This window comes from Crotalus tigris, unplaced genomic scaffold, assembly GCF_016545835.1.
Source record: "Crotalus tigris isolate CLP2741 ecotype Arizona unplaced genomic scaffold, ASM1654583v1 scf7180000017601.7605149639:7615979, whole genome shotgun sequence".
In the NCBI taxonomy this organism is placed as follows: Eukaryota; Metazoa; Chordata; class Lepidosauria; order Squamata; family Viperidae; genus Crotalus; species Crotalus tigris.
Genome location: NW_024096505.1, coordinates 3,204,273 through 3,345,706, shown reverse-complemented (window position 1 = coordinate 3,345,706; position 141,434 = coordinate 3,204,273). Strand labels below are relative to the sequence as shown.

Genomic DNA, 141,434 nt, shown 5'->3' with positions numbered 1-141,434 from the left:
CCACAGGTTGAGAACCGCTGATCTAACCTCTCCCTAAACTCTCCTATTGCATTAACATAGATTAAAGTGATAATCCAAGTTAGGGAAACATAAATAAATAAAAGTTTTATTTTATTTATTTCTTAGATGTATATCTCACTTTTTCTTCAAGACTTCCATATTTCCTCCAATCCAGGTTATTAATTTGATTGATTTGATAGTCACTAAATACCAAAGTTGCCTAAGGTATTGTGAATGAAGGTGGACTTGAAACGAGAACTTCCTTGTCCTATACAGTTAATGCCAGAGAATCCACAAGCCATTGGGTCATTTTTTCAGAGATATCACCTTACCATTTTCTTCAATGCCTTGAACAATAACAGAGCTTCTAATGTACTGTCTACAGTAGAAAAGTTGTTAAAAATTCATGGAGATATTGAAATGTTGAACTATATAGCATGGTCAAAGATCAGCATTTGACCAAAGGAAATATTTTGTGACATTTTGTATTATGTTCTAATATGTCTTATGATAATTTTATGTCATAAAATGGTTGATAAATTTTGCCTAACTTCAATTCCACAGAAGCCATGGGTTCCAGATTTTGCAGTGTAAATAAGCCCATTTCAGGTATCTTGGTTTAAAAATGATTGCCATACGACACACTATTTTGCCCATTTAACACTTACACAGAGACAAACCAGAGAGTTTTAATAGTATATAGATATCACTCTGACTATCTGTATCAACAGAGTCCCCAAGACCCTGCTCAAAAGAAGGACAAAGTTATTAAGGGAGGAAAGAAGCAGCCATTCCTAGCATAATAAGAATAGCCAGGAAAGAGAGAGGATGAAGTAGACATTATTTCTTCAGCAAACCAGAATCAAACCATGGATCAGTATAAAATATTATCACAATCCACACATTATCCCATGTCTTAAAACATTTTCTTAACTATCCCAAGAATTTCCTATTAATACAATAAGAAATTTTCAAGTTGCATCCCTGAGCTTCCTTTCTGGCAACAACGTTATGTTTATAACATAGTAATAGATTTTCTGTAAAAAAAAAAAAAAAAGTAGAAGATGCATGTTACAAGAAGATGGCAAATCAGCAGAACCAAAACTTACAAACAATCAGAAGTTAAGAACGATAAAAGGCTTTTTCAGCTGTTCCATACCTCGTGGAAGGTCATTCGACTTCCTTCAGGTTCACGCTTCCCAAGAGTCCTGGGTTTTAGGCTGATCTTTCCTCGTATTGCTTGGCTGACTTTAACAAGTATGAAAAGTCAAAAATAAATAAATAAACATGACACATTCATGACTGACATCAGTGAAAGGCAAGTGATATTTTACTGACATGTTTGAAGTGATTTAATTCTTATGCTTTCATATCACTTTTATTGCATTTTATTAGATACTAATGCAAATAGCTATACTAGCTATACTATGTTGTACTATAGGTAGTTCTAGTGTGATGGGCAGGTATGCTATATAAATTTGACACACATATATATAAATAAATTTGCCTGTGACTTCTACTTTGCTGCAAACTAAACCAGGATTTGAAATATTTTTTGATGAGTCAAACGAGTTATCATATTTTTATTTCACAATAAAATCTGAAAGAAAATCTGTGCTACCTTTTGGAAAAGAAGAGGAATCACCTTTCTCTGGCTGACGTTTCTGCATCTGCATAAATATGTTATGCTTAGTTCTTGTTCTCTTTCTTAAACAAATGCATTATTAAATTTATGTTGATAATATAGTTTATTGTATTAATGTCAGATCTTCAGAGATGATACATTTCACTTGCATAACTCCCCCCAGTATCTCATTTATCCGTATTTTAATTCTTTGCTAATGCATAATTTGGCCAAATTCTTCCTTTTCTAAAGATTCTGAAAGATACATAACCTTTTTTCCTGGAACTGTGAAGTTTTTTACCAGTTTTTTTTTTAATTTTTACAATTCATAAACCATTAATTCAATTTGACCTTAAAGGTCCTTCCCAAATATATTGATACAAAATAGTTCTGACTTTAACAAAGTATATAATGTGTTTTCCAAAAAAATAAGATCTATTCCGAAAAAGAGCCCTAGCCTGATTTTCATGCATGCCCCTAATATAAGCCCTACCCCAAAATTAAGCCCTAGTCAAGACACTCCATCCAGATTTCATTGGTGCCGCTGCCATGAGATGAGAAGAGGCAGGTGGAGCTGCCCACATGCCCTGCACCAGTGCATCTCAGGGTCCCTGCAGTCAGGCCACTCCTTTCTTGGCAACCTGCCTATTCTGCCCACCTGCCTTTCGGTTTCAATCCCCTTCTGAGCCAGACTGCCATGCTATGGAATATGTGTGGGGGAGGCTCGGTCATCTTTCTCGGTCCCCCTCTGCCGGTTCAGAGCCAGGGAGGAATGATGGTGAAAGGCTCTGCTATTGCTGTTCGAGTGCCGCATGCACCTCTGGAGGAATTTTCTTGGGTCTTGGCCACCCCTCTTCCCTCTGCAGATCACCTGCCCAGCAGCATCTGCCACCTCCTCCTCCACTGCCAACTGTCCCATAGCTTGCGCTGAGACCAGGCGATGCAAGCCTCCCCTGCCATGTCTCCAAGGCTCCAAAAGTGAGCTAGCTCCTGCCTACCTCCATGATAATGTCTGAGAGTGACATCATGCCTGGGTTCCAGGTTCCTGGCAGAGAAGTTGAGCAGGGCCTTGAGGGAGTAGCTGCTGCACTAGAACTACACCAGCTGCCCACCGTGCTTATCCAGGGGGATGCTAGCATTGAGCCACACGATGCTCAGGTTGGTGTTAGCAGGCACTTGGCAACACTGCTTGGGAATGGTGGCCAAGAAGACAACAGACACCCCCATGTAGCCATTGGGAATGATGTTGGCACTGAGCAGAAAGAAGATGAGACAGTGGAAGGGGCCCAGGATGGAAGAATCAGGGGCCACTTCAGGAGGCTGTGTATGGGTGTGGTTTGTATACAAAGGCCTCAAGTGCTATGCTCAGCCTACCACTGAAAAAACCTGGGCCGCACTCTTCAAGTTGCCATGCGGAAGAAAGGGAATCACTGCCTGTCTTTTTTTTTTAATAAATCTGATGAATCAGCTTTTCTCCATTTACCCCTCTGCATCTGTAGTGATTAGGCCTGGATTTCTAAGAGGCAAGGCAGGTGGTGGGGTGTGGAAGACTTGGCTGAGGGGACCCTGAATTAAGTGGGTGTGGGGCACAGGGGGAATCTCTCCCCTTCCCTACACCTATACTGGTGGCAGCAGCACTGACATGCAGTGGGTGAGCAGACACCCAAGATTTTGCTTGACAGGGATGTTTGTGATGCCACAGCAAGGCGAGGCAGTTGTGAGGGAAAAAAATAAGGCATCCTCTGCAAATAAGACATAATGCCTCTTTCTGAGACAAAAAATATATAAGACTGGGTCTTATTTTTGTGGAAACAGTATTAAATATGTATTATAATGCTAACATAAAGAGGTGTGGAGGAGGAGGAGGAGAAGGAGGAGGAAGAGAAGAAGACAAGAGTAAAAACTTGTTCATTTCAATTCTAATAAAGCCATAATATGCTTTATTTTTTGGCTTGGTATGATGCTAAGTCTGATACGTTTAACCAATATATAATTTTCAACGTGCTGATTCGGCCAATGTCATCAACCGACTAATTAAAGGAAGAGTCATTCTTACAAAAAATCTCATTTTTCTATAAAACTAAGCCTAATGTACAAAAATGAAAGGAAGTGTGAAGAGCAAGAAGTTTTGCCCAACATCCACTCAAAACACCCCGGTAGTCTTTTTCAACATCCAACTTGGATTGTGTAGTGAAACTAAGATTTATCAGTAATTAGCTTAGCTAATATCAATTTTAATACAAGTAGTCTATTTATAATCTTCTTGTTTTCCTACATTCTTATTTTTCAATAATGTCTTTTTATACCTTGAGATTTTGATTTCGTTAATGGATATGAAAATTTATTACCAAAATCTTCCTCATTGCATATTTGTGCAGCTACTCCTTTTCTTCAAGGATTGATACAAGGTTTGTAAAAAGCTAGCATTATACCAAAAGATCCTATTGCATCTATTTTCCTAGAGATGGACTGAAGAAAGAAGTCATTGGTAAAAAGTCATACAGCTGGACAAGCTAGTCTGTGTCAGGAAATTAAAGCTAGACTGGTCACCGCCTATCACTATTATCACTATTATTCTAAAGCTTGGGAAAAAGTATTCTAACAATGACGTTTGAAATTATGATCTCTTCCAGCAAATAAGAAACTCTCAAAGAACTGAAGTGGGAAACCTAATGCAGCACATCTACGTCTCTAATTGCTGGATAAATATTTAAAAATCTGAATACAAATAGATTTCCTTGTAAAATAGAGCTTTGAGGAAGCTGTTCTTGTTTCTTAATGCATTTCTTTATAGGGGTCTCACAGAGCCCAGCTAGGTTGTTCTAAGCAATGTACGTTGCATATTACCTGGATTCTCTTATCACTGGCTTCCAATTTTGGGGGAAGTGATGTTAATTTAGGACAAGGTTCTCCTCTCTCTCCATGTTTCTTGTCTTCAGAAAGTTTCTGGAAAGTCAATAAGGCGTCCGTTGTTTTTAAGAGTTCCGCCTGAACCTCTCTCAGCTTCTTAGAAGCCCTGCGCTCTTCTTCCTCAGATGTCCTGAGAAGACGCTTCAAGATTGTATTTTCCGTAGCAAAGGTCTCCAATTTATTCCTCAGAAAAGCCACTTCATTTTTCAATTCTTTAATTTTATGGTCTCTTGATGACAATAGACGGCAAGCCATGTTATTTTTTTCCTGAGTATTGATAGTGTGGTCAGTCGTGAATGTGATCTTCTGCTGAGGTTTCTTTTCAGGAAATGTTTTACCTCCAACGTTAAAAAAAATATCAAGATGGCAAATAAGATTTGGCAAAGTAAGGATCACATATTTTTACATACGGCTCAGAGCCAAACACTCAAAGGTGAATTCATCACATAGATTCAATTCCATTTATATAATTTCTTGAGTCAATCTCTAATGCAATTATTTGTGGATTGACCCATTGTGAAAAATCATACCTGAACTCTCATAGAACTCCTCAACCAGTCATGCCTAAAGTAGGATTGCTAAGCCAACACTCTAAACACTATTCAAAACTCCCTATACAGACTGATTGATAGATACACACACACACACACAAACACACACACACACAGCATATCTAAATACTGATAAAATATTGAAAGTAATGGACTGAAAAAGAATGGAAGAGTGATCATCCAAATTTGTAATCGAAGTTCGGAAAAGTTGTACAACTGTTCTCCAGTACAGGAGATGGAGAATCCACCAATGGGTTTTCTCTGTCTGCCTGCTCTTGAGACCAAGTTAGCCAAACTTGACATGCCCCCTGTTGCTAGGAGACCCAATCTTGACTTGGTCTCAAGCTCTTGAAGACGTATCAGGTTTGGGTCTCTATTTAACTAGCTAGCAGATAGTTTTTCCATTGTTGGATTCTCCTCTTACTTTTCAAATTCAGCAGGTTGGTGGATTCTTTGATCCTCTCCTCACACTCCATCTCTCTTCCAGAAGTGATGGGATCAGCGCTGCCTCAGATCAGATGATCTGAGGCTTGGTTGGGGGGGGGTGACTGCAGCCATTTTTTTTGTGTTTGTTTTCCTTCCCCAGGGCTCTGGGTGAATTCCTTTCCTTCTATCCTCATTCATGGGATCCCTTGTGCTGTTGCTCCGACCAGCTCCTCAGTGTAAATGACCCCAGGAGGCTTCAGGCAGCTTCCCCAATGGCTGGCAAGTTGCGGCCGCCATTTTGGGTGCCGCCGAAGCGTCTGGCAACCAAAGATGAGCCGTTTGCTCATTAAAGCAGGTTCCCCTCACAGACCTTCCAAAATTAAGTTTCCAGCTAGTGGGGTCGGCGGAAGGGCTCCTGGCTTCACACGGAGCATTCGGAGTGGCTGTCATTTTGACCAAGCCCTTTTTGCTGATCATTCAGCCCACAATGGTGGTCTGCTTGTAGGGGCACTTTTCACTCTCTTCTGTGGATTGGTTTTTAGGACTGCCAGCAATTAGACTAATCAGTTTTAATGCAGTCCTTAACTGGAGTAGAAGGATGCTCGGCCATTCTCAGCCAGCAATTTTGAGCTCATGAGTAAACTCTCCTTTTGTAGGTTCCCCTGCCAGGCCTTCAATTCAGGCCCTCTGCATCCTTCTTTGGACTTTCTGGTGCACCTTGACTGGCCAACTAAGGCCTCATCTCATGAGCACCACCTCCCTGTCCTCAAGTTACAGCCGGCACAAATCCTCCAAACCTCCAAACAGGAGACAGCAGGTAAGCTCAAGAACAAGGCTAAGGCCACCCTGAAAAAGCCTTCCAAGTTGGCGGAGAAGCAAGCCAGCTGCAGGTAGCAGGCTTTGGAGAAGGAGTTCCCCAGAGCGCAGAGGTAAGGCAGGCCGGAGACAAATCATTTGGCGGCCCCAGATTTTGACTTCCCTTTAGGTCTGTCACCCTCGTTTCAGGGCGTGTGGTCCTTGGTGGATGCCTCGACCACAGCGACAGATCAGAACACAGCTGCCAACCCACCCACAGTTCGAGGACCGGCATCCTCACGCTCAGTCCCTGAGGCCACCTTCACCCCAATGGCAGCTGGACTCAGGGACCCAGAACTTGGAGACATTTTCTCCAATGGCCGCCTTGAGGCCCTGCTCTCTAAAGTTGTAGACCGGGCACTCGCGGCATGGGCTTATCGACTGCCTGGACAGGAGGCTTCTACCTCTGTGTGTCTGACCCAACTCTTCAATCGGCCAACTTTGCCTCCAGGTTCTTCGCCTCCAACGTTATAGCTTAGAGGATGCTATGGCTTATGCACTGGCAGGCTGACGCCAAGGCCAAATGGCATCTTGCAACCGCCCCCTACCAAGGCAACCACTTCTTTGGGGAGTCTTTGAACTCATACCTTGTGAAAAACAAGGACAAGCAGAAGGTCATGGCTCATCTCACCAAACGGTCTGACAAGCGTGCCACTCCTTATCCCTGTAGGCAGTCATTTGGCCGACTTTGGGCTCACAACCACCCAACCCTCCCGTTCTTTCATGCCTAGACAGGACTGCCCATATGACCATCCGTATGACAGGGCAGGCTTTCGGCCCAGAAAGCAGAATCAAAACAAATGGCCATTTCAAGGGACAGGACATCCCTTCAGGAGGTCCAAGTGACTCTCATGTGACCCTCCCCATAGGGGGCAGGCTGACCCACTTCTTCCATTGGTGGGGGGTTACAACCACGGACAGCTGGGTATTACAGACCGTTCAATATGGCCTGTCCCTCGAGTTCCTGTCCAGTCCCCCGGGTCATTTCATCACCTGCCCCACATCTCGGGATCCAATCAAACAGGGGCTTATGCAGGAGGCCATTCACCATCTTTTGGAAATACAGGCCATAGAACCAGTACCGTCAGATTGCAGGGGAAGGGGATTCTACTCCATTCTCTTCATGGTGCCCAAGACCTCGAGGGGATGGAGGGCAATTCTAGACCTCAAGGGTCTGAATTATTACATCGCTTACAAAAAATTCAAGATGCAATCACTCCAGTCCATCCTGGGAGGCATCAGACAGAGAGACTTCCTGGAATCAATAGACCTCACGGAAGCGTATCTTCACATCTCCATCCTCCCGGATCACCAGTGGTTCCTCAGGTTCTGTTACAGGGGCCATCACTTCCAATACAGGGCCCTCCCATTCGGCCTATCCTCGGCACCCAGGATGTTCACCAAGATCCTGGCTGTGCTTGCCGCCCATCTATGGAAGGCACTCGTACATGTCCATTGGTACCTGGACGACATCTTGATCCTCCTTCTGGGCGACCCAGTCAGACCTGGACCTAACGATTCAGGTCCTCCAACAGCACGGGTTCTTGGTGAACCTCTGGAAAAGCCAGACGGTTCCCTCATCCAGACTTCTGCACCTGGGAGCCATCATAAACACCAACAATTGTATGGTCTATCTCTCCCAGGAGCGGTTGGACAGCATCAGAGACCTAGCTTGTTGAGTGTACAAGGACCGCACTGTTCCACTGGTCTTGCTCTCTCAGCTACTAGAGAAAATGGTCTCCTGCATAGCCATAGTTCCCTAGGCCAGATTCCACTTGAGAGAGCTCCAATGGTTCCTTCTAACATTCCAGCAGTTGAACGACAGTGCATCTAGCCAGGAGGTGAGGCTCCTGATCCAAACCCTGAGGTCTCTTCACTGGTGGTTCTCACAGGCGGTTATCAAGGGGTCACCTTTCAAGGAGCCCGTCCACCTCACCATCATGACAGACGCCAGCCTGTTCGGTTGGGGAGCCCATCTACAGTCTCAGTTTGCGCAGGGCCATTGGTCCCGCACAGACATGAGACACAACATCAACTGGCTGGAACTCAGGGCCATTCAGTTAGATCTTTGCCACTTCCACCACCAGATCAGAGGCTTTCACATATTGGTCCTTACGGACAACATGGCGTTCAAGGCCCACGTGAACCAGCAGGAGGGCACCAGGTCCAGGTCCCTCATGTCTGAGGCCCGGTTGCTGGGATCCTGGGCAGAGTCCAACTTGGCATCCATAAGGGCTGATCACATCTCGGGGGAGAAGAACCGGCAGGCAGATTTTCTGAGTTGCTCTATAATAGATCCCTCGGAATGGCGACTACATCCAGATCTTTTCTCTGAGATATCCCAAAGGTTCGGTTAACTGGATCTCAACCTGTTCGCATCCTCGAGCAATGCCCCACTCCCCAGGTATTTCTTCTGCTATTACTTCCCAGGGATGGAGGGGACGGACGCCCAGTGGACTCCGTGGCTGGAGGGCCTACTTTATGCCTTCCCCCATGCTCATCCTGGCGACCATCCGCAAACTGCTCCAAGAGCAAGTGGAGGTGATCCTCGTGGCCCCGTACTGGCCACGGAGGCCCTGGTTTGCCAACCTAATGAATATCTCCCGTTCTCCCCCGTGGAAGATTCCCCCGCATTGCGTGTCCTTACACCAGAGGGTCCTCCAACACCCAGACCCTCGATGGTTACAGTTAGTCACCTGGCGCTTGAGAACAAGATCATGACTCAAGAGTTGTTCTCGCCATGGGCAATCACTATGTTTCAGGCCTCTCGTAGGCTGGCGACCAATCGTATTTATGATTCCACCTGGAAAATTTTTTGCCATTGATGCGGAAGGTGGCAACTGGATGTTTACCAATTGACTATCCTTCAGATCGTAGACTACCTTCACGAAGGTCTGGACAGAGGCCTGGCCTCTGCGACCATCTGTAGGCAGGTGGCGGCTCTATCAACATTGCTCACTTGCGCAAATTCAGTCCCCCTAGCTCGCCAGCCTAGGATACGCGCCTTCATCAAGGGTGCATGCAATACTAGACCTCCCGTGGTACACAGATATCCCTCTTGGGAGATGCCTCACGTGCTTCATGCACTTACAAAACCACCCTTTGAGCCCATTACTACTATACCATTACGGGCCTTATCTTACAAGGTCGCATTCCTGATCGCCATCACGTCAGCCAGATGTATTTCCGAGCTGGCTGCTCTCTTGATCAGGAATGATCTTTGTGTCTTCCACCAGGACCAGATGGTCCTTCGGTTGGATCCCACCTTCATGCCCAAGGTCAACTCACTTCCATAGACCACAGAAAGTCATTTTGCCTAATTTTTCCCTGATTCTGCTCATGACTTGGAGCGGCAGTAGCACACACTGGACATTCGCAGGGCTCTGAGGCATTACATTAAATGCACTGCACCATTTTGCCGGTCAGAGGCCCTCTTTATTTCTTTCCTCCTGGCTTCCCTGGGGCAGAAGGTGTCCCCTTCCACCATGGGCAGATGGATCAGGGCCTGTATCGCGGAGGCATACCAGTCTTCTTCCCTGCCAGCTCCAAGTCATATCACAGCCAACTCCACTCACAGCACTGCGACCTCTGTGGCATGGGCCAGTCAGGCGTCCATTCATTTGCAGGGCTGCCACATCATCCTCGCCTTCTCCATTTGTACGCCATTATAGGATTGACTGCTTCGCTTCAGCGGATGCCTCCTTTGGTCGGAGGGACCTCCAGCAGGTGGTCTCTGGGAATGTAGAGCTGGCCTTATCTGTTTCCTACCCACTGGGACAATGAGGCTTTGGTATGTCCCATTGGTGGATTCTCCATCTCCTGTACTGGAGAAGGGGTTTTGTCTTACCTATCACCTTTTCTCAGTATGGAGATTGAGAATCCACACCCACCCCTTAGGTCAGTTAGGCTGGAGTTAGGGGTCTGAGAGCCAACACCTAGTTCTACCATCAGCCACTTTCGCCCTCGTCAAGACTGGATCTCCTAGAAACAGGGGGCATGTCAAGTTTGTCTAACTTGGTCTCAAGAGCAGGCAGACAGAGAAAACCCATTGGTGGATGCTACAGCTCTGTACTGAGAAAAGGTGTTCAGGTAAGACAACACCCCTTCTCTTCTGGACAAATGCTATTGTTGCTGCCCTTAACAGCCTTTCTTGAAGCATGATCACAAAAGTCATTGGAAAAGTTAAGCTAAGCACTTCCAGACTGGCTGGAACTTTTGCTACAGTTACTCTCTTTACTGTGTTTGTTGGTCTTACTAAGCCTACTTGGAGAATCATTTGAGCTTCCACTTTTTCTACATTCTCCACATGTCTTATTACCTTGGACGGTATGATGAAGGGATGAGTCATCAGAAGGCATCGTTCCACCAATGGCAGGAAAGACTGTCAATTATGCTTTAAATTTCCCAAAGGAAATTGCACTATAATGAAAGAAACAATGTATGATGTCAACATTTACTTAAGGCTTCATCTAATACATTTAAATGTTGCTTGCTCTGATTCTATGCCTAAAAAGATCAACACAGTTTTGGTCCCTTGTATTATATTATTCACTTCTTAAAGAACTGATGTGTTCATTAATTAATATGTTATTTTCTTAACATTCTCATTCACAGAATGCAATATGCAATGCCACCAGTGCCCTGAGTCATTTAAGGGAGCTAAAAAGACTAAAATAAAGACTACAATAAAGAAATAAAATACATTTCACAAACTACCTTGATTGACATTTGAATAACAGAATAACGGAGTTGGAAAGGACGTTAAAGGTCTTCCCGTCCAACCCCCTGCTCAAGAGTTGAAATATTATTTCCTTCCCCCAGCTACTTTTGGAAAACATCATAGAGAGAAAATATTTTCCTGATAAATCAAGGTCAAAAATTAGTTTCTGAGCACAACATATATTTAAATATATGTTTAAAACAAAATTAAAAAATAAAGAAGTGAAAAACGAAGTTTCACTTCTTTTAAAAGGGATAAAAAGAAATGAAAGGAGAAAAAGAAAAAAACTATTTGAGGAAGAGGTTGTACAGTTAGCGCTCAGTTATCACGGATGAGAAATAAAACTATAAAAAGGAACATTAAATTATTTTAACAATATGGGAAAAGATCTGAGACTCTAGACTAAGTGCCAAATTCTCTGTACATTATTGAAAAATGCAGATAACAAACATACACAGACAAAATATAAAGAAGATAAAAAGCTTTAAAAATAGTTTCTAAATATTTATAAACACTATCATTTTGGGGTATTTCTGACTTCAGTTCTTTAATCATCTAATTAAATATGGGTGACATAGGAAAATGTGTTGTTAGAATTGCACGGTTTCAGCGAGCCAAACAATGGACATAAGAGAAGTTGACAGCACAATTCAACTTGGAGGGGAAATGTAGCTGCTCCATTTTCCATGTCCCTAGCAGGAGCTCTTCTACCAGTCCTTTATCTTCCACGTGTTTTTGCTTCCCTTTAACTGTTGCTATCTTTGCTTACCCACAACCCGAAACAAGCACTCCTCGATTGCCCAGAGAACAGAAATCAAAGTGCCCACTAAGCATCCAGGGTTTACACTTCCCTCCTACGATGCCAGGCAGAGACTTCTACCCGTGGTCAGTTTATTCACGTTACCCAGTTCTTGGGCTTCGTTGGCAGAGAAGTTGATGTTTAGATCTTTGCTACCATGGCAACTAGAGAACTTCTTCTCTGAGCATCATGGGACTTGTAAGGCAAAGTTGAATGGAAGGAAAAGGTAAGATGGCAGACGTTAAGGAGGCGTTTTCATAACTCTGTCATCTCCAGTTTCCTTCCCGCTCCTCACTGCAGTCATTCAATAAATTATGTTTTTCTACTGGATGTAATACTCCTCAATCCTGGCCTATGAAACAGCTCCTTTTTCTTGATTTAATCAAAAAGAAAACAAAATTAAACCCACTTTTTAAGAGCATTTTATAAATATTATAATTCTCCTTGGTAAATATCTATCCTATCAAGCAAGCCCCAAAAAGTATGTAAAGATATGCATGCCTACTTTAGTGTAGGCTCCACCGAGTACAATGAAATTTGGTCTGGGTAAATTGATGGAGGGTATAAATTTATATATGATAGAAAGAACTGTAAAATGCATGTTAGGGGAACAAGTTTATTGGGACAATCTAAGATCACAAAATTGAGTTTTTCGCGCCGTCAGGCTTCTCTCTCCTACCCGCTCTTCGGGCTGCCTCCGCGACTCCTGGGGCTGTGTCGGCCTTCCCCTCCCGTCCCTTCCCGCTGCCTCGCCTCGCCTCGCCCCACCCAGAGAGAGAGCGCACAGGGAAAGAAGCCGGGCCGGGCGGGCTGTCCTCCCGCCGCTCCTACGGACGCCGAACGCGGTGTGGCCGGGGAGCGTCGGGGGACGTTCATTTGGCAAGGTGATAAAAATTGGAAGAAGAAAGGAGTTTTGATCGATTTTTAGCAACCTCATCATTATCTGCTCGTAATCTGGTCCTTCAGACTCTTCAACGATGCACTCTTCATTCCAGTAACCGAGTCCATCCATTTTGCTGCGGGTCACCCTGTTCTTTCCCCTTCCACATTTCCTTGCGCTAGAACCTTCTCCAGAGGGCTTGGTCTTTGCATAATGTGTCCGAAGTGGGATAATTTGAGTCTGGTCATTGGTGCCTTGAGTGAAAACTCTGAGCTGATTTATTTGATGATTGACTGATTTGTTCTCTTGCCTGACCATGGTTTTCTCAGGAGTTTTCTCCAATCCCAAAAGTAACTTTCTCTTAGGAAGATACCAGTTAGTGTTTAAGCTTTTAAACCTGCATTTAATTACAGACTTCAAACAAAAAGTCAGAGGAAACTGATATAGTGTAATTTTAAATTGCAGTAAGATTTTTCCAAACAGGGCATTTTTCCCTTTTCCATCCAGTTTTTAAGAAAAACACAACTAAGAAAACTAAAGGATTTTTATGTGAATGTTGTTGGGTGACCATTACCTGTAATATGCTGCTAGGAAAAAATGAAGACATAGTTGCTCCTTTAGCTAGTGGTCACCTTGAACCATAAGTTGAGTGGCAAATGAATAAGAATAAGAATGATGATGTCCAGAAAGAGGATATGACAATTCTTGTAGACAGCAGAAAAGCAGAGAAAGAATTGGAGAAAATAACAAAATTCAAAGACCAGTAAACAGAATTAGAATTATTGTAGCAAAAGAGAGCAAAATTAATAGGTGGCTTGGATGCCATCCCAAAACAACTAGGACACCACTTAAATACCATCGGCACTGACAAAACCACCCTCAGTCAGTTGCCAAAGGCAGCTTTCCTTGGCACAGGTTCCATCCTGTGACAATACCTTTAACACTATCAAACATACCCAGGCCCTTCGGAAGGTCTTGGTAGGTTATAAAAAGCCACATCCAGTATAACATCTGGCTGACTGTGTGCTGAAGCATAGTAATAACGCATCTGCCAGGTCCTTGAGAAGGCCTGGATAGGTGGATGAAAATTCAAATCCAGTCTGGACATCTGGCTGACTGTGCAACGAGCCACAATTCTGCCAATGACATTTGAAATTATTATCTCTTCCAGCAAATAAGAAACTCCCAAAGAACTGAAGTGGGAAACCAAATGCAGCACATTTATGTCTCTAATTGCTGGATAACAATTTAAGAATCTGAATACAAATAGATTTCATTGGAAACTAGAGCTTTGAGGAAGCTGTTCTTGTTTCTAAATTTTGTATGTGCAAAATTGATGTTCCTGCTTGAGCAGGTTTTCTGTTAATTTCAATATCAAAGGAATCTTGGAGACTTGAGGATGGTGCCTGTAGGGAACGGTCCCTACTGCATGCTGAAGCAAGTCAGCTTAAAGCATTTCTTTATAGGGCTCTCCCAGAGCCCAGCTATGTTGTTCTAAGCAATGTAAGTTGCACGTTACCTGGATTCTCTTATCACTGCTTCCAATTTTTGAGTATATGATGTTAATTGTCTTCAGAAAATTTCTGCAACGCCCGCAAGGCGTCCCTTGTTTTTAAGAGTTCTGCCTGAACCTCTCTCAGCTTGTTGGAAGCCCTGCGCTCTTCTTCCTGAAATGTCCTGAGAAGCGATCTCAGAGTCAGCACTTTATTAGACTGCGTGGCCAAAAGATCAGACAGGTTAATATCTGCATTTTTATTTTTACTAATTGCTCTTAAATGTTGAGATTGAATATGCTTCAAGATTTTATTTTCCACAGTAAATGTCTCCAATTTATTCCACAGAACAGCCACTTCATTTTTCAGTTCTTTAATGTCATGGTGTCTTGCTGACAATAGACGACAAGCCATGTGATGGTCAGTGATAAATGTGGTCTTCTGCTGAGGTTTCTTTTTTAGGCAATGTTTTACCTCCTACATTAAAGAAATATCAAGATGGCATATAAGATTGAGCAAAGTAAGAATCTCATAACTTTACCTAAGCTTCAGAGCCAAATCCACAAACAGATATTTACCGCATGGATTTGCTTATTTTTATTGAGTCAATCTCTGATGCAACTATTTATTGATCGACTTATTGTGAAAAATTATAGCTGAACTCTCATAATATTAGCTTTCATAACTGCTATACTCACATACTATGCTAAAAGAGTATTTAGACAACTTTACGTTGCATGGACTTCTATTCCTAGAACTCCTTAGTCATTCATGCCTAAAGCAGGATTGCAAAACTGTACAAAACTGCCTAGACAGATGGATTGATACACACACACACACACACACACACACACACACTCATACCATATCTAAATGCTGACAAAACACTGAAAGTAATGGACTCAAAATAATGTAAGAGTGACCACTCAAATTTGCCCACTCCTTTTCTTTTTCTGGACCCCATTCCCTGTCCCTTAGTGTAATTATTGAAGCCATGTGACACTGACATCTGTATGACCATGACAATGGTGAACTATTCCCGTCACTAAAAACTGGTGAATTGAACCCATCAACACAACCCCCATTACCTAGAGGGTAGAATTACTGACCAAAAGTGTTCATAGCAAAACATTAACATATTAATCAACCATATGCAGTTTAACTATGTAAATTATTTAACTAGATTTGTGTGACTTTCAAAAATATAGTATACTTTCTACAGTCTAGAAGTGTCAGGCTAGCTCGCAAAAGTAGTGTTATAGCACAACTGCTTCCTTTTCAGGAAAGGTGTGTTCTGTGTGACCGGTGGCCTTCTTACCTTTTGCATGGAGATGGTTTCCCTTTTTCTTCTGTGGTAAGTTCTGTTCTGTAGTTTCTGGCTGCTGGAGCAACGGGTTGGTGAAGCTGCCACCCTCTTCGCTTGTGGGGGTTTCAGAGGAATCTGAGGGAAAATCGTGGTAATAGAAGTTTAGAGAAGTTCCACAGTTGTTCTCTTCTGAACAAATGCTGTTGCTGCTGCCATGACAGCTGTTCTTGAAGCATTATCACTAAAGTCATTGGAACAGTGAAGTTGAGCACTTCCAGACTGGCTGGAACTTTTGCTACAGTTACTGCCTTTAGTGATTTTGGTCCTCTTACTAAGCCTACCAGGAGAATCGCTTGAGCTTCCACTTTTTCTACATTATCTACATGTCTTCTCCTCTTTGACGGTATGATGAAGGGATGTATCATCAGAAGCCATCGTTCCACCAATGGCAGGGAAGACTGTGAATTATATTTTATATTTCCCAAACAAAATGGCACTGAAGTCAGACAAGAAAACAATGTATGATGTCAAGATTTTTTTAAGGCTTCATCTAACACGTTTAAAAGTTATTTGCTTTGATTCTGTACCAAAAAAGATCAGCACAATTTTGGTCCCTTGCATTATATTATTCACTTCTTAAAGAATTGATGTGTTTATTATGCCTCCAGAGCTCTGAGTTCTTTCACGGAGCAAAAAATACTAAAATAATAGTATTACGTTTCACAGAATGCCTGGACTGACATTCAAATAACAGAAAAAAGGGAGCTTAGAGGTCTTCTATCCCAATCCCTTGCTCAAGCTTTTACCCAGCTACTTTTGGAAAATATAATAGAGAGAAAAGGTGTTCCTGATATATCAAGGTCGAAAAAGTAGCAAGTTATTCCTTGCTCATACAGAAACTCCCCAACATTCAAGATTATCCTTTTTTCTACACATTTTAAAAACATGTACATGCAGATAACACACACAAACAGACGAAGTAGAAAGGAGAAATGAAATGCATAAAAATTAGTTTCTAAATGTTCCTTTGTTGTACAATATTTATAAACATTAACATTTCGGGCTATTTCTGATTTCAGTTCTTTAGTCATTTAATTAAATACGAGTGACATAGGAAATGTATTATGAGAATCGCACGGTTTCAGCGAGTAACACAATAATGTCCACGGATAATGCTTCAGTGGTACAAATGCCTACTTTGCTGACTGGAAGCTGGACATAACAGAAGTTGACAGCACAATTCAACTTGGAGGGGGAAAGTAGCTGCTCCATTTTCCGTGTCCCTAGGAGGAGCTCTTCTACCAGGCCTTTATCTTCCATGTGTTTTTGCCTCCCCTTAACTGTTGCTATCTTTGCTTACCCACAACCCGAAACAAGCACTCCTCGTGCGCAACCACAAAAACACTCTAGTGGTAGATTATCTAAGCCCATACTTGGGGTGCCTCAGCTTCTGGCTGACTCAAGTTTCAGGTGAGGACAGGTAGACACATGCTTAAAGAAGATTGACTGGAATGTCCTCCTATCAGGAGAATCATAACTTTTATTTTTATTTCACCCAATTATTTCCAATTCTCAGAGATCTCCTGGAGAATCCCTGTAGATTTCTTGGCAAGGACTTTCAGAAATGTTTTGCCATTGCCTCCTTTGGACTGAGAGAAATGACTGACCCAGCTACCTTCTTGCCCAAAGCAGAACTAGAATCTACTGGTTTCTTTATGGATACCTTAACTGGTACACCAAACTGACTCTCAATTAGTTAATTGGGTGCCATCAAATGGGTTTGACTTGTGCTGACAAAATAACAGTATGGGCAAAGATTGCTCTCCTGGCCTTAATGACTAATGTTTCTCCAAGAATTTCTGTAAAGTCTGTGATTTAATCCTCTATATTCTTTTTCTTCTACCACTTCAACTGTGTCATGGAATGAAAGAGCAGTCATCCTTTCTTTGGTCTCAGAGAGATTGATTACTTGTACCATCGACTCTGAAAAGTATGAATCTTCTGTAGAATTTGAAGTATCTATTTTTTACTTAGAAAGTATATATTTTTTATTTAGAAACCAAGGAGAATATGGAACTGGATTGAAAATCATATTGTCCTTTTCTTTTTTTAAGGCAATGTAGAACATATCTTTTAGGGTTTTACATGCTGGAGAATTTTCTTCGGAACTGAAGAGTAAGGACGATAGATCCTTGAATGCCCTGATTTAAGAAAAAACTGCCAAGACCAGTTTTTGTCTTACCAATCCTCCTCTTGGGCACCCCATTATCCCCTCACAACGCGTCAATCTATAGTGAAAAATAGGTGAAGTCTCTTGCAACAGATACTCTCACAAACCATTCGTCTCCTGGTTCATCTGTTCTAGAAAACAGAGATGTCACCTTACCGGATTCCTCAATGCCTTCAACAGTAGCAGAGCTTTTATTGTACTGTCTACACTAGAAAAGTTGTTAAAAATTCAGGCTGATATTCAGAGATGTCTCAGCCTTGAAAATAGGCATGTTGAACTGTACAGCATGGTCAAAGATCGGCAGTTGACCAAAGGAAATGTTCTGTGACATGTTGCATTATGTTCTAAAATATCTTAAGATAATTTTATATTATAAAATACTTTATAAAATTTGCACAATTTCAATTCCACAGAAGACATGGATTCTGGATTTTGGACCATAAGTAAACCTATTTCAGGTATCTTGGTACAAAAATGATTGTTCTATAATGCACTGTTTTCCCAATTAAAACTTTCACAGAGACAAACTGGAGAGCTTTAATAGTATATAGATATCAGTCTGACTACCTTCATAAACAGAGTCCCCAAGACCTTGTTTAAAAGAAAACACATAGATATAAAGGAAGAAAAACAGCAACGAATCCTAGCACAATACGGAGAAGCATGTATGGATCTAAGACAAGCCAGAAAAGAGAAAGAGTACTGCAGGAATCTTTTATTTATTTATTTAGTACATTTATAAAGCTGTCCATCTCATGCATGTGACTGGGCAAAACACAATATTCAGACAAAACCATTATAATGAATTAAAACTGTTATGTATTGATATCAGGAGTTAATGTGTTTTTGTTTAAATGTACCTCCAACTGTTTTGGAGGGAAAAGTTAATTTCAGGTTTGAGTGGGAAAACACCGTTTGAATTGATTGGTCGCCGCCTAGAGGCAGCAAATATAAATAGCCGTCATTCTGTTTTCTGTTGCAATAAATCTTGTTGTATTAACCGGATCTGGTTAATGCCTCCAAAAACCCACTACGCAGTAAAAACAATTTAAAAACCTTAAATATAATCAAAGCCTTTGGAGAGTTAATTCAAAATCCTACATATAACAGAGCCATTTGCAGTTCCCTATTTCTGTAGGATCACCAAGCCTGCTGACAAAACCATATTTTAAGGGATTTTCAACAGTTAATAGACTCAGAACTGCCATCTTCCCACCTCCTGAAAAAGATGACAGCTACACCAAAACCTTCCCTGAACTTCCTCACTGAGCATGCAAGTGGATGAGAAATAGTTTTGTTTGGAGAATTGCTTTGACTTTTTTTATGGCTGGCTTTGTCTTGGCATGTTGGCTGAAGTAGCCATTATATCTTCAGCAAACCATACACAGAAACAAACTGGGTGATTTGGGGCTAATCACCCTCTGTCTACTCTAGGAAGAAGGCATGTGGTAGTGGAAAGGCTGTTCCTGGGGGGGATGAGTGAAAAACACCCAGAGTCTCTACTTCCAGCAAGGTCACATCATCTCAGCTGCTCAGAGAAAGCAAGCCAGAAACTACAGGTATTTGTTACACAAGTGTGCTCTCACGCTCAGGTTATCGTCACTTACTCACACCCTCATATCCCTGGAAAATTGGCACACTCAAACCAGTTTCAACTGAACTCTGAGGCACAAATGGCTCTTTAAAATACACAGAGACCCAGTGAATAAAAAATAACAGCAGACTTTGACTGATTATGAAGTAGATCTATTTAGTTTTACACACATGCACACAAAAACACACTCATCCGTACTTACCCCACATCCACAACTAGGTTGCTTGGCATTAGCCAGAGGGACAGAAGCTGCCAAGTCCTGATCCAAAAATGACCCCAAAGTCTGGGCAGGCCTCAGGATCTCTTTTGATCCCTCAGTGTTGATGGGAGAGGCTTCCCATGCAGGCCCAACTCCTTGGTTGCCAAATGTGGTGAGGGGCTTGCTATGTGCTCAGGCCAAACTTTTGTTCTTTCCTTCATGCCTTGGTTCTTTTTCCTGGCTTTTCTCTACCCTGCTTACATGCGTTCACCACTGTTAGTTCTGGTGGCTTCGGCCTAGGTTGACATATTGCTCACTTAACAAACAGTTGTTTTGCATTCAGAGATCAGATGCTCCTCCCAAATTACTTACAGCCCAATTCCAGAGTTCTGATGCTGTTTCCCCCCCACACTGTCACATAACTCTCTTTAAGGCCAATTACAGTGTATTTTCCAAGAAACCAGACTTTGGGGCAGGTTTCTGCCAACAAAATGGCCGTAAGAATGCATTGGCTTGCTTAACAAATACAGTGTTTAATGATCGCATCATTTGCTTTATAACTGGGCCTTCACTTCAGAAACACTGCAAAAATGTGGTAAAATCAGGTTGATAACATGGGTCCCTTGATTTATGACCATCGTAACCTATGATGGAAATTCTGAGCTCCATTGAATCATAATTTGAGGACTGTGTATATTGGATAGCAGCAGCCTCATAGGACAATGTTAGATAATCCCTTCAATGGCAATGGCATGGGGATTCTTTTATACCACCTGGGACAAGGCAATGGTAAACCACTTCTGTATTTCATTCAAAATGCAGAGCTAGACAAAAGGGTGAAAAATGGTTATATGCACTCTTTTTATTAATTCAACCTATATGTAGCATACAGGGCAGGCGGGATTGAGAAAAAAATAATTGTGGCTTTAAATTTGGAAGAAGAAACAGCAATAATGTGATCTTGAACTATATGTACCTGTAGTGGGGTGGGCAGCTATAGTATATAAATTTAAGAAATAAATATATAAATTTGCCTGATATTAACACTTTTTGCTTCAAAATACACAATTTAACTCATTTGTATAATGGCAGCATGGCATGAAGTAATAGTTTTATTTCCACAGCCAGACTTTGGGGTATACCAAATTAAAAGGCTCTAGAAGTCATCAAAATATAAGGCGGTTTATCCTGTAACAAAGGACTTTTGAATTTAGTGGGATTTGTTAGTAATTATCCATAAAACTCTTCTCCCCTTATCTCTCATATCTAGAGAACATGATGAGAATCAGCACTGATAACTATTAAATAATGAGCTCACAAAATTAGTATTGCCATTTTAAAAAAGCAAATAGAGCAGTGATTTGAAATATTTTTTGACGAATAACATAATTATCATATTTCTTATTTAACAATAAAGTATGAAACAAACTTTCTGCTACATTTTGGAGAAGAACATGAATCACCTTTCTCTGGCTGACCTTTACTCATCCGATGTGCATAAATATTTGTTATGCTCAGTTCTCATTCTTTTTCCTAAAAATGCATTATTAAATTTATGTTGATAATATAGTTTATTGTATTGATGTCAGTTCTGCAGAGATCATACATTTCACTGTGTAACTCCCCCCAGTATCTCATTTTATTTATCTGTATTTTAAATTATTTGCTTATGTATAATTTGGCCAAATAATTCCTTTTCTTAAGATTCTGAAGGATAAATATCCTTTTTTTCCTGGAATTCTGAAGTTTTTGACCATGTTTTTTATTTTCACAATTCATAAACCTTTCATTAAATTTGATCTTAAAGATCCTTCCAAAATATTTTGATACAAAATTGTTATGATATTAACAAAGTCTATAGTATTAAATATATCAATACAGGCCTTGTTTAACATCTTTAAAAAGCATATTATTTTCATGTTGGGACACACTTTTCAAGTAGTATCTTTTCCTACAAATGGTAATGTTCAAATGTCCTAACATAAATTAATACATTTCTGCAATCTATACTTTAGATAGCTACAGGCTGAAAGAAAGTCCCAGAGAACAAAATAGGCTTACTTCAAATGAGCATTTAGTTAATAGCACCTCGGATGCCTTCTGCAGTAAGAGAGTTTTAATGTAAACTTTTTAAATACTTTAAGTTTTAGCTTCGGCAACTTGACTTCCATTTATAAATTTGCGGTGATTGACTGAGCTTCAATTGTCTTTTTCTTTGCAAGTGCTAATTGATGACTAAAGGAAATAGTATCAACGAAAGCTGCTTTTCTAGATCATAAACATCTTATAAATAAACCATCAAAAAGATTATTGAACATTTACAATCGTACAAATATTGCATTAGAAATCTGAAGAAGGCAACTGAAAGTTTAGCAAAATGTTTACAAAAAGATAAAAATTCTCCATCTCGGTTATAATGCTCACATTTTTGAAATGGGAATCGGCCCACCGTGTGAAAAAAAGTATATAGAAAATAATCTGCACTACATTTTTGTAATATATAGAGAGATTTTGATTTTATTGATTGATAAGAAAACTTTTCCCTAAAAACTGCCTGATTACATAGTTGTGCCGCTTCTCTTTGTCTTTCAGGACTGATACAAGGTTTGTAAAAAGCTGGCATTATACAAAAGATCCTGCTGTATCTGTTTTCCTAGAGCTGGGCTGAAGGAAGAAGGCATTGGTAAAAAGTCCTACAGCTACCAGCTGCACAAGCTAGATTGCATCAGGAAATTGAACTTAGAGGTTTGAAATTATTATCTATTCCAGTAAATAACAAACTCCCAAAGAACTGAAGTGGGAAACAAAATGCAGCACATCTATGTCTCTAATTACTGGATAATTACTGAACATAAATGGATTTCCTTGTAAAATTGAACTTTAAAGAAGTGGTTATTGTTTCTTAATTTTCTACATGCAAAATTGATGTTCCTGCTTGAGGATGTTTTCTGTTAATTGCAATATCAAACGAATCTTGCTGACTCGAGGATGGTGTCTATAGAAAATGATCCCTGCTGAAGCAAGTCAGCTTTCAAATCATATTTTCCTTTTTTCATTTTGTAAGGCAATGTAGAATTTTCCTTGAATGCCCTAACTGAATTAAGAAAAAACTGTCAAGACCATTACCGATCTTTCAAGAAACAGATTCCCTTCTTGCTCCTCCTGCTCTTGGATGCCTCTTTCTCCCACCACACCCACTCCACCAACCTGCAATGACTGATGCTTTGCTAGTACTTGGCCTTTTAAGGGTTGCCAACCCGTCAATCTAAAGTGACAAGCAGGTGAAGTCCCTCGCAACAAATATTCTCACAAACCAATCATCTCTTGGTTCTTCAGTTCTGGAAATACCCGAGAGCCAATTAACTGAGGTGGGGGAAAGGAGGAGGGACCAGCTGAACTTGGAGAAGTGAAGATGCCCTGGGGATTCTCTCTGCTTGCCAAGCTGCTACAGGGCCACTAAACCCCTGCTTTTTTGTGCGCAGAAGTCTTTGGAAGCTACTTGAGTGATTGCTCTTTAAGAAAGGAAAGTGATGCTGCTCCGTGTTCAGAGACTTTTACTAAAGATGTGTCCCCAAATCACTCTCTCTCTAGCCCCTCCACACCCACTTTGAAATTCTCCAAGCAGTCCTATCTTAATATCCCGGCTACACAATTACTCCCAGTGGCACGTCTTAGCAAACATGTTGCATTCACACATAACTGATTTCATTGCCAAGGAAACCACTACCTTATTCACCTGCTTCCTTTTCCTCTTAGTTTTCTTCCAAGAGGACAGTTGTTACATAGAAGTTGACAACCCTTTGACTCAATAGGCAACTTCCAGGCAGCTTAGAGTAAGTTCAGCAGCCATAGAAATTTTCATAAATAAATCATAGGGAATGCAAAATCAATGCCATAGTGATTGTGATTCAGTGTGTAAATCAGCGAGGTTAAATTTTGCTGCCTATCTGTATGGCTCTGTACCACCCAGCTTATCTATTTCTTTATTTTCTAGGTGAAGGCATAAAACTCTGGGCTGAAGATGCTCCCAATTTTTATTTTCTAAACTTTCATTTCTTACACTCTATCCTTTCTCTGTTTAATATCTCCAGCTAAGAGTTGTATTTCCTCATCGAGTTCTTTTAAAAGTGTGTAAGGTCTAGCAATAGCACTTAAACCTATATATTGCTTCATCGTTTTTTACAGCCCCCTCTAGATGGTTTACAGAGTTAGCATGTTTTCCCCAACAATCTGGGTCCTCCTTTTACCGACTTCGGAAGGATGGAAGGCTGAGTCAACCTTGAGCCCCATTAGGATTGAACTCCTGGCTGTGGGCAGAGTTAGCCTGTGATACTGGATTCTAACCGCTGTCACCATGCAGTTCAAGCTTTGTTCCCATTGCCTGAATTACTTCATTTGTTTTTGCTGTACATTTATCAAAAAAAAAGCACTTGAAGATTCAGCTTCTCCTGATAATCTTATTTCATTTCTTTCAGTTCTCTTACGTGAAGCCATTGCCCCAAAACATTACTAAAAATTAAAAGTTTATAACATTAAATCTAATTGGTCTAGTAAATATAATTAGATTACAGTCTTTGGCTCCCTCGTGTGGTGAAACAGCACCACTGACTATAAGCTGCAAAGACTCCTTTATTCATTTCAAGTAGGAAAGAAAGATGCTTCAAGAAATTCTTATTTGATAAGATTTGATTGATAAGCATGTCATAAAACATCTTTTTCAAAATTCCTTTAATATATGTTTTATAAAAATGTGCAAAAAATTAACAAAAGTTTTTTATGATGCTTATTGCAATAGTAACTATAGAAACTTCTAATATCTCCTAGTCCTCATATTATGTAATAACTACTATCTATAATATATTCTAATACTAATATCCACTATGTAATATATCCAAGTTCTAATACTAATATCTACTAGCTAATATCACTTAATTCTAATATTATCTACTATCTAATATATCTTCATTCTAACACTAGTATGTAATACCTAATATTGATTAGTTCTAACACTATCTAATATCTACTACATAATATATTTTAATACTAATATCCACTATCTATCCTAGTTCTAATACTAATATCTACTAGCTAATATCACTTAGTTCTAATACTATCTAATATCTACTATCTAATGTATCCTAGTTCTAATACTATCTGCTATATACACTCTAATATGTCGTAGTTCTAATATTCTCTGATTATTATCTAATATCTATCCGCTTGACTGGAATCACAGCCATCATTTGTTATTTAATATGCGGTTTGGACCAAATAGTTTTTCCAACAGAAGCTTTTTCTTTTCTGGTGGTATCTTCGGCCTGTTTTCTTCAACAGGAGGTGAAGGGTTGTTTTTTGGTCTCTCATTTTGAAATTTGGTAAATGAGGGCTCATAATCTCCTAAAAAGTGGGTTAATTCACCATGTGAACTATGGTTTTTACCCATGAATGTCCTGTTTGAAATATGTGCTGCTGATATTTCAGGGAGATGAACTCCTGTTTGAGGCTCAATTTTTTTACCAATGATGTATAATTCTTCCACATCTGCGTTGGCTTTCAATTCCTGAAAGGTCACAGAAAAAAGCATATAACTATAAATGCATGTTACCTTTTATCTGTGTAAGTGATAAAATGTCATTACATCTCCCTTCCACATCAATTGCAGACTTATCTATAGTCCTCATCCTTCGTTTCATTTTACTCTGTCTAATAAAGTATCTATCTAAACCAGTGGTTCTCAACCTTTTTAATGCCGCGACCTCCAACCGATCGTAAGTCGAGGACTACTCAACCGGTGGTAAATTGAGAATTAAACAGGTCGTAAGTCGAGGACTACCCAACCAGTTGTAAGTCGAGGACTTTCCCTGCCCAGGAGCACCGCACATGCGTGGTGCCACCCCCTGTGCCGGCCGAGGCGTAGCTGGCAAGCGGCAGAGACAGAGTAGGCCGACCACCGGCTGGGCCACCAGCTGGCCCAGTCCAAGGGAGGTAAGGCACCTGCCGGGCCCCTCGTGTGCCAGCAACCCTCCCTGCGCCCACCGTCCTCCCACATCCCACCCCTGGCCCTGTTTTACTTACATTTTTAGTAGTTGCTCAGCAGGGAGGGATGGAAACTTCCAGACAGCTCGCCTTCGCTGCAGACATCTTAGAGCACCATTTGCAGAATGGGACTTTTGACTGGCTGAGCAGGGCAGAGACAGCCTGGACAATTCCTATTGGCTTTTGAAAGCCAATAGAATTAGACTCTATTCAAGAGAGTCTATTCTATTGGCTTTCAAAAGCCAATAGAATGAAAGGGAGTAGCACAGCTAAGGAAAAGGGGAAAAAAGTGGCGGACTGCGTTTTTTGGTGACCCCCGTGAAATGGTCGTTCGACCCCAAATGGGGTCGCGACCCACAGGTTGAGAACCGCTGATCTAAACTCTCCCAATATTGCATTAACATAGATTAAAATGATAATCCAAGTTAGGGAAACATAAATAAATAAAAGTTTTATTTTATTTATTTCTTAGATGTATATCTCACTTTTTCTTCAAGACTTCCATATTTCCTCCAATCCAGGTTATTAATTTGATTGAACTGATAGTCACTAAATACCAAAGTTGCCTAAGGTATTGTGAATGAAGGTGGACTTGAAACGAGAACTTCCTTGTCCTATACAGTTAATGCCAGAGAATCCACAAGCCATTGGGTCATTTTTTCAGAGATATCACCTTACCATTTTCTTCAATGCCTTGAACAATAACAGAGCTTCTAATGTACTGTCTACAGTAGAAAAGTTGTTAAAAATTCATGGAGATATTGAAATGTTGAACTATATAGCATGGTCAAAGATCAGCATTTGACCAAAGGAAATATTTTGTGACATTTTGTATTATGTCCTAATATGTCTTATGATAATTTTATGTCATAAAATGGTTGATAAATTTTGCCTAACTTTAATTCCACAGAAGCCATGGGTTCCAGATTTTGCAGTGTAAATAAGCCCATTTCAGGTATCTTGGTTTAAAAATGATTGCCCTACGACATACTGCTTTGCCCATTCAACACTTACACAGAGACAAACCAGAGAGTTTTAATAGTATATAGATATCACTCTGACTATCTGTATCAACAGAGTCCCCAAGACCCTCCTCAAAAGAAGGACAAAGTTATTAAGGGAGGAAAGAAGCAATCATTCCTAGCACAATAAGAATAGCCAGGAAAGAGAGAGGATGAAGTAGACATTATTTCTTCAGCAAACCAGAATCAAACCATGGATCAGTATAAAATATTATCACAATCCACACATTATCCCCTGTTTTAAAACATTTTCTTAACTATCCCAAGAATTTCCTATTAATACAATAAGAAATTTTCAAGTTGCATCCCTGAGCTTCCTTTCTGGCAAACAAAGTTATGTTTATAACATAGTAATAGATTTTCTGCAAAAAACAAAAACGAGTAGAAGATGCATGTTACAAGAAGATGGCAAATCAGCAGAACCAAAACTTACAAACAATCAGAAGTTAAGAACGATAAAAGGCTTGTTCAGCTGTTCCATACCTCGTGGAAGGTCATTCGACTTCCTTCAGGCTCACGCATCCCAAGAGTCCTGGGTTTTAGGCTGATCTTTCCTCGTATTGCTTGGCTGACTTTAACAACTATGAAAAGTCAAAAATAAATAAATAAACATGACACATTCATGACTGACATCAGTGAAAGGCAAGTGATATTTTACTGACATGTTTGAAGTGATTTAATTCTTATGCTTTCATATCACTTTTATTGCATTTTATTAGATACTAATGCAAATAGCTATACTGAGATGTTGTACTATAGGTAGTTCTAGTGTGATGGGCAGGTACGCTATATAAATTTGACACACACACACACACACACACACACACACACACACACACACACACACACATATATATATATATATATATATATATTTCTGAGGTTTTCGCGGGTATTTGTATGTAGGTCTTTGGTTGTTCGGGTTTTCTCCCGCGTAAAATTGGAAGTATCTTGGCGACGTTTCGACGAAGTCCCATTCATCATCTTCAGGCTGGTGTTTTCAGCTTCGTGCTTTGAGCAGCAATGTGTGGTCTTAGCTGTTTCTTTTAGCTGCCAGTGGGGGTATGAACTGATTGGGTGGGAGCTTGGCTGTGTTCTGATTGGGTGGAGGTGTGTTCTGAATGGTTAGGGGCTTGGCTGTGCTCTGATTGGCTGGGGGAGTGTTCTGTTTGGTTGTGCTCAGGTTAGTCTGAGTTGCAGAGGGGTTTAAGATTTTGGGCTGCCTTGCTATTTTTTGGCTTCGCGTTCGTGTTGGTCGTGCCTCCTCTTCATGGAGGGTGTCAGTTTGCTTCATGTATTGATTGGAGGGTTTTTAAAGTGGCTAATGATGCAGCTGTGGTCTGGCTTCTGGTTTGTGGTCGTGCCTCGTCATTGGTGTGGCTTTGGGTTTGTTTTTTGCATGGATGTGTGTGGTGGTGACCTCCTGTGTGGTTTTTGTGAGTGTGGGTCTGGTATCATTTTTTGTGTTAGGGAGTCGTTTGTCAATAAGGGCGGGTTTCCAAATGGCTGGTAGGCGGGAGGTATTATCTCGCTTGTTCATGCTGTGTGGGCGTTTTTCTATCTCGATGGCTTCTCTGATTATTCTGTTATTAGAGAAAACCCGAACAACCAAAGACCTACATATATAAATATATATATATATACTTATATATATATATATTATATGTATATATATATACAAACTTATACTTTGCTGCAAACTAAACCAGGATTTGAAATATTTTTGATGAGTTGAAAGAATTATCATATTTTTATTTCACAATAAAATCTGAAACAAACTCTGTGCTACCTTTTGGAGAAGAAGAGGAATCACCTTTCTCTGGCTGACGTTTCCGCATCTCTTCTGCATAAATATCTGTTATGCTTAGTTCTCGTTCTCTTTCCTAAACAAATGCATTATTAAATTTATGTTGATAATATAGTTTATTGTATTAATGTTAGATCTTCAAAGATGGTACATTTCAATGCATAACTCCCCCCAGTATCTCATTTTATTTATCCGTATTTTAATTCTTTGCTAATGCATAATTTGGCCAAATTCTTCCTTTTCTAAAGATTCTGAAGGATACATATCCTTTTTTCCTGGAACCGTGAAGTTTTTTACCAATTTGTTTTACATTTTTACAATTCATAAACTATTAATTCAATTTGACCTTAAAGCTCCTTCCAAAATATATTGATACAATATAGTTATGACTTTAACAAAGTATATACTGTGTTTTCCAAAAAATAAGATCTATTCTGAAAAAGAGCCCTAGCCTGATTTTCATGCATGCCCCTAATATAAGCCCTACCCCAAAATTAAGCCCTAGTCAAGACACTCCATCCAGATTTCATTGGTACTACTACCACGAGGTGAGGAGAGGCAGGTGGAGCTGCCCACATGCCCTGCAGCCGTGCATCTCAGGGTCCCTGCAATCAGGCCACTCCTTTCTTGGCAACCTGCCTATTCTGCCCACCTGCCTCTCGGTTTCAATCCCCTTCTGAGCCAGACTGCCATGCTATAGAGTATGTGTGGGGGAGGCTTGGTCACCTTTCTCGGTCCCCCTCTGCCGTTTCAGAGCCAGGGAGGAATGATGGTGAAAGGCTCTGCTATTGCTGTGCGAGAGCCGCATCCACCTCTGGAGGAATTTTCTTGGGTCTTGGCCACCCCTCTTCCCTCTGCAGATCACCTGCCCAGCAGCATCTGCCACCTCCTCCTCCACTGCCAACTGTCCCATGGCTTGCACTGTGACCAGGCGATGCAAGCCTCCCCTGCCACGTCTCCAAGGCTCCAAAAGTGAGCTAGCTCCAGCCTACCTCCATGATAATGACTGAGAGTGACATCATGCCTGGGCTCCAGGTTCCTGGCAGAGAAGTTGAGCAGGGCCTCAAGGCAGTAGCTGCTGCACTGGAACTACACCAGCTGCCCACCGTGCTTATCCAGGGGGATGCTAGCATTGAGCCACACCATGCTCAGGTTGGTGTTAGCAGGCACTTGGCAACACTGCTTGGGAATGGTGGCCAAGAAGACAACAGACATCCCCATGTAGCCATTGGGAATGATGTTGGCATTGAGCAGAAAGAAGATGAGGCGGTGGAAGGGGCCCAGGATGGAAGAATCAGGGGCCACTTCAGGAGGCTGCGTATGGGTGTGGTTTGTATACAAAGGCCTCAAGTGCCATGCTCAGCCTGCCACTGAAAAAACCTGGGCCACAGCTCTTCAAGTTGCCATGCGGAAGAAAGGGAATCACTGCCTGTCTTTTTTTTTTTTTTAATAAATCTGATGAATCAGCTTTTCTCCATTTACCCTCTGCATCTGTACTGATTAGTCCTGGATTTCTAAGAGGCAAGGCAGGTGGTGGGGTGTGGGTGTGGGACACAAGGGGAGTCTCTCCCCTTCCCTCCACCTCTACTGGTGGCAGCAGCACTGACATGCAGTGGGTGAGCAGACACCCAGGATTTTGCTTGACAGGGATGTTTGTGATGCCACAGCAAGGCGAGGCAGTTGTGAGGGGAAAAAAAATAAGGCATCCTCTGCAAATAAGACATAATGCCTCTTTCTGAGACAAAAAATATATAAGATTGGGTCTTATTTTTGTGGAAACAGTATTAAATATGTATTATAATGCTAACATAAAGAGGTGTGGAGGAGGAGGAGGAAGAGGAGGAGGAGGAGGAGGAGGAGAAGACAAGAGTAAAAACGTGTTCACTTCAATTCTAATAAAGCCATAATATGCTTTATTTTTTGGCTTAGTATGATGCTAAGTCTGATACGTTTAACCAATATATAATTTTCAACGTGCTGATTAGTCCAATGTCATCAACCGACTAATTAAAGGAAGAGTCATTCTTACAAAAAATCTCATTTTTCTATAAAACTAAGCCTAATGTACAAAAATGAAAGAAAGTGTGAAGAGCAAGAAGTTTTGCCCAACATCCACTCAAAACACCCCAGTAGTGTTTTTCAACATCCATCTAGGATTGTGTGGTGAAACTAAGATTTATCAGTAATTAGCTTAGCTAATATCAATTTTAATACAACTAGTGTATTTATAATCTTCTTGTTTTCCTATATTCTTATTTTTCAATAATGTCTTTTTATACCTTGAGATTTTGATTTCATTAATGGATATGAAAATTTATTACCCAAATCTTCCTCATTACATATTTGTGCAGCTACTCCTTTTCTTTCAGGATTGATACAAGGTTTGTAAAAAGCTGGCATTATACCAAAAGATCCTATTGCATCTATTTTCCTAGAGATGGACTGAAGAAAGAAGTCATTGGTAAAAAGTCATACAGCTGGACAAGCTAGTCTGTGTCAGGAAATTAAAGCTAGACTGGTCACCGCCTATCACTATTATCACTATTATTGGTAAAGCTTGGGAAAAAGTATTCTAACAATGACGTTTGAAATTATGATCTCTTCCAGCAAATAAGAAACTCTGAAAGAACTGAAGTGGGAAACCTAATGCAGAGCATCTATGTATCTAATAGCTGGATAAATATTTCAAAATCTGAATACGAATAGATTTCCTTGTAAAATAGAGCTTTGAGGAAGCTGTTCTTGTTTCTTAATGCATTTCTTTATAGGGGTCTCACAGAGCCCAGCTAGGTTGTTCTAAGCAATGTACGTTGCATATTACCTGGATTCTCTTATCACTGGCTTCCAATTTTGGGGGAAGTGATGTTAATTTAGGACAAGGTTCTCCTCTCTCTCCATGTTTCTTGTCTTCAGAAAGTTTCTGGAAAGTCAATAAGGTGTCCGTTGTTTTTAAGAGTTCCGCCTGAACCTCTCTCAGCTTCTTAGAATCCCTGCGCTCTTCTTCCTCAGATGTCCTGAGAAGACGCTTCAAGATTGTATTTTCCATAGCAAAGGTCTCCAATTTATTCCTCAGAAAAGCCACTTCATTTTTCAATTCTTTAATTTTATGGTCTCTTGATGACAATAGACGGCAAGCCTTGTTATTTTTTTCCTGAGTATTGATAGTGTGGTCAGTCGTGAATGTGATCTTCTGCTGAGGTTTCTTTTCAGGAAATGTTTTACCTCCAACGTTAAAAAAAATATCAAGATGGCAAATAAGATTTGGCAAAGTAAGGATCACATATTTTTACATACGGCTCAGAGCCAAACACTCAAAGGTGAATTCATCACATAGATTCAATTCCATTTATATAATTTCTTGAGTCAATGTCTAATGGAATTATTTGTGGATTGACCTATTGTGAAAAATCATACCTGAACTCTCATAGAACTCAACCAGTCATGCCTAAAGTAGGATTGCTAAGCCAACACTCTACCCACTATTCAAAACTCCCTATACAGACTGATTGATAGATACACACACACACACACACACACACACACAGCATATCTAAATACTGATAAAATATTGAAAGTAATGGACTGAAAAAGAATGGAAGAGTGATCATCCAAATTTGTAATCGAAGTTCGGAAAAGTTGCACAACTGTTCTCCAGTACAGGAGATGGAGAATCCACCAATGGGTTTTCTCTGTCTGCCAAAGTTGACATGCCCTCTATTGCTAGGAGACCCAATCTTGACTTGGTCTCAAGCTCTTGAAGACGTGTCAGGTTTGGCTCTCTGATTTCAACAGTCTCTATTTAACTAGCTAGCAGATATTTTTTCCATTGTTGGATTCTCTTCTTACCTTTCAAATTCAGCAGGTTGGTGGATTCTTTGTTCCTCTCCTCACACCCCATCTCTTTTCCAGAAGCGCAGGGATCAGCGCTGCCTCAGATCAGATGATCTGAGGCTTGGTTGGGGGGGAGAGTGACTGCAGCCATTTTTTTTGTTTTTGTTTTCCTTCGCCAGGGCTCTGGGTGACTTCCTTTCCTTCTATCCTCATTCATGGGACCCCTTGTGCTGCTGCTCTGACCAGCTCCTCAGTGTAAATGACCCCACGAGGCTTCAGGCAGCTTCCCCAATGGGCGGCATGTTGCGGCCGCCATTTTGGGTGCCGCCGAAGCGTCTGGCGACCAAAGATTTGCTCGTTTAACGTTTGCTCATTAAAGCAGGTTCCCCTCACAGACCTTCCAAAATTAAGTTTCCAGCTAGTGGGGTCGGCGGAAGGGCTCCTGGCTTCACACGGAGCTTCGGATCACTCCAGGGAATCCCCTGGAGCATTCGGAGTGGCTGTCATTTTGACCAAGCCCTTTTTGCTGATCGTTCAGCCGTCAATGGTGGTCTGCTTGTAGGGGCACTTTTCACTCTCTTCTGTGGATTGGTTTTTAGGACTGCCAGCAATTAGACTAATCAGTTTTAATGCAGCCCTTAACTGGAGTAGAAGGATGCTCGGCCATTCTCAGCCAGCAATTTTGAGCTCATGAGTGAACTCTCCTTTAGTAGCTCCTCTGCCAGGCCTTCAATTCAGGCCCTCTGCATTCTTCATTGGACTTTCTGGTGCACCTTGACTGGCCAACTAAGGCTTTGGAGAAGGCTTAGAGAAGGAGGCTTTGGAGAAGGAGTTCTTTGGAGAAGGAGGCTTTGGAGAAGGAGTTCTCCAGAGCGCATAGGCAGGCCAGGCCGGAGACAAATCATTTGGCGGCCCCGGATTTTGACTTCCCTTTAGGTCTGTCAGCCTCGGCTCAGGGCGTGTGGTCCTTGGCGGATGCCTTGACCACACCGACAGATCAGAACACATCTGCCAACCCAACCACAGTTCGAGGACTGGCATCCTCACGCTCGGTCCCTGAGGCCACCTTCACCCCAATGACAGCTGGACTCAGGGACCCAGAACTTGGAGACATTTTCTCTGATGGCCGCCTTGAGGCCCTGCTCTCTAAAGTTGTAGACCGGGCACTCGTGGCATGGGCTTATCGACTGCCTGGACAGGAGGCTAACGATTCAGGTTCTCCAAAAGCATGGGTTCTCGGTGAACTTCTGGAAAACCAGACGGTTCCCTCATCCAGACTTCTGCACCTGGGAGCCATCATAAACACCACCAATTGTATGGTCTATCTCGCCCAGGAGCGGTTGGACAGCATCAGAGACCTAGCTTGTCGAGTGTACAAGGACCACACTGTTCCACTGGTCTTGCTCTCTCAGCTACTAGAGAAAATGGTCTCCTGCATAGCCATAGTTCCCTAGGCCAGATTCCACTTGAGGGAGCTCCAATGGTTCCTTCTAACATTCCAGCAGTTGAACGCCAGTGCATCCAGCCAGCAGGTGAGGCTCCTGATCCAAACCCTGAGGTCTCTTCACTGGTGGTTCTCACAGGCGGTTATCAAGGGGTCACCTTCCAAGGAGCCCGCCCACCTCACCATCATGACAGATGCCAGCCTGTTCGGTTGGGGAGCCCATCTACAGTCTCAGTTTGCGCAGGGCCATTGGTCCCGTGCAGACATGAGACACAACATCAACTGGCTGGAACTCAGGGCCATTCACTTAGATCTTTGCCACTTCCACCACCAGATCAGAGGCTGTCACGTATTGGTCCTTACGGACAACATGGCGTCCAAAGCCCACTTGAACCGGCAGGCGGGCACCAGGTCCAGCTCCCTCAGGTCTGAGTCCCGGTTGCTGGGATCCTGGGCAGAGTCCAACTTGGCATCCATAAGGGCTGAGCACATCTCGGGGGAGAAGAACCGGCAGGCAGACTTTCTGAGTCACTCTATGATAGATCCCTCGGAATGGGGACTACATCCAGATCTTTTCTCTGAGATATCCCAAAGGTTCAGTCAACTAGCCCTCGACCTGTTCACATCGTCGAGCAATGCCCCACTCCCCAGGTATTTCTTCTGCTATTACTTCCCAGGGGTGGAGGGGACGGACGCCCTATGGACTCCGTGGCTGGAGGGCCTACTTTATGCCTTCCCCCCCCGCTCATCCCAGAGACCATCCGAAAACTGTTCCAAGAGCAAGCGGAGGTGATCCTCGTGGCCCCGTACTGGCCACGGAGGCCCTGGTTTGCCAACCTAATGAATATTTCCCATTCTCCCCCGTGGAAGATTCCCCCACATTGCATGTCCTTACACCAGGGGGTCCTCCAACATGCAGACCCTAAGTGGTTACAGTTAGTCGCCTGGCACTTGAGCACAAGATCATGATTCAAGAGTTGTTCTCGCCATGGGCAATCACTATGATTCAGGCCTCTTGTAGGCCGGCGACCAATCGTATTTATGATTCCACCTGGAAAATTTTTTGCCATCGGTGTGGAAGGTGGCAAGTGGATATTTACCAATTGATTATCCCTCAGATCGTAGACTACCTTCTCGATGGTCTGGCCTCTGCGACCATCTGTAGGCAGGTGGCGGCTCTATCAACATTGCTCACTTGCGCAAATTCAGTCCCCCTAGCTCACCATCCAAGGATACGTGCCTTCATCAAGGGCGCATGCAACACTAGTCCTCCCGTGGTACACAGGTATCCCTCTTGGGAGATACCTCACGTGCTTCGTGCACTTACAAAACCGCCCTTTGAGCCCATTACTACTATACCATTACCGGCCTTATCTCACAAGGTCGCATTCCTGATCGCCATCACGTCAGCCAGATATATTTCCGAGCTGGCTGCTCTCTTGATCAGGAACGATCTTTGTATCTTCCACCAGGACCGGGTGGTCCTTCAGTTGGATCCCACCTTCGTGCCCAAGGTCAACTCACTTCCATAGGGCACAGGAAGTCATTTTGCCTAATTTCCCCCCGATTCTTCTCATGACTTGGAGCGGCAGTGGCACACACTGGACGTCCGCAGGGCTCTGAGGCATTACATTAAATGCACGGCACCTTTTTGCCAGTCTGAGGCCCTCTTTATTTCCTTCCTCCCGGCTTCCCTGGGGACAGAAGGTGTCCCCTTCCACCATGGGCAGGTGGATCAGGGCCTGTATTGCAGAGGCGTACCAGTCCTCTTCCCTGCCAGCTCCAAGTCATATCACAGCCCACTCCACTCATGGCACTGCGACCTCTGTAGCATGGGCCAGTCAGGCATCCATTCATTTGCAGGGCTGCGACATGATCCTCGCCTTCTCCATTTGTATGCCATTATAGGATTGACCGCTTCACTTCAGCGGATGCCTCCTTTGGTCGGAGGGCCCTCCATCAGGTGGTCTCAGGAATGTAGAGCTGGCCTTATTTGTTTCCTACCCACTGGGACAATGAGGCTTTGCTATGTCCCATTGGTGGATTCTCCATCTCCTGTACTGGAGAAGGGGTGTTGTCTTACCTGAACGCCTTTTCTCAGTACAGAGATGGAGAATCCACACCCACCCCTTAGGTCAGTTAGGCTGGAGTTAGGGGTCTGAGAGCCAACACCTAGTTCTACCATCAGCCACTTTCACCCTTGTCAAGACTGGATCTCCTAGAAACAGGGGGCATGTCAAGTTTGTCTAACTTGGTCTCAAGAGCAGGCAGACAGAGAAAACCCATTGGTGGATGCTACAGCTCTGTACTGAGAAAAGGCTTTCAGGTAAGACAACACCCCTTCTCTTCTGGACAAATGCTGTTGTTGCTGCTGCCCTTAACAGCCTTTCTTGAAGTATGATCACGAAAGTCATTGGAACAGTTAAGTTAAGCACTTCCAGACTGGCTGGAACTTTTGCTACACTTACTCTCTTTACTGTGTTTGTTGCTCTTACTAAGCCTACTTGGAGAATCATTTGAGCTTCCACTTTTTCTACATTCTCCACATGTCTTATTACCTTGGACGGTGTGATGAAGGGATGAGTCATCAGAAGGCATCGTTCCACCAATGGCAGGCAAGACTGTCAATTATGCTTTAAATTTCCCAAAGGAAATTGCACTATAATCAAAGAAACAATGTATGATGTCAGCATTTACTTAAGGCTTCATCTAATACATTTAAAAGTTGCTTGCTCTGATTCTGTGCCAAAAAAGATCAATACAGTTTTGGTCCCTTGTATTTTATTATTCACTTCTTAAAGAAGTGATGTGTTCATTAATTAATATGTTATTTTCTTAGCATTCTCATTCACAGAATGCAATATGCAATGCCACCAGTGCCCTGAGTCATTTAAGGGAGCTAAAAAGACTAAAATAAAGACTACAATAAAGAAATAAAATACATTTCACAAAATACCTTGACTGACATTTGAATAACAGAATAACGGAGTTGGAAAGGACATTAAAGGTCTTCCTGTCCAATCCCCTGCTCAAGGAGAGTTGAAACATTATTTCTTTCCCCCAGCTACTTTTGGAAAACATCATAGAGAGAAAATATTTTCCTGATAAACCAAGGTCAAAAATTAGTTTCTGAGCACAACATATATTTAAATATATGTTTAAAACAAAATTAAAAAGTAAAGAAGTAAAAAAAGAAGTTTCACTTCTTTTAAAAGGGATAAAAAAGAAATGAAAGGAGAAAAAGAAAAAACCATTTGAGGAAGACGTTGTGCAGTTAGCGCTGTTATCATGGATGAGAAATAAAACTATAAAAAGGAACATTAAATTATTTTAACAATATGGGAAAAGATCTGAGTCTCTAGACTAAGTGCCAAATTCTCTGTACATTATTGAAAAATGCAGAAACAGACATATACAGACAAAATATAAAGAAGATAAAAAGCTTTAAAAATAGTTTCTAAATATTTATAAACACTATCATTTTGGGGTATTTCTGACTTCAGTTCTTTTTTTTTATTAAAAGTTTTACAAATTTAATACAATATAACCCAAACCCCTCCCACCCCTTCCCCCCTCCCCCACTTCCCAGAGCTGACTACAGGGTAAAAAATAAACAATCATAATCTAACTAACATTAGCCGCCTGTACTATTAATCAAACCATAACATACTTTAACTCCTTTTCAAAACAAATATTAACAAATTAAAAATTAAAATAATAATGTAATTAAACCATAACACTAAAAATAATATAAATTCAATCATATTAAACTATTAATAATAACCTAAAATCTACTCATAAGCAAGATAATACTTTTCAGTCTCATATTTCTTTTCTGACTTCAGTTCTTTAATCATTTAATTAAATATGGGTGACATAGGAAAATATGTTGTTAGAATTGCACGGTTTCAGCGAGCCAAACAATGGACATAAGAGAAGTTGACAGCACAATTCAATGTGGAGGGGAAACGTAGCTGCTCCATTTTCCATGTCCCTAGCAGGAGCTCTTCTACCAGGCCTTTATCTTCCACGTCTTTTCGCTTCCCTTTAACTGTTGCTGTCTTTGCTTACCCACAAGCCGAAACAAACACTCCTCGATTGCCCAGAGAATGGAAATCGAAGGCTCTGCTAAGCATCCAGGGTTTACACTTCCTTCCTACGATGCCAGGCAGAGACTTCTACCCGTGGTCCGTTTATTCACGTTACCCAGTTCTTGGGCTTCGTTGGCAAAGAAGTTGATGTTTAGATCTTTGCTACCATGGCAACTAGAGAACTTGTTCTCTGAGCATCATGGGACTGTAAGGCAAAGTTGAATGGAAGGAAAAGGTAAGATGGCAGACGTTAAGGAGGCGTTTTCATAACTTTGTCATCTTCAGTTTCCTTCCTGCTCCTCACTGCAGTCATTCAATAAATTATGTTTTTCTACTGGGCGTATTACTCCTCAATCCTGGCCTATGAAAGAGGACCAGTTCCATTTTCTTGATTTAATCAAAAAGCAAACAGAATTAAAGCCAAAATTTTTAAAGCATTTTATAAATATTTTAATTTTCCATGGTAAATATCTATCCTATCAAGCAAGCCCAAAAAAGTATGTAAAGATATGCATGCGTACTTTAGTGTAGGCTCCACCGAGTACAGTGAAATTTGGTCTGAGTAAATTGATGGAGGGTATAAATTTATATATGATAGAAAGCATTGTAAAATGCACGTTAGGGGAACAACTTTAATTGGACAATCTAAGATCACAAAATTGAGTTTTTCGCATTTTTCAGAAGTGTTCATTTGGCAAGGTGATAAATTGGAAGAAGAAAGGAGTTTTGATCGCTTTTTAGCAACCTCATCATTATCTGCTCGTAATCTGGTCCTTTAGGCCCTCCAACGATGCACTCTTGATTCCAGTAACCGAGTCCATCCACTTTGCTGTGGGTCACCCTGTTCTTTCCCCTTCCACATTTCCTTGCACTAGAACCTTCTCCAGAGGGCTTGGTCTTTGCATAATGTGTCCCAAGTGGGATAATTTGAGTTTGGTCATTGGTGCCTTGAGTGAAAACTCTGAGCTGGTTTATTCGATGATTGACTGATTTGTTCTCTTGGCTGACCACGGTTTTCTCAGGAGTTTTCTCCAATCCCAAAAGTAACTTTCTCTTTGGAAGATACCAGTTAGTGTTTAAGTTTTTAAATCTGCATTTAATTACAGACTTCAAACAAAAAGTCAGAGGAGACTGATATATGTAATTTTAAATTGCAGTAAGATTTTTCCAAACAGAGCATTTTAAGTAAGCCATAGGAAAATTTCCCCTTTCCATCCAGTTTTTAAGAAAAACACAACTAAGAAAACTAAAGGGTTTTTATGTGAATGCTGTTGGGTGACCATTACCTGTAATATGCTGCTAGGAAAAAATGAAGACAAAGTTGCTCCTTTAGCTAGCTGTCACCTTGAACCATAAGTTGGGTGGCAAATGAATAAGAATAAGAATGATGATGTCCGGAAAGAGGATATGACAATTCTTGTAGACAGCAGAAAAGCAGAGAAAGAATTGGAGAAAATAACAAAGTTCAAAGACCAGTAAACAGAATTAGAATTATTGTAGCAAAACAGAGCAAAATTAATATGTGGCTTGGATGCCATCCCAAAACAACTAGGACACCACTTAAATACCATCGGCACTGACAAAATCACCCTCAGTCAGTTGCCAAAGGCAGCTTTGCTTGGCACAGGTTCCATCCTGTGACAATACCTTTAACACTATGTAACACATATACTTGCCTACCCCAGGCCCTTCGGAAGGACTTGGTAGGTGATAAAATACCACATCTAGTCTAACGTCTGGCTGACTGTGTGCTGAAGCATAGTAATAACGCCTCTGCCATGTCCTTGAGAAGGACTGGATAGGTGAATGAAACTTCCAAATCCAGTCTGGACATCTGGTTGACTGTGCAACGCGCCACAATAATATAGTTGTAACTGGAAGAATGTTTTAATTTCATCAAAATTAAAATGTAACCAATGATTACTAGAAAGCAATTTTATTGGCTGTTGAGGTCAAGAAAAACAAGATGATTTCTTTTCTTTTTTCTATTTTCTTAGCCCTTCACCCCCCCTTGCATCTATGACTCCAAATTATCCAGATTTCATCTCAGTTTGATAAGAACTATGGGAGCAGTCTGCCGTACATGGTGCTGAATGAATGGGAATTGATGACCTGTCCTCATAGTTGCAGCTGTGAGAGCACCTTTCTGATCACATAATCACAATCTAGGTGCTTGGTGATTGGATTGGACTTCGATGTTTCAGCATGCTATGGTCATGTGATTGCCGTTTGTGACCTTCAGTGCTGACCTCTGACAAGCAAAGACATTGGGGAAGCTGGCAGAAGGTTGCAAATGGGAACCATGTAATATCATGCTTAATGACAGTGCAGGTTTCACTTAATGACAGCAATTTAAGCGGCTATTACTAGGCAGCATAATCATGTAATGTCGCACTGTAAAATCATGTTGCTTAGCAATTGAAATTCTGGCTCTAATTGCTGTTATTAACCAAGGACTACCAATATCTTTAAGACATGGATTTAGCATTTGGATTCCAAGTCCCAGCTACCATCAACCATCTTGTTCAAGACTTTTATCAACTGACATACTGACACTTTTTAGAATTCATTTGTAATTCTTTCTGAACATCATTTTTAAAAAAGGAGAATTACACCACAATTTAGTTTCCCACACTGGCAAAACAAGAATGAACATGAAGAGCAGTAGTTAGGGACCAGAAAAGGGGTCAGGCAGGACCATATTGACAAAGCCAATAGTAGTCACAGAACTGGTAACTCTAAATACATCATTGCCGGGGCTTCCTCCATGTCCATCAATGCAACCCACTTTGTTTGCACCTCCGCAACTTATGTTAACCAGTGAGTTAATTTTGAAAGCGGACCGAGCTGATCAGGGGAACGGATTTATAAGTTTAATTTGAACTTTAACTCCTGGAAGAAGAGTTTTTCTTTTGTTTTTGTTATAAGGGGAAAGTAAAATGGCGATGAGAGGTTTTTCCTTCTCATGCAACTCTTTTTTTTTTTTTTTTGATTGTTACAAAGTGGTAATTTTGGACTTTTAATGGCTGCATGAGAATGGTAAATATACTATTATTTCCCTTTTTGTATATATAATTACAAGAGGGTTTTTGTTCCCTCTTCTTTTTTTTCTGGTCTTTTGGATTTTTTCTTTGGAGAAAAGTTTTTCTTAAAATGGCTTCGAAGTGTTAAGCAATTTCTGCTGTGCCTAAGGTGGCTTCCTCTCCGGCAATACTTACAGTTCAACAACCTAAAGCTAGATCACCACCACCCTCACCGCCGGTACCATCACTCACGGTAAAAGATATTCAAGATGTTATGGGTAATGTTGTATGTCAAATTAGACAAGAAATGAAGGAACTTTTGAATGAGAGAAATAGAGTTATGAGGGAGGACATAGTAATGGCTTTGCAAGGACTTGCCTCTGTTGTTGAAAAGTTGGACAACCGCATTGAGGATGTTGTTGATAAAGTGGATATAATAGAAGAATGTGTTGAAAATGTGGAAAAAACGGTGGAGACTTCACAGGATGAAATTCTCATGTCTCAGTACAGAGAAATGGAGTTCGCTTTGAGAATCAGAGGCTTGAGGGAAAACATGCAAGAAAATTTGAGGGAGGTGGTGGCAAATGATATTGCTGTGATACTTGAGAGGGAACCAGAGGAGATATTGAGGGAAATAGAGAAAATATTTAGAGTTAATTTGTGGATTGCAAAGCAGAGAAATTTACCAAGAGATGTAGTGGTTTATTTTGGAAAAAGATCTTTACGTAATGAAGTAATACAAGCATTTTACAACCAGAGATTTCAGATCGCTGCTCAGGATGTGATAATTTTAAAAGAGATTCTATCAAAAATTTTAAGAAGAAGGAAAGATTTTGCTTTTCTATCAGAGGAACTTAAAAAACAGCAGATGCCATTCAGATGGGATATCCCAATTGGAATTGTGGTGAGCCATGCGGGGACACGTTATAGACTTAATACAGTTGCAAAGGCAAAAGAGTTTTATATGTCTGTCCTGGGAGCTCGGTCACCACCACCTTTACGCTTTAAAGTTCTTGATGTGAAAGAGGGAGAGCAATTGGCTGGAGATGCTGCATCAATGAAAGCTGGAAAATTACAGGTTGTGCAGCAGCCTGGTGAGGTGAAAGACCAGAGAATGACCCGAGCAGCTCATAGACAAAGAGAAAAAGAGCAACATGAGATGGGTATAAAAGAGTCTACTCAGGAATTTGTTTCTGAGCCTGTGGGAGGAGCAAGACCCAAGAGATCTTCGATTCGATCCTCAATGTTAGATCTTCAAGCAGTCTTCTCCAGGCTTGCAGCTGGAGGAGATGGCAAAGCTCCTGACCTGGAATGTTAATGGCTTAAATTCTCCTCAGAAACGAAAGAAAATATTTCATTATTTGAAGCAATATAATAATGATATTGTTTGTTTGCAGGAAACTCATATTATTTAAAAGGATCAAAAATATTTGATAAATACCCGATTGGGCTCTCATTTTGTATCTTCTGCTCCAGAGAAAAAAGGAGGTGTTGTTATTTATGTTAAGAAAAATTTGTCAGCTAAATTAATAGACTCAGACTTACAAGGAAGATATGTCATGATTGAAGTGGTGTTATATGGAAAGAAATTGCTTATAGTGGGCTTGTACGCTCCTAATCAACAACAAAAACAGTTTTATAAGCTTTTACATCAAAAATTGATCTCATTGGATTATAAATCCGTGATTTTCATGGGAGATTGGAATGGTGTTTTGGATACATATAAAGATAAGAAAGGATCTTCTACTTTTTTCAAGCAAGCTAAATTACCAAAGGCTTTTTTTGAACTGAAAGAAGATTTGGAATTGAGAGACATCTGGCGGGAGCGTAATATGGAGGAGAGGGGCTTTACTTTTTTTTCTGATAGGCACCAATCGTTTTCAAGAATTGACTTTTTTTTATTACTATGGATTTATATTTCAGTGTTAAAAATGTAAAAAATTTTCCAAGGACACTTACTGATCATAGTCCTATATGGTTGGAATTAATTCCTGAAAAGGAGGAAAGAAGATCGTGGAGGTTGAATGAAAATTTATTTAGATATGAAGTGAATGTATTGAAACTTAGAGAACATTTAAAGGAATTTTTTACTTTAAATATGGGTAAGGGAACTTCAATGTCAATGGTGTGGGATGCAAGTAAGGCTTATATGTGGGGGGTTTTGATTCAAATGAATAATATGGCAGAAGGGTATTAACAAATTCATTTGGGCTGGGAAAAAACCAAGAGTTAAGCTTAAAATTATTCAAGATGTTCGAGAGAGAGGTGGACTCAAGGTGCCGAATTTAAAATTGTATTATGATGCCGTGGTTTTGACTTTGATTAGTGATTGGGTTAACTTAACAAACTTAGATATACTTTTTGGGGAAGGATGGGATTTATTATTTGGATGGCATGCGTATTTAATTTATAATAAAAAGGTGGATAGGGTTTTTAAATCCCATGTTTTAAGAATTGCTTTACTGCATGTCTGGAAGAAATATTATAGGTTAAATTCTAGAATACCACTGTGGGGAATTCCTGGGCACGCTATAGAAGGGATAAGGAAAGGAGTGATAATGGATAGGATTTCTTATAAGCAATTGACTAAGTGGGAAGGGAATAAGTGGCAATTAAAATCGATGGAGGACTTAATGCAAGAAAATATTATTTATTCATGGTTTCAGTATAGGCAATTATGAGAAAGATGGAGTATAGATCAAAAAGTGGGTTTTATTGCGGAAGATGTGAATTTGGTGAAACAAATTAGAGATCAAAATCGAGCCCATATAAAAAGAGTTTATAATGTTTTGGTGGAATTGGATTCAGAAACAGAATTAGTTAAGGATTGTCTGGTTAAGTGGGCTCAAAATTTTGAAGAGCCGATTTCATTAGATACATGGGAGATAATTTGGGTGAGGAATGTTAAGTTTACCCAAGCTCAAAATTTACGAGAAAATTTTTATAAAATATTTTATATATGGCACCTTGATCCACAAAACATGTCTCGTATGTATCCCAATTTACAGCCCAAATGTTGGAGATGTGGTTTTATGGATGCAACGTATTATCATATTTGGTGGTCATGTAGAAACATAAAGGCTTTTTGGATTAAGATTTGGTGGAATATTCAAAAAAATTTTAATAGAAGGATAAAATTTACACCACAATTATTTTTGTTAGGTATTATTGAAGATTGTGATAGTAAAGAGATTATTTTAATGCTGAATTTTATTACGGCAGCAAGGTTATTGATTTGGCAATATTGGAAAAAAGATTCCTTGCCTACCTTAGAGGAATGGTTTTTTAAAGTTTCTTATTTATCAGAAATGGCTAAAATTTTGGCTTATCAGAAAGACCATTCACAAGAGAGATATAATTCTGTATGGAAAAGATGGGTAAATTTTGTTCAGAATAAATATGGGATTAGAAAGTATTATTTAGCTTTTGAATAACTTATAGTGTAAAGTTGTTATGGATTTTAATGTAATGGAGTTAAAGGAGTTTTTTTAATTTTTTAGGATTTATGTATAGTTGATTGACGTTTATTTAATTTTTATGTTTTTTCTTTTTCTGTTTTTAGCTCTGCATTCAGCTCTGGGAAAGGGGGGAGGGGTAAGGGGGGATGGAGGGAGGGAGGTGGGGAGGGATTTCATTGTAAAAAGTTTATAAAAATTTCAATTAAAAAAAAATCAGTATGGGCAAATGTTGTATGGGCAAATGTTGCTGTCCTGACTTTAATGACTAATGTTATTTCTCCAAGAATTCCTGTAAAGTCTGCGATTTAATCCTCTATATTCCTTTTCTTCTACTACTTCAAATATGTCAAGCAACGAAAGAGCAGCCATCCTTTCTTTGCTCTCAGAGAGATTGATTACTTGTACCATCGACTCTGAAAAGTATGAATCTTCTGTAGAATTTGAAGTATCTATTTTTTTTTTACTAGACATTTAGAAACCAAGGAGAATATGGAATTGGATTGAAGACTTTGAAAACCATATTGTCCTTTTATTTTTTAAGGCAGTGTAGAACATATCTTTCAGGATTTTACATCTTGGAGAATTTTCTTCTCACCTGAAGAGTAAGGAAGATCCTTGAATGCCCTGATTTAAGAAAAAACTGTCAAGACCAGTTTTTGTCTTACCAATCCTTAAGGAAATAGATTCTCCTTGTCCTCCTCTTGTGCCTCCTCTTTCTGCCCTCACACCCACTCCAGCAACCTGCAATGATTGGTGTTTTGCAAGTCCCTGGCCTTTGAAAGACTGCTAACACGTCAATCTAAAGTGATGAAGAGTTGAAGTCTCTCACAAATCAATCATCTCTTGGTTCTTCAGTTCTGGAAATAGCCGAGAGCCAATTGAACTGAGGTGGGGGAAAGGAGGAGAGACCAGCTGAGCTTAGGAGAAGTGGAGATGCCCTGGGGATTCTCTCTGCTTGCCAATCTGCTGCACTGTCACTGACCCTCTGTGGTTTTGTGCCCACTAGACGCCGCAGCCCCGCTTGTTCCGGCAAGTCTGTCTCTCGTGTCAAAATAGTGATTAATGGGTTTGTGGCAATGTTTGTGGTAAGCATATGCAGTGCTTCTCCATATAACTCTTCGGAAGCTACTTGATTGCTCTTTAAGAAAGGAGTGATGCTGCTCCATGTTCGAAGCCCTTGACTAAAGATGTGCCCCCCAATCACTCTCTCTCTCCCTCTCTCCACCCCCTCTCCGGCCACTTTGAAATTCCCCAAGCTTTCCTATCTTAATATCCCAGCTGTAGAATCAGTCCCAGTGACATGACTCAGCAAAATGGTTGCAGTCATACATAACTTATTTCACTGCTTGCACTTAGACCTATATACCACTTCATAGTTCTTTACAGCCCTCTCTAAGTGGTTTACGGAGTCAGCATGTTGCCTTCAACAATCTGGTCCTCCTTTTAGCGACTTCAGAAGGCTGAGTCAACCTTGAGCCCTGTTAGGATTGAACTCCAGGCTGTGGACAGTTAGCCTGTGTTACTGGATTCTACCCGCTGTGTCACCATGGCTCAGTGGTGAGAATGCAGTTCAAGCTTTGTTCCCATTGCCTGAATTACTTCATGTGTTTTTGCTGGATGTTCATCCCAAAAAACACTTGAAGATTTGGCTTCTCCTGATAATCTTCTTTCAGTTCTTTCATTTCTCTTACGTTTAGCCATTGCCCCAAAACATAACTTAAATTTAAAAATCAAGTTTATAACATTAATTCCAAATGGTATAGTAAATATAATTAGATTACAGACGCTGGCTCCCTCGTGTGGTGAAATGCCACTATTGATTATAAACAGCAAAGAAATATTCTCCTTTATTCATTTCAAATAGGAAAGAAAGAGGCTTCAAGGAAATCTTGTTTAGAAGTACAATTTGATGAGCATAAGTCATAAAACATCTTTTTCAAAATTCCTTTTTGTATGTTTTATTAAAAATGTGCAAAACGTTCACAAAATAGTTCTTTTGTGATGCTTATTACAACAGTAACTACAGAAACTTCTAATATCTCCTAGTTTTTATATTATCTAATATCTATTATCTAATATATTCTAATTCTAACTCTAATATCTAATACCTAATATTGCTTAGTTCTAATTCTAACTAATATCTACTATCTAATATGTCCTAATTCTAGTACTAATATCCACTATGTAATATATCCTAGTTCTAATACTAATATCCACTATTATAATATATCCTAGTTCTAATACTAATATCTACTATCTAATATCGCTTAGTTCTAATACTATCTAATATCTGTTATCTTATATATCCTAGTTCTAATACTATCCTCTATCTACTATGTAATATGTCCTAGTTCTAATACTCTCTGATCTCTATTATCTAATATCTATCCGCTTGATAGGAATAACATAACACAAGCCATCATTTGCTAACTATGCTATTTGAACCAAAAAGTTTTTCCAACAGAAGCCTTTTCTTTTCTGGCGGTATCTTCGGTGTGGTTTCTTCACCGGGAGTTAAAGTCTTGTCCTTTGGTCTTTTGTTTGGAAATTTAGCAAATGAGGGCTCATAATTGGTGACAGGATCTTCCAAAAAGTGGGTTAATTCACCCTGTTGCCGGTTTCTTGGTCTTCCACTGCATGGCATCCTTGGTTTGACTAAGGGACCAGTTGAGGGATATCCCGGATGCAAATTTTCAGTGGCTTCTGTAAATACATAGTGTTTTTTCAAGGTAGATGGTCTATGCCATGGTATTGCTGTTATTACTTCATCAGAAACAACTTCTTTTGCTTCCTTATCTTCTTTGTTTTCCTGTTTTTCCATTGCAACTTCAAAATTGTTTACTTTGGGCATAACATGACTTATAGAAAAAAATGATGGTCCAGCCTTTAATTCATTAAACTCTTCTTTGAATAAGTCCAACCCTTGCCTTTCTCTCCTGCTCTTCTGCCTTTCTCTGTTTTCATCCTGGATGTTTTTTTCTACCCTTGAGCCATTCTCTTCACTTTGTAATCCTGTAAAAAATGTTATTTCAACAGTAACTATTTAGGAATATGCATTATCACTTAGACAAACAACAGTAACAAAAGCACATTATTCTATCAAGCGTCACAAATTATTTAAATTGGCGCTTTCAGTTTAAATAATTTCTCCAAGAAACATGCCAAATTCTGGATTTCTTCTGAAGAATAGACATAATTCACAGTAACATAGAGCAGTTTAAAACAAAGCATTATGCCATTAAGTTTGAATCCTTAAGCAAAAGGTATGTTCTGTGATTTTTTACAGTTCAATATTTATAGTCAACTATGGTTTTTACCCATGAATGTCCTGTTTAAAATGTTTCAGGGGAATGAACTCCTCTTTCAGGTTCAATTTTTTTTACCAATGATATATGTTTCCACATCTACGTTGGCTTTCAATTCCTGAAAGGTCACAGAAAAAAGCATAGATCTATAAATGTATGTTACCTGTTAGCTGTGTAAGTGATAAAATGTCATTAAATCTCCATTAGTAGCCTCCCTTCGACATCAATTGCAGACTGATCTATAGTCCTCATCCTTCGTTTCATTTTACTCTGTCTAATAAAGTATCTATCCAAACTCTCCCAATATTGCATTAACATAGATTAAAATGATAATCCAAGTTAGGGAAACATAAATAAATAAAAGTTTTATTTTATTTATTTCTTAGATATATATCTCACTTTTTCTTCAAGACTTCCATATTTCCTCCAATCCAGGTTATTAATTTGATTTGATTTGATTGATAGTCACTAAATACCAAAGTTGCCTAAGGTATTGTGAGTGAAGATGGACTTAAAACGAGAACTTCCTTGTCCTATACAGTTAATGCCAGAGAATCCACAAGCCATTGGGTCATTTTTTCAGAGATATCACCTTACCATTTTCTTCAATGCCTTGAACAATAACAGAGCTTCTAATGTACTGTCTTCACTAGAAAAGTTGTTAAAAATTCATGGAGATATTGAAATGTTGAACTATATAGCATGGTCAAAGATCAGCATTTGACCAAAAGAAATATTTTGTGATATTTTGTACTATGTCCTAATATGTCTTATGATAATTTTATATTATAAAATGGTATATAAATTTTGCCTAACTTCAATTCCACAGAAGTCATGGGTTCCAGATTTTGCAGTGTAAATAAGCCCATTTCAGGTATCTTGGTTTAAAAATGATTGCCCTACGACATACTGTTTTGCCTATTTAAAGTTTACACAAACTAGAGAGTTTTAATAGTATACAGATATCACTCTATCTGTATCAACAGAGTCCCCAAGACCCAGCTCAAAAGAAGGACAAAGTTATTAAGGGAGAAAAGAAGCAACCATTCCTAGCACAATAAGAATAGTCAGGAAAGAGAGAGGAAGAGTACTGCTGTTATATTTTATTTATTTGTTTAACATATTTATAAAGCTATCCGTCTCATGCATGTGACTGGGCAACACACAAAATTCAGTCAAAGCTATTATAAGCCATTAAAAACATTTAAAAACTACAAATATAATCAAAGGCTTTGGAGAGTTCATTTAAAATCCTACCTATAATATAGTCATTTCCAGTTCCCTATTTCTGTAGGATCACCAAGTCCACTGACAAAACCATATTTAAGGGATTTCCAACAGTTAATAGACTCAGAACGTGAAGCCTCCCTGTTCTGATCCAGAGTTAAGTTGCTTTGTAATTCCAGATCATATAGATAACTCAATAAGAATGATTATAAAACAGACATTTTATTCAGAAATACTTGCAGTTATGGTTGTTGCTTCTGGATATTATACATCTGTTCATCCTTATAGGTAAGAAATTAATACTCCCTCCACACCAATTTCTAACGTGGAATGAGACCATCTGAGTCCTCTGGTGCAGGGCTTTTCAACCAGTGGTACAGGTACCACCTGTGGTACATTGGCACCTGGCAGGTGGTACGCGACCATCCTAGAAAAGTCCAAGGCTACCTGTACTTCATCACTTTTTTCCTTTGGGGGGGTACAATGGATGAAAAGGTTGAAAAGCCCTGCTCTGGTGGTCCCATGCTTATCTCAGATAAAGGCATTCCAAACTGGCACATGGCCAGGATATCCTGTAAAGAGCTCAATAACTCCTCCCACAGACCTGTTAACAGCTAAAACTACATTACCCATAAGCCATCTCTTACGGAGACAGCACTTCACCCAATAAATGCCAAACATTCTAACATACAGATCTACATGCTATGCTCAGGGTTACATGATACAGAATCAAAAAGATGGCAGCTAAGCTACCTCAAAAAGATGGCAGCTAGGCCAAAACCTTCCCTGAACTTCCTCACTGGGCATGCAAGTGAATCAGAAATAGCTTTATTTGGAGAATTGCTTTGAATTTTTTTATGGTTGTCCTTTTGGCATTTTGAGCGAACTAGACATTATTTCTTCAGCAAACCAGGATCAAAACATGGATCAGTATAAAATAGTATCACAATCCACACATTATCCCAAGAATTTCCTATTAATACAATAAGAAATTTTCAAGTTGCATCCCTGAGCTTCCTTTCTGAAAACAAAATTACGTTTGTAACATAGTAATAAATTGTCTGCAAAAAAAGAGTAGAAGATTCATGTTACAAGAGGGAAATTATCAGCGGAACCAAAACTTACAAATCATCAGAAGTTAAGAATGATAAAAGGATTTTTCAGCTGTTTCATACCTCGTGGAAGCTCAGCGGACTTCCTTCAGGCTCACGCTTCCGAAGAGTTCTGGGTTTCAGGCTGATATTTCCCTGGATTGCTTTGCTGACTTTAACAACTATGAAACATCAAAAATAAATAAACATGACACATTCAAGTGATATTTTACTAACATGTTTGAAGTGATTTAATTTTCACGCTTTCATATTGCTTTTATTGCATTTTACTAGATACTAATACAAATAGCTATAATGGGATGTTAAACTATAGGTAGTTCTAGTGTGATGGGCAGATATGCTATATAAATTTGACATATATATAAATAAATTTGCCTGTGACTTACACTTTTTGCTGCAAAATACACCATTTAACTCATTTGTAAAATGACAGCATGGCATGAGAGAACATTAATCCTGCGACACCACTGTGTCACCATGGCTCAATGGTTAGAGTACAGTTCAAGCTTTGTTCCCATTGCCTGAATTACTTCATTTGTTTTTATATATTCATCCAAAAAAGCACTTGAAAGCTCAGCTTCTCCTGATAATCTTCTTTCATTTCTTTTATGTGTAACCATTGCCCTAAAACATAGCTAAAATTTTAAAATTAAGTTTATAACATTAAATCCAATTGGTCTAGTAAATATAATTAGATTACAGTTTTGGGCTCCCTCGTGTGGTGAAACAGCATCACTGACTATAAGCTGCAAAAAATATTCTCCTTTATTCATTTCAAGTAGGAAAGAAAGATGCTTCAAGAAATTCTTATTTGATAAGATTTGATTGATAAGCATGTCATAAAACATCTTTTTCAAAATTCCTTTAATATATGTTTTATAAAAATGTGCAAAAAATTAACAAAAGTTTTTTGTGATGCTTATTGCAATAGTAACTATAGAAACTTCTAATATCTCCTAGTCTTCATATTATCTAATAACTACTATCTATAATATATTCTAATACTAATATCCACTATGTAATATATCCTAGTTCTAATACTAATATCTACTAGCTAATATCACTTAATTCTATTATCTACTATCTATCTTCATTCTAACACTAGTAATACCTAATATTGATTAGTTTTAACACTATATAATATCTACTATATAATATATTCTAATGCTAATATCCACTATCTAATATATCCTAGTTCTAATACTAATATCTACTAGCTAATATCACTTAGTTCTAATACTATCTAATACCTACTATCTAATATATCCTAGTTCTAATACTATCCTCTATCTACACTCTAATATGTCCTAGTTCTAATATTCTCTGATTATTATCTAATATCTATCCGCTTGACTGGAATCCCAGCCATCATTTGTTATTTAAAATGCGGTTTCGACCAAATAGTTTTTCCAACAGAAGCCTTTTCTTTTCTGGTGGAATCTTCGGCCTGTTTTCTTCAACAGGAGGTGAAGGGTTGTTTTTTGGTCTCTCATTTTGAAATTTGGTAAATGAGGGCTCATAATCTCCTAAAAAGATCCTTGGGTTGCTTAAGGGATCAGTTGAGGGATATCCCTGATGCAAATTTTCTTCTTTTGCTTCCTTATCTTCTTTGTTTTCCTGTTTTTCCATTGCAAGATCTTCCAAATTGTTTACTTGGGACATAACATGATTTATAGAAAAAAATGATGGTCCAGCCTTTAATTCATTAAACTCTTCTTTGAATAAGTCCAACCCTTGCCTTTCTCTCCTGCTCTTCTGCCTTTCTCTGTTTTCATCCTGGATGTTTTTTTCTACCCTTGAGCCATTCTCTTCACTTTGTAATCCTGCAAAAAACGTTATTTCAACAATAACTATTTAGGAATATGCATTATCACTTAGACAAACAACAGTAACAAAAGCACATTATTCTATCAAGCGTCACAAATTATTTAAATTGGCGCTTTCAGTTTAAATAATTTCTCCAAGAAACATGCCAAATTCTGGATTTCTTCTGAAAAATAGACATTGTTCACAGCAACACAGAGCAGTTTTAAACAAAGCATGAGGCCACTATGTTTGAATCCTTAAGGAAAAGGTATGTTCTATTATCTTTACAGTTCAATATTTATAGTGAACTATGGTTTTTACCCATGAATGTCCTGTTTGAAATGTCCGCTGGTGATATTTCAGGGAGATGAACTCCTGTTTGAAGCTCAGTTTTTTTACCAATGATGTATAATGCTTCCACACCTGCGTTGGCTTTCAATTCCTGAAAGGTCACAGAAAAAAGCATATAGCTATAAATGCATGTTACCTTTTACCTGTGTAAGTGATAAAGTGTCATTACATCTCCATTAGTAGCCTCTCTTCCATATCAACTGCAGACTTATCTATAGTCCTCATCCTTCGTTTCATTTTACTCTGTCTAATAAAGTACTGTATCTATCTAAACTCTCCCAATATTGCATTAACATAGATTAAAATGATAATCCAAGTTAGGGAAATATAAATAAATTAAAGTTTTATTTTATTTATTTCTTAGATGTATATCTCACTTTTTCTTCAAAACTTCCATATTTTCTCCAATCCAGGTTATTAATTTGATTTGATTTGATAGTCACTAAATACCAAAGTTGCCTAAGGCATTGTGAGTGAAGATGGACTTGAAATGAGAACTTCCTTGTCCTATACAGTTAATGCCAGAGAATCCATAAGCCATTGGGTCATTTTTTCAGAGATATCACCTTACCACTTTCTTCAATGCCTTGAACATAACAGAGCTCCTAATGTACTGTCTTCACTAGAAAAGTTGTTAAAAATTCATGGAGGTATTGAAATGTTGAACTATATAGCATGGTCAAAGATCAGCATTTGACCAAAGGAAATATTTTGTGACATTTTGTATTATGTCCTAATATGTCTTATGATAATTTTATGTCATAAAATGGTATATAAATTTTGCCTAACTTCAATTCCACAGAAGCCATGGGTTCCAGATTTTGCAGTGTAAATAAGCCCATTTTAGGTATCTTGGTTTAAAAATGATTGCTGTATGACACAGTTTTGACCATTTAAAGCTTACACAGAGACAAACCAGAGAGCTTTAATAGTATATAGATATCACTCTGACTACCTTTATAAACAGAGTCCCCAAGACCCTGCTCAAAAGAAGGACAAAGTTATTAAGGGAGGAAAGAAGCAACCATTCCTAGCACAATAAGAATAGCCAGGAAAGAGAGAGGAAGAGTACTGCTGTTATATTTTATTTATTTCTTTAATATATTTATAAAGCTGTCCTTCTCGTGCATGTGACTGGGCAACACACAAAATTCAGTCAAAGCTATTATAAGCCATTAAAAACGACAAATATAATCAAAGGCTTTGGAGAGTTCATTTAAAATCCTACCTATAATATAGTCATTTCCAGTTCCTATTTCTGTAGGATCACCATGTCTGTTGCCAAATCCATATTTTAAGGAATTTCCAACAGTTAATATGTTCTGGTTTAGAATCAGAGACATCGAAGCGAGGCAGGAGTAACAAAACACAACTTCTTTGTTGAGCTCACTAACAGAGCAGAACAGCAAACAAAATGGCGCTGGCTCTTTTATACTTCCCTTGCAGGGACAGCATCAGCCAATCAATGCAGGGCTAGTCTCCCACCTTGCACATGCTCACAAGGCTGGAGACAGCCTGTCTAGACCCAGGCAATCACATGGTCTGCCCGGGCCTTCTGCAGCCTCCTGCCCAGGACATAACATAATAGACTCAGAACTTGCAGCGTGCCACTTCCTCAAAAAGATGGCAGCTAGGCCAAAACCTTCCCTGAACTTCCTCACTGGGCATGCAAGTGAATCAGAAATGGCTTTGTTTGGAGAATTGCTTTGACTTTTTTTATGGTTGTCCTTTTGGCATTTTGGGCGAACTAGACATTATTTCTTCAGCAAACCAGAATCAAACCATGGATCAGTATAAAATATTATCACAATCCACACATTATCCCATGTCTTAAAACATTTTCTTAACTATCCCAAGAATTTCCTATTAATGCAATAAGAAATTTTCAAATTGCATCCCTGAGCTTCCTTTTTGGCAACAAAGTTATGTTTATAACATAGTAATAGATTTTCTGCAAAAAAAAAAAAAAAAAAAAAGAGTAGAAGATGCATGTTACAAGAAGATGGCAAATCAGCAGAACCAAAACTTACAAACAATCAGAAGTTAAGAACCATAAAAGGCTTGTTCAGCTATTCCATACCTCGTGGAAGGTCATTCGACTTCCTTCAGGTTCACGCTTCCCAAGAGTCCTGGGTTTTAGGCTGATCTTTCCTCGTATTGCTTGGCTGATTTTAACAACTATGAAAAGTCAAAAATAAATAAATAAACACGACACATTCATGACTGACATCAGTGAAAGGCAAGTGATATTTTACTGGCATGTTTGAAGTGATTTAATTCTTATGCTTTCATATGACTTGTATTGTATTTTATTAGATACTAATGCAAATAGCTATACTGGGATGTTGTACTATAGGTAGTTCTAGTGTGATGGGCAGGTACGCTATATAAATTTGACATATATATAATTTGCCTGTGACTAATACTTTGCTGCAAACTAAACCAGGATTTGAAATATTTTTTGATGAGTCAAAAGAATTATCATATTTTTATTTCACAATAAAATCTGAAACAAACTCTGTGCTACCTTTTGGAGAAGAAGAGGAATCACCTTTCTCTGGCTGACGTTTCCGCATCTCTTCTGCATAAATATCTGTTATGCTTAGTTCTCGTTCTCTTTCCTAAACAAATGCATTATTAAATTGATGTTGATAATATAGTTTATTGTATTAATGTCAGATCTTCAGAGATGATACATTTCACTGCATAACTCCCCCCAGTATCTCATTTTATTTATCTGTATTTTAATTCTTTGCTAATGCATAATTTGGCCAAATTCTTCCTGAAGGATACATATGCTTTTTTCCTGGAACTGTGAAGTTTTTTTATCAGGTTTTTTATAAATTTTTACAATTCATAAACCATTAATTCAATTTGACCTTAAAGGTCCTTCCAAATATATTGATACAAAATAGTTATGACTTTAACAAAGTATATACTGTGTTTTCCAAAAAATAAGATCTATTCTGAAAAAGAGCCCTAGCCTGATTTTCATGCATGCCCCTAATATAAGCCCTACCCCAAAAATTAAGCCCTAGTCAAGACACTCCATCCAGATTTCATTGGTGCTGCCGCCACGAGGTGAGGAGAGGCAGGTGGAGCTGCCCACATGCCCTGCAGCCGTGCATCTCAGGGTCCCTGCAGTCAGGCCACTCCTTTCTTGGCAACCTGCCTATTCTGCCCACCTGCCTTTCGGTTTCAATCCCCTTCTGAGCCAGACTGCCATGCTATGGAGCATGTGTGGGGGAGGCTCGGTCACCTTTCCTGCCGTTTCAGAGCCAGGGAGGAATGCTGTGCGAGAGCCACATGCACCTCTGGAGGAATTTTCTTCGGTCTTGGCCACCCCTCTTCCCTCTGCAGATCACCTGTCCAGCAGCATCTGCCATCTCCACCTCCACTGCCAACTGTCCCATGGCTTGCGCTGTGACCAGGCGATGCAAGCCTCCCCTGCCACGTCTCCAAGGCTCCAAAAGTGAGCTAGCTCCTGCCTACCTCTGTGATAATGACTGAGAGTGACATCGTGCCTAGGCTCCAGGTTCCTGGTACAGAAGTTGAGCAGGGCCTTGAGGCAGTAGCTGCTGCACTGGAACTACACCTGCTGCCCACCGTGTTTATCCAGGGGGATGCTAGCATTGAGCCACACCATGCTCAGGTTGGTGTTAGCAGGCACTTGGCAACACTGCTTGGGAATGGTGGCCAAGAAGACAACAGACACCCCCATGTAGTCATTGGGAATGATGCTGGCACTGATCAGAAAGAAGATGAGGCGGTGGAAGGGGCCCAGGACAGAAGAATCAGGGGCCACTTCACGCCTTTGGGTGTGGTTTGTATATAAAGGCCTGAAGTGCCATGCTTAGCTTGCTGCTGAAGAAACCTGTGCCGCAGCTCTTCAAGTTTCCATACGGAAGAAAGGGAATCACTGCCTGTCTTTTTTTAAAAAAATAAATCTGATGAATCAGCTTTTCTCCGTTTACCCCTCGGCATCTGTACTGATTAGGCCTGGATTTCTAAGAGGCAAGGCAGGTGGTGGGGTGTGGAAGACTTGGCTGAGGGGACCCTGAATTAAGTGGGTGTGGGGCACAGGGGGCATCTCTCCCCTCCCCCCACCTATACTGGTGGCAGCAGCACTGACATGCAGTGGATGAGCAGACACCCAGGATTTTGCTTGACAGGGATGTTTGTGATGCCACGGCAAGGCGAGGCAGTTTTCAGGGAAAAAAATAAGGCATCCCCTGCAAATAAAACGTAATGCCTCTTTCTGAGACAAAAAATATATAAGACTGGGTCTTATTTTTGTGCAAACAGTATTAAATATGTATTATAATGTGGAGGAGGAGGAGGAAGAGAAGAAGACAAGAGTAAAAACTTGTTCATTTCAATTCTAATAAAGCCATAATATGCTTTATTTTTTGGCTTGGTATGATGCTAAGTCCGATATGTTTAGCCAATATATAATTTTCAACGTGCTGATTAGGCCAATGTCATCAACCGACTAATTAAAGAAGAGTCATTTTTACAAAAAATCTCAATTTTCTATAAAACTAAGCCTAATGTACAGAAATGAAAGGAAGTGTGAAGAGCAAGAAGTTTTGTCCAACATCCACTCAAAACACCCCAGTAGTGTTTTTCAACATCCATCTAGGATCATGTGGTGAAACTAAGATTTATCAGTAATTAGCTTAGCTAGCCTGCCCATATCAATTTTAATACACAATTCCAACTAGTCTATTTATAATCTTCTTGTTTTCCTACATTCTTATTTTTCAATAATGTCTTTTTATACCTTGAAATTTTGATTTCATTAATGGATATGAAAATTTATTACCAAAATCTTCCTCACTGCATATTTGTGCAGCTACTCCTTTTCTTTCAGGATTGATACAAGGTTTGTAAAAAGCTGGCATTATACCAAAAGATCCTATTGCATCTATTTTCCTAGAGATGGACTGAAGAAAGAAGTCATTGGTAAAAAGTCATACAGCTGGACAAGCTAGTCTGTGTCAGGAAATTAAACCTAGACTGGTCACCGCCTATCACTATTATCACTATTATTGGTAAAGCTTGGGAAAAAGTATTCTAACAATGACGTTTGAAATTATGATCTCTTCCAGCAAATAAGAAACTCTCAAAGAACTGAAGTGGGAAACCTAATGCAGCACATTTATGTCTCTAATTGCTGGATAAATATTTAAAAATCTGAATACGAATAGATTTCCTTGTAAAATAGAGCTTTGAGGAAGCTGTTCTTGTTTCTTAATGCATTTCTTTATAGGGGTCTCACAGGGCCCAGCTAGGTTGTTCTAAGCAATGTACGTTGCATATTACCTGGATTCTCTTATCACTGGCTTCCAATTTTGGGGGAAGTGATGTTAATTTAGGACAAGGTTCTCCTCTCTCTCCATGTTTCTTGTCTTCAGAAAGTTTCTGGAAAGTCAATAAGGCGTCCGTTGTTTTTAAGAGTTCCGCCTGAACCTCTCTCAGCTTCTTAGAATCCCTGCGCTCTTCTTCCTCAGATGTCCTGAGAAGACGCTTCAAGATTGTATTTTCCATAGCAAAGGTCTCCAATTTATTCCTCAGAAAAGCCACTTCATTTTTCAATTCTTTAATTTTATGGTCTCTTGATGACAATAGACGGCAAGCCATGTTATTTTTCTCATGATCATTGATAATGTGGTCAGTCATGAATGTGATCTTCTGCTGAGGTTTCTTTTCAGGAAATGTTTTACCTCCAACGTTAAAAAAAATATCAAGATGGCAAATAAGATTTGGCAAAGTAAGGATCACATATTTTTACATACGGCTCAGAGCCAAACACTCAAAGGTGAATTCATCACATAGATTCAATTCCATTTATATAATTTCTTGAGTCAATGTCTAATGCAATTATTTGTGGATTGACCTATTGTGAAAAATCATACCTGAACTCTCATAGAACTCCTCAACCAGTCATGCCTAAAGTAGGATTGCTAAGCCAATACTCTAACCACTATTTAAAACTCCTTATATAGACTGATTGATAGATACACACACACACATACACACACACACACACACAGCATATCTAAATACTGATAAAATATTGAAAGTAATGGACTGAAAAACAATGGAAGAGTGATCATCCAAATTTGTAATCGAAGTTCGGAAAAGTTGCACAACTGTTCTCCAGTACAGGAGATGGAGAATCCACCAATGGGTTTTCTCTGTCTGCCTGCTCTTGAGACCAAGTTAGCCAAACGTGACACGCCCCCTATTGCTAGGAGACACAGTCCGGACTTGGTCTCAAGCTCTTGAAGACGTGTCAGGTTTGGCTCTCTGATTTCAATAGTCTCTATTTAACTAGCTAGCAGAGGCTTGGTTGGGGGGGGGTGATTGCAGCCTTTTTTTTGTTTTTGTTTTCCATTGTTGGATTCTCCTCTTACCTTTCAAATTCGGCAGGTTGGTGGATTCTTTGATCCTCTCCTCACACCCCATCTCTCTTCCAGAAGTGATGGGATCAGCGCTGCCTCAGATCGGACGATCTGAGGCTTGGTTGGGGGGGGTGACTACAGCTGTTTTTTTTTCCTTCCCCAGGGCTCTGGGTGACTTCCTTTCCTTCTACCCTCATTCATGGGACCCCTTGTGCTGCTTCTGGGACCACCTCCTCAGTGTAAATGACCCCATGAGGCTTCAGGCAGCTTCCCCAATGGCCGGCAAGTCGCGGCTGCCATTTTGGGTGCCGCCGAACTCTCCAAGAACTGAAAATGAGCCATTTACCTCACATGGCTTCAGACAGCTTCCCTAACGGCCGGCAAGTTGCAGCCGCCATTTTGGGTGCCGCTGAAGCCTCTGGCGACCAAAGACGAGCCATTTGCTCATTAAAGCAGGTTCCCCTCACAGACCTTCCAAAATTAAGTTTCCAGCTAGTGGGGTTGGTGGAAGGGCTCTTGGCTCCACACGGAGCTTCGGATCACTCCAGGGAACCCCCTGGAGCATTCGGACCGACCGCCATTTTGACTGCGCCTTTTTTGCAGATCGTTCAGCCCTCAATGGTGGTCTGCTTGCAGGGGCACTTTTCACTCTCTCCTGTGCCTCCTCCATTTCCATCAATGCAACCCACTTTGTCTGCATAGGATGACTGAAGATGTGATCAAGCAACCACAAAAATACTCTAGTAGCAGATTACCTAAGCCCATACTTGGCTGACTCAAGGTTCAGGTGAGGACAGGTAGACACATGCTTAAAGAAGATTTGCTGAAATGTCTGTCCATCAGAAGAGCCATAATATCTATTTTTATTTCATCCAAACATGTCTAATTCTCAGAGATCTCCTGGAGAATCCCTGTAGTTTTCTTGGCAAGGATTTTCAGAAATGTTTTACCATTGGATCCTTCTTTGGACTGAGAGAAATGACTGGCTCAAGGTCATCCAGCTAGCTTCTTGCCCAAAGCAGAACTAGAATCTACAGTCTGTGGTTTCCTTATGTATGCCTTAACTGGTACACCAAACTGACTCAATTAGTTAATTAAGTGCCATCAAATGGGGTTTGACTTGTGCTCACAAAATTACAATATGGGCAAAGGTTGATCTCCTGACCTTAATAATAATAATAATAATAATAATAAACCCCCAGTGAGGCACTACCTTGACATGGTTGTGGGGCTTGTGTACTCTGAGGAAGATGAGAGCTATGCCAGAGGTTCAACCATACTGGACAGGTCTCATCAGAGGAGTCAGACAAAGAGTGTCTCTCCCATAAAAAATATGGTGAGACATAAATTGCAGAATGCCATACCGGCTCGGACATCGCCCGGGTTAACAAGGTCCGCGCTAGATATCGGAGTTCCTGGATATCTGGTGAAAAATGGGTTACAGGACTCAGGACTGTTGGCTGAGCAACCAGGGCCAGCAGCTGCAGAACTACTGGAAGAAAAGGTGTTTACCCGTCGCAGATACACAGTGATTGAAAACAAAGAAATAATGATCTGTTACTACAGATCAAGTCCAACAAGAAGAGGATATCTAAAACGAATGCATCAGTTGTGGAAAGAACAACATCCAGAATCAGAAATAACAGAACAGAGACTAGCAGATCAACGCTGATTTATAACACGAAATAAAGTATTTACAGAAACAGAATTGGACGAACTGCAAAGGTTTACCCAGGGCAAAGAAATCAAAGGCTTACCAGAAGTAATTCAGAATGTAGAGGCAAACCAGGGGGAGTTGGCAGTGAAGGAATCCAGCAGAGATATACAACTGTTCTCATTTGGAAACCAGGCACCTCTTCCTCAGGAAGAACAAAACCCTCTAACTAAAGAAATAAAAGAATTGAAACAAAGAATAACTGAGCATCTAGAACAGCACAAAAACAACAGAATAAGGCTGCCTGCATTGAAGCTTGTTCCAAAGAAACAGCTAGCACAAGCATTAAAAGATGCAAATACTGCAATAGCAAGTATAAGCACCAATTCACTGCAAGAAACAAACCAACTAATGTACAGCACAGCTGCAGTTATAACAGAATACCTGGGATGTAAAATCAACAAAGAAGAAAAACAAACAAACAGTGCACCAGAAAAATGGAAGGTTAGACTAGAAAATAAGATCAGCAAGTTAAGATCACATGCAAGCAAGCTAGAACAGATGAAAGAAAAGAAGCTGAAGAACAAGAAGACCAAAGAATACCTAATCAAGAAATACCACTTAGAAACAAGGAAGATCAAGGAAGCACTGGAAATAATAAAGCAACAAATAACAGCTATAGCCAGGAAAATCAGTAGATATGAAGCTCGAATTGCAAACTATAGGCAGAACCAATCAATCAATCAGAAACGTTTCTACCAATCCATCAATGGAGAAACTGCAAAGAATCAGTCAGTACCTGACAAGGAAGAAACAGTGCAGTTCTGGAAGCAGATATGGGATAACCCAAAGAAATACAACAAGGTGCGGCTTGGTTAAAAGAGGGGGATGCAAATAAAACAGAAGTTGAAATGAAAGAACTAGTAATAACAACAAAAATGGTAGAAAAAAGAGCAAAGAAAATCAAAAATTGGTCAGCACCAGGTGAAGATGAACTGCATGGGTTTTGGTTGAAACATCTAACTGTTATACACCCACTCATTGCCAAGCAGTTCAACAATATACTACAAGGAGGAGAAATTGAAAAGTGGCTAACAACTGGGAAAACCTACCTAATAATGAAAAATCCAGCAAAAGGGGCAACACCAGGTAACTACAGGCCAATTACCTGCTTACCAACAACTTTCAAATTACTAACTGGTGTAGTAGCTGATGCAGTGCAACAGCATCTAGTTGAAAACAATCTCTTTCCACCTGAGCAGAAAGGAAACCGCCCCAATAGCAGAGGAACAAAAGATCAACTCCTAATAGACAAATGATCTTGGAAAACTGCAAGAGAAGGAAGACCAACCTGAATGTGGCATGGATTGACTACAAAAAGGCATTTGACTCTCTGCCACATGATGGATAATCAAGTGCCTAGAAATAACAGGAGTCAGTAGAAACATCAGAAAATTTGTGCAAAGATCGATGGCACAATGGAAGACACAGTTGCAGATCAATGGTGAGAGGCTGGGAGAGGTTAATATCAAGAGAGGAATATTTCAAGGAGATTCATTATCACCATTACTATTTGTTATTGCACTGTTTCCTCTGTCAACAATACTGAATAACTCAGGACATGGCTATCAAACATCAAAAACATCTGCCAGACTATCCCACCTCCTTACATGGATGATCTGAAGCTGTATGGAAAAACATCATCTGAAATAGAATCGCTGCTCAACACTGTCCGTATATATAGCCAAGATATTGTAATGGAGTTTGGCTTGGACAAATGTGCCACACTTACTATCAAACAAGGAAAAATAATGAAAACTGAAGGAATCAAGATGCCCCACGAAAATAACATTAAGAGTCTGGATGAGGAAGAGTACTACAAATACTTGGGTATCCTTCAAGCTGACAACATCAAGCACACTGAAGTCAAGAAAAAGATTAGAGGTGAATACATCAAGAGAGTGAAGAAGATCTTAAAGTCCAAACTCAATGGAGGAAATACCATAAAGGCAATCAACACCTGGGCAATTCCAGTCATTAGGTACACAGCTGGAATAGTGGACTGGACTCAAGCAGAACTAAAAGCAATGGATAGGAAGACCAGAAAAATAATGACAATGAATCATGCCCTTCATCCACGCAGTGACATTGACAGACTTTATCTACCAAGGCAAATAGGTGGGCGTGGAATGCTACAAGTACATCAGATGGTTGAAGAAGAAAAAATGGCTTTGGAAGAATATCTGAAGAACAATGATGAAGATGCACTGAAATTAGTATATCAGGAAGGCTTACTGACTACTGGAGAGACCAAACTGGCCTACAAGAAAGACCAAATGAAGAACAGAATAGAGGCATGGGAAGACAAAGCACTACATGGCCAATACATTAAAAAAATAGCTGGGAAAGCAGATAATAATAAGACCTGGCAATGGCTAAGAGCAGGAAAATTGAAGAAAGAGACCGAGGGACTAATTCTGGCTGCACAAGACCAAGCCTTAAGGACAAATGCATATAAAGTCAAAATTGAGAAGACAGCAACAGACAGTAAGTGCCGCCTATGCAAAGAAGCTGAAGAAACAGTGGACCACTTGGTAAGCTGTTGCAAGAAGATTGCACAGACTGATTACAAGCAGCGGCATGACAAAGTAGCAACAATGGTGCATTGGAAGATCTGCAAAAAATATCATTTGCCTGTAAGCAAAAACTGGTGGGATCATAAAATAGAGAAAGTCATAGAAAATGATAAAATTAAACTGCTCTGGGACTTCAGAATTCAAACAGACAAGCACCTGCAACATAACACCCCAGACTTAACAATTGTCGATAAGAAAGACAAAAAAGTCTGGATAGTGGACGTGGCAGTGCCTGGAGATAGCAGAATAGAAGAGAAAGAACTGGAGAAGATAACAAAATACAAAGACCTACAAATAGAAATAGAAAGACTGTGGCAAAAGCAAGCAAGGGTAGTACCAATAGTCATAGGCTCCTTGGGTGCAATCCCAAAACAACTGGAGCACCACTTGAACACAATTGGCATTGACAAATTCGCTATTAGTCAATTGCAAAAGGCGGCCTTATTAGGAACTGCTTCCATCCTGCGACGATATCTGTAATACCATCAAACATCCACATCTGCCTATCCCAGGTCCTGGGTAAGGATTTGATAGGTAGACAAAATGCCAAATCCAGTCTGAACATCTGGCTGACTGTGCGATGATCGATAATAATAATAATTTGGAAGATACCCTGGAGGTCAACCCCTTGCTCAGGCAGACAACCCTATACCCGTGGTGGCGAACCTATGGCATGCGTGCCACAGGTGGCACGCAGAGCCCTCCCTGTGGGCACATGCACTATCACCCCAGTCCTAGGCCTACAGCTGGGGTTTATAAAACCTTTTCGCTTTAGGCCTCTACTGTCATGTGCTTATATGCTTTGGCCTCCTAATCATCTTTGTTGCTCTTCTCTGTACTCTTTCTAGAGTCTCAACATCTCTTTTACATCGTGGTGACCAAAACTGGATCCAGTGTTCCAAGTGTGGACTAATGTTATTTCTCCAAGAATTCCTATGTTGTGATTTAATCCTCTATATTCCTTTTCTTCTACCACTTCAACTGTGTCAAGGAATGAAAGAGTAGTCATCCTTTCTTTGGTCTCAGAGAGATTGATTACTTGTACCATTGACTCTGAAAAGTATGAATCTTCTGTAGAAGGGGCATTGTCTTACCTGAACTCCTTTTCTCAGCATGATGATGGAGAATCCACTGGTGGGTTATCTCAGCCTTCTTGCTCAGTTGAGACTAAGTCAGAAAATTGCCACGCCTCCCGCTGGGTGGACTGTACCCAGTTTTCGACCAAGGCAAAGCAAAATGATGAAGTCCGATGCATTGGCTTCTCCTACCCCTGACACAGGACCAGATGGCTCTTAAAGGGTGGGTGTGGATTTTCTATCATCATGCTGAGAAAAGGCGTTCAGGTAAGAGTATGCCCCTTCTCCATCATGATGAATGGAGAATCCACTGGTGGGACATACCAAAGCCGCTCATGTCCCTACAGGGGGGAACCAGTCTGGGCTTGTGTCCCACTAGATGAAATCACTTGCTGCAACACCCTCTGGCCAAACGAAGCATCCAAAGAGGCAAACATGTCCAACCTATAGTGCGTAATGAATGAGGAAGGTGAGGACCACGTTGGCACCTTGCAGATTTCCTCAATGGACGCCTGTGTAGACCAGGCCGATGATGTAGCCGCACTATGAGTGGAGTGGGCAGTGATGTGTCCAGGAACCGGTAGGGATTGAGACAGATAAGCACGGGCGATGCATGTGCTAATCCACCTCCCAATGGTTGAAGAAGAGACCTTCTGACCCATGGAAGAGGGTTGGAAGGACACAAACAGGATCTCAGACTTGCAGAAGGCAGAAGTCCATTTTATATAACAATGCAGGGCCCTGCGTACATCCAGTTTATGCCACTGTCTTTCCAGACTATTGGATGGGTTGGGACAAAAATTGGGAAATATCACCTCTTGGGTCCTTTGAAACCAGGTATTGACCTTCGGAATGAAGGATGAATCTAAACGAAGGACCAACCTGTCCTCATGGAAGGTGCACAGGTCACTTCTAACAGAAAGGGCAGCCAACTCCAAAATGCATCTGGCTGACGTGACTGCAGTCAGGAATGCTACTTTCAGTGAAAGGAGTCTTAAGGAACAAGACCTGATGGGTTCAAATGGCATTGAAATTAGAGCCTGTAGAACCTGTGACAGGTCCCAAGAGGCATATCGATGAACTGGCAGTGGTCTGGCATTAGTCGCCCCCTTGAGGAAGGCGCTTACCACTGGGTGCTGGGCTAAAGGAGCCAGATTGTCACAAGTAAACACCATGGATAAGGCTGCTACCTGCCTGCGGATAGTGCTAGGCATTACCCTCTATCCATACCCTCCAGCAAATAGTCCAGAATATTTGGAATGGTCACTGAAAGAGGCTGGAGGTGGTGCTTAGTGCACCACAGGCAGAAGTTCCTCCATGTCACATCATAAATCCTATTAGTGGAAGGGTGCCTGGAAGCTTGGACCATAGAGATCACCCTCGATGAATAGGATTGTCTGGTTAAATTCTGCCACTCAAGTGCCAGGTGGCCAACTGGAGCCACTGGGGATCCGGGTGTTGAAGGGCCCCTTGGCTGAGGGAGATGCATTCTGGAGGGATCCTCCATGGCGGGGAGATGGAAAGCTCCACGAGGTTGGCAAACCATGGGCGTCTCGGCCAATGTGGAACAACCAAGATGATCTCCACCTGCTTCTGAAGCACCTTGCGGATGGTCACCGGAATCAGGGGGAGGGGAGGGAAGGCGTCCAGCAACTCCCTGGGCCACTCGCTGCGAAGAGTGTCCATTCCCTCTGCCCCTGGGGATGGGAACCTAGTGAAGAACCTGGGCAGTTGAGAGTTGGTTGGGGAGGAAAACAAATCTAACTGGGGCTGACCGAATCTGTGCAAGATCTCCCTGAACAGAGCTGGGTCCAGGTGCCACTCTGAGTGGTCCACAGTAGACCTGCTCAGGGTGTCTGCTTGTTGATTTGCCTCCCCCAATATATGCTCTCCATTGAGAGAGCCGAGATTGGTCTCTGCCCAAGAGTTCAAACTGTGGGCCTCGAGCATAAGGGACTTGGACCGGGTCCCTCCCTGCCTGTTTACATGTGCCTTTGCTGCCACGTTGTTGGTTAACACTAGAACATGTTGTCCCTCCACCATGATGGAGATGTGGCATAGGGCCAGATGAATAGCCCTGAGTTCTAGCCAGTTTATACTGTGGCTTAAGTCCGAACGGGACCACCGACCCTGAGCCAATTGTGACTGGAGGTGAGTCCCCCATCCAAACAAGCTGGCATCTGTGGTTAAGGTGAGCCTGGTGGGCTCCTTGAAGAGGGATCCCTTGGCCATTGCCAGGGAGGTCCACCACAGGAGGGAAGACAATGTCTGGCATGGAACCCTTACTCTCCTGTTGAAAGAGCTCATGTTCAACTTCTGAAAGGGAAGAAGGAATCACTAGAAGCTCGCTGGAGTGCAACCTGGCCCATGGAACGATCCCCATACAGGAGACCATCTTCCCCAGCAACTATGACAGCTGGACTAGAGGAACAACCCTCACCATTCGAACCCGGTGTATGAGGGTCCGGATGCTGTCCTGATGTTCCTGGGAAAGAAAAACCTTGCAAAGGTTCGAGTCTATGACTGCTCCCAGGTAGAGGAGTCAATTTGATGGGACCGTGTGGCTCTTTTGGAAGTTCACGGAGAATCCATGAAGCTGTAGAGTCCTGATGGTGAGTGCCAGGTCTGACTGTGCCCAACGGAAGGAACAGGACTGGATAAGGATATCGTCCAGATAGCATTGAATGTGCACCGGGATCATTCTCAGATGGGCGGCTAATACCGCTAAGATCTTCGTGAACACCCGTGGGGCCAAGGAAAATGCCAGTGCATGTAACAAAACGGAGGAATTTGTGGTGCTCAGGAAGGATTGGAACATGTAGGCAAGCTTCCATTAGGTCTATGGAGGACAGGAAATACCCCCTCCTGATGCTGGCCAGGATAGACTTGAGGGTCTGCATCTTGAACCGCTTGTAGGCCAAGTAGTAATTTAAGCCTTTCAAGTCCAATATCGCCCTCCAGCCCCCCAAGGCCTTCGGTACCACAAACAGAATGGAGTAAAACCCCTGTCCTTTCTGATCCGTGGGCACTGGTTCTATGGCCTCTATCTCCCGTAGATGGGAGATGGCCATGGACATCAGCCTTGTCTTGGTGGCGTTCCTCATGTTGGGGCAAGCGAGGAAGTGTCCTGGAGGTATGGTTAAGAACTCCAGAGCAAGGCTGTGTCGGATCGGTCTAGCACCCAGGAGTCTGTGGTGGTGGCCTCCCAAGTGTTGGTAAATAGGGATAGCCAACCACCTATGGGAGAGGTCTCCCTGGAGTCATTTGTTTCATCTATACAGACGGCCTCCTGAGCCCCAAAAGGGCAGTTTAGACTGATACTGGGCCCCGGCTCTGGGGTTTTGGCACTGCTGCCGGTGATCCTGTCTGGGAGGAAAGGATCGAGAGTTACGAGACCAATCTCAGGACGGTCTGGCCCGAAAGGGCTGTCTCCAGTCCCAGGTCTGCCCGGTACGAAAGGACTGCCTCTGGAAGTCTTGCTGGGGCCTTCTGTCCACTCTCCTAGAGAGGTGTGCAAGCATCCTTTTTCTTGATCAGGTATGGATTGAGAACAGGGCCGAAAAGGTGGGTGCCACTATAAGGGGTGGTTGCTAGGTGCCACCTGGACTTTAGGTCAGCCACCACTTTCTTAGCCAGAGAAGCCTATGGGTTGGGACGCTGGTTGCAAAGGATCTAGCAGAGTACCTGGCAGAGTGGAGCGAGGCATCCGCTACGTACTCAGATGCTGCAACTAATTTGCCCAAGGTCTAGTGTGCTCACACCTGGTCTGGGGGAATCAGTGCCTGAAGCTCATGTAGCCAGATGATGGAAGACCTGGCGAAGAAAGATGATGATGTCGCTGCCCGTACTGACCACGTCGAGGCTTGATGAGCCTTACGGACAGAAAATTTAAACCTCTTTTCCTCTGCCTTCAAGGCCTCGGCCATGTCCCCTGGTATCGTGGAGGAAGAAAATAAAAAGGTTAGGGATGTGTCCACAAGTGGCACTTCCAGGAGAGAGGAGAAAGCGGAAGAGACATTAAATGGTTTTTTCTCTGTCCCACTGGGAGTGGGAAGAGTGCCAAGGGATGACCATTGTTTTTTTACCGTGTTGCGGAAAAAGGGCAGGCAGGGAATCTGCTTCTCCTCGACCACCGGCTCTGAGAATAGAGGGTTCAAGTCCTGGATGGTGGGAGGAATCGGCTTAGGCTCCTGTTCAGGAGCGATGTTGGCCAAGGTGCACGCCTTCAGGAGCAGTGACCTGAACAGAGAAGGATCGAAGAGGCTGGAGACTGGGGACGGGTCCAGGACTGCTTCTTCATCCTCTGACATAGGCATGTCAGAAGCCTCGTAGTCTACAGAATCATCCTCTCCCACCTGAGAGAATCTGTCCAAGTAGCCTGAGCTGGGAAACAGGGCAGGCCCTGTCTGGGGTAGAGGTGCTAAGGGAGGCACAGGTAGCTGAGGAGGCCGTTGACCCATGGAGGTCATGTACTGTGTGAAGGCTTGAGCCATAATGGCCTGAACGTGGTCCGGCCACATCCCCTGTTGCTCTGTTGGGCGAACTCCAGCTGCCATGGGTGTGTATGTGGCCTCTGGGCCTTGTTGAGAGATGTGGAAGGGGGAAACTCCCTGAGTGCCTGTGAGAGAGAGGAGAGGGAGACCCACCTGTCCAGTTTCCCCCTGAGGAGACCATGTCTGCGGGGCAGTGTTCAGTGGCGCGTATTGAGGCTCAAAGGGTGAGCGGTCCAGTGGAATGAGGGAAATCACTTATGTTCCACTGGAGGTGAGCCTCTAAGCTCTGGAGAACTCTTTTTCCAGTGCCTGATGTCTCCTCGAGGTCTCTCTCTCAGCAGTTTTGGAGGGCTTCTTATGGACATGGCCTTTGCCTTGGCTTTTAGCCTTCCTGCAGCCTCCAATTTGGAGGATCTACACTTTTTCTTTGCGGGGGAAACAGAAGAGCCCTGCAATGGCTGAGGAGTCACACTGTCAGCCATTGTAACTGAGATATTCTGGGCAGGAGATATCTGGGGTGGGGGTGAAGCACAAGTCTGGTTGTCAGAGACGGAAACCCCGGGCTCTGAACAACTACAATGGCTAACAGCCAGATTGTTGTCTAAAACTATCTGTAAGGCCCTGCTGGCACAGTGCCACAACTAAGAGGGACAGGTGGTAGCTGAAAAGGTCTCCCTGTGAGTCGATAGCCAGATGTCAATGTGCAGAGGTCTGGGCTCACTGATACCAAGGCCTGAGGAAAGGGGAAAAAACCCCTGAAGAGCTCGATGGTTCTCAAGGTAAGGCCCTAAAGGCCAGTCATCCAGATCTGAGGACCAGGCTGAGGAGCTTTATCGCGGTGCACAAAATGGCGGCCGCATCCAATTTTTTTCCCCAAAACCCTTGGGTAATAGATATGGCAAAGACCTGCCCATGAAGAATCATCCCACAAGTATTTGAGTAGCCTCCTAATCCCTGCTATGGGCACAGCCTGATGAAACGGGTTTATCTCCTCATAGAAAAGGCCTGAGGCTAAGAGACAAGAGGGCTCTCCCCGCTGCTTTCAAAATGGTGGCTGTGCCAAAATAAATGACCGTTTGTGGACCGACAGGGCCTTTCAGCCCTGAGGTGAACTAATGCGGTCCAGATGGCCCGTGGGGAAGCTTGCCCTCCATGAGATTCTAACTCCAAACCTCCGAATGAAGGGGGAACGGCTGCTGTTCTTTCGCTCCCTTCAGCCTCTGTTGTCCTCAAAAGGCTTCCAAAAAGCCGAGAGAAGCTTTGCAGTGGTAAAGTGCTCCAGCAGAGTGTTCGCCTTGTGAGACCACAGCAGGGGGTCAACTGACTGAAGCGAACACCCCGTGCCTCAGGGAGAGCTCTCCCAGCCAAACGGGAGGCTCGATAGAGCCGAAATGTGAGCGACTCACAATGGCAGCTGGGAGACTCGAAAGGGCTTCAGAAAGCTGATAGAAGCCTCACGGTGATTGAGCACTCCAGCAAGGCTGTCCGGCTTCTGAATCCACAGCAGGAGGTCGCCTGGCTGAAGTGAACACCCCGCGCCTCAGGGAGAGCTCTCCCAGCATAACGGGAGGCTTAATGGAGCTGAAAATGCAAACAGCTCACAACAGCAGCTTTAATTAAATGTGGGAGATGCCAACTGACTAAAGTAAACAAATTTAAGTTTAAATTTGGAAAGCCAATTCAAGTGATGAGTGGAGATTTCACAGGGTTCTCAACTTAATAGCTAAGTCAGAGGAGCCTTAAATTAATGTGTCCTGCTAGTGAAGACTAAGTCGAAAACTGGGTACAGTCCAGCCCAGCAGGAGGCGTGGCAATTTTCTGACTTAGACTCAACTGAGCAAGAAGGCTGAGATAACCCACTAGTGGATTCTCCACTCATCATGCTGGAGAATTTGAAGTATCTGTTTTTTTACTAGACATTTAGAAACCAAGGAGAATATGAAACTGGATTGAAGGCCTTGAAAATCATATTGTCCTTTTACTTTTTAAGGCAATGCAGAACATATCTTTCAGGATTTTACATCTTGGAGAATTTTCTTCTCACCTGAAGAGTAATGAAGATCCTTGAATAGCCTGATTTAAGAAAAAACTGTCAAGGCCAGTTTTTGTCTTATTAATCCTTAAGGAAATAGATTCCCCTCCTCCTCTTGTGCCTCCTCTTTCTCCCCCCACACCCACTTCAGCAACCTGCAATGATTGGTGCTTTACAATTCCCTGGCCTTTGAAAGTCTGCCAACACATCAGTTGAAGTCCCTTACAAACCAATCATCTCTTGGTTCTTCAGTTCTGGAAATACCCAACAGCCAATGAACTGAGATTGGGAAAAGGAGGAGATGAACTTAGGAGAAGTGGAGATGCCCTGGGGATTCTCCCTGCTTGCCAAGCTACTACAGGGTCATTGACCCTCTGGGTTTTTGTACCCACTAGACACGGCAGCCCCGCTTGTTCTGGCAAGTCTCTCTCTGGTGCTGTTGTCAAAATAGTGATTAAAATGTTTGTGGCAATGTCCTCTGGGTCAATGGTGGTAAGTATATACATGTGCTTCTCTGTAGAAGTCTTCGGAAGCTACTTGATTGATTGCTCTTTAAGAAAGGAGAGTGATGCTGCTCTGTGTTCTCTCTCCCTCTCTCTCTCCACCCCCTCTCTGCCCACTTTGAAATTCTCCAAGCTTTCCTATCTTAATATCCCGGCTGTACAATCAGTCCCAGTTACATGAATCAGCTAAATGGTTGCAGTCATACATAACTTATTTCATTGCTTGCACTTAGACTTATATACCATTTCAAAGTTCTTTACAGCCCTCTCTAAGTGGTTTACGAAGTCAGCATGTTGCCCCAACAATCTGGGTCCTCTTTTTACCAACTTCAGAAGGACAGAAGGCTGAGTCAACCTTGAGCCCCGTTAGGATTGAACTCCTGGCTGTGGACAGAGTTAGCCTGTGATACTGGATTCTCACCACTGTGGTTCAGTGGTTAGAATGCAGTTCAAGCTTTGTTCCCATTGCCTGAATTACTTCGTGTGTTTTTGCTGGATGTTCATCCAAAAAAGCACTTGAAGATTCAGCTTCTCCTGATAATCTTCTTTCAGTTCTTTCATTTCTCTTACGTTTAGCCATTGCCTCAAAACATAACTTAAATTTAAAAATCAAGTTTATAACATTAATTCCAAATGGTATAGTAAATATAATTAATTACAGACTTTGACTCCCTTGTGTGATGAAAGGGCACCGTTGACTATAAACAGCAAAGAAATATTCTTTATTCATTTCAAAGAAAGAGGCTTCAAGGAAATCTTGTTTAGAAGTACAAATTGATGAGCATAAGTCATAAAACATCTTTTCCAAAACCCCTTTAATATATATTTTATAAAAAATGTGCAAAAAGTTCACAAAATAGTTTTTTGTGATACTTATTACAATAGTAACTACAGAAACTTCTCCCCCCCAAGTTTTTAATTAATTTTCCAATATTACATTTACATATTTGAAAAGTAGTGTGGCGGTTGAGCACCATAATTCCATTACATTTGAATATCATCAGTACAAATCTCAAAGTATTACAACAACCAATTCCCTCTCTTTCCCCCAGAAGATCTACTGTCATATTCAGATCAATAAAGTTCTTATTCTATCAATCAAACAAAAAATACCTTTCTAGTATTCATCAATAATCTTCAATCTATACATATCTTAATTAATTTGACATTTCATCTTTTAGACAATAACCTAATAAGTTTTTCTTAACTTTAATTTTGCATTGATATTTAAATTTAACGTTTAATCTTTATCATTTCCAGATTTTAAATGATCCCAATTTCTCAGTCTCCTATCTCATATTTAGGGCTAATAATTTTTTTTCTTTTCCTCTTTCTACTTCCTTCCTTTCTTCCTTTCCAGAAAAAGAGAAAAAATAAATAAATAAACAAGCCAATATACGAATTTAATTGTTAGTATTTATACTTCTAAGTTTTATTTAACCTGTGTCTCAACTCATGACAATATCTTAAATTCAAGTCTTGGTTATCTATAAACATTCAAACTTTTAGCAAATCAGTAACCTGGCGATTAATTTTCTCTTAATATTTTAACTTAACGTTTAATATTTATTTTTTTCCAAATTTTAATTAAGCACAATTCCTTTATCACAATTCCTCATATAATCTAATATTTAAAATACAAACCTTATATGTAAGTTCTACCATATATCTTAACAAACTAATAAGACAATATAACATTCTTATTTCTATATTTATATTTCTAGATTTTATAAAACCAATTTTTTTATCTCAAATCATTATAATATCTTATGTTCAAAATACATATTCTATTCATTTAAATATATTCTATTTTAGATCTCATGTATAGATCAAAACCCCAATCCCTTTCAGTCTTATTCTAGCTTTTTTCTTCTGCCAAATCATCTTTTGTATCTTCACTTTTAAATCATCAAAAAGATCTCCTTGTATTGTTGTGACTATTGTTTGATATTGATAAGGGCGTTCAGTTGCTGTTTTCTTTTTTTTTTTATTGAAAATTTTTAACATTTTACAAAATAAATCCCCTCCCCAAACCCGCCCACCCACCCATACCCTCCCCCAACCCCAAACCTCCCTAACCCTCCCCTGAACCTCCCAGAGTTGATTACAGGCTTATCCAAAATATTTCAAAAGAAAAAAAAGAAAAAAAACTTAAAACACATATAAAACTTAAAACACCTATAAATCCTAAACAATCCTAAATACCTTAAATTAAATGAATTATTTCTAAAAAATAATAATAGACACATTATAATATACTCTAGAAATCTTCTAATCTTACTTATAATATCATCCATCCTTCTACATAAATTTCTTCCAAGACCAATTTTAAACACTACTTTCTTTAAACAATATAAAGTCTAGCATAAATCATAAACAAATCTAAATACATTTAGTTAAACAAGTTATAGTCCCTCCAAAACACAAATTTAAACCATCAGAACTTAAAACATTAAAACAAACAAATTATAATCAATCAAAAGCACAAATCTGAACATTACTTAAAACTTTAAACGTTAAAAACCCCACCCAAACACTAAACACATTGTAATATACTCCAATCCTTCTAATATCATAAATATTATTATCATTTTCATAAACTCCCCCAAAACACAAATTTATACATTACTTAAAACTTAAAGAAGGAAAAAAGGAAACAAGACACCTTTATACTCATTTAAATCTTATCAGATTCCATCCAAAGTAGACAGTTTATAACAAATTCCACCCACAAAAAACACTATAACAAATTCCATCCACCATAAACACAATAGATATTCAAATCTTCATCAATAACAAGTTACAACCACAAAAAACCCAGTCCTTATCAATCTCAATTGTCCATTTTCATTCTCCATTCATTATCATACTGATATTATTATCGTCAGCCTCGATTGTCCATTTTCGTTATAAAGCTTAAAACAAATGCTTTAGGATCTGTCCTCAAAAGCTGCTCCAAATTTTCTGAGTCTCCCAATGACTCAGAAGCCAGTACATGTGGGGATTCCTTAAGCTCCTTATTCTGTTGGTCTTTTTCTTTACAATTATATGTTGCACAGATTTTCCTCTGCCCCTTCTTCTCAACTTGTTGACGCCCCTCAGGCTGAAATTTCCCCTTTTTCATCTCAAGTGACCCTTCCATCCTTGAAGATTGCTCCAAAGGATTTATGGGTCTTGCTTCTCCCACAGAATCAGCAATCACTAGGTGTGAAATTTCATTACTCTTCTTCAGTTGCTGCTTTTCTTTACAGTTTTGTGCTACACAGGTTGTCTCCTGCTCGTCAATCTGAACATGTTGAGATCTCTTAAACAGGGGTTGCCCAATTTTAGAGTCTTCAAACTGTAATTCTACATCCATTTCTTCCAAAGTCTTGAACTTAATAGATGGAGATGAACATACCCCCAATACTGAAGTATAAAAATCTTTTGCTTGAGAAACAGTATTAAGTCTATAACATATTCCCAGGTAATTCACCACCATTCCAATCGGAACATCCCATCTAAACGAAATTCGTCTCATTTTAAGTTCATTTGCTAAAAAGGCAAACTCCTTTCTTCTTCTTAAAATTTTAGATGGGATCTCCTTTAAAATTATAACATCTTGTGAAGCAATTTGAAATCTCTTCTTATAAAAAGCTTGTATAATTTCATTGCGTAAAGATTTCTTCCCAAAATAAATTACCACATCTCTTGGCAAATTCTTTTGTACTGCCACCGCAGAATTAACTCTAAATAGTTTTTCAATTTCACTAAGTATTCCTTCTTTTTCTTTATTCAAAATTACGGCAAAGTCCTTTGCAACCATCTCTTTCAGATCTTCTTGCAAGGACTCTTCCAAGCCCCTAATTCTTAAGGCGTATTCCATTTGACCATATTGAAGCATAAGAATCTCATTTTCCATTTCTTTTTCCATACTTTCAATTTTCCCCTCCATTAATTCCACTTTTTCAGCTACTTCTTCCACATGGGAATTCAACTTTTCAAGAACAGAAGCAACTCCTTTTAGAGCCAAAACTATGTCTTGCCTCAAAATCTTATTATTTTCTTCCAAAATCTTTTTCATTTCTGCCCTAATTTGAATTGTAAAATTTTCCATCATTTGTTGCATATCCTTCACAGTTGTTGGCTGAGCCACAGAAGATTTAGGAACTGTGAAATTCACTGGACGCTTTGGAGCCATCTTAAAAAAAAACTTTACTCCTTCTTAAAAATTACAAAAATTCCTTCAAAAGAAAATCATAACTCCCTCAAAGAAAAATCTTTAAAATAATAAGAAAAATAAAAGAATAAAAAAAAGGGAGTTAGAAAAGAAGAAAAAAAAATAAAAAAAATTAAGATATACAAAATGAAAAAAAAAAGAAAAAGGGGAAGGAAAAAACCAGAATGCCTGCCCTTTAAAAATACAAGAGACAAAACCACAAATCAAACCAAAACAAAAAGTTAAAGTATACACTCCAATCATTAAAATAGGAAAAAAAAGGGGGGGGGGAAACCAAAATGCCTGCCTTTTAAAAATAATGCCTGCCCTTTACAAGAAGCAAAACAAAAAATACAAAAGACAAAGCAACAAATCAAACCAAAACAATAATAATACTTCTAAAATCCATCATTAAAAAGAAAAAAAAGGAGAAAGTAAAAAAAAAGCCGATCGCCACTCTAGCTTCCCAAAAAAACGCTAGAAGATCTCCCGATCGCCATTTGCTTTCTCTTTCAACAGAAAAGCAAATAGTAGAAAAAAAGGACTATAAACAAAACAATAAACCTTTGGATTTAAAATAAAATCAAAGAAGACGAAAAATAAATCAATAAAAGAAATTAGAATATACACTCCAATCGTTAAAGTGAAAAAAAGAAGGGGGGGGGGAAAACCAAAATGCCTGCCTTTTAAAAATACAAAAAGCAAAAACAAAAAATCAGACCAGAACAATAATGTTTAGAAAATTAAACAACAAAAATTCCTTAAAAAGAAGAAAGAAAAAAGAGAGAAGGTAAAAAAGCCGATCGCCATTCTAACTTTCCGAAAAAAAAACGCTAGAAAGTCTGCCGATCGCCATTTTACTTTCCCTTTCAGCAAAAAGCAAAAAATAAAAAGAAAGACTATAACAAAAGAATAAACCTTTAAATTTAAAATACCTATAAAGTCAAGGAAAGCAAAAAAATAAATCCTCTAAACAACTCTGTCCGCTTCTTAAAAAAAACTCACTAGATCATTTTAAACGCGGAGGTGGCTGCGAGGGCTTGTTTTGTCCCAAGGACAAAAGCAGCTGGGAAGCGGAGACAGTCTGAACTCCGTGGGAGCACTCTATCACCCCCAAAAAAGAAAAATTGGGGGTACATAAGAGGCTCTACCACTATTCAGACTACCCTCTGCCCCCCCCCTTTGCCTGGGAGGGGGATTTTGAACCGCTGAACAGCTGATGTCTGCTGTTCATAGCGGTTCATTACACTTACCCAGGAGGACGGCTAGAAAGTAGCCGCCATCGCCCAACGCAGATCCACCGGAAGTCCAGTTGCTGTTTTCTTAAGAGGGCTAGCTGATTTAGCAGGTCGTCTCTTTATTTTTCCAGTTCGATGCAGTTGTCCCGAAGTATTTATTTCTCTTTCATCTGTTTTTCGTTTTTATCTTCAAATTCTTTCTGGTTTATAAGATAAGTCCTTTCCTTGTTCTATTATCAATTTCCTTTTTGTGTTTTCCACTATTTGTATTTGTTGACTATCTAAATCTTTTGTCATAGTATTTGGTTGTTTCCCTTTCTCTATAGAATTCTGTGTAGATGATTCGTTAGTTGAAGTCATAGTAAGAGCTTGCATACGGAGAGTTTGGATAATTGCTTTTAACATATAAAGAATTTGTTCCTGTACTTGCTCTGTGGGAGAAATCCATTCCTGTTCTTCCATTGTAGTGTATTAAACTAAACAAAAAACTTACAATCAGAAAGTCCACCAAGTAAAGAGCTGAACTGAGTTTCTTGCAAATGGTGCTTCAAGGTTGCTTTATATCTTATCTATTTTCAAGGCTTTAAACAAGTCTCTCTTAAAGAATAGCAGGTTACAGTTTCAAATTTAGCCAGCAAATGTCATCTCAGAATTAGTTAGATCTTTTCAGTTTTCTTTTCCCCCTCTATTTTAAGGGGGAGAAAAAGAACCCAAATCTTCAATAATAGTTAGAGTAAAAATCAGAGAAGGAAAAAAAAATAGAGAGTAGAAAGTTACAAGTCTTATAATCCACCAGTTTTAGAAAATAGAATTCCAATTAGGATCCCAGTATTTTTCCAACGTTTTAAACTCCCGAGTGATTGATAGCTGCTGTTTCTGGAGGGAGGGCTAAAATCCCCGTTCCCTCACCACAGGGGGAAAGTACTTTAGCAGCATATGCAGGCAATTAAGTAATTAGGATGTAAGAGAGGCAGATCCTTTCCACACTGCTTTGAAGTTGCCAGATGTTAATGTGACTTCGGCTGTTAGCAGCCTAGGGACGAGCCATATTTCTATGGCGGGTCCTTTTGTTCGCCGGTTTGAAGAGACTGCCAGCTCTAACAGGAGAGTTGCTGCTCTCCTGCGATCCAGCAAAAGCCCCTCCTTGCTAGTCGCCTCTTCGGGGCGATTTCCGGCCCTTTTCAGGGACCCCCAGCAATGTGAAACAGAACGGGGGAGAGAGAGCAAATCTCCCAACTGTCCATGGCTGCTATGTGACGAAACTGGAAGCCTGTAACTACAGAAACATCTAATATCTCCTAGTTCTCATATTATCTAATATCTACTATCTAATATATTCTAATTCTAACACTAATATCTAATACCTAATATTGCTTAGTTCTAATACTATCTAATATCTATTATCTAATATATCCTAATTCTAATACTAATATCCTCTATGTAATATATCCTAGTTCTAATACTAATATCTACTATCAAATATCGCTTACTTGTAATACTATCTAATATCTGTTATCTAATATATCCTAGTTCTAATACTATCCACTATCTACTATGTAATCTGTCCTAGTTCTAATACTCTCTGATGTCTATTATCTAATATCTATCCGCTTGATAGGAAGAACATAATGCAAGCCGTCATTTGCTAAATATACTATTTGGACCAAACAGTTTTTTCAAAAGAAGCCTTTTCTTTTCTGGCAGTATCTTCGGTGTGGTTTCTTCACCGGGAGTTGAAGTCTTGTCCTTTGGTCTTTTGTTTGGAAATTTAGCAAATGAGGGCTCATAATTGGTGACAGGATCTTCCAAAAAGTGGGTTAATTCACCCTGTTGCTGGTTTCTTGGTCTTCCACTGCATGGCATCCTTGGTTTGACTAAGGGACCAGTTGAGGGATATCCCTGATGCAAATTTTCAGTGGCTTCTGTAAATACGTAGTGTTTTTTAAACGTAAATGGTCTATGCCTTGTTATTGCTGTTGTTACTTTGTCACAAACAGCTTCTTTTGCCTCCGTATCTTCTTTGTTTTCCTGTTTTTCCATTGCAACATCTTCCAAATTGTTTACTTTGGACATAACATGATTTATAGGAAAAAATGATGGTTCAGCCTTTACTTTATTAAACTCTTCTTTGAATAAGTCCAACCCTTCCCTTTCTCTCCTGCTCTTCTGTCTTTTTCTATTTTCATATTGGATGTTTTCTTCTATCTTTGAGCCAATTTCTTCACATTGTAATCCTGCAAAAAATATTATTTTTTAGGAATATGCATTATCTCTTAGACAAACAACAGATACAAAAGCACATTATTCTATCCACTCTTACAAATTATTTAAACTGGCACCTTCAGTTTAAATAGTCCAGGAAACATGCCAAATTCTGTATTTCTTTTGAAGAATAGACATTATTCACAGCAACACAGATCACTTGTAAAATAAAATAAAGTATTAAACCACTCTGTTTGAATCCTTAAGTAAATGGTATGTCTTGTGATCTTTTTAAATAGTCAGTTATGCTTTTTACCCATGAATGTCTCATTTGAAATGTTGTGCACAGGTAATTTTTCAGGGAGATGAACTCTTGTTTCATGTTCAATGTTGGCTTTCAATTCCTAAAAGATCACAGAAAAAAACATATAAGACCATATTATCTTTTATGTGTGTAAGTGATAAATTAAATCTTCATGAATAGCCTCCCTTATACATCAACTGCAGATTTATCTATAGACATCATCCTTTGTTTCATTTTACTCCATCTAATAAGGTATCTATCTAAACCCTCCCAATGTTTTGTATTAACATAGATTTAAATTATAATCCAAGTTAGGAAACCATAAATAAATAAGTGATTTTTTAAAATTATTTGTTAGATCTCACGTTTTCTTCAAGACTTACATATTCCCTCCAATATTTCTTTTCAATAGAAACTCCAGATTATTTAATTGATATTCACTGAAAAACATTGTCTAAGGTATTGTGAGGGAAGGTGGACTTGAATCTACATCTCCTTTGTTCTATTCAGCATTTTAATTAATACCAGAGAACCGATGACCCATTGGGTCATTTTTTCAGAGATATCACCTTACCACATTCCCCAATGCCTTCAACAATAGCAGAGTTTCTAATGTACTGTTGTTAAAAATTCAGGGAGATATTCAGAGATGTATTTGCCTTGAAAATGGGCATGGTCAAAGCAACGCACTTGACCAAAGAAAATATTTTGTGATATTTTGTACTATATCCTAAAATGTCTTATGTTAATTTTATGTCATAAAATGCTTTATAAAATGTTCCCAGTTTCAATTCCACAGAAGGCATGGGTTCTGGATTTTAGACTGTAAGTAAGCCCATTTCAGGTTCAAAAATAATTTCCCGCTATACAGAGATAAATTTATAAAGAAAGGAAAAAAGCAACCATTGCTAGCACAATAAGCCCTATACAGATCGAAGACACGCCAGAAAGAGGACTGCAGGAATCATTTATTTATTTATTTATTTATTTATTTATTTATTTATTTATTTATTTATTTATTTATTTATTTATGTAACATATTTATAAAACTCCCAGTCTCATGCATATGACTGGGTAATACATGAAATTCAGTCAAAGTCATTATAAGCCATTAAAGAAAATGTAAAAACTACAAATATAATCAAAGGCTTTTTAGAATTCATTTACAATCCTACATATTATATAGCAATTCTTGTTCCCTATTTCTGTAGGATCATCAAGCCTGCTGACCAACCATATTTTAAGGGCTTTCCAAAAGATGATAGAGTTAAAACTGTCAGTTTCCCACCTCCTCAAAAAGATGGCAGCTAAGCCAAACCCCCCCATGAACTTCTACACCGGGCATGCAAGTAGATTGGAAATAGCTTTATTTGGAGAATCTTTCAACTTTTTTATGGTTGGCCTTGTATTAGCATGTTGGCTGTCTTGGCATGTTGGCACGTCTTGGCCATTATTTCTTCAGCAAACCATAATAAAACCATGGATCAGCATAAAATATTATCAAAATTCATACATTTTCTCATGTATTAACTAGATCTTAGTAACACATTTTCTTAACTATCCCAAGGATTTCCTACTAAATCAAGAAATTTTAAAGCTGCATCTTTTAGCTTCTTTTTCAGCAACAAAGTTGTTTATAACATAGTTATCAATTGTCTGCAAAAGAACCTCTCCAAAAATCTTACTATAAGATGCATGTTACAAGAGGGAAATTATCAGCAGAAACAAAACTTACAAAGGATCAGAAGTTAAGAATGATAAAAGGCTTGTTCAGCTGTTCCATACCTCGTGGAAGGTCAGCGGACTTCCTACAGGCTCACCCTTCCCAAGAGTCCTGGGTTTTAGGCTGATATTTGCCTGGATAGCTTTGCTGACTTTAACAACTATGAAAAGCCAATAAACAAACAAACAAACAAACATGTCATATGAATGAGTGACATTAGTGATAGGAAAGTAATATTTTACCAACATGTTTTAAGCAATTTAATTCTTATGCTGTTATATCGCTTTTATTGCATTTTAGTAGTTACTAATGCAAATAGCCAGTCTCAGCTGCTCAGGGAAAGCAAGCGGAAACCTACAGGTGGTTGTTGCACAAGTTGTTGCTCCAGTTATGGTCCCTCACTCACACCTTCACATCCCTGGAAAATGGCCACACTCAAACTAATTTCAACTTAACACAAAAGGCTCTTTAAAATACACACAGATGCACACACATATACTAAAATGCTGTAACTGAGGACTTTTGAGTTTAGTTGGATTTCTTAGTAAATATCCATAAAACTCTTTGCCCTTATTTCTCACATCTAGAGAGAATTATGAGAACGATCCTGTTTAATCAGTATTGGTGACTATTAAATAATGAGATCACAAAATGCAGTATTGCCATATTAAAAAAGAAAATAGAGCCAGGATTGGAAATATTTTTGATGAGTCAAAAGAATTATCATATTTTTATTTCACAAGAAAGTATGAAAGAAACTCTGTGCTACCTTTTGGAGAAAAACAGGAATTTGCTTTCTCTGACTGACTTTTACCCATCCGGTGTGCATAAATATTTGTTATGCTTAGTTCTCGTTCTCTTTCCTAAAGAAATGCATTATTAAATTTATGTTGATAATATAGTTTATTGTATAAATGTCAGTTCTTCACAGATCATACATTTTACTGCCTAACTCCCGCAAATATCTCACACTGATCTGTATTTTAAATATTTGCTTCTGTATAATTTGGCCAAATAATTCCTTTTGTTAATATTCTGAAGGATAAGTATCCTTTTTTTCTATAACTGTAAAGTTTTTGACCAGGTTTTTCTATTTTTATAATTCATAAACCATTAATTTAATTTGACCTTAAAGATCCTTCCAAAATATCTTGATACAAAATAGTTATGACATTAACAAAGTATATAGTATTAAATATGTCTTATAATTACAATTTTAAAATAAACTGTTTCTCAATTTTCTATCAACACAGGCCATGATTACCATCTTTAAAAAGCATATTATTTTCATGTTGGGATACACTTTTCAAGTAGTATTTTTTCCTACAAATGGTAAAGTGCAAATGTCCTAACATAAATTAATACATTTCTGCAATCTATACTTTAGATAGCTACAGGCTGAAGGAAAGTCCCAGAGAAAGAAATAGACTTACCTCAAATGAGCATTTTGTGAATAGCACCTTGGATGTTTTCTGTAGTAAGAGAGTTTTAATTTAAGCTTTTAAATACCTTAAGTTTCATCTTCAGCGACTCGATTTCTAGTTGTAAATTTGCAGTGCTTGACTGAGCTTCAGTTGTCATTTTCTTCGCAACGGCTAACTGATGATTAAAGGAAGTAGTATTCAACGACATCTGCTTTTCTAGATCCTGAGCAGATTAGAAATAAACCATCAATATGATTAGTTAATATTTACAATCATACAATACTGAATTGGAAATTAGAGGAAGCAACTGAAATTTTAGCAAATGTTTTCAAAAAGATGAAAATCCTCCATCTCAGTTATAATACTCACATTTTTTGAAATGGGAATGGGTCCACCTTGTGAAAGGAAAATATGGAAAATAATCTGTGTAATCAAAAATAAAGTCATATGATATTTGCAATCTGTTAATCAGATTAAGGAGAAAAGAAATAGATAGAGATCCAGTTACAAGTTACAATATATCCTTTTAATTTCTATTTCTTAGTGGAAGAAATACCAATCCCCAATTCTTAAATCAAGATCAGTACAGTCGAGAAATATGAATAAAAAAACATTAGATGTTATTCATTATAATAGCAAAGCAAGAGAGTATTGTTTATTTAATATCCCAATATGACAAGTTATACTGTACTTTTCAGATGATAAACACAATGCTGAAATAAAGAGGTGTGGAGGAGGAGGAGGAATGAGTAAAATTTTGTTCATTTTAATTCTAATCAAGCCTTAATGTGCTTTATTTTTTCCCTTGGTAAGATGCTAAATAAGGTAGGTTTAGCCATTATATAGCTTTCAATGTGCTGGCTAGGCTCATGTCATCAGATATGGAGTATTTCAGCTGACTAGTTAAAGCAAGAGTCATTCTTACCAAAATCTCAGTTTTCTATAAAACTGAGCCTAATATGCAAAAATGAAAGGAAGTGTGAAAAAGTATTCTACCAATGACATTTGAAATTATTATCACTTCCAGCAAATAAGAAACTCCCAAAGAATTGAAGTGGGAAACCAAATGTAGCACATCTATGTCTCTAATTGCTGGATAACAATTTAAGAATCTGAATATGAATAGATTTCCTTGTAAAATAGAAGAAGCTGTTCTTGTTTCTAAATTTTGTATGTGCAAAATTGATGTTCTTCCTTGAGCAGGTTTTCTGTTAATTAAGATGACCAACTTTTTTACAATGAAAAGGAGGACACAAACAAATTGAAGAAAAAAATATCGTAAATAAAAGAAATGTTTTATTCATTGCAACAATAATACAGAATACACTATAATATGATAAATGCATAATAAAAACATTTGTAACAATAACATTTTATATTGTAATTATGCTTACATGCCACGCCCCTGCCTGCAGCTGCCCCACTAGCACTGCTGTCCCGCTGTGTAGAGCGGGCCCCATGGTTCCCAAAGCACCAGCTGCGCCGGCTCCAGCCCCAGGGGGCAGCCCACCGTTGACACACCCCACCTGTAGCCGCCCCGCCAGCACCACCGCCCACCCTGCGCAACCCCGTGTAGAGCAGGCCTCACAGCTCCCACAGCATGGGGGACAGCCGGCCACTGCCGCCCGTCACAGCCCCACCTGCAGCAGCCCCACCACCCCTGCCTCTTGCGCCCGCAGCCATTATTGCCCTAGCAGGGCTGAAAATCGCCACTCCCATCTCCTCGAGGTATCTTCGGGACTAACTAGGAGATGGTGTATTTGAGTAGCAGGGAGGGGTGCAAAGTTCCTGCCAATTAGCTTCACTGCAGACAACTTACAAGTGCAAAGTTTGCTGACCGGGTGTTTTGGCGTGCTCAGCAGCAATTCCTATTGGCTTTCGAAAGCCAATAGGGGGAGTAGCACAGCTCATGCAAAAGTTGAAAAAAAACCATCAAAAAAGGTGTTGGAACGCCGTTCTGAGCATTCTGTGAGAAATAAAGCTCTGTAGATTAGTCTTCAAATATCGAAAAGGAGGACATGTAGGAGGACACTTTTTGAGGAAGGACAGAACTCACAAAAGGAGGACTGTCCTCCCTAAAGGAGGACTGTTGGTCACCTTATGTTAATTTCAATATCAAAGGAATCTTGGAGAGTTGAGGATGGTGCCTGTAGGAAACGGTCCCTACTGCATGCTGAAGCAAGTCAGCTTAAAGCATTTCTTTATAGGGCTCTTCCAGAGCCCAGCTACGTTGTTCTAAGCAATGTAAGTTGCACGTTACCTGGATTCTCTTATCACTGGCTTCCAATTTTGGGGTATATGATGTTAATTTACGCATTAGTTCTCCTGTCTCTCCAAGTTTCTTCTCTTCAGAAAGTTTCTGCAATGCCCGCAAGGCATTCGTAGTTTTTAAGAGTTCTGCCTCAACCTCTCTCAGCTTCTTGGAAGCCCTACGCTCTTCTTCCTGAGATGTCCTGAGAAGCGATCTCAGAGTCAGCACTTCATTAGACTGAGTGGCCAAAAGATCAGGCAGGTTAATCTCTGCATTTTCATATTTACTGATTGCTTTTAAATGTTGAGACTGAAGACGCTTTAAGATTTTATTTTCCATAGTAAATGTCTCTAATTTATTCCGCACAACAGCAACTTCATTTTTCAGTTCTTTAATGTTATGGTCTCTTGCTGACAATAGACGGCAAGCCATGTTATGGTGAGTTGTAAATGTGGTCTGCTGCTGAGCTTTCTTTTTAGGCAATGTTTTACCTCCTACGTTAAAGAAATATCAAGATGGTATATAAGAATTGAGCAGAGTAAGAATCACATAATTTTTCCTAAGCTTCAGAGCCAAATCCTCAAACAGATATTTACCGCATGGATTCACTTATTTTTATTGAGTCAATCTCTGATGCAACTATTTGTTGATTGATCTATTGTGAAAAATTATACCTGAACTCTCATAATATTAACTTTCATAACTGCTATACTCACATACTATGCTAAAACAGTATTTAGACAACTTTACGTTGCATGGACTTCAATTCCTAGAACTCCTTAGCCCAGTGGTTCTCAACCTTTTTAATGCCGTGACCCCCAACCGGTCATAAGTCAAGGACTACTCAACTGGTCGTGAGTCGAGGACTACTCAACTGGTGCAGCACCGTTTGCAGAATGGGACTTTTGGCGAGCTCAGCAGGGCAGAGACAGCCTGGACAATTCCTATTGGCTTTTGAAAGCCAATAGAATTAGACTCTATTCTAATATATTCTAATATATTCAATGATGCAATCTTCGATCTCCGGGAAGAGTATACTCCAGTTATTTATTGTTAAAACAACATTTAAAACAATAAAAACAGTTATATACAAGAATTAAAACAACTTAGCTTTCGCTGGTCCTCTGCCAGCATCCTTAGAGTGGGGCTTAGGGGGTGGGAAGTTCTTTTTATCCCCTTGCTGATCCAATTGCCTACTCATTGCCCTCGTAACAGGGCCACTCTTCCTGATTGCCTGTGACTGCCTTGCCTGTTCCGCCCTCTCTTTTTTGCACTCTAACTTTGTATTTTCCTGCTTTGTCATCCTTGTGCTGTCTCCCCCTCCCTGTGCTGTTATCATTAACACACTCCCCAATCCCTCCCCCTTATCCAATGCAAGGTGCCTCCTCCGGTTCGGCACTACACGAATCCTGTTGGGCTCTGCCTGCTGTTTTTGCATATTATTGCCGATTCCTATTTCAACTCCCTCCTCCAACCCCCCTCCTCTCCCAGCCTGCCGATTCATGCACCCTTTGTTATCCCTTCCTGTCATCCTTCCCCCCCCTTCCTTCAATCCTCCCACCTGTTGATTAACATATTGCTCCTGCCTTTCATCGACCATTCTTATTGATGTTCTCTTCCTCAATATCTTTTCCTTCCTGATCCTAAATGTTGTTTTCACAATAAATAACTGGAGTATACTCTTCCCGGAGATCGAAGATTGCATCATTGAACAATATGCCCGGGATTCGTATTTTTATAACCATTAAGGATATATATATATATATATATATATATATATATATATATATATATATATATATATATATATATTGATACACACACACACACACACACAGATTCACACCATATCTAAATGCTGACAAAATACTGAAAATAATGGATTCAAAATAACGTAAGAGTGACCACTCAAATTTGCAAACTCCTTTTCTTTTTCTGCTCCCTGTCCCTTAGTATAATTATTGAAATCATGTGACACTGACATCTGTATGACCATGAAGTGTTCCCGTCACCAATAACTGGTGAATTGAACCCATCAACACAACCCCCATTACTTAGAGGGAAGACTTACTGACCGAGAGTGTTCAAAGCATTATATTAATATATTTATCAACCACATACAGTTTAAATATTTTTAACAATATTCATGTGACTTCCAAAAATATAGTATACTTTCTGCAGTATAGAGGCTAGCTCACAAAAATGTAGTTATTGCACAACTGCTTCCTTTTCAGGAAAGGCCTAGCTGCCATTAGTTCGGTTATAATCTGCCAACCACAATGAATACAGGTGTGTTCTGTGTGACCCATGGCCTTCTTACCTTTTGCATGGAGATGGTTTCCCTTTTTCTTCTCTGGTAAGTTCTGTTCTGTAGTTTCTGGCTGCTGGAACAATGAAATAATGAAGCTGCCACCCTCTTTGCTTGTGGAGGTTTCAGAGGAATCTGAGGGAAAATCGTGGTAATAGAAGTTTAGAGAAGTTCCACAGTTGTTCTCTTCTGAACAAATGCTGTTGCTGCTGCCATGACAGCCGTTCTTGAAGCATTATCACTAAAGTCATTGGAACAGTGAAGTTGAGCACTTCCAGACTGGCTGGAACTTTTGCTACAGTTACTGCCTTTAGTGATTTTGATCCTCTTACTAAGCCTATCTGGGGAATCGCTTAATTCCCCAGATAGGCTTTTTCTACATTCTCCACATGCCTTCTCCTCTTGGATGGTATAATGAAGGGATGTATCAGGAGAAGCCATTGTTCCACCAATGGCAGGGAAGACTGTCAATTATATTTTAAATTTCCCAAAGGAAATGGCCCTGTAGTCAGACAAGGAAACAATGTATGATGTCAACATTTACATAAGGCTTCATCTAATACAGGGGTGTCAAACTCGCAATATCATGTGACGTGTCATGATGTATCGTGTTTTTTTTTCCATTGCCGGCAATGCGGTGGGCACCGTTTCAGCATGACGCATCCAGTCCATAGGCCGGCAGTTTGGCACCCCTGATCTAATATGTTTAAAAGTTGTTTTCTCTGATTCTGTACCAAAAAAAGATCAGCATGATTTGTATAATATTATTATATTATTCACTTCTTAAAGAACTGATGTATTTATTAATTAATATGCTATTTTCTTAGCATTTTCATTCAAAGAATGCAATGACACCAGAGCCCTGAATTCTTTCACAGAGCAAAAAAGACTAAAATAATAGTATTACATTTCATAGAAAAACTGTGAATAACTGATTAATGGAGTTGGAAGGGACCTTAGAGGTCTTCTAGTCCAATCCCTTGCTCAAGCTTTCACGCAGCTACTAACGGGATACATTAGGCAGAGAAAATATCTTTCTGATAAATCAAGGTCAAAAAAGTAGCAAGATATTCCATGCTCATTCAGAAATCCTCCAACATTCAAGATTCTCCTTATTTCTACGTGAAAAACACGTACATTTTAAAATGTGTTATGGAAAAATGAAAATAGGTGCACTATGCCTTTTGCTTATCCCTACCTACTTGAAACCTCTTATTTCAGATGGGTTTGAGTTCTTTTGATCTGGGAGCAAAAGCAGCCTTTGCATATTGCTATTCTAAATAAATAGACAAACAAGAGAAGCACTCCAAAAATGAGTAGGGCTTATTTCTAAGAGGAATTTTACTTTGAAGGATAGTTCCTTAAGACGTACAAGGCTTATAACACTTATTTTGTCCCCAGACCCCGACTACAAAAATGAAAAATAAAGACTCTGATTTTCTTACTTCATTCACTTGGGAGGAGACGTTGTTGAAGAAGTGGAAAAATGCTTCTGGGAAGCTACCTATAGCTCAAGATTATTTGCAGAGATTAGTTTCCCTATCTTGTTATCCACTTACCTTGGAATAAGCCCATCAATTTTTAGAAGAATTTAAGGAGAGAAAAGCTGTGTGTTACTTATGTATCATACATACAACTGACTTAAGGAAAAGAGAGAGGCAGAAAAGAGAGATAGTATTGAAAAATGACCTTGGAAAATAAAAGTAGGAACAAAAGTGGGGATAAATATAGCTGTTTTAAAAATAAAAAAATAGTCTGAGGTTTTTTTGGAGGGAGGGAATGAAAAAGAAGAAAAAATTAGTCCCATTGCTGAAATAAATTCAATTTCAAATAAGAAAATATGATCAAGGAAATTATTAGAAAGACGAATGACAAAGTAATTGGAAAGAAGCTTCTGAGTCCAGTATATATTTAAATATATTAAAAGAAAATTAAAAAGTAAAGAAGTAAAAAAGAAGTTTCAATTCTTGTAAAAGAAATAAAAAAGGAGTGAACAAACAAATGAAAGGAGAAAAGAAAAAAACTAATTAAGGCAGAGATTGTGAATGCTCAGTTATCATGGATGAGGAATTAACTATAAAAAAGGTACATAAAATTAAAATAATATGGAACAATATGGAAAAAGATCTGAGTCTCTGGGCTAAGTGCCAAAATTTTCACTGTATGTTATTTAAAAATGCAGATAACACACACAAACAGACAAAATAGAAAGGAGAAAAGAAATGCATGAAAAATAGTTTCTAAATATTCCTTTGTTGTACAATATTTATTAACATTAACATTTTGGGGTATTTCTGACTTCAGTTCTTTAGTCATTTAATTAAATACATGTGACATAGGAAAATGTGTTATTAGAATTGCACGGTTTCAGCAAGCCACACAATTATGTCCACGGATAATGCTTCAGTGGTACAAATGCCTACTTTGCTGACTGGAAGCTGGACATGACAGCACAATTCAACTTGGAAGGGAAAAGTAGCTGCTCCATTTTTCATGTCCCTAGGAGGAGCTCTTCTACCAGGCCTTTATTTTCCATGTGTTTTCGCTTCCCTTTAACTGTTGCTGTCTTTGCTTACCCACAACCCAAAACAAGCACTCCTCGATTGCCCAGAGAACAGAAATCGAAGTACCTGCTAATCACCCAGGTTTAAACTTCCTCCCTACGATGCCCAGGCACAGGATGCCCAGGCACAGGCTTCTACCCGTGGTCATTACACAGGTTCTTGGGCTTCATTGGCAAAGAAGTTGATGTTTAGTTCTTTGCTACTATGGCAACTAAAGAATCTCTTCTCTGAGCATCATGGGATTTGTAAGGCAAAGTTGAATGGAAGGAAAAGGTATGTTTTTCTACTGGGCATAATACTTCTCAATCCTGGGCTATGAAAGAGGACCAGTTCCTTTTTCCTGATTTAAACTCACAATTTTTAGAGCATTTTAGAAAGATTATATTTTTCATGGTAAATATCTATCCTATCAAGCAAGTAAAAAAAAAGTATATAAAGATATGCATGCCAACTGTAGTGTAGGTTCCACCAAGTACAATGAAATTTTCTTGTGGAAAAATAAAGCCTTAAAAAAATAAAGGACTTTTACGAAATTCCGAGGGTGAAAGAGAGATTTTTATTTTTGCGCAAAAGGTTCAGAAGTGATTTAACAATCAACAAATTTCTGAACAAGGGGGAGGGTCTAAACTAAAGCTTTATAGGTTTCTTTTTCTCAGGAACAAAGGAGGCATAGATGGAATCTTACATTGTATATGGAATCTACTTTGTGTAACATTCAGATAGTTTCTCACACGTTAGGTCCATTTCTCATGGGAATACAATGAAGGCAGTTTTTATTTTTATACAATGTTTCTAAATATGCATTAGGTCATTCACGTATTGTTAATACAGCTTTTGGCTAACACAGCTTTCTTTCAGAGATTATGCAGACACATGATTTTTGCTTTTAGTGATTTTTCATTATTATTATTGTTGAGTCCTTGGCGGGAAGCAGACACGAGAAGCAGTTGAAGTTCTCAGTTTCCTTTATTCAGCGTTCAGCTTACAAGTAGATGGCTTCTGCAGCTCCCAAAACCTCCCAGCTTCTTATATAGACACTTCCCGGGTAAATGCGATACTTTTCCCGCGCCAGCACCCGCGCATGCGCACGGCGCTGGCGACAGCCTGTCTGGTCCCGGGCAGCTTTGCACCTGCCCGGGACTGCCTGCAAACGCCCGAGCCGTTTGCAAGGCTCGGGACATAACACCCCTTTCCCCCGGGCTAAAACTACTACCAACATATAAACATTTATTTTATGCATGTTTGCTTCCCAGTGCTCCCATCGTTACTGGCTTTTGCCTTGCCAGCAATGTTATGTAATCCTCTAAGTATTTAGGAGACTTCTTTGCTCTCTGTGACCTTCTCAGCTCTGGGTTACTAGCATGAGTTCCCTGACTGGAGGGAGATGTGAGCCTGTTCTCCTTATTTTGCCTTGGTGCCTTCCAAGGACTGTGCCCAATGCCTGGCCTGCTTGCTTGCCCACCGGGCTCGTCAGGCCAGGGCTTCTGTCACTTTGTGACCTGGTTGACCTGCCTAGCTGTAGACCCTCGGGCCCCTTGAAGTGATAGCCACTGCTGGGCGTCTCTGTTGAACCTCCTAGGTCCGTCCAAGACCTGTCAGGAGGCTGTCCATTCCCTGAACCCCGTTCTGTGTCCGGGCTTGTGTGGGTTTCTGTACTTTCCCAAAACTCAGTTACTCCCTGATTTGGGCTAGAGGTGTTGTAGTCGGGACTTGGTTCCTCGACCACCTCCCTGTATGTTCGACCCCCTGTAGAATTTGGGGTAAGGCCAGGCCAACCTTGGGGATTGTGTGCTAGCTCTCTTGCGGGGAATGATTTGTTGTGATGCCCCCGGGTATCCTCCGTGACTGGAGTGCTGTGTGATGTGTGTGGAAAGTGAGTATGCCCCCGGGGTGACTCCCTGGCTGGAGTAGGCATGGATGCCTGGTAGTTAGGTAGGCTCATAGAATTCTTGTTTGGAGCTCTCGCGGAACCCTGGGATGGGCTGTTTGTGGCTCCATCAGTGGAGATGGGCAGCAGCTCGTGCCCTTCCCTTTGCTCCAAAGGGTCCCCTCCCCCCCTGGAAAAGACCCAGGAGTCTCATCTGAAAGATCCCGCCGAGGGCGGAGTTGGTCGATGTGCCGACGCAGGACACGACCGTTGTCCAGGGCTACCTCGTAGGAGAGAGGACCCGTGACCCTGGAAATAGAAGCGGGGACCCATGTATGACCAGGCCCGTAATTGCGAGCCCAAACCGGGGCACCCACAAGTAGTTGTCTAGGTGCCCTAGGATGTGAGGTAGATGAAGGCAGTCTGTCCGGATGCAACCGGTCAAGTCTAGTAGTAAGTTGGCGCCCCCAACGAAGTTCAGCGGGCTTCTATCCCTGTACGAAGTGGACGGTGTGGTGCGATAAGAAAGGAGAAAGGCAGCCAACCGGCTGATGCCAGTCCCCGTAGGTGAGTCTTTTCAAGGCGTCTTTGTGATGCGCACCATGCGTTCAGCCATACCGTTGGGGGACGGGTGGAAGGGTGCAGACGTGGCATGACGAATCATGTTAGCCTGTAAAAAAGCTTGGAATTCGGAGGAAGTGAATTGAGGGCCGTTGTCAGACACGATGACATCTGGAAGCCCGTGTGCAGCAAAAATCCCCCTCAGTACCTGAATAGTCTTTGCAGTGGTGGTGGAAGAGACAGGTACAACATCAAGCCATTTTGAATGGCTGTCAACAAGGACCAAGAAGAACTGGCCCTGAAAGGGCCCAGCGTAGTCAATGTGCACCCTAGACCATGGGGACTGCGTTTCCTCACCATTTATGCACGGGAGCTTGGGGCATCTCTGGGCGAGATCGTTGGCACAGGTGGCATGCATGCACCTGAGCCTCAATATCCTTATCTAAAACAGGCCACCACAAGTGGCTGCGTGCAAGAGCCTTCATACGAACAATGCCAGGATGACCCTCATGGAGGGATTCTAAGACCCTAGTCCTCATTGAGGAGGGAATGACAACTCTGTTTCCCCAAAGCAGACAACCCTGAGAAAGGGACAACTCGTTTCTTTTGGACCAGAAACTCTGAAACTCAGGACTAGGGCAGTGCTCAGGCCAACCGGACAAAACCCAGGAACGGACACGTGAAAGTGTGTGATCTGTACCTGTTTCAGCGGCAACATCCCTGGCACAAAGAGGGAGCTCGGGCAAGGCTTGGATTGATAGAATGTTGACAGCTGGCGCAGGGTCAGCTTCTACTACTGGCAGAGGCAATCTACTGAGGCCATCAGCATGGCCCATTTCTTTCCCAGGCTTGTGGAGTAAAGAAAAATCATATGCAGACAGAAAAATAGACCACCTAAGCATTTCTAGGGGAAATGATTTGGGGAGTCTGCTTACGTGTGGTAAACAGTCCCAGCAGAGGCTTATGGTCAGTGAAGACCGTGAAATGCCTGCCATAGAGAAAATCGTGGAATTTTTTAATTCCAGCGACAACAGCCAGAGCCTCCCTGTCTATCTGAGCGTAGTTGCGCTCAGCAGAAGACAATGTTCTGGAGTAATATGCAACAGGAACCTGAGTTCCATCAGACCTGAGGTGGCTCAGGACAGCTCCTACCCCGTAAGGGGACGCATCACATGCGATGCACACAGGAAGAGATTCGTTGAAATGTGCAAGTACACTGTTAGAAGTGAGCAAGGCCTTGACTTTGTTAAAGCAAGCCTCATGTGTATGTGACCACTGCCACACTGCTTGTTTGTCTAGTAGCCTGTGAAGAGGCTCAGCTACACTAGCTTTATGTGGAAGAAAAGAATTGTAGAAATTCAGGAGGCCCAGGAAGGCCTGAAGTTCGGCCTTGGACTTTGGCCTAGGTGCTTCTAAAATAGCTGTTAGTTTGGATTCAGCAGGGTGAATCCCAGCAGCATCAATTTTGAACCCCAGAAATTCAGTAGAAGGCACCCCAATCTTGCATTTGTCTTTTTTGAGCTTGAGGCCTGACTTCCTGAATCTTAACAGAACAGCCCTTAGCCTTTCAGCTAGAATGTGTGTGGAGTCTCCTGCAATTAAGACATCATCAAAGTAGGGGCAAACCCCCGGTATACCCCGTAGTGTGTTTTCCATTACGCTTTGGAAAATCCCAGGAGCGACATTCACTCCAAACTGCAGCCTTTTTACCTTAAAGGCTCCCCTGTGGGTCACAATAGTCTGAGCTATAGCAGCATCATCATCAACAGGCAGCTGTTGATACGCTTGAGCTAGGTCAAGCTTTGCAAAAACGCGCCCCCCCTTGAGGGAGGCCAGAATATGACTGACCACAGGAACAGGATAGGCATGTTGCTGCAATGCCTTATTCAGAGTGCATTTGTAGTCAGCACAAATGCGAATGTCCCCATTTGCCTTTAGAGGCGTGACAATGGGGGTCTCCCAAGGACTGGAATCAACAGGTTCTAGGATTCCCTGTTGAATCAGTTTGTCTAACTCAGTGTCAATTTTACTCTTTAAAGCAAAAGGGACCCTTCTTGCTTTAATTCTAATGGGAGTGACAGTGGGGTCTAGCTTTAAGGACACAGGGGGTCCTTTGAATGTGCCCAGCTGGGGGCTGAAAACATCTGCAAATTCTTTGCAGACTTCCTGTAGGTCGAGTGTTTGTAAACTGTTGAGTCCTGTGACGTGTATCCCCAGGGCCTCAAACCAATCGAGTCCTATGAGACTCGTTCGTTCACCCCCTACTACTAATAAGTCTAGTGGACCTTCAAAACTCTTGTATTGCACGTTAAGGGTGGCCTCCCCCTTAACACACACTCTTGAATTTTGAAAATCTGTTAACACAATGTCAGAAGGCCTTAACTTGGCCTGAGTTCCACTACCGGAACAAATCTTCCTAAATGTATGCAATGAGATAATTGAAAAGGCAGACCCTATGTCTAGTTCCATAGATAATGGAACCCCTTGTAGCTTCACCTTGAGTGACAGCTTTTTCTTAATGGGCTTGTGTGTGCCTGTCCTAAGGATGCTTCTTTGCGAAGTGCAAAACCCTACCCTATTCTGGCTGGGGAATCTGGTACCTTTCAGGCGCAGTTCTTCCTGAGGTTGTACCTTTCGTCGGCCCAGACACACAGCTGCAATGTGTCCTTGTTTGCCGCATGCCCGGCAGGTAGCGGAGCAGAACTTGCAGTCGGTTCTCCTGTGGCGACCTCCACAGCCGATGCACTTGAGCGGAGCTGAAGAGCTTCCCTTTCTTCCGTCGTGGGATGGAGACGGTCGACTTCCTCGTCCGGATACTCCTCGGAGTTTCTTTGGGCGTCTTCCTGGTGCACGGATGCAACCTCTGGACTGTTTCTGATCGGCCGCATGTTCTTGACAGCGCCGCCTGCTGCTTCTTCTGCGGTGACTTCCCTTAAGGCATCTTGGTAGGACAGTTCTTCTTTAGCGAAAAGTCTCTGTTGTAGATCTCGATGCCTTAACCCGCACACGAATCGGTCCCTCAGTCGTTCTTCGAGGTCTTTGAGGTCTTTGAACTCGCAGTGCTTGGCGGCCTTCCGTAATGCGGCGATGAATTCTTTGGCCGACTCACCGGGCCGTTGATCCCTCTGCTCGAAGGTGTGGCGCCATGCGATGACGGACATCTTGGGGTGGAAGTGCTCCTTCAGTAGCTTCTTCAGATCTGCGTAGCTGACAGACTCTACTGGAACAGGTGCTGCAAGGTTTTCTGCGATGTCGAAGGCGTCTTGACCGCAAACACAAAGCAGGGTGGCAGCCTTCAAGCTCTCTTCCCTCACTTGGTTTGCCTTGAAGTAGTTCTCCACCCTGGCTACGTATGACTCCCACCGCTCTGGATGTGAGACGTCGAATTCCGAAAGCCTTCCGATTTTCGCCATCTTCAGATCTTCAGGAGACGGGTCTATCAGCCAGCCTACCCCCGAATGCGCACCGGATTGGCGGGCAGCTGCCGAGTCGACGCCGTTCCTTTCCGCCGCTCAGGACTCCTTGGGTAAGCTTACACTTCTTCCTTTCCAGGTAGTGCAAGGCATCCCACCTTCGTCGCCAGTGTTGAGTCCTTGGCGGGAAGCAGACACGAGAAGCAGTTGAAGTTCTCAGTTTCCTTTATTCAGCGTTCAGCTTACAAGTAGATGACTTCTGCAGCTCCCAAAACCTCCCAGCTTCTTATATAGACGCTTCCCGGGTAAATGCGATACTTTTCCCGCGCCAGCACCCGCGCATGCGCACGGCGCTGGCGACAGCCTGTCTGGTCCCGGGCAGCTTTGCACCTGCCCGGGACTGCCTGCAAACGCCCGAGCCGTTTGCAAGGCTCGGGACATAACAATTATTATTATTATACTTTATTCTTCTTTATTCTATGTTATTCTATTTCTTTCCCACTTTACTTTGGTCTGGGGTAAATTTATGGAGGGTATAAATTTATATATGATAGAAAGCATTTTAAAATGCATGTTAGGGGAACATCTTTCATTGGGCAATCTAAGATCACAAAAATGAGTTTTTCATATTTTTCAGAACTGTTCATTTGGCAAGGTGATAAATTTGAAGAATTACTAGGAAAAAATGAAGAAAAAGTTCCTGCTTTAGCTAGTTGTCACCTTGAATTAATAAGTTTGGTGGGAAATTAATAATAATAATAATAGTAAAAACATGACATATACATGAGGCACATTAGTGATAGGCAAGTAATATTTTACTACCATGTTTTAAGTGATTCATTTCTCATGTTGTTATATCACTTTTATTGCATTCTATTAGTTATTAATGCAAATAGCCAGTCTGATTTGGTGAATAAGGCATCAGACTTTGGCACAGAAACAAACTGGAGGATTTGGGGCTGGTCACCCTCTGTCTACTTTAGGAAGAAGGCATGTGACAGTGGAAAGGCTGTTCCTGGGGGGGGGATGGGTGAAAAACACCCAGAGTCTCTACTTCCAGCAAGGTCACCTGAGGCAGGAAGATCATCTCAGCACTCAGGGAAAGCAAGGAGGAACTTACAGATATTTGTTACACAAGTGTGCTCTCACATTCAGTTTATGATCACTCATTCACACTCTCACAACCCTGGAAAATTACCACACTCAAATCAATTTCAACTGAACATTGAGGCATGAATGACTCTTTAAAACACACAGAGACCCAGTGAATTTAAAATAACAGCAGACTTTTACTGATTATGAAGTAGATCTATTTGGTCTTACACACACAAACACACACACTTATCCACACTTACCCCAAATCCACAACTAGGTTGGCTGGCACTCGCCAGAGGGACAGACGCCACCAAGTCCTGATCAAAAAATGACTCAAAAGGCTGGGCAGGCCTCAGGACCCCTTTTAATCCCCCAGAGTGTTGATGGGAGGAGCTTCCCATGCAGGCCCAACTTTTTCGTTGCCAGGTGTGGGGAGGGGCTTGCCATGGGCTCAGGCCAAACTTTTGTTCTTTCCTTTCCTTCACGCCTTGGTTCCTTTTCCTGGCTTTTCTCCACCCTGCTTACATGCCTTCACCACTGTTAGTTCTGGTAGCTTTGGCCTAGGCTAAAATATTCCTCACTTAACAAACAGTAGCTTTGCATTCAGAGATTTGATACTCCTCCCAATGTACTTATGACTTAGTTCCAGAGTTCTGATGCCATTTGCTCCCCACACTATTACATGACTCTCTTTACAGACAATTACAATGTTTTTTCCTAGTAACCAGAGTTTTGGGCTGGTTTCTGGCAAAAAAATGGCCATAAGAATGTACAGGTAATCCTCGAGTTACAAGTGTAATGGAGCCTGCCCATTTCACCTTTAACTAGAAAACTTGTAGAATTAATCTCATACCTTGAACGAGTTCACCCCTTTGCTCGTTAAAACACACATGGCTTGTTAAGTAAACATCTCAGGGCAGGGAAGACTATGGAGGGCGGCCTAATGACGGAACAGGCCCCCAAGGCCTCCCCAACCCACTAAGATAACTCATGCTTCCCCTCTTCTTCCTGCTGCGCCTGACTCATCTGGAAAAGATCCGTCTCTTCTCTGCTGTGGTTCCTGCTGCCACCCAGATCTGAGGCTAGGGGACACTTCCGCAGCTTCCCCGGGGCCTGATCCAGTCTCTGGAAGCATTTTGCAGGCTGCTGCCCCCTGGAAATGGGCCACCAAAGGCCTCTGGAGACTGGATCGGGACATGGGGGGTGCGGAAGTGTTCCCGGCTTCAGATCTCAGTAGCAACAGCCTGGAAATGGCCTTCGGAGCCCAGATCAGGCCAGGGGGGACACAGAAGTATTCCTGGCCTCAGATCCAGTTGGCAGCAGCCTGGAATAGGCCTCCAGAGCCTGGATTGGGCCACGGGGAGGGGGCACGGAAGTGTTCCCTGGCCTCAGATCCGGGCAGCACCAGTTTGGGAAAGTTTTCAAAGTGCTGGCTAGGTCCATGTCATCAGAGATGCAATATTTCAACTGAGTAGTTAAAGCAAGAGTCATTCTTACCAAAATCTCAACTGCACCCTGCTTACATGTGCAAAAATGAATTAAAGTGGCAAGAACAAAACATTTTGCACAACATCCACTCAAAACACCAAGGTAGTGTTTTTCAACATTCATCTCTGATCAGATGCTGAAAATACGATTCATAAGTAATTAGCTTAGCTACCCTACCAGTATCAATTTTAGTATACAATTCCCCATGTCTAATTATAGTCTCCTGGTTTTCCTACATTCCTCTTTTCCAATAGTATCTTTTTTTGTATCTAGAGATTTTGATTTCATTGATGGATAAGAAAATTTATCACTGAAACTTCATTGCATAGTTATGCAGCTTTTCTTTGTGTTACAGGACTGATAGAAGGTTTGTAAAAAGCTGGCATTATACAGAGCCATTTAAAAACCAAGGAGAATTTTGAACTGGTTTTAAGTACTTGAAAATCATATTTTTCTTTTTCATGTTGTAAGGCAATTTAGTGTTTTTTTTCTTTCAGGATTTTACAGTTTGGAGAATTTTACTCTGACCGGAAGAGTAAGGAAGATCCTTGAATGCCCTAAGTGATTTCAGAAAAAAAATGTCAAGACCAGTTTTTGTCTTACCAACCCTTAAAGACACAGATTCCTCTCCTCCTACTCCTCTTGGGTGCCTCATTCTCCTCCCCACACACACTCACTCCAGTAACTTGCAATGATTGGTGCCTTGCAAATCCCTGGCCTTTTAAGGGCGGCCAACCGGTCAATCTAAAGTGATAAGCAGGTGAAGACTCTCGCAACAGATACTGTCACAAACCAATAGTCTCTTCGTTCATCTGTTCTGGAAATACCCGAGAGCCAATGAAGTAAGGCAAGGGGAAGGACGAGGGACCAGCAGAACTTAGGAGAAGTGGAGATGCCCTAGAGATTCTCTCTGCCTGCCAAGCTGCTGCAGGGCCGTAACCCTCCGCTTTTTTGTGCGCACTGGAGGCTGCAGCCGTGCTGTTTCTGGTGCCAAGTCTCTCTGTAGTGGTGTTGTCAAAATGGTGATCAAAGTGTTTGTGGCAACGTCCTCGGGGTCGACAGCAGTAAGTATATACATGTAATTTATGCGTGTCTGCAGAAGTCTTCGGAAGCTGCTTGTTTGCTTGTTGTTTAAGAAAGGGGCGTGATGCTGCTCCATGCTCTAACCCATGACAAAGATGTGCCCCCAAATCTCTCTCTCTCTCTCTCTCTCTCTCTCTCTCTCTCTCTCTCTCTCTCTCTCTCTCTCTCTGCTTTGAAATTCTCCAAGGGTGCAGCCTTGTTAGTCCTGTTGTTGCAACCAAAGTTAATGTCCAGAGCCTCAGAGAAATATTTTCTTTCTTAGCTTGCCGATTCCTGTATTACAAATTAGTCTATTCACCATGTAGTGAAAATACAAAATATTTATTTCATACAGATGGAAAATGCACAGCATGTTAATGTTTTATTTTTAGCAACCTTGGTAAGAACTGGTTAAAGTATGCTAATTATATGTTGGAAGATAATAACAGTCTCTGATTGATTACATTAGGGGAGAAAGCACTTTCTTTTAATAGAAAGATGCAGTGGATATATTAAGGGATTCCTTTCTCCAGCTATACACATATTATCTCCAATTTCTTTTAAGGTTATTTTAAGCTTTCCTATATTACTATCCTGTATCTTGGTGGTGGTATCTGTTCTTAGAACCATTATGTTTGCTGAAGTAAAGAAAGAGTAGGCGAAGGGGAGGTGGAACAGGGCATGAACAGTTTCCTTTTATATCCAGTTCCGACGTGAGCTCAAGTTACTGTCTTGGCTGAGCAATCAGTCACAGTGACATGTCTAAACAAACTGGTTGCAGTTGCACATAACTGATTTCATTGCTTGCTGGCTTTCATGAAGACCACCTCAAGAAGCTTCCAGAGAAAAACTGTTGGCAAGACTAGATTAAAGAAATTTAGCTGGTGTTTTTTTCCAGCCTGAGCTCCACCAAATAAATAACAGCAGTAGTCTGTGAGAAAGTTGTCTATGTTTCCTGGTGTGTTAGAAATTCAGAATTTTAACAGGGCAATTAATATGGAACAATGGGAGTTTCAATGGAAAGTAAAATATTACATATAATGAACATGATAGAAGTTAAAAAGACTTTGCTCTGTCCCCCTCCCCTCCTTTTAAGAGCCTTTTGATCTGAAGCCAGAGAAACCCATCTCCACTAATAAAATATAATGTTTCCTTAAAGGCAATAGAATGCTGACAGACAGCCCTGTTATCAATCAACATTTAAAAAGCACGGGAGTTTTAACACTTGTGCCAATCCTCTTATACCTCTGCCTAGCCAGGAAGATCTCTGAGATAAAGAAGATAATAGAATATTTCCTCTAACCATAAAAACTCTATTTCCTGCTTTCTCATGGTCATAAAAACATTTCACTCACACAGAAGGCTAATAATTGTACATAAACCTTGCTGATGTGTCAGTGTGTGGTCAGCTGTCCCAGGAACAAGCTTGGTGCTGTTTCTGACCCAAATAAAATAAGCCTCTTCCCAAGCAGCTGCCTTTGCATTTTTTTTCCTTGGAGAAAGGATCTCGGGCAGATTCTTGCAACAATTGGCACCTCCAAGATGGGACTCTGAAACTGACTTGATGGACAGACCTGAGCCGGATAAGCTTTTCACCACTCCCAGCAACAACAGACCCTTTTGTCTGTAGGTAAGCTTCCCCGGACCCTGCCTGTTCAGGAGGAGGTAGTAAAGGGAGTCTTGAGTTGAACAGCTGCTTGGAAAGAAAGTGAGTACCACCAAATTTTTGTGCTTAGCGGTGAGTGTGGATGTGTAAGTACATGAAGGGGGAATCTCCTTTTCCTCCTCTGCAGTAGGATCTTGTCTTTTTTGTGCTATTCCTAACCACACCTGGCATCTTACTAGCCCAAAAAGCTGTGACCAAGGGAATCTGGAAAGCAAGAGGTCTTGGCAAAAATACAAGCCCTACTGCAGGAGAAAAGGACTGTGTGTGTGTGTGTGTGTGTGTGTGTGTGTGTGTGTGCTAGAGAGAGGGAGGGAGGGAGGGAGAGAGAGAGAGAGAGAGAGAGAGAGAGAGAGAGAGAGAGAGAGAGAGAGAGAGAGAGAGAGAGAGAGAGAGAGAGTGAGAGTGTTTGCATCTGGGCAACTACATCCTGATCCCTGGGTAGAGTCCAGCTGTATTAGAAGAAAGATCCCTTACTCTAGCCAAGCCAGAGTCTTTCCAGACCTAAGGTGTGGAAGCAGTGAGTGGGTTCAATACATAAAAATAAAGGGATGCTTACCTTCCGCTGGTCCCTCGGGTGCACATGTGCACTCCAAACTGACAGGTGACCACGATTGGATAGAATGGGGAACACCTTGTTAGGAGTTCTGCCAGGATCCCTATAGGGGAGGTTGCTACAAACATGGGATGACAAAAATTGCCTGAGCAAAGTGTGTGCACAACAATTATGTAGGGCAGTGCTTCTCAACCTTGGCAGCTTTTAAGGCATGTGGACTTCAGCTCCCAGAATTCCCCAGCCAGCCATGCTGGCTGGGGAATTCTGGGAGTTCAAGTCCACACGTCTTAAAAGCTGCCAAGGTTGAGAAGCACTGGTGTAGGGAATGGAGATGCAGCAGGCAGTCAGATTTGGCAAAATAAAGGTACTTTCACAATAAAAAAAGAGGAAAACTCTGATCTTTCCCCATATCTGTGTATTTTCCAATCATTGAGCAATGGATATGTTTATTTAGTTTTTTTGCCTTTGAAAATGAATGTCAGACCCGCCCTCAGGAAAGTAAGACTCTTGAATCCACTGAGTTGAATCAAAAGAACTTTTACTGAGAGAAACTGGATGCAGTAAAGTCTAATCGTGGAATCTGAAGGTCCCGAGTAAGGCTTAAAGCAGTTCTTTCGGTTTCCCTATCTCAACCCCCCTGACCAATCCACTGGCAGCCAATTTGACTCCGAGAAGATATTTTGAGAACACTGTGGTGCTAGGCAGGTAACAGTTCACACTCAGGGTGTGAAGGCCTTGGAACTTGGCAAAAACCAGCTGGGAAGGAGTCCGTCCAGTCTCCAAAAACAGTCCCTCTCCCTAATTCCCAAGTGAACAGCAGAAGCGGAAAAATCCCAAGTATGCCATTCCCCCCCTCCACCCGTAGCACAATAACAGGGCACCAGAGTGTGGTGGACCTGACAATAAGAAAGTTAATGAAAAAAATGAGTTACGTATGCAGTTGATTGCAAAATTGCTAAGCCTTCTTTAAAAGATCTAAGATCTAAGATGAAATTGACTATGGTGTATAAAACTAAGAGCTCTGGTTTTTTTTTTTTTGTTTCTGCATATGTATGTTTATTAAAGTCTTTGTGTGTCCTTGAGTGAAAGAATAATGAAAACAGTGCAGAGAAATTGATGACGCTTTTTATACCTCTGTCAAATATGTTTAATCACCAGAGACAATTTTTTTTAAAAGAATTCTGTTAGGAAAATGTTAAAATAAGTCAAATATATATCTTCACCCTTGTTTGCTTGGCCAGTAAAACAGGGTGAAGGGAGCCATGTTCCCTTTTCTCTCCCTGTGCTTTTAAGAACAGCCCAAGTCTGTCACGAGGGAATGTTCTAAATTCATTTAAAATCAAAGTTTTATTTTGGATTGTATGTATGTTTTAGCTAAGTGTATTGTGGGTGGATTTTGTCTGTAAACCATGAAGTATGCCTATCTGCAGATGCCTACTTATTTCTGTCCCCAAGTCTGTTGTGTGTGCATGTCTTCCCCTGTTAGCTCATTTCAGTATATAAGCCAGAAAATAACCTCTTTTTTCCCAATAATAGCTTTAAGCCTTGGACTTTCCAAATTCTGGCTGCAAACTATTCACCCCACTCCATTCCACTTCTCTGTCTCTTCTCCTAAGTCTCTGTTCCTCATCTCCTACCCAAATTCTCAACAAGCTAAATGACAATAGAATCTGAATGATTCCCACTGTAGCTGAAGGAACAACTTTGTGCAATTAAACTTGCATTTGAATTGGAAAAAAGAAAGTAACCTATTATAAAAGAGTGGAAAAAGTTGATGTTTGCAATGAAAAGGCTAAACTCTCAGTAACAAAGGACTGTCTTTCAAATATATTCCTTTTTTCTGAATGCTCTAGGAGGGGAGAAGTTTGGGCATTTTCATTTACTTTATAAGCCATCTTCCCTGAAAGGTGTTGAGTCTAATAAATTTGATCTCAAAGGGTCTCTTTTGTGTTCTAAGTCTGAGATTGAGAGTAGAGGGCTGAGGCATTCCTTTCAGTGTACATTCCCCTGTGCTTGCTCATTTTTACCCGCAAATTATCCCAGAACTGAGGTGAGGATTCAAAAGATTAAGAAAGTGGGGAAAGGACTACCAATATGCTCCACCTTCTTCTTTCCCCACCTCCTTGTACAGCATGTTGAGTTCTGGAATGTGGGGCTGATTGGGATCATATCCTCATGATATTCTGTGTGTTTCTTAATTTTTTTGCTAAGGTATGCTTGATTTTTAAAAGTATATGCTTTGTTTGTGGATAAGATGATTGATGGTTATGTAAATGGAATATTGATAGCAAATGGAAAGGTTATGTAGTGTGTAATGTGTGTGTGTATCAGGATCTGAATGATTTCTCTCTGGTTCTAGCCAAAGGACCAAAGATATAAAGCTTGACATACTTCTGCTTAATATAATTTAAGATCTAATAAAGCATGTGCATTTAAAAGTGCTTGCTACTACAAAAAGGGGTGACATGTTATTATTAAATGTAGATACTAAATCTGTTGTCCTTTTCCTTGGAGCAAAGGAAAAAAGGCAAAAAAAAAAAAAAGTAAAACAAGAAAAGAAACAGAGCTACCGGTAGTTTGGTCTAAGTCAGTGGTTCTCAACCTTTTTAATGCCGCGACCCCCAACTGGTCGTAAGTCGAGGACTACTCAACCGGTTGTAAGTCAAGGACTACTCAACTGGTGCGGCACCGTTTGCAGAATGGGACTTTTGGCGGGCTCAGCAGGGCAGAGACAGCCTGGACAATTCCTATTGGCTTTCGAAAGCCAATAGAATTAGACTCTATTCAAGAGAGTCTATTCTATTGGCTTTCAAAAGCCAATAGATTAAAAGGGAATAGTACAGCTAAGGAAAAGGGGAAAAAATGGCGGACTGCGTTGTTTGGCGACCCCCGTCAAATGGTCATTTGACCCCAAATGGGGTCCTGACCCACAGATTGAGAACCACTGGTCTAAGTGGTTAAGGCACTGGGCTGGAAAGTAAAGGAGATTGTGAGTTTACATCCTGCCTTGGCTCTGGGGGCTGGCTGGATGACTTTGGGTCAATCATTCTCTCTCAGTCATAGGGAAGAGGCACTGGCAAGCCACTTCGGAAAGAGTTGCCAAGAAGATGGATTCAACAGCATAAGCTTAATATTTTTTAGGAATAGTTATCTACATTTTCCTTTAATCTTCAGAAAACAAGGGTTTTGTAATAATATTTTTTTCCCCTGCCAAACTTGATGGGGCTAGGGAAGGGGGGGGACATTTATTTGTCTCCCCAGCTACCCTATTCCTAACTGCTGTGATTTATATTCCAGCTCAAGGCTGGGCTTTGAAATGGATGACTCTTACCTGTGTCTTTTATCTTCTGTGTGCTTTACCTTTAAAACCCTAGATGGGTCATGAGAACAAGTTTTTGGATTTCCTTCCTGTCCCTTAACATGGCATCTGATAAGGGAGAAAGGGGGGGAGAGAGAGAGAAAAGTAAAGTTTGGAACATTTCGAAAGGTATAGTCTATCTCAGGGGTTCTCAACCTTGGCAACTTTAAGACTTGTGGACTTCAACTCTCAGAATTCTGGGAGTTGAAGTCCACAAGTCTTAAAGTTGCAAGGTTGAGAACCCCTGGTCTATCTGAAACAAGATTTTTTTTTTCTTTCATTTCTTCAACTTTTGGCTCTGGAAGCAATCCATATACTAAAGGGATATATTGCTATGTACATTTTCCAGCTCTGCTAGATCTGACCATAGGAAATTAGTAAGGAAATGGGAAAGTATACAAATCCTTTGCAATTGAAGGGAGTGGGAATGTGATGGTCAGTCCAGCTTTGCCTCAGGATTATTTGAATTTTTTTTGCGATCATGTTAATCTCTTCTGATTTATTGCCTCTAAAAATCAGCCTAGCAACCTCATCATAAGCAGTGGGCCATCCCCATGAAAGGCAAGAAAGTGACCGAGATTTTTCAATTTGTCAATTTCCTCAAAGTTTTTTTTCTTCAGCTTATCTGCCTCCTGTCTGACCATTGAAGGAGAGGAAGGCACTCATCATCACCTAGTCTATGCAACAACAACAAAAGGAAAAAAGGTTTGAAAACAAGTGCCTGTTTTCCTACTAATAGCCACAATTGAGAGAGAGCTGCAGGAACCTGGCAAATAATTCCTGTTGTGGAACAAGCCTAACACCAATGGGCATAGATGTATGTTATATGGTGTACTAGGACCCTAGTTTCCCCACAATAACAGCTGGTGGTTGTCTTTTTTGGTAGACTTCAGTAGGATGAGAAGGACTGTAGTTGCTTCACATAAAACTGTTATGTCCCGAGCCTTGCAAACGGTTTGGGCGTTTGCAGGCAGTCCCAGGCAGGTGCAAAGCTGCCCGGGACCAGACAGGCTGTCGCCAGCGCCGTGCGCATGCGCGGGTGCTGGCGCGGGAAAAGTAACCCATTTACCCGGGAGTTGCCTATATAAGAGGCTGCGAGGCGTTTGGGAGAGGCTGAAGCCATCTTCCTGTAAGCTGAACGCTGAATAAAAGAAACTGAGAACTCCAGCTGCTTCTCGTGTCTGTTTTCCCGCCAAGGACGCAACACTGGCGACGAAGGTGGGATGCCTTGCACTACCTGGAAAGGAAAAAAGTGTAAGCTTACCCAAGGAGTCCTGAGCGGCGGAAGAGGAACGGTGTTGACTCAGCAGCTGCCCGCCAATCCAGTGCGCATTCGGGGGTAGGCTGGCTGATAGACCCGTCTCCTGAAGATCCGAAGATGGCGAAAATCGGAAGGCTTTCAGAATTCGACGTCTCACATCCAGAGCAGTGGGAGTCCTACGTATCCAGAATGGAGAACTACTTCAAGGCAAACCAAGTGAGGGAAGATAGCTTGAAGGCGGCCACCCTGCTTTGCGTTTGCGGCCAAGACGCCTTCGAAATCGCAGAAAACATTGCAGCACCGGTCCCAGTAGAGTCTGTAAGCTACGCAGACCTGAAGAAGCTGCTGAAGGAGCACTTCAACCCCAAGGTGTCCGTTATCTCATGGCGCCACACTTCGAACAGAGGATCAACGGTCCGGTGAGTCAGCCAAGGAATACATCGCCGCGTTACGGAAGGCCGCCAAGCCCTGCGAGTTCAAGGACCTCGAGGAACGACTGAGGGACCGATTCGTGTGCGGGTTAAGGCATCGAGAGCTACAACAGAGACTTTTCGCTAAGGAAGAATTATCCTTCCAAGACGCCTTAAGGGAAGTCACCGCAGAAGAAGCAGCAGGCGGCGCCGTCAAGAACATGCGGCCGATCAGAAACAGTGCAGAGGGTGCGTCCGTGCACCAGGAAGATGTCCAACGAAACTCCGAGGAGGATCCGGACGAGGAAGTCAACCGTCTACACCCCGCGAAGGAAGGAAACCAGAAGGGAAGCTCTTCGGCTCCGTTCAAGTGCATCGGCTGTGGAGGTCGCCACAGGAGAACCGACTGCAAGTTCCGCTCCGCTACCTGCCGGGCATGCGGCAAACAAGGGCACATTGCAGCTGTGTGTCTGGGCCGACGAAAGGCACAACCCCAAGAAGAACGCCTGAAGGGTACCAGACTCCCCAGCCAGAATAGGGTAGGTTTTTGCGCTTCGCGAAGAAGCATCTGTAGGACAGGCACACACAAGCCCATGAAGAAAAAGCTGTCACTCAACGTGAAGCTACAAGGGGTTCCATTATCTATGGAACTAGACACAGGGTCTGCCCTTTCCATCATTTCATTGCATACATTTAGGAAGATTTGTTCCAGTAGTGGGACTAAGGCCAAGTTAAGGCCTTCTGATATTGTATTAACAGATTTTCAGAACTCAAGAGTGTGTGTTAAGGGGGAGGCCACCCTTAACGTGCAATACAAGAGTTTTGAAGGTCCACTAGACTTATTAGTAGTAGGGGGTGAACGAACGAGTCTCATAGGACTCGATTGGTTTGAGGCCCTGGGGATACACGTCACAGGACTCAACAGCTTACAAACACTCGACCTACAGGAAGTCTGCAAAGAATTTGCAGATGTTTTCAGCCCCCAGCTGGGCACATTCAAAGGACCACCTGTGTCCTTAAAGCTAGACCCCACTGTCACTCCCATTAGGATTAAAGCAAGAAGGGTCCCTTTTGCTTTAAAAAGTAAGATTGACACTGAATTAGACAAACTAATCCAACAGGGAATCCTAGAACCTGTTGATTCCAGCCCGTGGGAGACCCCCATTGTCACGCCTCTAAAGGCAAATGGGGACATTCGCATTTGTGCTGATTACAAATGCACACTCAATAAGGCATTGCAGCAACATGCCTATCCTGTTCCTGTGGTCAGTCACATCCTGGCCTCTCTCAAGGGGGGGCGTGTTTTTGCAAAGCTTGACCTAGCTCAAGCATATCAACAGCTGCCTGTTGATGATGATGCTGCTATAGCTCAGACCATTGTGACCCACAGGGGAGCCTTTAAGGTAAAAAGGCTACAGTTTGGAGTGAATGTCGCTCCTGGGATTTTCCAAAGCGTTATGGAAAACACACTACGAGGTATACCAGGGGTCTGCCCCTACTTTGACGATGTCTTGATTGCAGGAGACTCCACACACATTCTAGCTGAAAGGCTTAGGGCTGTCCTGTTAAGATTCAGGAAATCAGGCCTCAAGCTCAGAAAAGACAAATGCCAGATTGGGGTGCCTTCTACTGAATTTCTGGGATTCAAAATTGATGCTGCTGGGATTCATCCTGCTGAATCCAAACTAACTGCTATTTTAGAAGCACCCAGGCCAAAGTCTAAGGCCGAACTTCAGGCCTTCTTAGGCCTCCTGAATTTCTACAATTCTTTTCTTCCACATAAAGCTAGTGTAGCTGAGCCTCTTCACAGGCTACTAGACAAACAAGCTGTGTGGCTGTGGTCACAAGCACATGAGGCTTGCTTTAAAGAAGTCAAGGCCTTGCTCACTTCTAACAGTGTTCTTGCACATTTCAACGAGTCTCTTCCTGTGTGCATCGCTTGTGATGCATCCCCCTACGGGGTTGGAGCTGTCCTGAGTCACCTCAGGTCTGATGGAACTCAGGTTCCTATTGCATACTACTCCAGAACACTGTCTTCTGCCGAGCGCAACTACGCTCAGATAGACAGGGAGGCTCTGGCTGTTGTTGCTGGAATTAAAAAATTCCACGATTTTCTATATGGCAGGCATTTCACGGTCTTCACTGACCATAATCCTCTGCTGGGACTGTTTACCACACGTAAGCAGACTCCCCAAATCATTTCCCCTAGAATGCTTAGGTGGTCTATTTTTTGTCTGCATATGATTTTTCTTACTCCACAAGCCTGGGAAAGAAATGGGCCATGCTGATGGCCTCAGTAGATTGCCTCTGCCAGTAGTAGAAGCTGACCCTGCGCCAGCTGTCAACATTCTATCAATCCAAGCCTTGCCCGAGCTCCCTCTTAGTGCCAGGGATGTTGCCGCTGAAAGGGATGTTGTTACCACTGAAACAGGTACAGATCACACACTTTCACGTGTCCGCTCCTGGGTCCTGTCCGGGTGACCTGAGCACTGCCCTAGTCCTGAGTTTCAGAGTTTCTGGTCCAAAAGGAACGAACTGTCCCTTTCTCAGGGTTGTCTGCTTTGGGGAAACAGAGTTGTCATTCCCACCTCAATGAGGACTAGGGTCTTAGAATCCCTCCACGAGGGTCATCCTGGCATTGTTCATATGAAGGCTCTTGCACGCAGCCACTTGTGGTGGCCTGGTTTAGATAAAGATATTGAGGCTAAGGTGCACGCATGCCACCTGTGCCAACGATCTCGCCCAGAGATGCCCCAAGCTCCTGTGCATAGATGGGAGGAAACACAGTCCCCATGGTCTAGGGTGCACATTGACTACGCTGGGCCCTTTCAGGGCCAGTTCTTCTTGGTCCTTGTTGACAGCCATTCAAAATGGCTTGAGGTTGTGCCTGTCTCATCCACCACCACTGCAAAGACTATTCAGGTACTGAGGGGGATTTTTGCTGCACACGGGCTGCCAGATGTCATTGTGTCCGACAACGGCCCTCAATTCACCTCCTCCGAATTCCAAGCTTTCTTACAGGCAAACCTGATTCGTCATGCCACGTCTGCGCCTTTTCACCCGTCCACCAACGGTATGGCTGAACGCATGGTGCGCATCGCAAAGGACGCCTTGAAGAGACTCACCTACGGGGACTGGCATCACAGGTTGGCTGATTTTCTCCTTTCTTATCGCACCACACCGTCCACTTCTACAGGGAGAAGTCCAGCTGAACTTCGTTGGGGGCGCAACTTACTACTAGACTTGACCGGTTGCATCCGGACAGACTGCCTTCATCTACCTCACATCCTAGGGCACCTAGACAACTACTTGTGGGTGCCCCGGTTTGGGCTCGCAATTACGGGCCTGGTCATACATGGGTCCCCGCTTCTGTGTCCAGGATCACAGGTCCTCTCTCCTACGAGGTTGCCCTGGACAACGGTCGTGTCCTGCGTCGGCACATCGACCAACTTCGCTCTAGGCGAGACTTTTCTGATGACTCCTGGGTCTTTTCCAGGGGGGGAGGGGGACCCTTTGGAGCAAAGGGAAGGGCAAGAGCTACTGCCCATCTCCACTGAGGGAGCCACAAACGGCTCCATCCCAAGGGTTCCGCAATTGCTCCGAAAAGAAAGTCATGGAGCTTACCCACACAACAGGCACTCACGCCTACTCCAGCCAGGGAGTCACCCCGGGGGCATACTCACTTTCCACACACATCACACAGCACTCCAGCAACGGAGGATACCCGGGGGCATCCCAACAAATCATTCCCCGCAAGAGAGCTGGCACACAATTCCCAAGGTTGGCCTGACCTTACCCCAAATCCTACAGGGGGTCAAACATACACAGAGCTAGTCGAGGAGCCAAGTCCCGACTACAACACCCCTAGCACAAATCAGGGAACACCTGAGTTTTGGGAAAGTACAGAAACCCACACGAGCCCGAGCACAGAATGGGGTTCAGGGAATGGACAGCCTCCTGACAGGTCTTGGACTGACCTAGGAGGTTCTACAGAGACGCCCAGCAGTGGCTATCACTTCAAGGGGCCTGAGGGTCTACAGCTAGGTAGGACAACCAGGTCACAAAGCAACAGAAGCCCTGGCCTGACGAGCCCGGTGGGCAAGCAAGCAGGCCAGGCATCGGGGCACAGTCCTTGGAAGACACCAGGGCACAATAGAGAGAACAGGCTCACGCCTCCCTCCAGTCAGGGGACTTATGCCAGTAACCCAGAGCTAAGAAGGTCACAGAGAGCAAAGAAATCTCCTAAGTACCTAGAAGATTACATAACATTGTTGGCAAGACAAAGCCAGTAAACAGTGGGAACACTGGGGAGCAAATTGTCGTGTAAAATAAATGTTGTATGTTGATAGTAGTTTTAGCCCGGGGGAAAGGGGTGTTATGTCCCGAGCCTTGCAAACGGCTCGGGCGTTTGCAGGCAGTCCCGGGCAGGTGCAAAGCTGCCCGGGACCAGACAGGCTGTCGCCAGCGCCGTGCGCATGCGCGGGTGCTGGCGCGGGAAAAGTAACCCATTTACCTGGGAGTTGCCTATATAAGAGGCTGCGAGGCGTTTGGGCGAGGCTGAAGCCATCTTCCTGTAAGCTGAACGCTGAATAAAAGAAACTGAGAACTCCAGCTGCTTCTCGTGTCTATTTTCCCGCCACGGACTCAACAAAAACATTGATGCTTTCACCAGAAAAAAACAAACCTGCCTTTCTCTCACTTGCATTTCAATAGCCAGATCCCCACCATTGAACAATATCAACAATTGATTTGTTTTCACTGGGACTACTGTATGTTGTACTCTTTAGCAGATTGATTTAATGGAATGGGGTGGTGGTGGTATAAAAAGTAGTGAACTCTATGCTTGTAATTATTGCTATGTTTTCACCTATTCTGTGCAATTATTATAGCATGCAGTTACAACACACACACACACACACACACACACACACACACAGAGAGAGAGAGAGAGAGAGAGAGAGAGAGAGAGAGAGAGAGAGAGAGAGTATAGCCAAGCCAGACCTTAACAAACCCATCAAATAAAACTCCAGAGAATAATTGCAGAAGACTGAGTGTGTATATTGTGAAGGTTAAACTTGTTGGGGTAATCTTATATATTTCACACAAAGTAAAAGGAATTTGGTTGGCAATAACAGTATTTTTCTAGGTCAGATCAGGGAATGTCTTCCATACAGGGCAGATCATGGCTCCTATAAAGGACAAACCATGGCTACCACAATTATTAGCGACCTTTTACTGATGCGCAAAATCCAATAAATTGGCTATGCATAAAGGGGGGATTGAAAGAAGTTAAAAAGCCTTTGTTCTGCCCCCCTCCTTTTAACAGCCTTCTGATCTGAAGTCAGAGAAACCCATCCCACTAATAAAATACAATGTTTCCTTTAAAAGGCAAGGGAGTTTTAATACTTGTGCCAATCCTCTTACATCTCTGCCTAGCCAGGAAGATCTCTGCTGATAAAGAAGATAACAGACTATTTCTTCTAACCATAAAACCTCTATTTCCTGCTTTCTCATGGTCATAAAAACATTTCACTCACACAGAAGACTAATAATTGTATATAAACCTTTGCTGATGTGTCAGTGTGTGGTCAGCTATCCCAGAAATAAGCTTTGTACTGTTTTTGACCCAAATAAAATAAGAACCTTATTCCCAAGCGTTTTGTCTTTTGCGTTTTTTTCCTTAGAGAAAGGATTTCAGGAAGATTTTTGCAACAAACATTACACTCAGACAAAACTGGTGTAAAAAATTGTATCCATGACATCTTACTCCTGTTGATTGCTAAAAGGGGCAATTTTTAAAAAAATGGTTGTAAATGCACTGATCAGGTCAAATTACTTTTCTATAGATGGAAAATAAGAGAGAGAGAAAAATCCATACTCTGTTGTAAAGCCCAAGAACTCAGGATAATGATTTATGAATGAATGAAGCAAATTCTAAAAGTTGAATTCTCTTTCCAACCTTTCTTCTTAAGTATTCTTCAGTTTCCCACAAAGTATACCAAATTAGCTCAAATTTGGCAAAAGCTGTTAGGACACCTTATCGTTCTTTTTGAAAATCAAAATATAATTTCCCTTGTACAAAGGGGTAAGAAATCCATTATGGAGTTCAATTCAATACAGAAACCATTTTTGAATTGCTACTCCTCATTCTGACTTCAAGTTTTTTTTTCTTATATAAGAAAGTACAGTGGTAGTGAACCTATGGCACTGGTGCGAGAGGCGGCACTCGGAGCCCTCTCTGTGGGCGCATGTGCCATTGCCCCAGCCTTGCCTCCCCCCATGACCCCCTCACCAGCAGCCCTCCTGGAGGTGCTGAAATAGGACCAGATCACCGCCCCCACAGGGGTCGAAGAAAGTCGTGTTTAAGTTTCGGTCCATCAGGAGTATAGTGATCACTGCTGCAAGTACTGGTAATGCTAGAAGTAGTATAATTGCGGTGATTATAACAGATCAGACAAAAAGGGGGATGTTAAATATTGGTATTGATTTGGGTTTTATATTGATGCACATAGTAATGAAGTTGATTGCCCCAAGAATAGAGGATGCCCCGGCTAGATGGAGGGAGAAGATGGCTAAGTCTACAGACGGGCCGGAGTGAACTAAGTTTCCGGAAAGGAGTGGGTAGACAGTTCAACCTGTTTCTGCGCCTGCTTCAACATAAGAGGAGGATAGTAGTAGAAGTAGTGCTGGGGGTAAAAGCCAAAAGCTCATGTTATTTATTCGAGGGAAGGCTATGTCGGGGGTTCCAATTATTAGGGGGACTACTCAATTTTTATTTTTATTAAAAGTTTTACAATTTTACAATAAAATCCCTCTCCCACTCCTCCCTACCCTTCCCAGAGCTGAATACAGGGTTAACTAGAACTAAAAATACAAAACATTTAAACTTCAGTAAACCTCAAACAAAAGTTACATTAAAAAAAAAATTCCAATATATATATATAATAAAGAAGTCCAATATATATATATAATAAAAAATACTTATTGTCTTAAACTTTAAACTTTAAAAATAAATTATTCAAAGCTAAATAATGTCTTTTAATATCATACTTATACTGTATAAAGTTTATCCATCTTTTCCACACCAAGAGGTATTTCTCTTGCAATTGATCTTTCAAATAAGCCGAAATTTTTGCCATTTCAGATAAATAAGAAACTTTAAAAAAACCATTCCTCCAAGGTAGGCAAAAATTCCTTCTTCCAATAATGTCCTATCAACAACCTTGCCGCTGTAATTAAGAGGACTACTCAATTTTCAAACCCCCCGATTATAATGGGTATGACTATGAAGAAGATTATAATGAATGCATGGGCATTTACTAAGACATTAAAGATCTGGTCGCTGCCAAATAATGACCCGGGCTGTGTTAGTTCCATGCGTATTAGAATACTTAGGCCGGCCCCAATAAGCCCGGACCATGCACCGAATATAAGGTATAGGGTTCTGATATCTTTGTGGTTTGTTGAAAACAGTCAACGAGTAATATACACAGGTAGTATGGCTGATTTAAGCGGTAAACTGTAAATTTACACATAGGTAATTCCTTGCTGCCAGGCCTTGAGGTGTCATCATGTCAGACTGCAAATCTGAAGTCGGCCCTCCGCCCAGGGCTTCTCCGTTTCCCCCCCCCCAAATAGAGAAGGTAGATTAAAGTCCGTTGGTTTGGATGGCTAGCTGTTAATTAGTTTTTTGTAGGATCGAGGCCTACTAGTCTAGAGAGCTTAAAATGTCTGTGTTGCAAGCAGGAGATGTGGTGGTACTGCAAGCTCTGCAGAAACTAAAGTAGTGCTTTATTTGGGGCTTTGAAGGCTCCTAGTTTGATATAACTTAAGTTTCTATAGGTTTGGTGAGAGTGGCAGGAGTAGTATTATTATAGTTGCTAGTATGATTGAGAATAGTGGGAATTTTTTGTGCAGTGTCCATCATTTTATTTGTGTGGTGGATATGCGTGTGGGGGGTATTGTTATAGTTAGAATATAGGTTAGTCGGATATAGACATATAGGCTTGGTAGGGAGGACATGGCTATGAGGGTGGCTTCTATGGTTAAGTTGAAGGTGGTTATTTTGTTAAGAATGAGTCATTTTGGTATGAACCCTGTGAGTTCTTGTTCTGTCTTAGGCACAAAGCCAAGTGGATGACCTAGGCAAGTAAACAGGCCACTAAGGAACTTCCCCAAGAACTCAGTGGGACTGTGGCAAACATCATTGGAAGTTGACTTAAGTCAGCTTGCACAAGAGTTCATCAAGTGCAATCTGTACCCACTGTCTCCACTGCTGTCCTATATAGGCTTGAACCCCCTCAGCCAGATAATCAAAAGGACTATATACAGGTATAAATTCAAGAATAGAACTATCATCAGACATCTCTATATGAATGACATCAAGCTATATGTTTCTTCTAACATGAATGTACAGTGAGGACACTGGGATGTCATTCAGACAAGAGAAGTATGACCAGATGATGGTCAAAAGAGGAAAAGTAGTTTATTGCCCAACTAGTTAAGTAATGAGATGTCTGCAAGAAAACAACCACACTTGGAAATCACCGAGGACCCCACAGATTAGAGCTGCATTTTTATTAGTGTATTTTTCTTAACTGTTACTAGAATGTCCATAGGTAAATACAGGAAAGATAAAACTACTATGTCACAGCTCTGGTACCAAAATGCACATTGCCATAGCAGAGAAATTGACCTATAACCTCCATCTGTGTTCTGGTTAAACTAAGGTCTTCTCAAATGAATGGCCTTATTTTATATCTTAAAACTAATTAGAGGAACCATAATAGTCTACAAAAGTAACAAATTATAGGCATGTAATTACATTGTAAAGTCAAACCTTTGGTGGATTCTGTTCACACAAACCAGTAATATGGTTTGCTTGGTTTGAGCTTAATTAGTTTGTGAATCACAGTGATCTATAAACTATTATTTAGCACTCATATAAAAGACATGTAGATTCTTTAAAAATCATTATTAAAACATACCACAGTTTACTGTAATGTGTAATCCTTTCAATTGCCTTCCAATAATTTTTGCCCCACAAAATACACCGAGACAGAAGTCACTATTTTGGGAATATAGAAGTCACTGCCCACTTTTTCAGGTGGTGTATGTTATCTTTTGCATCAACAGAGGACTGACAATACTTTAATAGTCCTCCACTCAATTGATCACGCAAGGAACACTATGGTTTGGCCACTACCATATCTATGGCTTGGGAGATACTGATAGCATATCCTCTACTAGAAGGTTTGCTTTCTTTTGCCCTTTTGTTCTTTTTTCTAATCCTGTTAGGCATCTTCTGGGAATAAAGCCAGTGTGTAAAATGTCACAGTACTAGTTTGTAGACTAGTCCATGCAGGAAGCATATTTGTTATATTAATAATCTATTTGATTTATTTTTTTTAAATCAAAACATTATCACTTCAGAAGTTATGCATTTTATTATGCATACCTGCTTTAAGAGGTGTAGAGTTTAAAGTTACAATATAACTTTTTAATTTACAGAGTGGATAAATGATTATGCTCAGAATGATCCAACTTGAAAAGAAATGATAGGATTAAAATAACAGATTCCCTCCCTCACCATTTTTTATAAGAATAGAGAGAATATAAAAATACATGTGCACAAAAATTGAAAATTATCAACTCTAAGAATCCCAGATCCAAATGGATATAGACCAGTTGTGGGATTCAGCCAGTTCACACCAGTCAGCAGAACCGGTAGCTAATTTTTTGTTGCCCAGGCCCAAAATGGACTTCCGGAAGCGGCATCCACACAGAGAACTGGTTGTTCACATATCTGATTCCCACCACTGATATAGACCCCTTTTTCTTGCACTGTATTTTAACCACATTTGCAGATACTACTTTTTTAATAACTATAAAATAGGAACTGTCCAAGAAATCCTATAAAAAAAACAGTAATGTGACAATATTAATGGTCCTGTGGGTACAAAATTCTGGATGCTTCAGTAATTGTACAATGAATCAATTTGTTGTGAAGATCAAATAGTCTACCCCTGGTTTATGAGCACCATCTGCAACCTTCCCAGCCAGCTTCCGATAAACAGAGTCAATGGAGGAAGCCAGATTAGCTTAACGACCACATGATTCACTTAACAACTGCAGTGATTTACTTAACGACTGTGGCAAAAGTCATAACATGAGGACAAATCACTCAACAATTATCAGGCTTTGCAACCAAAATTTGGGGCTCAATTGTGGTTGTAAGTTGAGGTGAAAACTACCAATATTTATTGAGCTTTCACACCCAGCCATTTGTTGTTTATTGACATATAATACCTTGTTTGTTTATTTTATTTAGCTGCTTTCATTCTTAAAAGGAACATAGCAAATGAAAAGTAGAAGTTTGTATCTTCTCTTCTGGGTCACAGAAAGCACATCTCTCCTCCCCACACAGCATGTCCTATTGCAAGGATGAGCAGTAATAAGTTCTCATTGGTACCCTTGTGATGGACCCCTACTTGGGGCTAAGGAATATGATTTGCATTCAACAAGATCCAGATTCAATCCCAGGCACCTTATGGTAGCCCTGCAAGAAATGCTTCTTGAATCTGGCGAGCAACTGCCTCTGCTAATTGATAAATCTGAATTAAATAGGTCAAAAATATGATTTGGTAAAGGTAGCTCTTTGTGTCCCTGCAACTATGACTGGGAATGATGGAGAGATGCCTCCTTTCCTGCACAGGTATTCCCAACATTTGCATACACACACGCACACGCGCACACACACACACAATGTGCTTTCCTACACTAGGGTAGGAAAACTATAGTAAACTGTAAGTTTAACTGGTCAAGGAATGTACCTGTTTCTGCTCAGTTTTATTTTGTTTATCTCCAATGTGATTGGTCTACCTCTCCACAAAGGATGAAGAAAAAGGGCTATTTTCTATAGTCACACACTCCTCAAGACCACAAAACTACAAGATGGCCCAATAGGTAGTGGTGGGATTCAGCCAGTTTATACCAGTTCGGCAGAATCGGTAACTACTTTTTTGTTGCCCAGGTTCAGAATGGACTTCTCTCTCTCTCTCTCTCTCTCTCTCTCTCTCTCTCTCTCTCTCTATCCCTCCCTCCCTCTCTCTCTCTCTCTCTCCCTCTCCCTCTTCCTCTCTCCCTTCTCCCTTTCCCTCTCCCCCTCCCTTTCTCTCTCTCTCTCTCTCTCTCTTCCTTTGAAATTAGGAGAAAGTAATACAGGATGTGGAGTCAAGGAACTGGGGAGAGGACACCAGGGGAAAAGGAAATTTAAGACCTCCGATCTTTCATCCAATAAGCCCTACTATGCCACTAGAGACCTTGATTACAGTACTGCTAAATCTCTATGTTGAATTTTCAAATTAATTTACAAGTAAAAGCTACTTAATTAATTAAGATTTAGGTTTATTGATTTTTGTTGTTGTTGTTGGATGTACTCTTAGCATTTTGGGCTGATTTAAAATATGCCTGATACTCAGGACAGTTTCCGAACTAGTTTTATAAAAAGAAGTCATAAGAAATGTATAGAAGGCTTGATTAAGATTAAGGGCCGGATTTGAATCTTGTCTTGTGGGTTAAATGCATATGTTTCTATTTGTAAATGCCTAGAAATATGACACATTGAAATTATTGCATTACAAATGCAATGTTGCAGGTATATTAATATTTTTATTTACCTTGACATTTTCATATGGAGTTTGTTCATAGGCTAATGTAATTTTATTTCTCTTCTGGTGATTTATTTATTCATTGCTACTTATCATTTCCAGTTTCTATTTCAAAACTGCTTGCATCCAGTAAGTGCAAGATTTGGGTTAAGAGAACAGGAAAAAGATACCCTTAATCAATCTCCCTTTCTCAGGAAACTCATCTCTTCCTTATTCAGATTTGGTTGCTTACTCTCACTGAGTCCAAATATACAGAAGCATTGAAGGAGACAGCACCAAACAAATGAGGCTATTGCTTCATCTCTAAGGTTAATAGTGAAACACTTGCAAAACTTCAGGCTACAATGGATGACCAATGATCCTTATTGGTGATGTGTGCTCTGCTCTTGGAAATCATCAGAAAAAGTTCTTGCCAAACTAAAACATTTCAAGCCTTGTAAATGTGAGACATTCCTCTGTCTCCTTATAAATGAACATTGCTAAGTGGGTGCTGACCAGAGAGGCTAAAAACAACTCTGTTACTGTTGTGCTAACAAATTATTCTGTGGCAGGAGAATTACATATATGCATTCCAAGAATGCATGACCTTGTCTTCCACAGGAACAACAATGTAGAGAGACATTTTCTCTCTTATTCTTTTACTTATCCGATATTGTAAGATAAACTGCCTATCCTGGCCACATCTCATATAATCAAGTAATTCCACTTGTAAGAAGTGGCTTGCAAAACATCCTATATTCTCATAATCCTAAAAATCATCTGGATTAAAAGCTGAACTTTACTTCAGTGCTTGGCAATGGGGTAGAATTCCCCTTTGCACCTGAAGGCAGTACAGGACAGTTGATGTCACATAAGTACAAAGGGCTAATTATGAGGGCTGGATTTGGAAAGAGATTTGATTGGTATCCCTGCTAGCAGTCTATCTGTCAACTGTCAACCCTATCTCTTTCACATCTAGCAATGCAGGCTCTATGCCTCTATTTTCTTTCTGTAATGTTAAAGTTGTTGGCCGTTGCGTTCTGCCCATTTAGAGGTTGTTGTCCAATGATAGCAATCTTCAGTTAGCCTTTGCTATTTTTGTGGTGTTAAAAAAATGATCCATGCTCATTTCCATGCCCAGCTATGGCTAAATATAAACAGCTTAATGATTAGAGACTAAAATACATTTAATATTTTTTTTCTTATCTCATGGATATTTATTTAAATCTTGAGATCCAAATTATTGTGGGAAGTCAATTAACGCATTAACCCAATGTGTACCTACTCTACTTTGAAAGACAAATTCCATGTTGGACATCATTGGGGGAAAAAAAGCCATCAGCATGGCAATATCAGCTTAATCAAGACTCAGTCTAGAACTTATCTTTATCTTGGCAGTCTCCTTTACAAGAACTAATCATGACTAATCTTGCTTAGCTAGTTTTTCTGAGATCAGCTAAGATTCGCTAATGAAGCTACCTGCTTTGGACTTAACAAGTAATAATACAGTTCTAAACACAAATTGGCAATAAGTTGAAATCAGTGAGATGTTATTATATATAATCATGCTTGTGCTTGCTTTGCAAAAATAACATCCATTATTAATAATCACTCTTACTTTCTCACATTAGAATCTGCTCTGCTCTGAGCAAATAGTTTTTCAGTTTCCTTTTTAAATATTCAACTGCAGCTATAATTTGAATAAAGGGTTGGTTTTTTATGCCTCCATAAATTGAAATATGTAATAATCAATTCATTTTCTCTCTCTTATCTAACCAGATTAAAAAAAAACAGCAAGAAGTAGTAGGTTTTTTAGAGGCCAACAAAATTGATTTTAAGGAAATGGACATAGCCTGTGATGAAGACAACCGGAAATGGATGAGAGAAAATGTTCCGGGTGAAAAGAAGCCACAAAATGGGATTCCTCTCCCTCCCCAGATATTCAATGAGGAACAGTATTGTGGGGTAAGAAAAAAAAGTTTAATGTGGTTAAGGGATAAGGTGTTTACGAAATGCACATACATGCTTCCTAAAGTTTGTGAGAAAGAAATTCCTTGATCTAAATTAATTTAGGCCCACAATGCAGGAGAATGTTAACAGGGAAAGACTATGCTAATAGGTCGATCAAATGGATAGTTAAAATAAGTGACATTCTTTGCTGTATTGGATTGGCTTAATTTGAAAAGCTAAGATCATGTTTATGTGCTTTTGTTTCCTTTTTAGGATTTTGATTCATTTTTCTGTGCAAAAGAAGAAAATTATATTTATTCATTCCTAGGACTTGCTCCTCCCCCAGGCTCAGTGGTATGAATTTATCTTATCTTATTTTTCTTTTGAGTTGTCTTATAAAATTGCTATGCTGTTTTTTTTTAAAAAATGAAGCTGCAGTTTCAGATAGTTGGAGGCCACTTAGTTCCACTGCATAGTCCAATGAGCCCTACATCTGTCAGCTCTCTCTTTTTAAAAAATGTATGCATTAGATCAGGGCAGGCAACCTGTAGGCCCTTCAGATATTGTTAAACCCTAAATTGAATGATCAACAGATATCAACAGATATCTGAGAGTATAAAGTAAGATCAAGAAGCTAAAATAATATCAAGAAATTTATGAAAAGCCAAATAATTATTCCTTTCCATAAGAGCATGTCCCCTTTCTCTGATAACTTTAAAGCAGGGGTGGGGAATGATGGAACTTTTATGACTTGTGGACTTCAGCTCCCAGAATTCATAAAGGGGCCATTGTTCCCCACCTCTGCTTTAAAGGACAGTAGCATGGACATATTGTAAGATTATGAAGGGAAGTGAGGGAAAAAGAAAAAGAGTTGGGTGGAATATACTGTATTTCCTAATAATCTTTCACCACATTTGTGTGCTAAATTAAATTTCTGAAAATTTTCTTTCCACCCTTGTAATGCAATTAATGTAATTTGAAACACAGTGATTATATGGGACAGCTGGATGTCCTGCAAGGATAGACTGATATTTCTGCTGTCAGAATATTTTCTTAAGGGCAATTAATGTATATACAGAACAGTACATGCAATTCTACACTTCTATGTCATAATAAGGGGGATAATAAATTAAAGGGAAAACAAGATTACTTTTCTTTTAATTCAAACAGAGCAAGAATCCTAAAAAAAACCCTTAAAATTCATTATCATTGAAAATAGATACATCATTTTTGAATAAATACCAATGTAGTTATAATGAATACATAAATTCTATGCAGGACCAACAATTCTCGTTCATTCGAAAAGGAAAATGTTTTCATGTAAAAATGCAGCTTATTTCTCAAAACCTGTTTCTGACATCAGTATTCAGTTTGATTAATGCTAATTTACAGTCCCTCTTCAAATACTTTGGCCACCTAATGAGAAGGAAGGACTCACTGGAGAAGAGCCTAATGCTGGGAAAGATTGAGGGCAATAGAAGAATGGGACGACAGAGAATGAGGTGGCTGGATGGAGTCACTGAAGCAGTAGGCGTGAGCTTAAATGGACTCCAGAAGATGGTAGAGGACAGGAAGGCCTGGAGGAACATTGTCCATGGGGTCACGATGGGTCAGACATGACTTCACAACTAACAACAACAACAACATTCCTTCTTAATCCAACAAGTATAGCATTTCTACACTAATCTGCACTTGGAATTTCCCTGGATAGTCAAAAGTAGGGATATAGTTTGGTAATATTGCATTGTTTTTAAAAATGATATGCCTATGCAAGATGTTTTAATACCAGAGTTATGATGACATTATGGAAGATGTACATTCTGTAAAAACAATCAAAATACTTTACATTTCATTATTCATAGGACAGGTCATCTACTGAGAATAGTTTAGTTTAAGGAGTGCAGGAAGCCTACAACATACACTACTCAACAGCTCTATCTTTCAAAAGATGAGGAACTGGCCTTGACCACTATCTCCCTCCTCCCAAAATACCAACATATCCATGGATTCCTGGCTGAGTTCACATACTGCACTAAGCAATAACATAGTTTGTTTGGGTTTGGATCAAACCCAAGCCTAACCATTGCCATTTGCAAACCATCATTCATACCTTAGGTGTAATGTATGAATCCAGCTACTCTGTCTTTAGCATCTGTTGCCTGAGGCAATATCCTCATTCTGCCCAATTAAGTTTATATAAGGATTATCATAACCAAAGAAGTGCATTGCCTATCAATGAAGGATGAGATAATGCTTCAATGTTTTCTCTAAGTTATTCTATGCCTTCTATTTGTTTTGATGTTGTGCATTCCAGAGAGTCAGATAATAAGCAGCAAAAGTTAGAGAACCTGTAATTGCTCTGGTTTCTGCTATATTTTTAAAAATGCAGCTAAATATGCTGAATCTATCTATCACTGCATTGTATTCAGGTCATGAAACTGCCTGGCTCACTTGCTTCTACCTGTTTTTGAGAAGATTTCAAATATTATTTGTATCCTTTTGCACAGGAAGGGAGGATTACAGAGGAAGTATTGACTGTGCCAAATGGGGATATTTCTGGAGAAGAGAACAAAATTGCAGAGGCAATATATTTCTTTTCTTTTCTGTATAGCAAAAAATATTTAAATCTATGTGTGTGTGCATGCACACATCTGTGCTGAATTTAGTTTCAAGGGAAAAAAACAGAATTCTTAAATAATAGATTTTATCTGCCTGTTATCTATAAAGGCTATTGTGATCGCAAAGATGTGAAAGACACCAGGTTGCCAGTGAAATTCTTCTACTTGCATGCAGGGGTATAGGATGCTTATGTATATTGCAGAAGTGGGGTGGAATGAAGTGGAATGGAATGGAATGGAATAGAATAGAATAGAATAGAATAGAATAGAATAGAATAGAATAGAATAGAATAGAATAGAATAGAATAGAAAGTAGAGTAGAGTAGATCTCTTTATTGGCCAAGTGTGATCGGACACACAAAGAATTTGTCTTCAGTGCATAAACTCACAGTACATATAGTTGTACTTATGAGCAGTTCTAGACAGGCCAGATGCCAGACCTTGTGGCGATCCAAATTACAACTACAATTTCACGTTCAGGCTTTCATGTTAAGTGTGGGAAGTCAGAAGACATAGCTAGCTCATGAGTGCAATATTAAGGGTGGATGAAAAGCATGCTCCCAGATCTGCCAATATATCTGTGTGTCCTATTCATCAGTAAGACATGAATAAGGCTTCTGTTTGAGCATGACAGCTCTCCATTTGAAATATAATGTGCTCCCATTATGTGAACAGAAAAATACGAGTTTGCAGACCTAACCATTTAAAACTTGAAATAGCACACCTGACTGAATCATAAAAATAGTCACATTAATGTATGAATATGTGTGTCTAACCAATATAACATGAAAGAGTATGCAAGCTCAGAACATAAAGATGTAGATATCACTCAATTATACCTTTAAAGATTCAAGTGACCAAATCAGATTATTTAAAATCGTCATAATGACCATCACTGAGTCAGGTGATTCTGATATTACTCATGTTGTTGCCAGGAGACTGAAAAATCTTCAGTTACCGAAGAAAATGAGATACAAGCAGAAGATGAGGTTGAGGCCACGCCTGAGACTGAGACTGAGGGTGAAGCTCAGGCTGAGGCTACTGAAGCACAGGTTATTTTCTTTCTCTTGCCAGTTTTATTCAAAACTTTTCTCATTCAATTTTATTCCTCTACATTTTGTGCAAGAATGAGAGTCTTTGAATATTTACAAATGTGACCTGAAACAAGGTCTGCAGAATTCAGTCTGTCCTCTTCCATTTTCTCTCCCTACTAGTTTGCCCTCCCTCTCTCCCTTGTCCCCCCCTCCCCTCAGCATTCCTATATTCATGGACCAGAAACTGATTTTGGTGGTTTAGCTTCCCTTTCTTCAAAATAAATATTTTCTAATTGTTGGATTTCCACTAAACCTGCTGACACCTAGCTGTTCTGCAGGGGTGGTATTACTTGACTGCATAAGCCAGGGGTGTCAAACTGCCGACCCGCAGGCCAGATGCATCACGTGGAAGCCACGCCCCCATTGCCGGCAATGGCAAAACTGTCCCAATATGTTGCGCGATGTCATGTGACGTCGCGAGTTTGACATGTCTGGCATAAGCTATTATAGAGTCTTCAACTTGTAACCACAATTGGGACCAGAATTTTTGTTGCCAAGCAAGGCAGTTGTTAAGTGAGTCACACCCAATTTTACAACCTTTTCTGCCATGAATCACTGCAGTTCTTAAGTGAATCATGTGGTTGTTAAGTGAATCTGGCTTCCTCCATTAACTTTGCTTATTGGAAGCCAGGTGGGAAGGTCACAAACGGGGATCACATGATCCTGGGATACTATAGCCATCATAAATGCATGTTGGTTGCCAAGTACCCAAATTTTGATCACATGACCATAAGGATGCTGCAACAATCACAAGTGTTAGGACCAGTTGTAAGTCACTTTTTTTCAGTGCTGTTTTAACTTTGAACGATTGCTGAACAAACGGCTGTAAGTTGAGAATTACCTGGACAAAGAGCCCCACCAGAGCTAATACATCTTCTTTTGCCCAATTTTCATTTCTACCAAGCACAGTTAGATAGCATGGTTTGGATTCACCAGAATGCATGAAAATTTGAGGCAGCCTCAAGGTTTTTTGTGCACCAAACTCACCTTTTTGTGAAATACTCTGTTAATATATTTGCCAAAAATTGGTAGTACAATGGCCTGCAGTTGTGAAGTTTATACAGTATAATTGTTAAAAATAAATCTCCTTCATCCACAGGTGTGATGGAGTTCCAATCATCTAGGCTCCTTCAGGATTCCCCAAAAGATTAAGTGTAGCCCTGGAATCTGCTCTTCATGACTTCAATGCTGGGAGATACAATATGAAACTGTACCTTATCATACACAGTCCCATTCCTTACATAATTCCAAGCCTCATATTTTCAGGCAAATGACTGCTAAGGGGTGATAAGTAATTGTTCCTTCTGGAGGAATAAAAATAAGCCCTTTTATCTGTAGTTCCAAGTTGAAATTGGTTGCAGTGCAAAGAACAAGTTGCAACAAAAACAATAGTATTCCCAGCAATGCTGCAGGCATAAAAATTGCACATCCTCTGTCATTTCTTTCCTTATATTTAAATTCATTTTCCATTTAACTCAAATTAAGCATTATATGACACTTAGCAAGTCTGTTGTCAAGAATTGCCTTGGCAGAATTACACTGCAAATACTAATACTGTTGCTGTTCCTCTTGGCTCTTCTACCTGCTAATCCCCTATCAACCCAACCTCTTTAAACCCTTTTAGAAATCTGGGCAAGTAAATAAACAACAGAAGACCCATGGCCCTTGATCTCCTTCCCCAGGAATGGTAATGGGGAAGCTTAGAAGCAGAATAAAACAAGAAAAAAAAAGGCTAAGATTTGGCACAGGATTACTGTGCCAAGATAAGCCAAATTTTGTAACTTCTACATGCACACGGAAGAAATATTTAAACTTCTTTCATACAGCATATCAGTATCTTTCAGCAAGAAGTGGAGAAGAATAAGGACCTGCCCCATACCTTCTGATTTCTTCTCCAGTAGATGGTTGATTTTTCAAACCTGTCTTTTCAACAAACATTTGTTTTTTTTTTTTTTTTAAAGAAATCTGATGTTCACCAAATGCCGAATTCTATAGCCAGCAACAAATCCCATGCTATGCACCTGGGGAGTCACTAAATACAGGCAATGCTGATGGTTTTCATTGCAATAATAAGAATAACATATGTATCTCAATGGTAGTGTTGTCATTTTTTTGGCTTTCTTTTTAAATCCCTCTTTAGCAATAGTCTTTCATGGTCTGTTGCAGGAATAAGATGAAGAGCAGCCAGCAACAGAAGTACAGTAACAAGTTTGAATTCCTTATTTCACATGATTTTTTTCACTCTGTTTATTTCTTTTAAATATATTTAAAATATGCTGTGACAGCTATTTTTCTTCCAAATTAACTTTGGGAATATAATTGTTACGACTGAAAGCTAACAAGCAACATTTTTATTTAATTCTCATAAGCATGTTGAATTTAGGCACTAACACAATGCCCTCTTCTGGCCAGAAGTAAGGAGCTCAGAGGGTAGTGAACATCTGTGGATGATTAGGGAACCAATGTTAAGCTGAAGTTACCATTTCAATTGTAGTTGTATTATATACAACTATTTTATTTTTATACAACTATTGTATTTTATATATTTATTTAACAAATTTATATGGCCACCTAACATGCCTATGTAGATAATCTAATGTAGATTATTTGCTCCAATGTGTTCTAGAGCCATTCTCCCCACACCGTATGGTGATGAGATTTCTTATAATTGCCTAATTAAATAGAAAGGCTTGAAAATCAAAGGACTTATTCTAAACAACTCTTTGTACTTAAGTGCATGCATGTATGTGTATAGACTACTGCAGAAAATTAAGTTGACTTTTTGTACCAAGAAAAAAGTCTCTGTGTTCTCATTTAATCAGTAGGGGTGATTACTTATGTCTGTATGTGTTTCTGTAAAGAAACAATATTCCTAAAATGCACAAAGCACTTTTCTTGAAGATTACATTTTTATTCAGCAAAATGAAATTGCTGGCAATGCATTATAATTGCATACGGTGTAGGTGCTATGTTCAAATGAAGGAATTCTTTCTTACTCACAATTTATGTCAGAATTAGAGGCCAGTTTATATGTGGCATGTCAAGAGTACTGAACTTGGTTACTTTGAAAATCAATATGAACTTTGCATTGTAGCATAAGCTTCTTCTTTTTTTGTTCCATGAGAAAATATGCACCTCCGATACAACAGATGTTTCTTTTAACTTCATTGTATGACTATTCTTCCATTATTTTGTGTAATGAAAGGAAGCAGGACAGGAGGAAGAGGAGGAAAAAATGAAAGAAGAGGAAGAAGAAGAGGAAGACGAAGAGGAATCTTAGTACATTTGTTTGCTACTTTTTCTTCAGATGTTTCAGGTAAGTATAGGAATAGCAATAGCACTTAGGCTAATATACCAACCCATAGTGCTTTACAGCAGGGCTTTTCAACCTTTTAACGGATTGCACCACTTTTAGGATATGGCAGTATTTGAGTACCACCAATTGCCTAGCAAGGTCAAAAACATGATGACCAAAAAAAAAAAAAAAGGAAAAAAGTGATAAAGTACAGGTAGTCCTTGACTTACAACAGTTTGCTTAGTGACTGTTCGAAGTTACAGTGGCACTGAAAAATGAGGCTTATGACCATTTTTCACACTTATGACCTTTGCAGCATCCTCAGGGTCATGTGATTTACATTGGGATGCTTGACAACTGATTCATATTTCTGATGGTCCCAATGATCCCCTTTTGCAACCTTTTGACAAGCAAAGTCAATGGCTGGGGGGGGGGCATGGCCAGCTTAATGTCGCTTAGGTCGGGGTGTGCCTGTGAGAGGAGGCAGGGAGGATGGGGATCCAGGGGTCTTCAGTGGAGGAGCTGGGACTGGGGTGGGCACCAGGGCATGGTAGCTCACCGTCCCTCTTGGGCCTTGCAGGGGACTCCCGAATGGTGGCGTGGGCTGCCCAGAGCCCTGGGCAGCAGAGGGCAAGCGCCCAGCCTGCCCTTCAAGCTCTCAGGGCATCAGGACCTGCAGCTCAACCCTGTCCAGCCCCACTTCCCTGAGGGGGTGCCCAGCTGCGCTTACCTCCTCCTTGAGGCTGCTGCTGCTGCTGTGCTCACTCTCCTTGGCCAGATTGCTCATGGTGGGTGCAGGAGGGCAAAGAGCGTGGGTCAGAGGGAGGCCCACTCCCTCTCCATGTGAGGAGACCTGGCTTTGAAACCAAAGCATCCTTAGAGATAGGATGGCAGACCACCAGTATAGGTAGAGGAGGGGGCAAGGGGATGGCGAAAGGGCAGCAGGTCTGCTGGTGACCAAGTGCTAAGGCAGGATTTCTCTTAGAGCCTCCCTCCCTCTCATTATAATCTTCCTTCCTTCCTTCCTTCCTTCCTTCCTTCCTTTTTCCCATTTCTTTTTTCCTTCCCTCTTCATTCTTTCTCTCTTCTTCTTTGCCCTCTTTCGTTCTTTTTCCTTCCTTGTTCTCTTTCCTTCTTTTTCTTTGTCTTTCCTCTTTCCCTTTCTCATTTCCTGTCTCTTCTTGGATGCTCAAATGCAAAAGGGGAAACATTTCTCGATGCCTCCTTGCCTTGTGATCAAATGCCACTTTTGCTTGTAGTTTGTGGCCACTTAAAAGATTGAGAAAAACTAGGGTCAGTTTATCCCGTGCTTGCATTTAATGGGGGCGTCCACAGACAACAGTACAGCAAAACTGTCAAAATAGTTGATCAGAGCTCCTCCATTTTTTATGTGCAACAGCTTTACCATTTAGAAACAGAGGTAAGTTAGTTGCTTTTCTATTAATACATAATCCTTAAAAGGGCTCTTCTGTAGGGATTCTGCCTTGGTTTAATTCAGACTGGAAATATAGCAAAGGAAAATATTTTTCCCCACTCTGCTTTGTCCTGTTTTCTCCACTGGAAATGGCTGTTAGCAACACACAATGAGGAAATACTTTCCTAAGAGCTCACAATTCAAGAATACCAATGTTAACTTGGATTGCCAACAAAGTTCTGTCTGTGACAAAACAGAACACAAAATTGCTTTCTCTTTTGAACTGCGGCATTTCCAATCAAGTTGCCCCTCCCTCCCTCACCTTTGGTGGCTCTCAGCTCTCTCAGACCCACACTCATGTGTGTGTGTGTGTGTGTGTGTGTGTGTGTGTGTGTGTATGCATGGGGGGTGTTTTACCCCTTGCAGTCCCATGCCCTCAACAGAGACCTTCAGCGATGGCAGGCTGCAAACTAATGAAAGCTGTTTTTTTGGAGTACTTGTTTCTTTTTCTCAACATGATGCCAATTGCATCATGCCCTGCCCCCCTCAGCTTCTGGCTTTGATAGTAGCTATGAGGCGTCGTCGGTCTGGGCTTGCCTCTTTTCTTACTGAGTGGTCAGCAGGGATGGTCAGCAGGGACTCTGAGTGCTCACTGCCTCCTATATGCGTGCCCAGGAGTTGGGGTGGGGGCAGCGCCTCATTGGCCCTTTCCCACCGAAACCTCCTCTTTTTATATCCTTTCCTCTCCCCCCTCCTTTTCCTTACACCTCCAGCTGGAGCCGGGCGCTGAGCCCAACAGCTTTGTAGAAGTGCCAATCAGCTGGAGCCCGGCACTGATCCTGGGGCTTCTGCCAAGCCCCAACAGTCCTGCAGCTCCAGCTGTCTCTCCCTCAGGCTTGTGCAGTACTGCAGCCACTTCAGCTCATTCTTCTCTCCCCCCCCCACTTCTCTAGGACAGTTGTGTACCACCTGCTAGGTTAATCGTTGAAAAGCTCTGCTTTACAGCACACTCTGGGTGGTTTACAATGTAAGCATTCTGCCCCCAACAATCTGGGTACAATCAGAAGAATGGAAAGCTGAGTTAACCTTCAGCTCTGTCAGGATCTAACTCCAGGCTGTGGGCAGAGTTTGCCTGCAAGTTTGCATTCTATCTACTGTGCCACCAGGGCCCAAATCATAAATATGCTGATTTCTGTTTCAGTGATACTCTAATTACCTCAATTTTCTTAATTAAAAAAGCAAACAAAAATACCTGTAAAATCTGAATAATTGCCATTGTTCTTGTTCTAATAAAAACACTTAAAGAAAAATTATTTCCAAATTAAAAATGAGGGATATTTCTTGGCATTTCATCATCATCATCATCATCCTCTTCCCAGTGTTATTCCTGCAGGTGCAGGGTCTGCTTTTTGAATTGATAAATGTCATCTTGCATGATCAAACATAGCATCTGGGTCAAATTGGATAATTTTGATGTCTACATTTATTGTGCTTTGCCATTTTTGCTTCAGTCTTCCACATGGGCACTATTTGACTTATAACAATTAAGCCATACATAATGCTTAGTTCACAAATGGTGCTATGATTGATTTTGGCTTAATGTATATGAAACCACTTACTGTGATTTTTAAATCATGGCTTACACTTTAGCTATATATGAAAACAGATCACCATTTGTCAAATAGTATTGACAGTACTATTGAAAATAATGCTACTGAAAAGGAAAACTGGGCGCCTGAAAAAAATAGTTCAATTTTGCTTGAGAAGGCAGCATTTTTTGCAACTTTGCATCTTTGTGGATTGCTAAAAGAAACAAGGATAAACCAAGATAACAAAACATAGTTTAAAAAGTCAGAATTGACATCAGATTATGGCTTCCAGTTGAAGCTTGGCTGCTAACAAACACATGCTTTGTTGCTTAACCTGGAATCAGATATTGAAAAGAGCAAAGGAACAAATAGGCAAACTAATTCTAAATAATATTATTCCTGAACCATATTGTTCTGTGTAATCCTTTGAATGTATTTTCACTATAGGAACTGGGAACTGATGATATCACTGCAGAGTGAAGACAACAATCACTTTTCCTCCATGCAACTATGCAACTCCAGATATCAGCACAGATATAATTTGAGACATTAAGCAGCTCCACATGTGAACTTTCTACATAAATTTTGTTGTGTTGAATATGTACAGTTGTTTGTGCTATTCTGCCTTGGCGTCTAGTGGGGCTTCAAATCTTGATGATCAACAAGCATTATGAGATTGGCTTTAGGATACGTGATTCCTCTGAGCAGGGATTAGTTCAGTCTCCATATTGGTTTTCTGATAGGTACATACTACGCCATTCTCAACTGGAAAACCCTAAAGAAGCTTTCAATGTATGTGCCACAATTTACTGATCTTTAAAATAGCTGTATAATATACAGCAATTGAAATAAACCCATTTCATGCCAATGGCCTGCTTGTGCTTGTACAAGCATTCATTTGTCAATGTCAGTCATAAAATTAGACAGCTAAAAATCATTCATGTTTTCTTCCCTTAAAAAAAGCATTATGTGGCAATCACCTTTCCCCCTTCTATTTTTGTGCAAGTTTTACACTAATTTACATTTTTTTTATCATAATTCCACTTTTAATAGAGGCAGGCCTTTTCAAAAATATACTAATCACTGTATCAGTGTAAGTGAATAAGCTGGAATAATAGGTTTCCCTTCTGCTAATGAAATATTATATAAGGCCAAAAATATCTGAAGATAATTGATAGAGGGCAAAATTGTCTAACCCATTCTCTTGCAACCCTTGATATGTTTTGTGGGAAGCTATGGACATTAATGGAAAACCCATTGGTAAATAAACTAGTAACATTACCATAAAGAAATTAACTGCAACCCCTCCTCCTACAGCATGATGTGATTACAATAAGGATGGGCATAGGAAAAGTAATCAAATATTTGATTTTTGCAATTTAGTGACTTTAGTCACAGCAGATGCACTGGGAGGATCAAAATAGAAAGTATGCTGGAGATCCATAGACTCTTATTATTTTTAATAATACACTATTAGTATAATGTTAAAAAGACCTTAAATTGAGCTTGTCTCCTCCTGATGTGCATACACACACACACACACACACACACACACACACACGCACGCAGGTCTTGGCGTATTTGGGTCTTTTCGCGTGTAAGATTGAGAGTATCTTGGCGACATTTTGACGAGGTCCCACTCGTCATGTTCAGGCTGGGGTCTTCAGCTTCGTGCTTGTGTGAGCAAAGTGTGATCGGAACTGCTGTCTCTCTATAAATGTTGGTGGGGGTGTGTGGAGTCCTGGCTTAGTTGCTGTAGGTGGGTTGGTTGGCTGTGTTGGAGTTATTGTTTGTGGATTGTTTGGCAGTTTCGTAATATCCTGAGTAGCTGAGATGCTGGCTGTGTGCCCATTAGTCTTTTGTGTTGTAACGACCTGGATAATGGGCTGTGTGGTGACATCCTGAGATCTAGTGTAGTGATATCCTGAGTTCTGTGTTGCAACATCCTGGGTGGTTGGCTGTGTTGTAACATCCTGAGCTTTAGCATTGTAACCTCCCGAGTTCTGTGATGTGATGTCCAGAGCAGAAGTTTGGCTCCGAGTTTGCGGTCTAGCTCTGTGTTCATGGTGTGTGTCCGTTTGCTTTGTGTGGGGGTCAGAGGGAGGTGCAGCAGCTGATGATGTCGTCATGGTTTGGCTTCTGGATGGTGGTTGCATTTCATCTGAGGAATGGGTTTGGGCTTGGGTTTGGGTCTGGTGAGGGTGAATGGTGGTGGCGTACTGTGCTGTTCTGGGTCCGGAGTCAGTTTATGTGGCTAGGACTCGTTTGTTGATTAGGGCTAGTTTCCAGATGTCTGGTAGGTGGGAGGTATCATCATGTTTATTCATGTTGTGGGGATGTTTCTCTATTTCGATGGCTTCCATAATTATTCTCTTGTGTTCAGTTTTGGAGATTAGTTTGGTTCCTTCAAAATCAATTTCATGTCCTGTAGCTTTAAGGTGCTGGAAGAGGGAGGAAGTTTTTTCTTCTTTTCTGACTGTGTTCTTGTGTTCTGTGATGCGTGCATTTATTCTCCTATTAATCTGTCCAATGTATGTGGCTGGGCAGATTTTGCATGGTATTTCATAGACTCCTTGGTTTTCTAGCTGGATCATGTCTTTGGGGTTTCTTAAGATGTTGGCTATTTTTTGGTCGGTGCCGAAGGCTGTCTTGATATTGTGTTTGTGGAGAATTTTGCTGATTTTATCTGTGGTGCGTTTGATGTAGGGGAGAAGGGCGATGTGGTTGTACTGTTCTATGTCTCGGTTCTTGGGAGATGTTTCTCTTTGGATTAGGTTGGTAATTGTATTTCTTTGGAATCCGTCGGAGATTAATATGTTAACCCAGGTTGTTACAACACAAAAGACTAATGGGCACACAGCCAGCACCTCAGCTACTCAGGATGTTATGAAACAGCCGAACAATCCGCAAACAATAACTCCCGACACAGCCAACCAACCTATCTACAGCAACTAAGCCAGCACTCCACACACACACACCAATATTTATAGAGAGACAGCAGCTCCAATCGCACAAGCATGAAGCTGAAGACCCCAGTCTGAAGATGACGAGTGGGACCTCATCGAAACATCGCCAAGATACTCTCAATCTTACACGGGAAAAGACCCGAATACGTCAAGAGCTGCATACCTGTATCGGTGAAAATCTAAGAAAACAGATTTCTTCTGGAATGGTTTTTCAGCTTTCCAATCTAGCCTATTTCTGAAATAACCTTATGTAGCTATTCAGGTGCTAGCTAGACTAAGCCCACTTGCCTTCTAAGATCAGCCAAAGTCTTGTTCAAGCAGGGTAATGGTTAAAGTATTGGAATTAGACTAGGGAGACTCAAGCTCATATTCCTTATTAATTCATCCCTCAGGCTAGGAATTTCTTATAAAGCTACTGTAAGGATGAAATTAGGGGAGACTAGCTGAATCTTTAAGGCTCATCACAACAAACCACTTGGGGTGCTCCTTTGGGTGAGGGTTAATTGGAAATGAGAAAGAAAAGGGTGAGAAATACTATTTCCCTATATAGTCATTCTATTTGAATTGTGCCTTTGTGATTTGGGAGTGATACAGGAGAGAGGAAATTGAAAATGAAACAGTAAAAAAAGAAAGAGGTAACCCTCCCAAACCTGTGTGCTGCATTGCCTACTGACTTGAGAATAAGTGAAAAGAAGTAGTACAGCAACATACTGTTAATTAACTCTACATATAGTTTCTCTTTTAGCCATTGGGAGTCATTGTAATAATCAGAATACATCCAGAATGTATAACTTCCCTAGCAAAAGAATCTTATTAGGTTGAAAATAATCAGAACTGCTGCTGTTTACATCAGGAGTTTGATAAGCACGATTGTTCTAACATCTGTACACTCTGTAATTAGCTTAATAAATTGTTGAAACAATGTGAAGGAACATTGAAATTGCTGCAGGACTGCTTATATATATTAATGGCTGTCCCAATGTTGGTGAATTGCAGCTGCCATTAGCCATGCTGGCTGGGGCTGCTAGAGTTGTAGTTCATCAGCATCTGGAGACCTATGGGTTTCCACCTCTGCTAGAGACACAGTGTTAGGATTTTACCTATTAAACTTGAAATCCATCACCTACCCACCAACCAACCTCTAAACTAGTCTCTTTCTGGACGGATGTGCATTAGCCTGTTTTTGAGTGAAGGTTTAATTAGCAACCCCATTACCTGTAATGATTGCACCTTGTGTTATTTATTTATCCCCTCCCCTTTGTATCATGTAAAAGCTGCTAGAAATCTCAGTGTACTTAAAAAAACCTTTTTCTATCCATCTGCCTGTGTTCTTGTTTATTTCATATGTCAAAGAAAGAATGTTAAGATATTGTGCAAGAAAAATATTTAGAGAACTTTTCTAATGGAAAGCAGTAGATTTATTCACGCTTCAAGGAATTTTAAGAATGTAACCATTTGAAAACTATAATAAGCTAAAATAGTTTGTTGTTATTTCAGTGCCTGTGCCTTTTAAAAGCTATCTGGATTTTTAAAAATAGCAGAATATGTAATATTCTTCATCATCCTCATGCCTTCGAAAAGTTGGGAATGAAGTTCCTAAAATTCCCAATTACAAAATTCTGGAATTCTAGTCCCAAGAAGTGAAGAGAGCACCAGATTAAATTCTAAAATGATTTTAGAAATAGTTATCTCAAAATTGTATTTTCAGTGTTCTGTAACTTCAGGGAAATAAGTTTATCATGACATAATAAATGAAGAAAAGCAAAATAACCTTGCTGTGAGATTACTGTTAGCATGCTTGCTATTAGAATCATTAAAGCCGTGTTGCTAGATGCATGGACTAGCACTGGAGAAAAGGAAATGCATAACTTTCAAAGATATTGAGTAATCTTGATTCATGGACAAGATCTAAAGAACTACTTTGGCCACGTCTTCTCGGAATCCCTTTGAATAGGAGCATTCATCAATATGGTTTTTAAAATTCCATGCTGTAGTTCCAGTACAATAGCTCCTTGCTATTGTTTTGCCCCTTCTTTTGAAAATGATTCCATAAAGTCATACATTTGGTATGGTGCAGTATCTGGAGATGCAGTCTAACTTTATTCATTTAAAAGCAGTGGTTGGTACGGAGGAGGAGGAGGCAAGCCACCATCACAACACACAATTCAGTAAAGAGCTGTGACATTTATGCAATCACACTAGACAAATCTGAACTCCACTTAAGATGCATTATTTTCCCAAGTATTTAGTATTTATTTAGCCCAGGATATTACTGAGATGATTCTTAGGGCTGACCTTAAGTAGAACCATTGCCTCTCTCTTTCTTTAAGCAGTTGCAAAACTGAAATTGTTTATTTTTAAGAATGACCCTAAAGAAAACCTGTTTGAAATTTGTGAGGACAATGCATTTTCTACATCTATGGATGACTCTTTCTTCACCAAAAATTCAAGGAGGCTTAGCTTCAGTAGCTTAACAGTTCTTGTTGTCTGATCTAAATCCAACTGCATTAATTTTAACTTAAGTCATTTTGATTACTTTTTTCCATTCTTGAGATGTTGGTACATAGCATTTAAACACAGATACACCAATGTTGGCAGTTTTATTTTCCATTTGGTTTTCTATTGCATTTGTCACATGAAGTTCATTATTTCCAGTTGTTACATACTGAATTAACATGTTTGCTGTGTTACCTATAAATAGAGGTTTTTGGTCATTCTGTTACACTATGCATGAGAAAACAAAAGATCTAAAAAGTCATGTTTAATAGAAAGAAAGCCTATTGATTCTCTCTCTCTCTCTCTCTCTCTCTCTCTCTCTCTCTCACACACACACACACACACACACACACACACCTCTGATAAACACAAAATAGATTCTGGCAGTGATACAAGAAATTGCAAACAAAATTAAATAATTATCATGAAAGGAAATGGGCTGAATACTAAAGTCTCTGGAACTAAACATTAATGCTAAATAAATGTAACAGTATAAAATAGATGGCAAATAAAGTATCAAGAGTTTGGAATGAGGCAGAAAACTTCTAAAACCCAGAATTTCAAATAGACAACTTTGATATAGTATAGAAAGTCCTTTAAAATTTATTATGCATTCTAAGCTTCAGATAATAGAGATTTAAAAATGTCATTTGAAAGATATGACACTATCTCTTTTCTAAAAAATGTGTTTAAGATTTTTTCCCCAGAATTAAAAACTGATCTCTATTTATAAAATAGGGTAAATCCAAGAAAATTATTATTCAGTTTATACAAGTTTTAGTAATGGATTATTGTAAATATGATAACAATAATGAACCAGTTTAACATTTTCAAGATGGTAAATAAGAGATTTTAAAATGTGGTAACCTGAATTCATGTAGCACACTAATCTATAAAATATTGCAGATTAATTTTTGCTTAATCTAGCATATTAGATGAAGCTGCCTACAATGAAGGGAAGCTAGAAAAGCCCTACCTGGATGAGTCTGAGGGATCATATAGTCCAGCATTCGGTGTTGGACAATGGACAGCCAAGCAATGCAAAAGACCTACATGCAGATGATGAAGGAATAACCCTCTTTCAAATCAAATCAATCTTTAGTGTCAAAGTACAACATGTGTACAATGAGATTGGCTAAGCCTCTCTTTGTGCACTCCCCCGACACAAACACACAATCTTATTACACCATGTGAACTTATTGCACAACGTGCCAGCCCCGCAAGTCTATCATGCATGGGAGTTATTTCCCATTCAGGAATCTGACATCCCAGGGTATAAACTGTTCTTCAGCCTGTTGGGGGGGGGGGCTGGCTATGCTTCTATATCTCCTGCCCAATGGTAGGAGAGTAAAGAAGTGCTGACCAGGGTGTGAATCATCCCTGAGGATTTTCCTCACTCTTCTAAGGCAGCGGGCCCTAGCGATGTCATCTAGTGGTGTCAAGGAACAGCCCACGATGTTTTGTGTTGTGCTCACCACCCTCTGTAATGTCTTTCTATCCACAGGTTCACTGTTTTTCTCTAGCAATCGATGTTTGAAATTTGCTGTCTATAGTTCTGGGTGGTAAAATATAGCCCTCAAATGCAATAGCCATTCTAACACCATCTAAATTGGTGCCCATCACTAGACGTGATGGCAGCAAATTCCATAGTTTAACAAGTATAAATAAGAACTCCTTTTTATTGAATTATTCATTATTCATTTAATATGAAAGATGCAGAGTTCTAACACAATAAAAGTGAAAAGCTTTTCTGTGTATACATTTTCCATGAGGCATTGAGATGGTAACAGCGTGTATTATTTTACACCTGCTTACATCTAATTCAGTTCAGTATTATTAAACTTGTACTCTTGATTGTTACACAAGAATAGAGAAAAGCAAGAAGCAAACTAATTTGTCTATAGTGAATTGTGTTGGCTGTTCTACCAACTTTGAAAGACTTGTTGGACTTATTGAAAGTCCCTTTACTATTTAATAATTATCAGGAACTTTGGCTACCATTGCTCACTTTGACATCAGAAACTTCAAAAATAAAGTAAAAATTACCGATCCCAACTCCAATCACTAGTCTGCATAATTTCCCAGTGTGCCCATTCTCTGCTTAATCTATTTTGTCTATTGTTTATTCTGTCATTAATCCATTAAAACAATTACTGAGAGCTGCTGAGATTGCCGAAGTCTTTCAGTGAGGAATTTGTTAAATAACTTTTGGAACTCCAAATACATAGTGAAATTTGGAATGTCTCTACTTTCTTTTTGATATCTTCATACATTTTAAATCAGTGGTTCTCAACCTGTGGGTCGGGACCCCATTTGGGGTCGAGCGACCATTTCACGGGGGTCACCAAATAAGGCTGTCCGCCATTTTTCCCCCTTTTCTTTGGCCACGCCCCTGGCACCCGGTGATGTATAAGTGGTTGGGGGTCACCACAACATGGGGAACTGTATTATGGGGTCGCGGCATTAGAAAGGTTGAGAACCACTGTTTTAAATAGTTAATGAGAGAGCACTTATCTTTGAAGAAGCTTTTCATTCTTTTACATTCCATTTTTTTAAGCATTTTTCCTGATAGACATTAAGATTTGATTCCCCATAGTCTTCAATTTGTTTTTTAAATACTGCAGCTATGTTGGCTATTTTTCAGTTTTTGAAAAAAAATAACAGAGTAACAGAGTTAGAAGGGATCTTGGAGGCCTTCTAGTCCAACACCCTGCACAAAGAGGAACCCTATACCATTTCAGACAAATGGCTGTCCAAACTCTTCTTTAAAAACTCCAACGTTGGAGCACCCACAATTTCTGGTGGCAAGTCATTCCACTGATTAATTGTACTAACTGTCAGGAAATCTCGCCTTAATTCTAGGTTGGTTCTCTCCTTGACTAGTTTCAATCCATTGCTTCTTGTCCTCCCTTCAGGTGCTTTGCAGAATAGGTCCGTTTCTTTGTGGCAAACCCGAAGATATTGGAACACTGCTATCATGTAACCTCTAGTCCTTCTTTTCATTAAACTGGACATACCTCCTGTTAAGTCCTCAGCGAAATGGCAATGACGCGAGAAGCAGTTGTAGTTCTCAGGAACCTCTTTATTTCTGTTCAGCATACTGGTTACAAGACGCCGACAATGCCCAAGTCTCCCTGCCCCTTTTATAGGCGATCCCCGGGCCAAACTGTAACATTTGGCGCGCCTGCACCCCGCGCTTGCACCTGCTCGGGACCGTTGCAGTGCCCCGAGCCTGCCTTCACAGGCTCAGGACATAACACCCCTTCCCCCCCGGCTAAGACTATAATCATACAATAATAATATGCAACCCAATACAAGTGTGATACCCATGCTAGCTTTCGTACCAGCTATCTCTTTTGCTTCCATTGTTCCCCAGTGTTCCATTTATTTTTTTCTACATGAACAGGAATACTCTCTGTTAACTCTGTTTTGCCAGTAGGGTTACAAAATCTTCTAAATACTTAGGAGATCTTTTAGCTCTCTGTGACCTCCTGATTTCTGGGTACCTTCCAAGTACCCCTTGACTGAGGGGGTGCTGTATGCTTGTTCCCCTTGCTTGGCCCTGGTGATTCCCAAGGACTGTGCTCCAATGCCTGGCCTGCTTGCTTGCCCACCAGGCTCGTCAGGCCAGGGCTTCTTTCTCTGTTTGACCTGGTTGTCCTGCCTGGTTGCAGGCTCTCTGGCCCTCCTAAGTGACTGCCACTGTTGGGCAACTCTGTAGAACCTCCCAGGTCTGTCCTAGACCTATCAAGAGGCTGTCTTTCCTCATGTTCCCGTTTTGTAACCGGGCTTACTAGGGTTTCAGTACTGTCCCAAAACTCAGTTGCCCCCTGAGTGATGCCAGAGGTGTTGTAGTCGGGATTCGGTTCCTCGACCACCTCCCTATGTGCTTGCCCCCTTCTAGGAGCAGTGGCAGTGTTGGGCCAACTAGACGGAATGTGTGCCAGCTCTCTTGCAGGGTGTGGGTTGTTTGGATGCTCCCGGATATCCTCCCTGACTGGAGTACTGAATGATGCTGGTGTGTAGTGATTATGCCCCCGGGGTGACTCCCTGGCTGGAGTAGGCACTGGTGCCTGAGTTCTAGTTGGACTCCATGAATTCCTGTTTGGAGCACTCGCGGAATTTTGGAATGAGCTGTCTGTGGTTCCCTCGTTAATGATAGGCTGCAGGCCACACCCTTCCCTTTGCCCATAGGGGTCCCCCTCCCCCCCTGGAAAAGAACCAGGAGTCTCAGTGGGAAGGTCCCGTCTTGTGCGTAGCTGATCGATGTGTCGTCGCAGGACATGACCGTCGTCCAGGGAAACCTTGTAGGACAAAGGACCTGTGACCCTGGACACAGTGGCAGGGACCCATAAATGACCAGGCCCGTAATTACGAGTCCAAACCGGGGCACCCACTAGCAGTTGTCTAGGTGCCCTGGGGTGTGTGATTGTAGAAGGTAGTCTGTCCGGGTGCAACCGGTCAAGCTTGGTAGTCAGTTTGCGCCCCCAACGAAGTTCAGCTGGGCTCCTCCCGGTAGAAGTGGAAGGTGTAGTGCGATAAGAAAGGAGGAAGTCAGCCAACCTGTGATGCCAGTCTCCATAGATTAGTTTCTTCAAAGCATCCTTGGTGATGCGAACCATGCGTTCAGCCATACCGTTGGTGGACGGTGGAAAGGCGCAGAGGTGGCATGACGAATCATGTTGGCCTGTAAGAAAGCTTGGAATTCGGAAGAAGTGAATTGAGGGCCATTGTCAGATACGAGGACATCAGGAAGCCCGTGTGCAGCAAAAATCCCCCTCAGTACTTGAATAGTCTTTGCAGTGGTGGTGGAAGAGACAGGTACAACCTCAAGCCATTTTGAATGGATATCAACCAAGACCAAGAAGAATTGACCCTGAAAGGGCCCAGCATAGTCAATGTGCACCCTAGACCATGGAGACTGTGTTTCCTCCCATCTATGTACAGGAGCTTGGGGCATTTCAGGGCGTGAGCGTTGACAAAGGTGGCATGCGTGCACCTTAGCTTCAATGTCTCTGTCTAACCCAGGCCACCACAAATGGCTGCGCGCAAGAGCCTTCATACGTACAATGCCAGGATGACCCTCGTGGAGGGAACCTAAGACCCTAGTCCTCATTGAGATAGGAATGACAACTCTGCTCCCCCAAAGCAGACAACCCTGGAAAGTGGATAACTTGTTCCTTTTTGACCAGAAACTCTGAAACTCAGTGCCATCCAGATAAAACCCAAGAAAGTGTGAGATCTGTGGCTGATTCAGCAGCCACATCCCTGGCATCTAAAGGGGACTCAGGCAAGGCTTGAATTGAGAGGATATTGATTGTTGGTGCAGGGTCAGCCTCTACTACTGGCAGGGGTAATCTACTGAGGCCATCAGCATGGCCCATTTCTTTCCCAGGTTTGTGAAGTAAAGAAAAATCATAGGCAGACAGAAAGATAGACCATCTCAGCATTCTGGGGGAGATGATTTGGGGGGTTTGTTTATGTGTGGTAAACAGCCCCAACAAAGGCTTATGGTCAGTGAAGACCGTGAAATGCCTGCCATATAGGAAATCATGGAACTTTTTGATTCCAGCAACAACAGCTAAAGCCTCCCTGTCAATTTGAGCATAATTTCGCTCTGCAGAAGACAAGGTCCTGGAGTAATATGCAACAGGAACCTGAGTTCCATCTGGTCTGAGGTGGCTTAGTACGGCTCCCACCCCATAAGGAGAAGCATCACAAGCGATGCACACAGGAAGGGATTCATTGAAATGTGCAAGCACACTGTTAGAAGTGAGTAAGGCCTTAACCTCATTGAAACTTGCTTCATGTTTTTGTGACCACTGCCACACTGCCTGTTTGTCCAGGAGCCTATGAAGAGGTTCGGCTACACTAGCCTTGTTTGGAAGGAAGGAGTTGTAAAAGTTCAAAAGGCCCAGGAAGGCCTGTAGTTCGGCCTTGGACTTTGGCCTAGGAGCATGCATAATAGCTTTTAATTTGGACTCAGCAGGGTAAATCCCAGTAGCATCAATTTTGAATCCCAAAAAATCTGTAGAAGGCACCCCAATTTTACATTTGTCCTTCTTGAGTTTGAGGCCCGTTTCCCTGAACCTCAGCAGGACAGCCCTTAATCTCTCAGCTAAGTTGTGTGTGGAGTCTCCAGCAATTAAGACATCATCAAAATAGGGGCAAACCCCTGGTATACCCCGTAGTGTGTTTTCCATTATGCTTTGGAAAATTCCAGGAGCAACATTTACTCCAAATTGTAACATCTTTACCTTGAATGCCCCCCTGTGGGTCACAATGGTTTGAGCTACAGCAGCAGCATCATCAACAGGCAACTGTTGATATGCCTGAGCTAGGTCAAGCTTTGCAAAAACACGCCCCCCCTTGAGGGAGGCCAGAATATGACTGACCACGGGGACAGGATAGGCATGTTGCTGCAATGCCTTATTCAGAGTGCATTTGTAATCGGCACAAATGCGAATGTCCCCATTTGCCTTAAGAGGCGTGACAATGGGGATCTCCCAAGGACTGG

General features: G+C 40.9%; 5 protein-coding genes and 1 long non-coding RNA gene across 13 annotated transcripts; 1 reads left to right on the top strand and 5 right to left on the bottom strand.

Moving 5' to 3' along the window:
* Nucleotides 1-4,394: 4,394 nt before the first annotated feature.
* Nucleotides 4,395-5,561, bottom strand: LOC120319307 (lebercilin-like protein). The gene is made up of 2 exons (XM_039368051.1): nucleotides 5,510-5,561; nucleotides 4,395-4,872 (listed from the first exon to the last, which is right to left on the bottom strand). The coding sequence occupies exons 1-2, from the start codon at nucleotides 5,559-5,561 to the stop codon at nucleotides 4,424-4,426; spliced, it is 501 nt and encodes a 166-aa protein (XP_039223985.1). The 3' UTR covers nucleotides 4,395-4,423.
* Nucleotides 5,562-14,546: 8,985 nt separating this feature from the next.
* On the bottom strand, nucleotides 14,547-20,094 carry LOC120320176. Its single transcript, XR_005559920.1, has 3 exons — nucleotides 19,591-20,094; nucleotides 15,577-15,699; nucleotides 14,547-14,735 (listed from the first exon to the last, which is right to left on the bottom strand). It is a non-coding gene; the product is annotated as an uncharacterized LOC120320176 (long non-coding RNA).
* Nucleotides 20,095-27,100: 7,006 nt separating this feature from the next.
* On the bottom strand, nucleotides 27,101-36,383 carry LOC120320065 (lebercilin-like protein). The gene is made up of 4 exons (XM_039369497.1): nucleotides 36,286-36,383; nucleotides 31,274-31,674; nucleotides 28,435-28,528; nucleotides 27,101-27,226 (listed from the first exon to the last, which is right to left on the bottom strand). Exons 1-4 carry the CDS (start codon nucleotides 36,323-36,325, stop codon nucleotides 27,114-27,116), a joined length of 648 nt encoding a protein of 215 aa, XP_039225431.1. The 5' UTR covers nucleotides 36,326-36,383; the 3' UTR covers nucleotides 27,101-27,113.
* A 9,895-nt stretch (nucleotides 36,384-46,278) lies between these two features.
* On the bottom strand, nucleotides 46,279-50,561 carry LOC120320094 (lebercilin-like protein). 3 transcript variants are annotated; one of them, XM_039369552.1, is made up of 3 exons: nucleotides 50,007-50,561; nucleotides 47,617-47,722; nucleotides 46,279-47,311 (listed from the first exon to the last, which is right to left on the bottom strand). In XM_039369552.1, exons 2-3 carry the CDS (start codon nucleotides 47,618-47,620, stop codon nucleotides 46,719-46,721), a joined length of 597 nt encoding a protein of 198 aa, XP_039225486.1. In that variant the 5' UTR covers nucleotides 47,621-47,722; nucleotides 50,007-50,561; the 3' UTR covers nucleotides 46,279-46,718. The 3 variants fall into 3 exon arrangements, 2 of the variants coding, with proteins under 2 accessions (XP_039225486.1, XP_039225492.1); XR_005559906.1 differs by lacking the exon at nucleotides 47,617-47,722; XM_039369558.1 differs by lacking the exon at nucleotides 50,007-50,561 and having other exon boundaries at nucleotides 47,617-48,425.
* A 26,768-nt stretch (nucleotides 50,562-77,329) lies between these two features.
* Nucleotides 77,330-89,287, bottom strand: LCA5L (lebercilin LCA5 like). 5 transcript variants are annotated; one of them, XM_039369459.1, is made up of 8 exons: nucleotides 89,180-89,287; nucleotides 86,562-86,684; nucleotides 82,360-82,413; nucleotides 82,076-82,213; nucleotides 81,336-81,429; nucleotides 80,629-80,726; nucleotides 78,856-78,943; nucleotides 77,330-78,571 (listed from the first exon to the last, which is right to left on the bottom strand). In XM_039369459.1, the coding sequence occupies exons 2-8, from the start codon at nucleotides 86,568-86,570 to the stop codon at nucleotides 77,976-77,978; spliced, it is 1,077 nt and encodes a 358-aa protein (XP_039225393.1). In that variant the 5' UTR covers nucleotides 86,571-86,684; nucleotides 89,180-89,287; the 3' UTR covers nucleotides 77,330-77,975. The 5 variants fall into 5 exon arrangements, with proteins under 5 accessions (XP_039225393.1, XP_039225402.1, XP_039225409.1 ...); XM_039369468.1 differs by lacking the exon at nucleotides 82,360-82,413; XM_039369485.1 differs by lacking the exons at nucleotides 77,330-78,571; nucleotides 78,856-78,943; nucleotides 81,336-81,429 and having other exon boundaries at nucleotides 80,640-80,726.
* Nucleotides 89,288-98,281: 8,994 nt separating this feature from the next.
* LOC120320077 (SH3 domain-binding glutamic acid-rich-like protein) lies at nucleotides 98,282-130,059 on the top strand. 2 transcript variants are annotated; one of them, XM_039369521.1, is made up of 8 exons: nucleotides 98,282-98,601; nucleotides 112,360-112,464; nucleotides 119,275-119,460; nucleotides 119,719-119,799; nucleotides 121,953-122,027; nucleotides 122,999-123,115; nucleotides 126,363-126,473; nucleotides 129,903-130,059. In XM_039369521.1, the coding sequence occupies exons 2-7, from the start codon at nucleotides 112,390-112,392 to the stop codon at nucleotides 126,435-126,437; spliced, it is 609 nt and encodes a 202-aa protein (XP_039225455.1). In that variant the 5' UTR covers nucleotides 98,282-98,601; nucleotides 112,360-112,389; the 3' UTR covers nucleotides 126,438-126,473; nucleotides 129,903-130,059. The 2 variants fall into 2 exon arrangements, with proteins under 2 accessions (XP_039225455.1, XP_039225462.1); XM_039369528.1 differs by lacking the exon at nucleotides 112,360-112,464 and having other exon boundaries at nucleotides 98,314-98,601.
* The last annotated feature ends 11,375 nt before the right edge of the window (nucleotides 130,060-141,434 follow it).

What these genes read in the sequence shown, in the direction of transcription:
- LOC120319307 (XM_039368051.1), bottom strand. Translation starts at nt 5,561, where the DNA reads ATGGAGTGTGAGGAGAGGATCAAAGAATCCACCAACCTGCTGAATTTG. An exon ending in CAACCTGCTGAATTTGAAAA is followed by an intron (nt 4,873 to 5,509) that starts GTAAGAGGAGAA and finishes TTAACGTTGGAG; the next exon opens with GTAAAACATTTCCTGAAAAG.
- LOC120320065 (XM_039369497.1), bottom strand. Translation starts at nt 36,325, where the DNA reads ATGCCTTCTGATGACTCATCCCTTCATCACACCGTCCAAG. An exon ending in CCTTCATCACACCGTCCAAG is followed by an intron (nt 31,675 to 36,285) that starts GTAATAAGACAT and finishes TTAACGTTGGAG; the next exon opens with GTAAAACATTTCCTGAAAAG. An exon ending in CCAGTGATAAGAGAATCCAG is followed by an intron (nt 28,529 to 31,273) that starts GTAATATGCAAC and finishes GCATTTGTTTAG; the next exon opens with GAAAGAGAACGAGAACTAAG.
- LCA5L (XM_039369459.1), bottom strand. An exon ending in GTCCGCTGACCTTCCACGAG is followed by an intron (nt 78,944 to 80,628) that starts GTATGGAACAGC and finishes GTGATCTTTTAG; the next exon opens with GAATTGAAAGCCAACATTGA. An exon ending in TTCAAATGAGACATTCATGG is followed by an intron (nt 78,572 to 78,855) that starts GTAAAAAGCATA and finishes TATTTTTTGCAG; the next exon opens with GATTACAATGTGAAGAAATT.
- LOC120320077 (XM_039369521.1), top strand. Translation starts at nt 112,390, where the DNA reads ATGCCCCGGCTAGATGGAGGGAGAAGATGGCTAAGTCTACAGACGGGC. An exon ending in ATGAGGAACAGTATTGTGGG is followed by an intron (nt 119,461 to 119,718) that starts GTAAGAAAAAAA and finishes TTTCCTTTTTAG; the next exon opens with GATTTTGATTCATTTTTCTG. An exon ending in AAGAGAACAAAATTGCAGAG is followed by an intron (nt 122,028 to 122,998) that starts GCAATATATTTC and finishes TGTTGTTGCCAG; the next exon opens with GAGACTGAAAAATCTTCAGT.